Source organism: Acanthopagrus latus, chromosome 23 (genome assembly GCF_904848185.1).
Source record: "Acanthopagrus latus isolate v.2019 chromosome 23, fAcaLat1.1, whole genome shotgun sequence".
Classification (NCBI taxonomy): domain Eukaryota; kingdom Metazoa; phylum Chordata; class Actinopteri; order Spariformes; family Sparidae; genus Acanthopagrus; species Acanthopagrus latus.
In genome coordinates, this window is record NC_051061.1 from 21,567,688 (window position 1) to 21,679,938 (window position 112,251).

Consider the following 112,251-nt stretch of genomic DNA (forward strand, 5'->3'; position numbering starts at 1 on the left):
GCGAGTGTGCAGCCGTTATTTCTGCAGGGCTGTAATTTTTCAATATGCGCTTTTATTTCGTACCGCAGCTGCGTCCTGTGATCTTTGTACGCACGATGTTACGGCGTGTTTGTCTTCGGAGCTGTTGTGTTCAGCGGAGGTCAAATCAAGAAGTCTCGGTGAAACATTTTTGGCAATGTGGAGAATTGATGTTGCTGGTCTGCGCGGACCTCGAGGACAGATCCAAGCCGCTTCACACACAAACTGCCTCTGCGGTCGGCTGCATCTGATCTGCAGCGACGACTTGAGGGAGCATCAGGAATCTAATCTGTTGGCCTCGAAGAGATTTTCGTTTTCAACACCTCTCCCGCCGTTCAATAATCCTATTTGTTTGTAGGTCTAACAGGAGTTTTGCATCTGAAATGTGGTTGCGGCCGCTGTTTTTCTCGGCTGGTTAACCTCAGCGAGACAAATCAGCGACTTGTATTCAAAAGCTGACTGTCTCTTTGTTCACAGAGACAGACGGAGCTTTGAACAGGAAAACAAACCAAATAAAGGAAATGTTCACCCTAAAATCAAAACGACATATTTTTCCTTGGATCTGTCGAGCTATTGATCAATCTAGACTGTTTGTGTGTGAGCTGCTGACTCTTGAAGACATAATGGAGCTAGATAGCATGTGGTTAAAGTATATTAAAATAAAATTCTGCAGCAACGACTCCTTACTTAAAGCAGCAATATGTAAGAATTGGCCTACTGCCGCATTCATACTCAAAACAGACAGGGGGCAGTATATCACCAGGGAAACTGTAGCTGTCACCGGCTAGTTAGCTTGGTTAGCAGTTCATCTAGCGGCCTGAACTGGGAGCTCGGAGCAGCAGTGGAGCGTTTACACTGCTAGCAGAGGAGCTTTGGACTGGGAGGCTAACTGGTTAGCATGCTAACTTCAGTAGACAAACCATCTGTCCGGAAGCGTGTATCTACTCATGGATGTCAGGCCGGCTAAGTTAGCGAGCTAGCGCTACATCTCATGCGAGGAGGATGCCATTTATGTTAACACCCCGTGTTACAGCCACTGGCCAACCAGCAGATGCACTTATGCTCGGCGATGCGGTTGGTGGGTGAAGGTCAGTGGAAAACAAAATAGTTCCGACGTGGAACTGCACCGAACACGGTCTGTGGATTACTTTGAGTAAAGGAGTCGACTAGATGTGTCAGTGACACCACAGTTTAAAGGAAAACACTGTCCCTTTAAGACCGTTTGTGCTGTTATTGTACCGAGCGCCTTGTCTTTTAGCAGCGGGCCCAAATTACAGGGCTGGAAGCCGAGACTTTCAGGTGGTTGGAGCGAACATACTCTGCTAACCTCTGCTTCCCCTTGAAATCTTTCAGCTCTTCATGCCTCATTTCCCTCCCAGCCTCCAGTGAGCACAATGACCAGAGCGGCTACACTGTGCCAGACGTGTGTGTGTGTGTGTGTGTGTGTGTGTGTGTGTGTGTTATTAACATGATAGATATCACACCAGCTTACAGTGCTGCCATTCACTCAAAACACATGTTTCATATAAACCTGGGGCGCTGTGAGGAAAAGGAAAGACAAGTTTAGAGATACTGAAAACAAAACTGAAAGACGCTACCTCGTCTGAATCCACTCTGTGTTTACGTTCGAGTGTAAAGAATCTGTTTGAAATAAAAGGAATGAGTTGGCAGAGCGGGCCTCCTGAGTGAGCCATGCCATGCCTCTCTCCCACACATGGCAGGCCTGCTGCTGCGGTCACGGGTCGACATCAGCCTAATAACAAATTACTGCTCTGCTCCAATCAGAGGAATTCAGACATCCGCCCTGGCCGGCCGCCCTCCTCTCCATCCCTCTATTTTTAAGAGCCAGACCGAGGGGGGTGGAATTACACTCCAATATACTTAATCATTTCCATCAGTGATGTGGGATACCGAGCGGGGGACTCGACTCCTCTGCAGCTCTGGGGCTGTTTTCCATGAGGCACGTTCTCTATCCACATTACTGTTCGAGCTGGAAATCGCAGCACAACTACTGCTTGAAGTTTAAAAAAAAAAGAAGCCCTTTGAAAAAGTTTCAGTGATTTGCGTCAGTCGTGCTTTGACCCAGCAGGAGTCAGGGTGCAGCTCGTGCAGACTAATTCTAGAGGAGGATCTGGGACGAGTAGACGGAGGAAGAGAGGGACACTGGATGCGGCTGCGGCGGTCAACCAGCAGCTGTCATCCCAAATGAGTGACTCAACTCGAGGAAGTGGCTCTTGACATGCAGTCGAGAGTAAAAAGGAAGTGTGCACGCCGCTCTGACTGTTTATCAGCCCATCTCTTTCATTCTTCACATGAAACTGTCATAGTAGCAGTATTGTCAGCGCGTCACCCCAGCAATGTTATCATATGTCTCTGAGATAAAAAAACTGCAGGATGTGGGATTCCCCCCGCTACGACACGATCATCCCTCTTCTCTCATCTATGTGGTTACGAAGGGGGGGGAGGGCGGAGGAAGGAAGGAGCGTGTGCAGGGGCGCAGGCGAGCTCGCGCGCCGGTTGGGAGGATCACAAAGACTTTTCTCGCGGGCGGCGGGCTGTGATGTGGCGGCACAATGATACACATGGTCACCACTCTGTCCCTGGGTGGCTGCTGCAGAGGAGTGCTGCTCACCGGAAAAACCCCCGCCGTCTGCTGCATGACACAAACAGTACTTTAAAGACAGAGGTGGATGCGTCTGCGCTCCACTTCAGAGTCACCGCGGCCTTACGACTGGAGGTGACGTAATGCAGTCTCAGCCGCTTTAATCTCTGCGCTGGCGTCAGCCGTGACCAGAGGCATCATGTATTTCTGTCCATGCATCCGTGAGCGCAGTATCTCAGGAACACCTTGAGTTAATTTCCCCAAATTTGGCACAAACGTCCGCTTGGATTAAATCATGACCTGACTAGAGTTTGGTGGTCTTGTGTTTAAGCCTTCAAACACGCTGGGGAGGTCTGACACCATGTAGTTCCTGGAGCACCTCCTCTTTTTGCATTGAGCACGTCCATCAGAAATCCCTCAAAGTTCAGCAAGGAGTCGTTCGTAGTAAGGATGAGTCTCCTCCTCCCTCGGGTCAGATAGTTTGAGAGATTTCCCAAAACGTCACCGGGTTCTCCAGCCATGAGAAGCTCGTACTCATCATGATGTACATGTTCAGGGTGGTTTTCCCTCCATTGGTTGGGTCACATATGCCGACACTACCCTAAGGTGGCTCCCAGGTTAGCTTTTAGCGCCCGGGCTTGGAGCCGGGTGTGATGTGTGCTGGGTGGCAGGACCCACAAGGTCGTTACTACATTCACGAGTCTTGGCTGGTTACGTCCCACAGTGAGACTGTAATTCTAGTTAATTATTTTTGCTGATGCTGGTTTTGGCAAGTCATAAATCCCGTACACAAACGGTTGTGCCATGACCGCAAATTAAACTCCACTGTTACATTGCTCAACAAGTCTCATCAGCCAGCGCTGTCACACAGGTGCAGTCGGGCCCCGTCACATGTTGTTGTGGCGCTCGTCCAAGTGAATCAGTTCTTCATGCCTGATTACTGGCTGTCGGCTCAGAAACCTCCTCCTACCTGCGCTGACACACGCTGTAGTGAAAAGGCAAGTTTCAGCAAGCGGAGCGAACAATAGCAAAGTGTTTGGCCCGATGGCAAGAAATCTGTGAGGTTCAACACAACGCATCAGTCCAACAGCGCTGCAATAAACAGTCGAGTCATTTATGGTCTGCTGAGAAGTGTTTTTGTTCTGCTGTGTGGTTCTTTTTTTCTGTTTTATACTTCTTTTATTTCTTTCTTGCGCTTATTGCTGACGGCGGTGTGAAGGAACTGACACTCAGGTCGACCAACTGACATCCTGACAGCGGGTAGAGTTCACAGTGGGTTCACTTCACTCATGAAAACGGCATTCAGATCACAAAAGTGTGAAGCATTAAATGTCGCTGATAGGAAAAAAAAACAACACACCACCAACTGATTCTGAGAGTGAGTAAGTGTGAAAAAACAAAAGAGGGAAGTTTTTTTTTAGTGCTTTCCTCTGGGCTCGAATCAAGAGGGATAGAGATGTTTCCTGTATTTTAGATTTTGAACATTTAAATGTAGCTGCTTGAAGTCAACTTTGACCTTTTACCTCGAGGTGGGCTGCATTCTGTATAAATAAAATGTAGAATAGCCTCATTCAGCTATTTAGAAATATATAAACCGCATCCCCACATTTATATAGAGAAGGAAAATAACCAAATATGGTCATACAATACATTTATTGCCACGGTAACCATATGATACCAGCTGCCATGTGGGCCCACACTGCCACATCCTTGATTCAGTTTAACACCTGAACACCACGTGTTGCATTTGAGTGTGTGTGAAACCTAAGAAGTGGGCAGAGATGTTGAAGTGGTTTAAAAACCTTGAAATTACAAACTAAAAGTAACAGACAGACAGTTGAAACTCAGATATCTGTCAGCTAAAAGTTCTGGATAGACAGTTAAAATAGTTTTAAAGTAAAACTTAGTTTGAATTAGCTGGACTAAAATAATGCAAACACTTTATATCTTCAGTAGCTAACAGACACCTGCAGGAAAAAGAAATGGTTGAATTGTCCAGTTTATATCACCTGGTTGAGGTACGAATGCAAACTTGACCAAGCTGACATTATTAGATAAGAACTGTGTGGGAAAACTGTTGTAAATATTACTTTTATATAAGTAAACCTCGGCGCCTAGTGTTGGATGACGTTTACCTTAAAGGAGCAGTATGTAGTTTTTATGTAGAAATCTTCACTGACTGACTTTTGATGCCCAAATAAACAAACTCTCTCTGTTTTTTCATGACTGAATAAACAAACTGACCTTAAAGGACAACACAGTTTCACTTTGTTTATATGTGGTGGACCCTGCCACCTGTCTAGCTTCACACGAGGGGGGGGGGGGGGCTTATTTTCCTCTGAGAGCAGCTTGTTTATTCTGCTCCAAAAAACACACACAGTGCCCCTTTAAAGTCAGTTAAAACGAAAATATTTGGAACTTGATAGACTGACGAGTTCAGCTGATCTGATCTGTTGGAGGACTGTTATCTTTAAAATGTTTTAAAAACCTACTCTTGTCTGGTCTCAGTTCAGAGGAAATCAAACACAACTGTCTGCTTTTTTTTTTTTTTTTTTGTTCGTTTACTATTCGATCTGCTTTCTGTCCGATCTCACGGCAGCACTTAATCAAGTGAGCTATCTGAAGTGAGTCATTCCACAGGAACAATGGTGTTTAGATAGTCGGCAGCGTTTCGGTTTGAATGGGTGAGTCATTAACAAGGAGTTATGAGCAAGAGTCCAGGTTCTGGATTCCCTGAAGAGCAGTAGCCATATTATGGCTGCTCAGCTCTGCTGTTTACAGTCGGCGATGGCCTTTGACTCCCCCCTCATCTGCTGCCTCCCTCCATCAAATCCTGTATTTATTAAACAGCCGCACCACCTGTCTGTGCAGCAGGAATGTGTGCATCGTCGGGGCCTCGAAGAAAACCGCCGCTGCCAGATTCTGCCTTCCATTTTGGAGGAGACAGGAGGAGGGAGAGGCAGCGAAAGGTTAACCGCTGGACTGCTGTGGTTTCAGGCCTGCCTTCACCGGACCATGCAGCCTGCTGGTTCTCTCATTAGCTGCCTCTTTTTCCTTCCAGAATCTCTTTCCCCCCTCATTCCACGGTGATGTGCCAGTGGGGTTTTTTGCCTGGAATACTGAAATAGCCTGTGTCTTGTTTTATTTGTCAGGCATTCAGTGAGAATTCCCCCTCCAACCCACAGCTGGCTCAGGAATGTCCTGCGACTCCCCTCTCAAGTCTCCACTCACTTCATCACCTCCCCGATCCCCTACTCCTTCTTTATTTTTCCTCTTCGCCCTCACTTTTCCCCCCCTTCCATCCCCCCACATTTTATCTCTTCCCCTCATCGCGTCCCTTTTTCTATCTGCCCACTCGTCTTTTTTTTTTTTTTTTTTTTCAGGGATGGCAGTTAGGAAGGGGCGAGCATGGGGAGAAGAGTCGGCCGGTGCCAAAGCTCACAAACTGCTCCATGCAAACACAAAAGAGTTGCTGTGGAGATAGGATCACATATGGCTAAATTGGATTTGTCTCCCCCTGCTTGTTTTTTATTATTTCTCTCTCTGTCCGAGCCTCTTGTTCTTCTCAGTGTTGCTTTTAAACGTAGACGCCTTTCGAAAACGATGATTACGATGGGCTACAAACACCTGCCGCGTGCTACCAGAGTTTATAACGTGTCCGGTTAGAAACAAAAGTGAGACGAAGCTGCGATTGAAGGGCAACAAAGACGGTATTCATATCTAATGATGTAAACACTGCGGAAGAATCTGCCCCCGAGCTCTATTTGTCATCAATAACTCATCCAGTGGAATGTATCAAGAGACGCATAGAAACGAGATTTGCTGTGAATCATCTGAATCTTACTCATTCGGTGGAATTACATAAAACTGGAGGCAGAAGACGAAAACGTTTCCATTCAAGGCAAAAACTGTTGTTAGACCTAAACGGCTGTTTCATGATGGAGGCGGTGGATGAAAATAATACATTCAGGTTCAGTCTTGCCCATGAAACACTCTGCAACGGGATATTAGACTTCCTCACAAACAGACCTCAGACAGTTTGGATTGGCACCATGTTAGTGCTGAACACCGGAGCTCCTCAAGGCTGCGCGCTCGGCCCCCTCCTGTTCACAACCAACACCATCGTTATGAACAACGATGAGAGCTCATGTCAGGGAGGAAATCATCAGTCTTGCAGAGTGGTGCTCAACGTCCGCAAAACCAAGAAACTGATTGTTGATTTATAGGAAAAAGAAGGCAAAGACACACAGTTTTCCACCCCAAGCACAAAAAAAGCAACTTTCTTAAGGAGACTTAAGACGGCTAAACTCCAGTGCCAAGTTCTCGTCAACCTCTACCGAGGAGCAATAGAAAGCATCCTGTCTGGAAACCAGCATGGTTCCTGCCCCGCCCCGGACAGGAAGACTCTACAGCGTGTGATTAAAACTGTCGAGAACATCACCGGCACCCATCTGCAGAGAATCAGCAACATCAGGTGAAGTGACCTGTCAACAACAGCCGTCTGTCTGGTCAACAACACAGTCTGGTCACCCTGCTGCCGTCTGACAAAAGATACACAAGTATCAGCGGCCAAACCACCAGACTGGGAGCATAAAGGGACTTCAACCTACATTTTGTTGTACGACCCTGTGTTGTAGATTGACAAATAAATCAACCTTGAACATGCAGATGGGTGATGTGTATGATGTTACCTGCATCTGTTTCTCTTACTTATTATGAGAAGGGTTTGCACTGTTAAAACGAAGCAAATAGCTATTTTTGGACGACTGATAGCAGGAAATAACAATGATAAAACAACTGATATCACCATTTAATATATAATACAATGGCAGCATTAGCAGTTATCTGGAGACTTGTTTCTGCTGTTCAGTTTTTTTGAGAAACGTTCGATGTTTTGCTTTTGCTCCTGTGGTTCATCTGCACAAGCAAACACTCAAAGTCTTGTGATCAACTGTTGATCTCTTCTAACCAGCGTATGAAGCTGGAGGACAGTTAAGGATTTAAATAAAGATTGGCTGAATGTGAATTTGAAGGCAACAAAGAACCTATTTTTAAGATGTAAGGTAAACATTCCCCCCCCCAAAAAAAGAAATCGAGCACAGTTTGTCATCATCCTCTCCTCCAGTGGAATGCATCAGGAGATGAACGGTTCGCTCTGAATCCTCCACCGAGAGCAATTTCATCTGTTCAAATAAATACCTGTGACGTGACACGGGAGCGTGCGCCCTGCTCGCCGCCAAGCTACCTGCCGTCAGCAGCCCGGACCGGAGATCATTCACGGGGGCTGATACTCAGAAGGCGTAGCTGTTATAAACTACAACCGAAAACCTGTGACCTCGGTCTGCTTCAGATGATTTACAGCGCTGGATCACGGCCTCCCTTCGTTTTTTCCACTCCTCACACAGGGGAACAAAGAGAGCGTTGTTCGGGGGCATGGAGAATAGAAGAGTAGTAGCAGAAGCAGGTCTACGGACGGGGTTAGGGCGACGTTAAGGTGGTTCGGTTAATGTTTGCCTTTCTTCTGAACATGCACGGCGCCTGGACGAGGTTTGTCAGTATGAGTTCCAGATTTTTCTTATGTTGAAAGATGATTATCCGACACGTCTCGGCCTCTGGAGGGAGTTTTTTTGCTTTTTTCTTTCTTTCTTTCTTTCTTCCCCCCCCCCCCATCCGCCCACCCGCCACAAAAAGCTTTATCACGCTCGAGTATCTTCCAGCGTGCACAACTTCATCCTCTGAGTCGCCCCCCGCCGCTGCAAAACATTTCTCTATGTAAAAAGAAATTCCCCTGAATGATTAACAAGAGTTCCTCCACAGAAAAAAAAAAATCACTTAATACAATTATGAATGGACCTCTCCTGTGAATGCTCGTGGGCTTTTGTAGGTAGTCTAAATCCTCCATCACTATGCCATGAATCTATTGTTCGGGTGCTCTGTCTCTGAAAACAAAACAGCAGTGGCGAGCGGCATGAATAATACGGCGTCTAATGCCTCATGAAATATACATCGGCTGCCGCGTTGTTCCCAGTGATCCGTGCGGCTTTGTAGCTCATCGTCCTCCGTGATTCATACGTGTTTTGTGTGTCGGAGAGAGGGAATAAAAAGTGAAGATGTGGAAGCACTTGTTGATGCTGCAGCTAAAGCGAACCAGATGTAGTAGATGGGGATACGCCGCGGTGCTCTGCGCTGAGGTCATCTCTGGGCTCCGGACTTTCTTGGCGACGGTGTATAATTTCTTCTGCACGGTTCCGAGGACAAACAAGGAAGTGTTTTCTGTGCAGGTGTGAAAGAAGTTTCCTGTCGAGTGTGTTGAGTGATTCCCTAAATAGAAGAAGAAGGTGTAAAGTGAAAGATGATATGAAAATGAACACATAGTCATGGTTACTATAAATAGCATTTTGGCAGAGGTAGAAAAAAACAGGTCTGGGTTTCATATCCTGCGGAATAATCCACGGTGAGAGCGAGTACAGTTCTGTCAGTCACAGGCACCGCACATCACCGCCGGTTTCCTAAATGCGAGGCAGAATATAGACGGTCTATTTACAAATTATATGTTTGAGCTGTCAAAGGATACCGTGTCAGTCAAGCATAGAAAAAGAAATGGTTATTACGTAACGATGATGGATTGCAGAGTGAGAATCCTCTGGTGCGAGGGGCTCGTGTGATTATGGTTGAGAGATTCTTTCTGGTTTTTCCGTCTTTCTTTCACCCCCATTCCATATCTAGTATTATTTTACCAGTGTGGAATATGGATTTCTGCAATATGTGTTAGTTGTTAGGTAACAAGGGCCCAAAGAGTCGTATAAGATGCTTCCTAAAATGAAGAAAAACTGCATTTTAAGTGTTGAAAATAGCAAAAGTTAGCTGTAAGCTAGCTAGCAACAACACGCACAAAGGTTGAATGTTCGAATTTAGGTCAACTCTCATTGAACTCAGCACTCACCAGAGACTTCAGTTCTCTCTCTTCTTCTCCTCTCTGTGACATTATGTTCATTTAGTACAGAATATTTCTCCTCCAGTTCCGGTCGGCAGCCAACAACGCCTCCGCGAACTGCTGCTGCAGTCAGGTTGATAAACAGGAGTGAAGATAAATTCATGTTTGAATCCCCCAAATGTGGAATAAGGCTCGTGCAGACTGTCCACGTCATCTGCAATTAAGGTTAATGACAACAGCATTTCGGTACGTCAGACCTTCATCAGGTTATTTTTTCTTATCTTTAATACCCAAAATTTAAAAGCAATCTATGAGCTTGCTGCCAAAAACTTAAAGCTTCAGTTTGGTTTTGATTGTTTGACTGCTGATGACAGAAATATTTGTTGCTTTATTAGAATTAAAACAAACTTCATTAGCATTTATTCCAAGCGAGAACAAATCCTTATAATCAATAATCATGTTTAAGTTTAATTAACACTCTCACTAAGGTTAATAAGCAACTCTAATGGCTGTGATACTTGTTATCTATGCTTATTATAAGGACATTTATATAAAACGTTACCTTCATTTCTGATATTCTAGTCTAAACAATTGTTTTTCAAGAGGAAGGTCAGAAAACAGTGATAAACTGTTGGACGTCCTGTGCACTGATAGGAACCTGGTGAGTGTCATTTCATCACACTCTTCAGAGCGCGAGGTTAAAAAAGAGATACGTACAACGTGGAGTCCAGAGCGAGACGCCCAGCAGGGTCGGAGCTGTTCTGACTCGCCTGTGACACACAAATCAGCAAATGTAAACAAGCACACGCACAGAAACACAGACTGGAATGTGGAGATAACAAACAGCACGTCTGGCTCGCGACTGCAGGTTCCTCCTCCTCTGCATGCCAATACCGTCTGAGGTGAGCTTCTGCAAACGCGTTATTATTTTAAAGATTTAGGGGCTGCAGGTCAGATGCGGGACGCTGTGGTGGTTTTCTCGACACCCGAGTGTCAACACCGAAACCAGCATCGTTAATAAAGATATGGAGACACAAACAAGGACTCGTCTGTGAAACACGAGCCATCACAACAGTGACAATGAAAATATTTGCCTTGTTAGGCTGAACAGTCCTCGTCCATTAATGCAGATTAGCTTCAGAGACAACCTGCCAACAGTGGTTGGAAGAGTAAACAGTTCTGTGGAGAGGAAGAAACAGTATGAAAATGACTTGACCTCAGATCGTTTTACAATAAATAACTCAAAGATAAACGCAAAATCTCCAAATTCATGGCAGCATAACTAAAGATACTCAGTATTTGTTCAATCAACAAGGTATTTAATTCGACTATAAGCAAACAAATACAACTTTAAATGACAATCAATGTCTTTATACCTTCTGTTGTGATACAATCTTACGTGAAGCTGGAAACTAAATAGCCATGCGCTAACGGTGAAAAGTGAACAGCAACGCTCCGACATCACTGCTGGATCAGCGATTTAAGGATTTAAGATATTAATGTTTATATTCAGAGCTTTCAAAGAAGCCTGCTCTGTTAGCTAACAGGCTAACATCACTGGTTAAAAAATGCCTACATGATTTATACATAATCAGAAATGTTAACTTTTGACAATATGCACAAAGCAAATTGTGAAAAATTCAGACTGCATTTTATTGGCAAGAAGAAAAATCCACATATTTTTCTGGTCTCTTCATTATTAATTTGTGCAAAGACTCTAAAAATTTGGGATTGTTGTTTTAACCTTTTTCACATGCATCCTGCTCTTGCAGCCGAACAAGAAGACGTCGTGTCTCGTTGCTGGGACAGTCTTGCGTCTACGAGTGAGTCGGACTGGGGAGCCGAGCTGAACCTGAAGCTGCTGGGCTGCAAAACAACATCTGTCAACCTGCCGTCACAGGAACACAACACCTTCTCTCGTCCCGTCGTTCACACGTCCACCTCCCCATGAACAACATGCGGGTCCTTTCCTAGGTACACACAGAAGTTGCAAACGGGGCCCCTGCTGTCCCGGCCCATTGTCAGGGGGCCCGCAGGCATGCTTGGACACATCAGCCGAGGATCAGATTGCTTTTGTTGGGCCGGTCCCAGGGTCCACGCTGCTCGCCGCCACTTCAAAGGGCCACGTCAGTGCGCGTTAGGGGAGATGAGAAGCGGTACGAGCGCGAGTCAGCGGAGTGTGATCGGCGGGGGCCGCGCTGCACCCTCAGGACGACACCGTGTTGTCTTAGCGGGCGAGAGAGTCACGCAGCACTGAGAAAACACCACCGAAGAGCCGAGCCAGCAAAGGTGGAGAGGACAGAAGAGCGGCAGGACAAACAGGTAGAGAGCGAGGAGGACAGATTCTGTACGTGCGGCGTCAAATGACTCGCAAAACAATCATGAGAACAGAGACGGAGCCCGTGTTATCTCCCGTACGGGCCACCGGACCGAATGTATGTACAACATTTGGCCATTTGATAAGAGCTACAATAGAGACGGAGGTGAAGCAGGTTGGGAGAGGATGGTGGAGGTCAGGAGTCACCACACAGGAGGCAAAACATCCTCCACAATACTCCCAAAAATCACATCCCCTGGTGTCGTCGCAGCCAGACCTGAACATCCTCTCCCCGGTCCAAAACACGGCACACACACACACACACACACCTATCTCATCACACAGACTCAGCTGTGAAAGTGTTTCAGCCTGTAATGTGTGAGAGCGACGTCTGTTATCTTTCATGGTGTTTACAGCCTGTGTTCATGACAACGAGACGGCCGGGTGATATTTTTACATGTTTGTTGCGGCGCGACAACCACTTTGGTGATTTTCGTGCCTCAGCTACAAAAGACAGATCGCCTGTTCGTGTTGTTTGTGCTGTTAAGAATGAAAACAGGGCCGTTTTTCTTGTTTTCCTGACGGTTTCTTCACCGCGCGGTGACGCGGCAGACACTGATGGATGTTTTTCACTTTGAATTCTTTGCAGTCTTGGCGAGAAAGCACTCGACATTCTCTGCGTGCAGGGCTGCAGGTATCGCCGGGCGGTGTGTGCGCCTCCAGTTGACTCGTGCGCAGAGAAAGAGGCGTTTCGTTGACAGGTGCGACTCTTGACCCGCCGCTGTCAACACATCCGAGCTGACGCCTCGGCTCGGGCATGGAGAGACACGCCGCTCCACCGCGGGCTTTGTCTGCTCACCTGCTCTCGAGGATACAATATCCACCTCTTTGAAACAGCAACAGTACACACTTGTAACTGATTCAGCCTCTTTTTTAAAAAAAAGCCGTAGAAAGCACACATGAAGCGTGGATTCTTTGTTTTCTTCTCCGTGCTGCAGATGATGAGGCGGGCCGCCCGTCCATGACTCACGAGGAGGGGACTGATCGTAAACTCCTTGTTGATGTTCGGCAGGAATTCGCTCGCTGGAAGATGATGTCAAAGCCCAAACATCCACTGGCAAATCACCAGTGAGTTTCCTTGATTTATTTTCTGGACAGCGAGGTTAATCTCCACACAATGATAACATTCCTGGCAAACACTCGCGCACACACACACATACATACATACGCGTGTGTGCTTTCATTCAACCGGCAGATGATTCCAGATGTTTCCTAAACGGATGAAAGGCAGGGAAGCCACTCACAGACCTGCATTAGACTCAACTAAAGGGTTTGGACGCGGCCCAGCTGGATCCACCCGCGCCTCCATACTGTTTCCTCCTCGCCGGCTCCTCCCAGACGAAGCCCCATACTTGTGATTTATCTCCCCAGGATGTGTCAGGCGCGTGGGGGAAGACGAGAGGCCCGACATCCCATACGGCGACATGCAAAGCCTCGCTGATAAGAGGCACACAGGGAAAGAATAAAATGAATATCTAAAAAATGTAATCTTGACGTTCACGTCTCAGCACAGTGTCTTTACTCTGGACGATCATCCAAGTGGAAAAATTATTTCTCATTCGAGGTTTCAAACCGGCAGCGAGGAATTATTAAACTTCTCCAGTGGACCGTTTCTCTCATCACTGATCAATGATCCGTCCTCGTGGAAATATCAAGAGGTTATTAAATCTGTCACTCCAGCACCCACAGAGCCTGCGGTCGGGACCTCAGCTTAACCAAACAGGAGCTTCTTTTCAGGCCCGGCCTTGACCTCAGGTGCGCGCGAGCCACCCACGTTTCTCCTCATTATATCTGCAACAACAGCGAAAAAGCCACAAACCTCTCAAAATGTCACTGTGAGTCAAAGGTGGGTGTGTTTTCTTTTCCACCTGAATGGGAAGATTGTAACAATTATGGTGTTACCTCACCGGCGACAATGGGCCCATTGTGTGGCGTACAACTCCCCAGGCCGCTGGTGGATCTGAGGCTTGGCGAGGAGAGAGCGGGACGGGGCGGAGGTGCAGAGCGAGCCCGGCGCTGAATCGCTGGCTTTGTTTTGCAGACGTATCTTTTCGGATTTTGATCACACGGGTGAAATGGCCGGGGCTCAAAGCTGCTTAGCTGTGCTTGTCGTCCGGCCTGCGCTGTGTCAGACATGTTTAATCTCGCTCTGAATACTGAGGATATCTTTACAGCCTCCTAAATCATCTGGAGGTTTAGCTCAAGGCACAGAAAATCACATCATATAAGTTGTTTCATTTGTCTGATTTGAGCCATGACTGTGATTGTATTGGCTCTGTACTAGACACAGGTGATCAGCTGTGCACTCCTTCGTGTGTGTGTGTGTGTGTGTGTGGTTGTATCACCTGCTGCAGCTCTTTCAGCCGCCTGTGATTCACCTGCTCGGACGCATGTCTCATCATGACTTCAGCGTTTTCAGCAGGTGTCAGGTGCCACAATAACACGAACTCCTTCACACTGAGGCTCGTTCAGCGAAGGGATTCAGCAGCGAGCGCTTTCAAACGAACACGTTAACCTTCACTTACAGTTTGAGTTATTTCCATAGAGTTCAGGCTAGCTTGTACACATTATAATCTGGATATTTGTCTTCTGAACTCACAATTGAATTGTAGGATCACCAGATTCCCTTAACAAAATGCTCAAGTTTGAGAGTTGTTGAGTGAGGAGACACTGAACAAACTTTTCGAAACCTTTCTACCACAAATTCAAAGTTATTCGTGCCTTCTTGTGAATTCGGCATTAAATGCATTACTTTACAAGTTGATTCTTTCCTTGTAGCCTGTCTGCTTTATTGTGAGTTGAACACAGTGTTTCAACTGATCATTTACACTAAGTGGATGAAGGAAGACAACACATACAGTAAAAAGGTACCCAAAGAAAGGCTACTCTTTGTTATGAGTCCCCAGACTCCATTAAAAAAAGGCCTAATTCTATGAGTTGTTGAGTTTGGAGAAACTTTATTAACACTGTGAAACTCTATTTATGACAAATTTGAATTAACTTTTTCCTTTTTGCAAATTCAGCATTGAATGTAGTACATTAAGTTCTTTATTTTCTTATAAAAAACGTGTCTTTTTTTTGCACTCAGCAGCTGTTTGAACTTACTGTTTCACTTGATTGTATTTATGCTAAATTTATGACAGAGGACAACATTGTGTTGACAGTAAACATTAAAATATATAATATAGATATAATACAGATATAATAAACAGTAACCAATGGAGGCAACTTCTTGAATGCCTGTGGTGAAAGCCCCCAGACTCCATTCAGAAATCGCTCAGTTTTGTGGGTTGTGGAGTTTTTATACTTTTTATAAACATTGTAAAATTCCGTCTTCATTGAATTCTTATATATTTGGGCCTTCTTAATAATTCGGCTAACATTACGAGTTAATATTTGTTTAAGTGTATTAAACAACATATCTGTTTGTTCCGCTGATGTGTTTATTTGAATACTAAGTGGGGAAGTGAGATATGATCACGGGTGTTTCAAGATGCACAGTAATGCCAGATGTGAACTGATAACTGAATGTAAAGCTGCACCTTTATGATCGGATCAGGATGGATTTGAACAGCCTGATTTAATCGTCGGCCACACAGCTGTAAAAAGCTTGTTGGGCGGTTTTGTCATTAGGTTTGATTATATGACGCTGGGAGTGTGTGTGGAGTGTGCCTGGAGGTTGCATGATCAATCTTCTAGACAGTGTGCGTGTGTCATTGACTCAAAACCAGCCGAACAACTTGCTGATTCTAACCCTGCAGTGCTGAAGGTGTGTCAGACACCGAGCTAATCATGCGGCCTCGGCCAGAGAGAGAGCGGAACACAAAGCACAATAATAAGATCACAGAGCGCAGCCTCCACGCTCGGCTCCCATGATCCCTCAGCTGATCCCGCAGCTGATCTGGCAGCCGCGGCCTCCGTGTTCCACTCACTCAGCACATCGGCCGCTTTCAACCTCGTCCAGGTTACTAAATATTAAGGCTTCTCGCTGCGTTCAGCACCACCTGCTCCAAAAAAAAAAAAAAACCCTGAAATAATCTCCTCATGTGGACATTTCCTTTCAGTCTCGAGACTAATTTCTTCGTGTGCTACATGTGCGTCCAGAGCAGCCGGGAACCAAACTTTTATCGCTTGGAGGCCTAAAACTTTAAGTAAATGTTGAGCCACGCGTACAAAGCAAACACAAAGATGAATAATTAGGGATCCTACATATCTGAAGAGCGCAGGCTGCAGAGCAGAGCAGTAAATAAAAACTACAGTGACTCGATGTCTTTCCAGTCCATTTCCAGCAGCTCTCTGGATACCTGCTCGACTCCTTACGTCACCCCTGGCTGTGTTGGCGGGCTGCCTGACACGTCCTCAGGATAAAAGCCGAAGATACAAACCCAACAGGTTATGTACGCGTTTGCTCAATGCTGCTCTTTAATGTCACGCTTCATGTCCTGACACGCCGCGCATTGTTTTTTTTTTGTTTTTTATCTCATACGAAAAACAGAAGAGCGGTGCGAGTATTTAGCAACAACTTTGGTGGAGTCGGTTTATTTTTCACTCTTCTGTGTTCCTCGGCAGAAAGACGATCCTTTCACAGCACACCGAGGAGCGAGGCGATGACGAAATGTGGTCATTTTATACTCTGGGATAACGAGTCCGCTCCCTGCTCCTGCTGTAGTCAACGTCTCAAGCATGTCCTGAAGAGAAAGTCTCGAGCAAACATTCCCCCCTGTTTTTTTAGTGACCTGTAAAATGTGCTTGAATGTTTGCAGCGGTTATTCGGGAAAGGAGGAATGAAAGATGGAAAACATAATTTAATATTCTGCGCAGTAAATCTGACAGACGGAATATGTTTCATGTGATAGTATGGGAGGAGGGGACAGCGTGCACATTTGAGATGAAGGTCCTATATTGTCTTGAGTTTAATTTATGGACCGACACGTTTTCCAGCCACTGATTTCTTCTTTTACTCTCCTCCGATCTCTGGTGAAGTCAAGAAAACTGTGAAGTCGCTCTCTTGTAACGTCCTGCATATTATTAGTCTGTTCTGCAGCCGTCTGCCGACAGATACAGAAGCATCCGCTGTCGTACCGTCAGACTACAGAGATGCTTCTTGCTCCGGGCTAAGATGCCTCGATTAATCCTCAAAAATACTTTAGGTCTTTAGTTCTTTAGTTCTCTTTAGGTCTATAAGCATCGTTTGGCTGCGGGACTATTCTCACACTGCGGTATTGACGTTTGGACTCACGTAAAGATCTGAATGCTTCCCTCCGCCACTGCACAGCTGACGCAGCCGGCCAACAAGCGCAGCCCTTTTAGTGCAAATCACATTAACAAGCTCATGTGTTTACACAGGGCGAGAGTACGAGGGACGGAAATGCAGGAGGGGAGAACAGGCGGCCTATTGTGTCCGTCCACATGCAGAGTTTTATATTTGCTCATGGTTCGCCTGAAGAAACGACCGCCGAACAATTCACAACATAACAATCAGTCAAACCTTCGGTATAAACCAAGTAAACCAAGCGTGATGGCTCTTTATGGAAATTCTGACCCAGTGGTTTTGGATACAGAGGGGTCTTTAAGATCCTCTGGCACCCGTCTGAATGGATCTCATTCTGCCCGTAACGAGAGCTGGATTTGGGAAACCCAGAGTCGTGTGGGTGGTGCGGTCCGCTCTGAAGGTGATCCCTCGCCACGTCTGCTGATTCACAAGCCGCTGACAGCCGCGGTCGCAGGTGACGGGAGGTGGCGGCTTGGTGGAGAAGATGAGGGTCAGTGAGGACGACGAAGAGTTCACTGCGAGGTTATTCACAAACACAAACATGCACAAAAGCAGCAATTGTAGCATCCAACCATCAGGAGTTATTTAGGTTTATTGAGCTCCAACTGTTTAACTACATAATATGATGATTGTGTTTCGTTTTGCACTGTAAAAAAATGAGCCAGTTCTGTTGGATTCTGTTCTAAACTTGCGTCTGAGAGGAATCAATTTTGAACTTTTTAGAAATAAGCCCCAGGATAGCTGAGGTCTTCTGACGTGGGGTTGTGAACAACATGGGGAGGGAATGTAGCACCAAATCCAGCAACCAAGACATATTTTAGCCACTTAATATCAGTCCCACCGATGTCGTGCGGACATGTGGCTTCTCATGATCTCACAGCTCGTGGTTAGTCTACCTTGGATGGTTGCAATTGGCTTCTCACCACCAGAACCTCACTGTTAAGTAGAAAAGAAATGGAAACACTCAAGCCAATTAAAATAGTAAATGATCTTGGTTGCTTTCCGACACTGTAGCTCTTGTATCTGGTGAGAAAATCTCTTCAGAGAGCAGACAAACAATCGTGTAAAGGTAAATGTTCTCTGTTCAGTTTTCAAGCCTGACAAACCAACACAAAGGGAAACTTGGGAGATATCTCCTCAAAGATCTCCTCCTCGAAGTATAAAGTGGCCACAACCAAAAACATAACCTCAGTCATCGATTGAAAAATGCCCAGGGAGTCTGACTAAGCCTCATGTGCACTGGCAGTTGGCTGAATCTGTGATTGGAGACAGATGACGTCCCCTGCAACGTTGAAAACATACATAAAAATCTGTTTTGCCTCGTCTCCATGAAACTCAGCTCACAAAAACACAACCCAGAGATCGGCTTCATGAAATCAATATTATTTGGACAGTCAACAACGTTCGAGAGCGTGAGAGCTACGAAAGCGTTGCGCAGGACGGATGCCAGAGTCTGTGGGGAGGTAGAAGGAGCTGATCTCCCCCCTGTGAGAGCCGGAGAACTGGGGCGTTAACAAAGAGAGGCGCTCCTGCTTCACCCCCACAGTGTCTGAGGCTAACATGGCTGTCACCCGGCATCAGCGGGCCTAATGGCTGAGGCTTTTTGTGCGCCGCATCCCGGACTGATCGAGCAAATCAAAAGAATGAGCGCAGGCATCAAGGAAGCTCTCATGTCACAGTGCCATGAAGAAACAGGAGGGACGTGGGCCAGAGGAAGCCTCGAGGATCAGATCAGCGAGGCTAATCTGCGGAGCGGAAGTCGTCCTGGAGAAGTTTCTGCTCCTCTCGGCGCGTCACGTTTTTACCTTCGGCGCCCGGTCGCTGTCTTCTTCAGTAATCCTCAGAAGCACCTGGACCTGCAGGATAATCCATATCTGATCCGTGTGAAATCACAGGGTTCACTTTTATTGTGTTGCTTTCATAAAAAAAAAGCTGCCCACCTGCTAGCTCACACCTAGCCGTGTCAAAACGAGCTCGACCCAAATTCCTCCCGGCGCTGCACTTCCTCAGGTTTCTGTGATAGCGGTGGGAACAGCTCGAAGACGTCGAGGGGGCTAATTCAGCGTGGACGTGAGCATGTCGCTGTGCTGAGGCCTTGGCAGCGTATAATCTCTGCCACCCGTCACGTGGCCTCGAGGAGATAAGGAACCATGACATTTTCTGGCTTTCTCTGCTCTTTTCTCTGCATTTCACTGAGTGTTCACACACACACACACACACACACACACACACACACACGCTGGCTGTACATCACCGTCAGGGCTGAAACAAAAGACGGGCTTTGTCTTCCTCGGCTTGCAAAAACTTCAGGGAATTTTTGAGTGAGATGCTCCAGTTGCTGCATACTTCAAATATGTCACTTCCTCCCACATATTTCAACACCAGCTTGGATGTGCGCTCTCTACCAGCAGCCGTACAAACCGCTGACCAAGAGACCGACGGTAGAGCCGGAGTGCACTCTGTCTTCACTGCCCTGAGCGAAGTGTCGGAGGAGATACAAACAGGCTGTGGCTAGTTTTTAAAATGACCGTGTTCCTGTTTACCGAGAGGAAATGTTTGTGCAGGTTTGAGCTCGGGCGGCATTTCTGACAGCCTGGACTGCAGCCAGAGAGGGATGATGACAGGCAGACGGCCTCTCGATGATATCAGCGCCTTCCAATCTGCTTCTGCATACCACAAGATATCGGACATGCTTGTGTGATTGCCGTCAACAGTTTATCTGCCAAAGATAGCAGCCTTAAAGGGACAGTTCATCTCGAAGTAAAAACAAAATAAATGCTTCTCCTCTTACGTGTGTTGCTGTTTGTCCCTCCTTCTCTTGAATATAATCAAAGTAGACGGCACTCGGCTTTCGGTGCGCGAAGCCCCAAAAAAATGCATCTAAAAAAGGTCAACAGCGACGTCTCTTTCTGGAATATCATGACCCGGTTAATCAAGATGATTAGATGAGACGCACTTTGTTGTGAGCACTTTCACATCAGGGAGGTCGAGGAGGACGTCATCCAACGATATTCACATGGCGGCCATTTTCCCTCTGATCAGGGTGGCGAGATGAAGTCGGAGTTTGTAAATGTAGGAAATCCGACCAACTGTTATCATTTCACAATCTACAGGGTCACGATGCTGAATGCTAATGTCAGCTGTCCTCTAACGGACGCCAAACACGTTGTTGAACCTTAAAATACGACCCCGTCGTTCTCACTGTTCATTGTCTTTTCAGGAAGCTGTGAAATTATAATCTGTCAGATTCTAAATGTTTATAAGATTTGCAACCTCGAACACAACCGTACAATGTTTAGCTGCATCTTGTGTGTTATCCTGCACAGAAACACGAGGTCGCAGTGTAAAACATGTGTTTTCTGTTGTGCAAACACGCGATGATTGCAAATCATATGCGATAATGGAGGCTTGCATGCAGTCAGGACATGGTGTGATGTTCAGTATGATCCACGGCGTCGTCCTGTGACAGTAGTGACCTTTGTTAGCCTCGCATTTCGTACCGTCACAAGCCACAGGAAGTCGTGCACTTGAGATACAGAAAGTTAACAGCTCCTACCTGAAACCACTCGCAACGGCGACTGTAGATTATCTTGAGTTGCTGGGTCATGACTTCTAAAAGGAGACATTACTTTTTATGGCACTTTTCTCTGCAAGCTTTGTTTTTTCTTTTCTTTTCTTTTTTTTTTTTTGGCTGAACTGTCCCTTTAACAATACAGGTTGCGACTGGCTTTGACAAAGCGCAGCAGTTTGGACATTCATCAAACTGGTTTTCTCAGAGCAGGAGGTTGTTGAAAATTAACTCCAGACACTAAAACCTCAGCCAAAATCGGATCAGCACACTGTAGCTTTTAAACCCGGAGGAGAACAATAGGTTTGTTCACTGTCTGCTGTTTTTACAAAAAACAGTCAGATTAACAGGGGTTTGCTCAGAGCCTGACAGGACTGGTTTTCTTGCTTTTCCACAGTAGAACTATTAGGGAAAGAACAGAAAGAGAGAGAGAGAGAGAGAGAGAGAGAGAGAGAGAAAGGACAGTGAGGACACATGCAAACACACATAAAAACCACATCCTGTCAGCAGCCTCGTCTGTTTTACGACTGCTTTTCCACCTGGAGGATCGCTCCGGGTGTTAAAAGTGAGTTTGGGGACAACAGGCCCGACCAAAAAAAACAAAAAACAAAAAAAACAATCCCACCCTTCCCCCTCAAAAAAAAAAAAAGAAAACTCCAGCAGCCTCTCCCCCCTTTTCTCGCCTGGCTCCCCACCTCACTGTCTCAGGCTGCACAACACATATTTACCAAACGCTCCTAATCCTCTAATTTCAGCTGCACCTCGCTGCCTCCGTGTTGAATGACGTGTTTTCCTCTGCCAAGGTTCAATCAGAGACTATCAACAGGAGCGCACTGTATGATTAACAGCCTGTTATTCACTCTACTCCTGTATGTCATCGATTTGTCCTCCACCACCTCCTCCCTCTGCTCCCACCACCAGTGAAACCTCCGACAGGTGGAGGGGGTGAGAGCCGAACCTGCTTCCTTAAAGAGAAAAACAACAAACACGAACAGCGAGTGATCGGGCAACTGGAAAAACAAGACGAGGGCAACTTGACTCAGAGAGGATTAATTCTTCTGGGAATTAGTTTTCTTGGATTTGTGATCCGCACGATAATTAACCGCTTCTCTCTGAGTCATGGTTGTATAATAGTGTCCTTCACAAACTCAAGGTGATGTTAGTAAAATGGCCTTTTTATTGTGAGTGTGGTGAGCTGGAACCATCGAGTGGTTGTCATTTTTTAAAATTTGATCTGAATTAAAGATAAATGTCTAGAGACGATAAGATCTTCGTTTGGTCTTCCACAGAAGGTTTTGGTGTGTTTCATTTGGTCGCGTATCTTTAAAACATCAGCTGATACATCAGAACGTGACGATAGAAGCCCAGCGAACGCGACTAAACATCACCTCTTCCGTGGACATTTCTGCCAGACTGATATCTGATGGATTTTCATCAGCTGCTCCGAGATGTCAACAAACTACTGGAGGAATTCACATTTTCTGTTGACTCGCTCAAATGACCTGCATCAAAGAGAGTGTAAAGCGTATAAACTCGTTGACAAACCCTTTCAGGTGTATCAGTGGTGCAGGTGTAATGGCGACGGCTCCTCAGACGTCGTGTTCAGACTCGCCTCGCAGTTCTGTGACCTCATCCAGAGGTGTAACTCGACAAACAGCCTGCAATTTGTCGAGGACTGAACAGAAATCAGAGCACGCGCTCGCCGGCCAACATCAACTGATCCGCTGACGAGATTACGTAACGATACGAAAAAGTTGCTCAATGGAAGAGTTTTAGATGTTTTATTAGCGAGAGAGAGAGAAGATCTAGAGTCAGATAAAAAGGTTCGTGGGGCCCCTGTGGTGGCATGAGGCCCGAGTTCGAACTTGCGTGTCGGGTCATTAATAAAGAGATGTCGATCACCGACCTGCCACAACCGACTCCGAGTCCTGAGAAACCAGAGAGGACATGTAGCAGTTACAAACTGCTCTGGTTTTCCTCGTCAGACGGGTTTTTTTTTCCCCATCGCCAAACACCATCAACACAACATCTTGCTTTCAGAAGAAAACTGAGGATCCGAGACTTGAGTGATGATAGTCTCATGTTTACAGATGCACCCGGCGCTAACGGACCCCGCCGCTCGGCAAGTCCCTGCAGCTCTTGTTGCCCTCGGAAACAGAGCTCTGTTGTAAAACAGCTCAGGAGTGTTCTCGGTCATGAAGTTACAGATCAATGTTATATTTAATGGCATGATTAATAAGGACTGATGTTTACATTGGGTGTTCTGGGTGGCTCTTTGACCTGAGCGCTGTCTGGAAGGCACGCTGTGGTTTTCCAGCTCCCCCCTCATCTTATAAATGAAATATTGGGGGAATAAATTTAGCCGTTGGAGCCGCTCTGTCATTATTTTACATTTCTAGGCATTGACCCACCATTATTTCACATAAAACAACATGTGTAGTTGTGTTTACTTGACCAGTACTTATGACTTTCTTGCATTCATCCCTTGATGCGGCCCACATTTGCAGATGTTTGCGGCGCTGCGACCGGATCATCGAACCACGATGTTCAATCTCAGCGCGCCAAGAAATCAACTGAACATAAATAACAGTCAATAAGCTCCAAGACGGAGAGTCAAACCTCTGCAGTGTGCTTCGTCTGTGGGTCTCCATGTTTCTCATCCATCACTGGAACACTTTTACAAACATATAAATATATGTGGTGGTTATTAGGGTAATTGCTCACGAGATGTTTATAACACACGACACAAATACTCACCACTGTTCAGCCCTCAGAGTTGAACATGCTGCGCGGATGCAGAGGAAAGCTGTTGCACAATGCAGCGAAATTGAGCAATAAAACAGTTGCGTTACCTTCCAGCAGTTTTAATCAGATTATGTTGAATTTAACAGGAAGCCAGATGTGATAATGCACCGGTGTTAACGTTTGACCTTCTCCTTCAGTTCTTGCTTTTCATTTCCTGTCACTCGGCCCGACTTTAGTTGTGAACAACATGGAGGAAACTTATTCATTTAGGAATAATGTAAATTACTTAAAATGTGTATTTGTTTAGTTTGTTGAAGGTGAGCTTGCAGGCTGTTGTTCAGCTTCTTTGCAACCAAAAAGCTTGACTTCAAGCTCACTTCAGGTGCCGTCGGAACTTTCCCAACTCATTGTGAGATGCATGACATCTCAATGAATAGATACATTTTTAAAATTTATTTAAAAAATCACACATTTAACACCTGTATTATGTTTGGCCAAATCTACATTACATTTACACTACACATAACTTGAGTTGGTTATACTTTTGGTACTTTTAAAGTATTTATTATGCTAATATTTTTGTGTTTTTACTTTTTTAAAAAAAGCATGAGCTGGGAACTCTCTTTTGTAGTAATTTAAAAGAAAAAACACTTTAGTTTTATAGTCTGTAGCTGAAAGTTCATATCTCTCATATCTCTCAAAGTTCATATCTCTTGCACTATCTTTGTCTTTAAAGGTGCTATTTGTAAGAAAATTGCATCTTTCTAACAAATAGCAACTTTAATCTTATGTAACAAGAGAAAAAAAATGAGTTAAATGAGCTACAAACTCTTTTAATAAATTAAAAGAAACCAAAACTATATTTTTATACCTAGCCTTGGCTTAGCTCACAATTAAGAAGCTAACATTGTACTTTTAACTTTGGTAAATTGAGTTGGTTTTTACTTTTGGTACTTACTTACTTGTATTTTTATTTTAAAATAGATATTAAATATATTCCTACAGTAGTTTTACCTTATGATCTGAATAAATCCTGCACCATCTTTGTCTTTAAATGTACTTTAATTGTGTAGTTCTTACACCTTTAATCTCATGTAACTCGAAAAAAAAATCATCATCATCATGAAAGTCCGTGAGTTTAAAACTTAAAAGAAATCCAACTTTAATAGTTTTTATGCTGTGAAGCTCAAATATCCGAGCCTGGGCTGAGCGCCTGAACGCACCACGGCGGTAGCCTACAGAGGGGCAGTGACGTGGAGAGCAGCAGAGCTCGCGCAGCGCAGACGAGGCTCGGTTCAGTCCGGACTTCACGGAGGACCGTCAGCACCGGGACCGTCAGCCAGGGAGTGAATACGCGCCGTTAGTCGCCTGAAGTACCCGGGAACAGCAGCGGGAGACCCCGGGGAGCAGCACGGATACACCCGCGGGCACATGGAAACGATATGTAGCTGGAAACTCGGCGGCGGACTGAAGCAAAGTTTGACCGGAGAGGAGGCGAAGTGAGCGGCGAGACAAACATGCTCACCCCGGTGCTGGCCTCCCTGCTGCCGCTCCTGCTCCTCTGTCGGATCTCTATCTGCCAGTACTCAAGCGACCAGTGCAGCTGGAAGGGCAGGTGAGCTCCAGCGACATGTTTGTTTTCAAATATAGTGTTAAATATTAATTTAAAAATGTTTGTAAGAAAGTTTGAAAGTGAGATTTATGAAGAGAGAGAGAGAAGAAGAGGCAGGAATGAACCCAAATACACGTTTTATTATAATTATCATAAAGTTTATCAAGTTTATTAGTTTTTATTAAATGTTAAAGGAGATTAAAAGCTCAAAAGTTAAGCAGACACTTGAGTTTTGGTTTGACTTTATGAATGACCGATACACAAAAATCTGAGTAACACATGTGTGCTTACTGTTTGGATCAATATGGACTTTTTTTCACATTTTTAATTATTATTTTTCTGACACCACGTAATCAAATGTTGCCTTAAAATCTCAGTTATTATTCTGATTTGGGCATTTTTTAATCAAAGGGTTGGGTTGGAATAAGAGCTAGGATTGTTTTCACGATTAATCAATAAGTTGTTAAAACGTGAAAAAAGCTTCAAAGTTTCATTAAATTGATTAAATTGTCCAACTAACACCCCAAAACCCCAAGAACTCTTTATTTACTATCAAAAAAGACAAAGAAAAGCTGCAAATTCTCATATTTTAAGAAGCTGGAACCATAAAACGATTGCCAATGAATCCTCTTACAATCAACCGATCGATTAATCAACTAATCGTTGCATCTCAAGCAACAAAAAGAGGCGCACACAGACTCGTACTGCGAGTATTTCTCAGATCCTCAAACCTCAGGCAGCTTTAAAAACTGGAAAAAAGTTTCACCTCCCATCAAACATCTGCTGAAATCTGTTTTGCACTTGAGAAAAGCTGCGCCTCAAATAGTGCGGTTTTGTTTTTTGTTTTTTTTTTTCATCCTCCGAGTCAGGAGGGGTCGGCCATATTCTGTACTTTGAGCTCTTAACCAATAATCTGTTGTTCATTAGTGAGCCTCTTGACTAATCTCCTTTAATTGCATGCAGAAGTGATGAAGTTAGAAGGGGGGACTTAATTAGAGGCGTGCTGAGGAGAGTCCTGGTTGCGGGGCCGGCGGCGGCTGCATATGTTCAGCATGTGCCGCGGGGTTATAGCTTTTTAGATTTGTGGCACATTTGAATTTCAGCATCTCATTTTCAGGAAACCGGGCGTTTCTCCTCCCAGAGTCAAACCGCTAGCTTGGCATGCGCATGCTGGTAGACTGCTGATGGCTTCCTGCCTCTGGCTTTGCCACAGAATGACTGACAGCCTCGGAGTTTTTCAAACCCTGACCAGGCATTAAGTTCTGGAGGGAGTCATTTGGTCATGCTGGCGCCAGAGTCCGAAGTGCTGCCCGGACAAGTCTCTTCCAGTCTCTTTGGTGGCTTGAAAGCGAGGGGAGGTTCGGTGCGTGACCTGCATTTGCACTTGCATGCAGCGGGCCCAGCTACTGTTGCTGCCGTTGTCTGCCCAGAAGCCCCTGTGTTCCTCCATTCATCCATCTCTGCTTCCAAACTCTTCCCAAAGGCAGCATGCCAGTGGTGCGTTTTTGCCAGAGCTCTGGGAGGAACAATGTGGTGGAGGTGGGGGGAGATGTGTCGGAGCTGAGGTCATTTTGGCTGCTCCGGCTCGTGACTGGTCATGCAGCCAGTCTTGCGCGCAGACGGCCTTTTTAATGCTTCGGGAGGAATGCGGTCTAATGTCCTCGCGGCGTGCCAGAGGTCTTCACCTTGGTCGGTTAAGTCGGCGTATAAATGACCAGAAAATCATTTTTAGACTACTGAATAATCCCTTTATGCTGCATGAAAAAGGGGGGAAAAAGGTTCAGCGTGAGTTTGGAAAAAAAAGCTTTCACATTCTTGGGTTTCTCTAATCACACATTTTTTTCCAAAGAGATCTTTCAAGGTTTGATGTCGGCTCACCTCACTCCTTCTCTTTCCTCCCAGCGGTCTGACTCATGAAGGCCACGCCAGAGACGTGGAGCAGGTGTACCTGCGCTGCTCTCAGGGCTCCCTGGAGTGGCTCTACCCCACGGGCGCCATCATCGTCAACCTCCGACCCAACATGGTGTCCCCGGCCGCCGCCCGCCTCTCCGTCTGCATCAAACCCTCTGCGGACTCCAGAGGCACCAACATCTACCTGGACCGCAACGGCAAGCTGCGGCTGCTGCTGCGCGAGCAGGACCAGGCTCAGGGCAAGGTGCAGTGCTTCAGCATCCAGGAGGGGGCGCTCTTCATCGAGGCCGTCCCGCACATGGACATCAGCCGGCGGATCACGGCGTTCCAGTACGAGCTGGTCAGCGACAGGCTGGGACCGGAGGCACACACAGCGGGCGGTAAGACGCAGCTCCATTATGATGCTTGTACAGCACGATAATAAAGGAACAGTTCACCTGAAAAATGAGAAGTTGAGTCTTTTCATCTGGTCATGGTCGTGGAGCATCGAGGCTCACATGCTGATGGAAAGTCAGTTGTTGTCCACAAGACTTTTCTCTGGAGCTTCACAGCAAACCAGCGTTGCAGCGTTCTCCTGAACCACTGAAGCAGATGAGACGTCGAAAAATAACCCAAAAGAAACATAAAATGGCTCCATACTGCTCGTCCAACTAAAATCTGGAAGCTTTGAGATCCTGAAAATTGATTTTAAAAGATGTTATTTTCACCCTCAAAGCCAATCAAACTCCACATCAGACGGGGTGTAAGCAAATACTTTTAGTTTAGCTCCTACTGTGAAGATATCTTTTAAAAAATTGGGGATTTTGGGGCTTTCAGAGATTTGGCAGAGGAGCTGCAAGGAGCCATTTTATGTTTCTCTTTGTTATTTGTGTTGTTTTTGACTTGAAACAAGTAAACTTCGATAGTTCAGGACTACATTTTCATTTGTAGGTGAACTGTTCCTTTACTTGTCTTCTATTTCGGCTTAGTCAACCTTTTTTTTTCTAAAGGTCTCCAGACTCTTGAATGATTCCCTCCAGGACTGGGCTCCTTTGTGCTCTGTCCTCTGTGGTGTTCGTGTGCTGCTCTGCACTAAATGCAGCCATCTACTGGTGGAAACTTTTATTAAGTTGGACTCTAATAGTAGGAAACTGAACATTTGCTCCAACGAAGTGCTAATACTGGAGCCAAAGTCCATGTCTCTGGTAGCAATGTTGTACATTTTTTGGTTCTGGGAGAATGTATCTGTAAAACCTTCGAATCCGAAGCCTTTCAATCTTATATAAATGTGTTTTTTTAAGGATGAAATGTTCATATTTGAGCTCATTTCACAACCGTCCACACTTGATCTGACTTGGCTCTGAGCTTGGATTGTTTCTTTTTTTCTTTTTTTTAAAAAATTCTGTGTGTGGAGGGGCACAGCCAAACAGAGGGCCTCCGTCGAAAAACAGCCGTGTATTTTCACGCTGCGTACCTGCCAAACCTGCAGAGTGTCAAGCTGCGCCGGGTTACTGTGTTTTTTTTTTCCGAACTAAAAGCAAAATACGAGCGGTATCGGGCCCACATCTGTTTTTACGGCTCTCTGGGTTCACATATCCCCATCCTGCGTCATGATTTGGCACAGCGCAGAGAGAAGAGAGAGCGAGGGTTCGACGCAGAGCGGCGAGCGTGGAGTTGTTTTGACCACATTAGTGCGCTCTGCTCGGCGCTGCAGTATAATCCTGGCTGTGTGATGTGGCTTGAGAGATAGCGCTGGGATGATTCACAAAGACAGTGGTCTCGTGTCATCCCGAAGCCCGAACTCGTTGGATTGATTGCTCCTCTTTGCCTCTCATCTTTTTCTTTTTTTTTTTTCTCCTGTCCTCTCCCTTCCTTCTTCTTCTCTCTGACCCGCTGTGCTGGGATTGAGTTGCTCACCGTCAGGCTGGAATGTGTCTCCAGCCAGATGTTGGGAGGACCTTCTCGGTTCATATAGGCTTATTCCCCCCCACACACTCTTTCTTTCTTCTCTCGCCGTCACTCCCTCGCCTTTCAGCTCACTTAAATTATTCTCCCTCTCAGCCTCACAATTTCCTACCTCTCCTTTCTTGTCTATTTATCATTCCTGTATTTTCCTTTTTCATTCCTCTCCCCTTCATATATCTTCTGTCTCCCTCTCCCGGCTGTTTGAAGTGGTTTTCGTCTGTGCCGAGTGGTATTAGCGAGTTGTGCTCCATTACAGAGGAATGCGGCAGGGTCCAGATGTTGCAGGGACACTTACATGGCGCTCCCTCCCCTCTCTTCACCACTCGTCCCATCCTTCATCCCTCCCCGCCCCTGTGAAGTGGTTCTGATCAGAGTGGCGCTGCATGTGCACAGGGCCAGAGCGAGATGCTGACTCGGCTCTCAGCCCATTCCTGTGGTTCTGTTTCATGTCTGACATGTGAGCCCGGCTCTGCTCGGCTCTGCTCTGCTCTGCTCTGCTGCAGAGGAAAGGAAAAAACAGCCCTGGGTGGGTTTAGGCCTCGGCTCTGGTGCTGTGGCGGCACGTATGCAGCTTCACTTCAAAGGGCCTTTGCTCCGGGCTCGGGGCGAGGTCGGCCCCTCTGAAGTGTCCCGGCTCTCCAGCTGTTCTTAAGCCATCCGAGCTTGTGGCTGTTTGACCTCTGACCTCTGCGATGATGCAGTCAGCGCCTGGTGTTGCTACACAACATGACCTAAGACATGCTCACCCCTCACCCCCAAACCCTCAACTTCAGACGGGCTGGCTTAAAATAAGCTGCAGCTTCGCTCCTGCAAACTCAGAACTGTAATATCACGTGACCACAAAGGTTGTTAAAATGATCCTCCTCAAATTTCTCTCTTGTTCTTTCACTACAGCATTTTTAATAACTAGATGCTTAAATCACACGGATGAGATAAGACTTCATTGATCCTACACTGGGGAAACTCACTTGTCAAACTGTTGAATCAGATTCTTAATGAAAACCCTGAAACCACCCAGAGCATCTTTGGCACTCGTCTATCGAGCATCAGAGCCCAAAGGACACTAAAAGGCGACACTGACCCGACAAAAGTTAGTCTGGAGTTGAGCTAAACTGGATTAATTTTCACCGGGTTTAACAAAATGAAAGTTATCATCCCTTCATGCTTCACACGAGTGTTGCTGTTGTCTCTCGGTCTCAGGAGTGAAGCTGCTGTCATCTGGTTTTCAGTCTTTGAACAGCCAGACTAATCTACAGCGCTCTCCAGCTCTCTGACTCCACCTGAGTTAACACTTTTAATCACTCTTCCCTCTGATTTTATGGACGGACGCCCGCTGCTGCTCCACCCTCAGCTCTCTGCTGACTCGACACCCTCCCTCCCTCCCCCCTTCTCAAACCACAGCAGATCCAGGGCTAATAAAGGCGTTCTGCTCAGGCTAGCCACAGGACCACCTGAGTCAACTAATCATCGACTTGACTGCTCTCATTTAGGGCCCTTTCTCCTGTTGTAAAGCTCTCAGGAGGCTTTAAAAGTAGTTTGTAGAGGCTATTTCACTTTTTTTGTGTTGTTTTTTTTTTTACCCTGAGGTATTTTCCCTCCAGCTCTGAGAGCAAGGCATCATTTTATTGTTCTAGACTTTTATCTGGTAAAGTTGTGCTCAATTTCGTCTCATCTGCCTCCTTTTCTGAAGTTTCTGCTGAAGCGCTCACAGATCTCAGGTCAGATCTGTAGCCTCTCCTCGTTCCTCTTCATCTGGTCCTTGTTTGTCATGGAGCGTAAAGGCTGTTCCTCTCGCGGTGGGGAAGCTGACCCAACAGCCCCCACGAGCATTAAACGCTCTTTCTCTTTTGTGTTTTTTTCGTTCTTTCTTGGTGAGCAATGATTAAAGGAACATTTCACCCAAAAAATTTGATTTCAGTCTTACTATCTATTATATTTTCAGTGGTGAAGGTTCGCAGACCACAAAACATTTCTTGAGCTTAAACTGAATAAATCTCCACCTGTTTCGTTTTTAAGGAGAATGTTTTGCTCGAAAGTTTTGTGGATTATAGAACTTCACCCGCATTCCTTCGGGATGAGTAGATAATGACTTAGATTTTCATTTTTAGGTGAACTAATCCTTTATTAACATCAGCTCTGTTTGGTGTTAGAAAATCAAAGCTCATGACAGCTGATTCGTGCTCTGCCGTCTTTGTGAATAAATAATGCGGCGCTGAAAACAACTCTGACCCCAGTCGTGGAGTGTGTGTTGAGAGGAGCACTCGACCGCAGCTGTGTGTTTGTGGAAGTTGTACTTAACTGGAAAGTTGTGGATGTGTCGACAAGATTTTTATCGTGCTGTAAGACCAGTAGTGAGAAAGAAATTATGGACTTTTCGTGTTTCTGTTTGTGTGCTCGACCAAATCTTTGGCACCATCCTCATCCTCCGTCTGTCTTTATTTCCATGCAGCGCCCTGTCAGCCCTGCAGCGACGCTGAGATGCTTCTAGCAGTCTGCACCAATGACTTTGGTAAGTGAAAACACTGTTTGGGAGAATTATAGGCTTCCTCCTGGTGTGCAGAAGCTTCCAGTGAAAACATTCTGCTGTAGCATGAAATATAGCCAGCACCAGTATCTAAATCTCGTCTTCCTGTTGGTGCTTTCAGTGGCGCGGGGCAGCATGAAGAAGGTGGAGCAGGAGGAGGAGCACACCACCGTCACCGTGGAGCTCAGCCGCCTCTACAGACAGAAGGTCCAGGTCTTCGTGTCGGGAGGCGTGAGGGTACGGAGCTGGACCGGCCGCATCAAGATGCCCCTGCAGTGTGGGGTGAGAGCCGGCGAGGGCGAGTTCCTCTTCACGGGGACGGTGAGGTTCGGGGAGGCCTGGATGAGCTGCGCGCCGCGTTACAAAGACTTCCTGCGGTTGTACGACGAGGCGCAGCAGCACGGGACCAACCCCTGTCACGTGGACACGGACTGAACATGTTACCTGCTCACGCTTGGATATAAGACAAGTCCTCACTGGGTGGCGAGGAGAGCTGAACCAGGACTGACGCAGCCTCCCTCCTCTCCTGCTGTCTCGTGACTGTGGAGACAAAGACTGGAGCTCCTGAATGTTGCCAAGCAGCTCGCTGGATGGACTCGAGAGTCGAAACTTGATGCGATGTGGAATGTGTTCGGACTGCCCTGTATCTCGCAGACGAGGAACTCCCAGGTGTTTAAATGTAGCAAAAACTTTTGTGTTTTAATGTGTATAAAATGTGAATGAACGTTGTATATTTTGAAGCTCTGCGTTGCTTTGTACAAAGCTCGATGTACAGTCCTGAAGTTATTTCTTATGACAGAAATGTAAAAAGTGAAAAGCCTCTTATTTTTATTTTTGTTTAAAAAATGATTCGCAATTTAATGCCTGGAAATGTGTTTTGTTTTTTTTATTTTAATTCTATTCAGGCCGTTCAATTGTAAAAAAAACAAAAACAAACCAAAAAAAAGCAAGAACGTGTTTTTTTTTTTTGCCTTGAGAATAAAAGCTTTTTATTCCTTGGAACAGAGTTGATGTCTGTGATGTTTACATGTGAAATAAATGGTGTTTTGGGGACTTTGATTTGGAAGACGCACTGAATACGATGGAACACAAATATTTTCTCAATGAATCGATTTTAGTTAATATCAGAAAATGGAGAAAAATGTCAACAAGCGTTTCAGAAAATCTCAAGATGACGTCCTCAGGTGTCTTGTTTTGTCAGAGGATTAAAGAAATCACACTTTTACTGCATTTTTGCCATTTTAAGTCCAATCAAGTGATAAATAATCACTAGTTGCAGCCATAATTAGCAGACAGCTCACCCCAGACTCTGACCTGTGGTGCTGCTCATCAGTCTGGATGGTTTTGGTGCGAGCTGCTGAGTTTTGGAGGTATAAGCGATGAAGATGTCTGCTTACTCGCCGATATAATGGAACCAGATGCCACTCGGCCAAAAATTCAAATTGAGAAACTCAGCAGCAACGTTTCCTTCCATAAATCATGATCTGGTTCCTAAAATAACCCACCGAGTTTGTTCTGAGCGGATTCATGTAGGAACTATTTTCTCCTCGCGTCATCGCGCAGGAGGAAGTTGACATCCAGTCACGTACGAGAGGCTAGCTAACGTTACCGCTCAGCTATGAACCCAAACTCAGACGTGTGTAGCCTCCGTTATAACGCTCGCAGTGGTGCTAAGGGGTTATTTTTTCCCCCTCGCTCCTCTGCTGGAATAGAAACACTCATATGATGTGCATTAGCCTCCTCTCCAAGCTTCACCTCAGCCTGAAGCTGGGACCGTCTGCCAGGGGGTAACGGAGAGATTGATATCAGAGAGCTGGAGTGGATTCCTCTCCGCTGGTTCCTGTGGTGATGGGGGTGGCAGCGTGTCAAGGTCAATGTGAAAGGCCTCTTTGTTCCGAGCGCAGCAGCCTGGTATGAGAGCTGAGGACTGAAGACAGACCTGAATACAGCCCTGTGACTGAGGGCACGCAGCGCCGAGCAGCGCTCTCCAACCACGCTCCACGTTTTGACTGGCATGTGCGACCCTGCAGAAGGCTATTTTTCATTTTCATCAGCTCAAATGAAAACACACGAGGAGCGAGTCAGCTGACTGGAGCTGGTCGGGCCCGTTCAGATGACATCCAGTTTGCAGCCGAGGCTCCTTGTTTTGTTTTGTTTTTTTGTCCGGAAACGCCTAGAAAAGGCCTTTTCAATAAGTTGCCCCACACTCAGACAATCGCTCCTCCAGACGCCCGTGCATTGAATCGAACGTCTGAATTCCAGCTGAAAGACAAGCGGACCCGGAATTGCTCACTGGGAAATGCAAACAGAGTTTCTATGGCGACGATGCCTTACTGTGAACCTTCTCGCTCAGGAGGAGGAGGAGGAGGAGGAAGAGGAGGGTCATTACTTGGCTGTTTGATTCTTCGCCCCCTCCTCCTCCAGCTGTCCTGGTCATCAGGCCTCCCCCTCCTCTTCTTCTTCTTCTTCTTCTTCTTCCTCTCAGCTGCTGCTGACAGATGCACAAAAGTGTTTCGTGTGACTCCACAGCAACGCGATCGATACCTCGATCAGAGTCCAGAGGTGTTGACGATGTTCTCTGAGGTGTTTTATTGAAACAAGTAGTCCAGAGTTTCTTTCAGTCCTGGTCCTGCCCTCCATGTTTTAGATGTTTCCTCGCCTCAACACACGTGATTCAAATGATCAGCTCGACGAGCTCGTTGAATCAGGTGTGTTGAGGCCCCTAAAAACAACAGACTGCTGCTCAGGTAAGCAGATCGGTGCATGAAAGGAGAAACTCTTGACCCTGTTGCTGTAACATCCATGAATCCCGTCATGTAGTGCCGCTTTCTCCTTATTTTTCTCCATTTGCAGCATTTCACCTGACATCTTCCTGATTTGAGGTGGACGTATTAGCGAGAGCGATGTCAAGAAATGCCGCTTTAAAGCTTAAAGAGCTGTTTCCTTTTGGCCATCAGCTTGGTTTTTCTCTGCGGTGTGTTCAAGTGCAGCTTTGTTTTTTTGGCCCGAGACACAGAAGAACAACAACGATCAGCTACTATTTCGGTAACTGATTACTCATTTAAAATATTTCCTCCGGCCAATATGCCAAGCGCTCAGTGGTTTTTCTGCTCAAATAGAGAAATTCACTACTCCACTAAACTTTAAAAATTTTGGTTTTGGACTTTTTGGAGAACAAAACACATGAATTCTTCGATTTCATGAGCCAGACGGGAGAAAAAGACTAAAAGTTGCGAGAAAACAGATATTTTGTTCCGTCTCTTGTCACTCGCACTGCTTTAAGCTTTTTTCTGTATTTAAAATGAAATAAAACATAGAAGAATGTTTCATAAGCGACATTTAATCAGATTTTATTGAAGAGGTTCATTTTAATCTAGACAATTATGGAATTGGTTTCACGGGCGAGGTCAGTCTGAGCTGTACGACCAGTTGAGACGGACCAGTTCAAACCAGACGCTGAATATGAAGAAGTCTTTTGTGCTCGTCGGTGTGATTCAGCCAGAAGTCAGTGCATGGTCATCTCGTGGGAGGAATTAAAAGAAAAGAAAGGAAGAAGAAAAAGGAAAGGAAAGAAAAGCAGGACTGTTGAAAACCAAAGTGCACGGTCACAAAGAGAAGGGCGAAGAGCAGGAGGACGCCGGCGGAGAGGAGCTCAGAGCGGTGGCTAATATCTTATGCCTCTTTGGGAAGTGCTGGAATGTGAGGAATGTGTTGACTTCACACACACACACACACACACACACACACTCAAGCGTGTGCAGCATCCCCCCGCCTGCCTTGATTAGCTGGAATCAATAGAGTCTCTGTGGTTTACTGAGTGTGTGTGTGTGTGTGTATGTCTGCATTGTGCACGTGGCCCTAAACCCCAGCACACATAAACACACCGCCCCGGCAGCGAGATAGCCGCCACCCACACCGAGCCGCAGCTGCAGGCCCGACACCTCCGATCTGACCCGACTGAGCCCGGACGCTTCTGGACGCGGCCTCGCACGCTGCAGGCGGCCCGTCAGACATCAGGGTTCAAATCCGACCGGTTTAAACCAAAGAAACAAAGAATATTCTTCAGTTTCTTAGTGATATGTTTGTTTTATTGACGTCAGGATTGCAGGGTCACCTGTTGCTCTGCTTCAGATCAGGACCTGGACTTTGCGGTCTTCGAAGGCGAGTCCATTGGAGACCTTGTTAACAGTGTCAGCCGTCAGTCTAGCCTTAGAAGCATTTCCTGGTTCCGTCACCAGATGTTTTACCCTTGTGTCACGATATTTGCCGCCCAGGCCCGTCAAAATGAAGATCTACGTCATGCGATGTCGCTATTTTCTCTCTTTCTTTCTCTTTTATGGGCGGGCAAAGAATCCTGGGATATGTGAGGCCATGAAGGATAGTAGCGGTGCATCCTCCAGAAACAGGGAAAAGAAGGAGCATTTGTGGGCTGCATCTGGAGGAGCCTTCAGATTAGGACAGCCTCCACGTGGCGTAGTGATATAATTGACCTTCAAATACTCCTCCAAAGGATGCAGACCCTGAATTGAGACACAAGTGAGTGCTAAAATCATACAATAGTTACATAAAGAAACACATGGAACCTTCTTTACCAACCCAAAAGCAGCAAGAGTTGTTTCTGTGTCCAGTCCCTGTTTGACCATACAACTTAGTAGCCTGAGCCAGAAGAAGATTTAGCTCGTCCAAATAAATAGTGTCCCAGTCTCCAGAATGTCCGACTGCATGCGGTTGCATTTACAGTATGCGAGCTCGTGTCCATTTCTGTCTTTTCTGAGCCACAATAACTCACAATGCGTCTCGCGACTGAGCTGCAGGGTGAGCGCAGACAGACGGCGGCTCGTTGGCTGCGTTACAAATCAGTTTTTGTGACTGAGACGGATGAAAGAGCGAGACTGTCAAAGCTAAAGGAGCACTGTTGTGATGGAACAGCATGAAGCCGGTTGTACACACACTGCATGCAACAGTTTGTATGTTGTGAGGGTGGATACAATATGTACTAGCGGTAGAAAGTAACAAGGATGAGATTTTATAAGCAGCCTGAGAGTAGGTGAATGCTAACATTAGCATGCTAGACGTCTCACAGGGACGATGCTAACAATGGCAGTCGACCCGTCTGACAATCCCAGAGTGACGAGTTGGGATGAGACTCAGAAAATCAACTTTTTCGTTGACACCTTTTTAAAAGACCGGAAGCCAAAGCTGATTGACACAAAAGTCCTATTTTCTGCAGCAACAGCTTAATTTCCAGCCAACTTTAACTGTATTACTTTAAGCCACAAAATGTGGTTAGTTGTCCAGAATTATAAAAAGAGCAGTATCATCTTTGCAGCCATCCACAGGTCTTTTACAAAATGTACGAACTTTGTCCATTTAGGGAGAGAGAAAGATGCCTGAAGGAGGTTGTAAAGGAAATAAAATAAAAATCAAAAAGTCTGGCTCGAGAGAGAAAAAAGAGAAACCATGACAGGGTGATTTATTTAAAAACCACACAAAGTCTGGACACGACGGCTTTACATATTTGACCCACCCATTTTTCTGAAGACAGAGAGAAATCTAATCCTCCATCACTTAAATATACATTCCTCCATCTATATACTCTCAACAAGGAGGAAGGAGGTTTGCAAATCCCTCAGACTTCATGGAGTTTCCAGTAAGAGTGAACTGACTTCTGTTTGACTCGTCTTCACAGAGCGATGTGGAAACTGGGCGTCACGGCTATGTTGCCAGCGTGGCTTGAAAAAAATCCTCACTGTGTCTTTTTAAAAAATTTTTGTATCCGAGTAGCTCAAAAAAAACCTTTAAATCTAGGAAGTTTTTCCCGATTCGAGCCCGATGAAGATGAACACATCAGAACGTCGGGGGGTCAACAAGTCGGTCAGACACCTCACAGAATGCTTATTAATCCCTCGAGGGTCATGAGTTTCCCAGTTCGCAGTTCCTCCTCCTCCTCCTCCTCTCCCTCTGAAGGCCGGATTAAGGACTCTGGTGTTGGGTGTCTCTCGCAAAAAGTGATTGCGGGGTCACAGCGTGGGCCTGCGTGTCTCCATATCAGGTATCAAAGGGAATCTGGGAATTGTGGGCTCAGGCTGAGTAAATGTGTGGCGTGCGTGAAGGAGAACGTTCTCTGGACGATGATCGAGTCGTGACGACCTTTCACTCCGTCCTAAACTTCTGGGATCAAGTCCAGTCGGAACATACAGTAGCAGTCGGTCTGTTGATGAGTCCATACATTTGCTAGAACACTGCCGAGCTTTCTCATGTAAATGCGTGCTGTCTCGGCTGACGTCTGTATTATGACTAATTATTTCTGTTTGTGAATGCTGCAGTCTGCTCCGACAAGACTGTCTCCTTCTTCCCTTTGTCCACCGTCGTCCTCTTTTCTTAATGGGTGAATGTGCGCGGCCGCTGTCGGCTCACATGGCTCCCGGAGGCCACGTCGGGGTGCCCTGTTCGCTCTGCAAACACGCCAATGTCCTCCAGAGTGGGGGGTCCACTGCTGCAATGGAAGCCCCCCTCCACACCATCACCAACGCTCGGCAGCCCAATAACAGAGTTTGGCTCCGAGGACGTCAAGCAAACACGCTGCAAATGGCACTTTTATTTACTTGTCTTTGCGTCCCCCTCCCCCTCCCAACATCCTTCATTTACTGGGATCCGCAGTGCCATTTCCAGGAGCCCCATGGCAACAGCGGGCCTTGTCAACGAGGGGGACAACTTTCTCATGATGTCACCGCGCCATGTGATAGGCGGTCTGCTGCAGAGAGACAGAACTCGCTCTGAGATCCAAATGGTACTGATATTTGGACTTGGGTACCGAGACCTGACCTGTGGATCAGGTTATGTAACCTATAATCTAACAATCTCTTCGTGAATACTCTTGTCAGCGTCTTTAACCTTCAGCACAACCGACTCTGTACAATATGGAGCCTCGGGGTCTAACAAGCGACCTTTAAAAGTGCCGTAAACTCCAATCTAATCCCTCTCAAACAGGTAATTTGTCATCATTTGTTGACTGGCAGACATCCAAGTCTCAGGTTTGTCCCAGGTTAGTTTGTCTTGGGGATAAACTGCTAAATCAAGTTTCAACTCATTTATTTTCTGTCGAGTTGAGTTGCAAGTCATCAAAACAATGACTCTTGTCTGTTGTTACCTGGTTCTTTTGCCATAAAAATAGCTAGAAATCTTCCCAGCATCGCTTATAAATACTGAATCACATCGTATGAACTACTCTCCATCATCACTCGACCCAGAGTAACACGATGCATTGTGATCGGACTGTGACAGAACTTTACACCGATCACAATAACAAAAGCCCGTCTTGACTTCAGCTGTGAATGAACACGTTGTTGCTCATCGCCGCTCGCTGCTTGTGTGATTGTGATAATGCGAGCTGCTCTCAGGCCCGTTTGCACAGTCCACTGAGCACCAGTGGCTGTGAACTCCTCCCTGGCAACCAGGCCGACTCCCATCCCCCCCCCGGTTCTGACCTGTGACCTGTGTCCTGGCCTTCAGATGAGAAGAGGAGAAAAAAAAAAGGTTCCTGTCTGAATCCAGCCATTAAGAGCCTGGAGGAGACGGGGCGTGCCCTCTGGCCTCGAAAAGGAAACGCACATCTTTTGGGCTTTGTGGGGTGACAAAGATCATCAGCCAATGGCGGGACAAGTGCGAGAGCGTGATGGATTGTGCAATTGAACATGTGACGTCTGATGGACGTCTAAATGAGGAGCATAATGGGTCGTGTGATGGATAGGTAGGAAGAGAACACTTAAGATTTTCACACAGAAGCGGATGTGAGCTGTTTGTTTTTTCGGGACAGAGAATGATGGATCGGTTCTCGAGCGAGGCGGACTCAGCAGAAGAGAGAACGGATGCGTCACCATTTTCACATGATGTCTGTTTTTTATTGTCAACTAGGGGATTTTGATCTGACTCGGATATTAAGAAATCAGACGTGTAAATCTCTCCTTTATGTGAACACAAATGGACGACGTATGAAGCGTGGGATCATGGGAGAAACGACAAATCTCTCAGGTGATAAAGTTCACGTGGGAGGAAACGTTTCAAAGTTTTATTCACATTATGTTTAGCCAGTCGCCGACTGACTCTATCTCACTTTAATTCCTTCTTCAAAGTCATCAGTTGAATGATTTAACAGCTTTCATTGATCTTTTTTTAAAAGACCATTAAAAGCTGTTAAATCATCCAAGCGTGCCTCTCCGACATGTTGATGGAAATCCAACCCCCGACGACAGCGAGGCCTAATTCAGGACGGCATCAGAAGAATTTAGCCTCCAAATCATAAACAGCACACAAACTGATTGGATCAGAAAAACAAAACACTCTAATCATCTCCGAGTCAGATATTCTGGGGTCCAATCAGACGTGGACTTCATCACAAAACCATTACAGGGCTGTAAACGAGCGCGCCGAGGTCCGAGTTATGGCAACAGTTATCGAGCGGACAAGTGTCGGCGACAGCTGAGCGGTCAGCTGGGAGAAGAAATGGCTGAGCCGGGGGAAAGTGGAGCCGCGGGGGGTCACGCCATGCACGACTCTGTTCCACTTGGTGGTTCGGCACAGGTGACGGTCGGCGACCCTTAATTTAGAGTTCAGGACCCCGTTGTGTTGCTAGAAAACCTGCCTGCACTCCAACAGGTCAAAGGTCAACCTGATTAATTAACACTGAGGCCGAGCTCTCTGCAACAAGACGACAGAAAGAAAATAAAAACAAGCTGTTTTCTTTAAAATCAAAGGCGATTGTTCGATTAGATATTACAGATATTTACTGAGTTCTCTTCGAGTCGCAGCCTGTTTGAGAGAAAGCCGGTGCAGCAGAATAATCATGAGCCGAGTGCTGCCCGGTTATGATATAACGTGGAGACTTTTAGGAGGGATTATCGCCGCTTTACTGTGGAATGCATAACACGTCTGAGTGGGGGAAATCAGAGAGCGGGGTGGCGGTAACCCTCACAGCGTGCTGACAGAGAAATCTTCTTACGCCTCGCCATCTGAAAAATGTGAGGCTGCTGAAAGAAGTCTTAAGTATTTTCTTTTTTTTTTTTCTTTGAATGCCTCCTGTCCTGCTGGTGTGATTCCAACAAGGCTTTTAATTAAAGAAACGTCGACATGATGTTGTTAGATAATCAGATCAGTGTTACTGGACTGTCTTTATGTTGTCGTCAGTGGGTGGAGTCACTCAAACTGACTTGTGGACAGCTGTATCATGTCTCCTGTGGATCACGGCTGAAGAAGAAATAACCCTGATGATGTCATCAGAGGTGGGACGTTTAGAAAACATTGACGACAGGAGCAATCGAGTTGTTTTCAGCTCAGTAAACGCTGCTGTATATGAGTAAAACACAAGAAACCATCGTTACAAAATAAGACTTAAAATCAAACTTCACATGTTAATGAGTAGTTTAAAACACTCAGCGTATAATTTCTGTGTCAATTAAATCAGTGAACACAGAAGATGTAGTCTGATGAGAGTTACTGGATCATGGGGGATTAGTTTTATTGTTAAACTCTGTTGTTATTTCACTTCCATTTCTTTCTCACTTTGTGACTCTTAAAGCGACAGGTGACTGAATGAAACACACCATTATCTGAATCACATTACAGATTTCTCTGTGTTTGGGATAATGGAAAATTGTTACATATTATTTATTTAAAGTTGTTTTTGCCTAACTCTGAAGAGGCGCTAAATCACTTGAGACGCAATTTATTCTCCAAACAGACTGAAATTAACTTTGATTTCTTGTCCAATCTGCTGCCACGTTTGGATAAAAAAAAATGACAAGGCCGAAACTCCTCAATTCATCCTCTGCTCTTAAAAAATAGATTTAATGTTAATGACATATCCAACCTGGATGACAAATATCCAGTCACCTCACAGATGGTCGTGTTTGTTTATCATAGAGGCATCAGAATTAAACCAAAAACAATACAGCTAAAAGTTCTCAGTAACTTTAGGGTGGTTTTCTTCAGTATTTAGGAAATAGAGATTATTTTCACCTAAAATCAATGTCTAATTTCTCCTGAAACCCTTATAAATTGCAGATAAAGTTAAACCCTTAAAGACAAGTTACTGAATTTATGACATTTTCCCACTTTTACTACCACAGTTAAATTCTCACTCCTCAGAAAAACACTGGTCTGAATAAATGGATTTAATCTGGATTGCAACAGTCAACAGGCCTCTTAGTAAGACCGCTGCTGCCCCCTGCAGGACTATGTTCTCTCCCCATTTACAGTGAATGATTAGACAATAACAAGGTTGAGGCAGCAGTTCAATCCTCTACTTATCACAATCATGCCTGAACCGATGGACCAGAGTCATGCGCAGTATTAGCCCACAAGCCAAAGCCATAATAACAGTGCAGTGAGAGCTCAGAGCAGGCTTCATGTTTAAAGTCTCGCTCCGATCCCAGAGAGACCGCTCATATTTCCCGCTGTGGTGAAATGTAGATTTATGCTGTAGTCAAAACAAAGCCTGAACAAGACTGACACTGCATAAAGAGAAGGCTGGAGCTGCGATCATTGCTGCTCGCACGCTGATGGATGGCTTCAATCTGTCTGAACCAAACAGTGATGTTTCTACTACAACAAGGCGTGTGAGGCCGTTTCTACCTGCAGACATGAGTAAATAAACACGAGTTCTTCTGTCCTGCTGATGCACAAAACTGACAACTAGGAATCACTGTACCAAAGACAACAGGGACCTCGCGGGGGAAGGAAACCAAACTCTCCTTTCTGCTGAGAGCGACTTGGCCGAGTGTGTACTTAAAAACTCATCAGTGTGTCCACGCGGACATGGCTTTTTCACTGAGTGTTGGAAGATATTTCATACCAAATTTAGAAAGAAAACACAGCCCAACGGATCAAATTCAGTTCATGACGCCTGGGAAGAGAAATCCAGTCGTAAAATAACAGTTGTTTTGCCTGCGAGGGGTCTGCGAGGTTGTTTAGAAAAGGGCCTGTGAACACTGACGACCTTTAGTTCATTTCACTGATCACAAAGAGCAAGAAAATAGTGCCGTTTTTATTTGGGGTTTACTCGCAGGAGTATAACCAGGAAGAAACAAAATACACGTCATGTTTTTCCTACAATCATAGTCGTTCTTTTCTAACCTCCCGAACAGATAAAATTAGACTTTTATACACATACAGGTTTTTCTCTTGGTGGAAGATAAATTTCAGAGAATATAGTCAGGATGGTGAATTTACAGATCAGCAATTGGTTTGTGTGGCCAGTAAGGATGTTTCGCTTTGTCCAGCTTCGTTTCCGGGAAAGTGTCGTTCAGATCTTCGATGGTCATCTGGTCGAAGGGAATCATGTTCTTGAATTTGTCCAGCTAGGGAAGAAAAACAGCAGAGCATTATCACAAAAAGGAGGATTTTGATTAAGTGTTTCAAGTAAATTACAACAGCGAGCCACATTTTTATCTTGGAAGAGTTTTGACTCTCAGTATCGTAGGAGATGAGAATTGAATCAATTCAGAAAATGTCAAAACTCTAATAGTTCATAACGTGAAGCATCCAGACTGTAGATTTGAACTTCCAACCCCTGTATTAAAAGGTACAAACAGACAGCGGTGGATAAAATCAGAAGCTTGCACGTTATTAATCCTCACCTGTTTCTCGTACTCGGCGATACGGCTTTTGGATGCTTCAATGTAGGCAACAGCTGATTTGTTCTAGAAGACGAAAACAAAAACACATTAAAAACAGATTTGTCATCCAACAACGAAATAAATCAAATAAACAATATGATTTTAAATGACACAGCTCATATTTAACTGCAGGAAAAACTCAGGTAACACTCACTGATTCTGCCTCCTGAGCGTTGATGAGAGCCGTCTGAGTGTCCACAGGCTCAGGGATCTTCAGTGCGTTGAACTGAGAAGAGACAGAAAGGTAAGTTATGGTCTCACAGCCCTCACTGTGCCTGACGATTACATAGTCAGTACAAAGACTTAAATCTGAAGTGCATAGTCAGTCACCTGCTTTTCAAACTCATCCACCATGCCTGCTTTAGCCACAGCAGACCTGTAGTAGTTCCAGTCAATGGAGGCAGGTTTCTCTGGCAGAGAGCGGAGCCTGTGAACACAGATCACCTGGTTATTAACACTTCAGCTGGGCTTTCAAAATAAAACAAGACATCTATGACTTTTACACATATAACCCACAATTACAGGCACTTTAGAGCTGCCAGCTAGTTGTAATTTGCCTGCAGAAGAATTTTGTGTATATGATGCTGCTAAATTTGCTTAAAATATGTGCTCAATACTGATATTCTGAAGTGAATGGTGGTGCAGGTAAAGGAGGAAAAGTAAGAGAATTTCTCAGGGTTAAAATAATAAACGGTTTGTAACAGGGGGTACAGACTTTGCAGCAATAGCATCGCTCCGTGTCTTCAGGGCGTTGAACATGGTCCTCTGGTTGGGTGGCACCCTCTCTGCAAAAGCCAGCCAGTCAATGGACTTCAGGGCAGCTCGTCTCCCAGACATGTTTACAGGCGGTGTTGACTGGAGGACAGAGAACAATGAAACTGTTGATGGTTGAGACACTTTAATGAGCTTCTCTGTGGTGATATTCCTCCAAATACACTTCTGTGCCCACGATTTGGTGCTTTTGACAATGTATTTGAATCTTCACCTCTTTGAATGGATAACAAGCTAAATAGTGGTTCCCCCCTGACAGGTCAGAAACTTTTTAATTTTTATTGTATGTGACGCAGACAAATACAACAACTAGCTGTCCTCTCTGTGTCCTTCTCCACAGCTCTCCCGAGTGATTTAGCAGCAGTTGATCTACTGTCTGTCTGTTAGCACAACAGAGCTAACTAGCATTAGCAAAGGTCAGAACAACACTGACGACCGTTAACGTCAAAACATTAAACAACAGATTTACATTTGTGTCATTTTATAAACAATTGTGCTTCATGTCACCTGTGTTGGAGCCTGTTAATCGTTTAAAAACAGTTTGGATAAAGTTTTTAAACACGTCCTACCGTCACCAGGACACACTCTCCTCCTTGCTGGCCGGCCAAAAACGGAAATGACGTCAGCGGAAGCGTGAGCAACGTTAGTTTGATTCACAATTTCCTAATTTGTGTTATAAAACACATAAAATAATGTTTAATGGGAGAACACACTTGTTAATACATTATTTTAACTCTAAACGACCATTTTTTGCTCTTGGCAGTTGACAGATTATGAAGAACGCTCGTCATGCTTTTACTTTGAAAGTTTCATAGTCAAAGCACTGCCGTCACTCAGACGTTGATCCCGTTTGCTTCCTCAAATCAGCCGCGCCTTTATTTTCAGTACGCAAATGCAAAAACATTTACGGTAATCGTAATGAAACCTGCTGGTATTGACTGTGGGTCAGACTGCAGTCTCACAATCACACTCATCAAACATATAATACTTTTACATTAATTATTACCGGTGATAAACTGAAGGCATCACATAGGTATCCTTCCGGATTTCAAAATAAAGTAAGACGTGAGAAAAAAACAAAAACAAAACATTGTTTCCATAAGTAGTAAAAGATTCATATACTGCTTAACTTACTACTTCCTAGACTACTTGCCTGAATAATATGAGGCATTTTTAAATGGTTTTATTCAAAACACACGTACACAGTCAACCATGCTTGCAGTCTAGGACAACAGAGGCAGAGCCCCCAGGAACTGGAAGGAGCCGGCCCTTAAAAACCTGGCTTCAAAGCAGCAACCAATCAGCTCTCTGGACAACCTGCAGGCACAAACACACCTGCAACCAATCACACACATACAGTCAGGAAAAAGAGGGTTATTCAAGGAGATACATGCCCATACAGAAATGTTTACATGACCTCAGGAGTCGTAACACTACATCACAGACAGACAGAAATAGAAGCAGTCTGTTTTGTTGAGGATGTTCAGGAGTCTCACAGCCTGAGGACAGAAGCTACGTCAGCTGTTATTTGGTTCTTTTAGTCTTTTCAGTATTCTTTGAGCTCTGAGCAGACACCTCACCTCTTTTTTTTTTTAAAGGTAAACCAAAAGTAAACCAAATGTATTCAGTCCTGAGAACATTTAGTGCTTTAAACACGAGTGATATGATTTTGAAGTCTATCTTTTGAAACACAGGCAATCAGTGCAGTGATTTAACCCGAACTGAGACAAACACACTGAATACATTCTGTGCAGCTACAATGAGGCTGCATATTGTGTGTTAAACTACTTTAGCTGCTCAAAATGACCTTCTAGATGCCGACATACTAACATACTGAGACATTATTACACACAACACATGAAGCCGGTTAGCTAACTGAGCTGTACTCTGATATTCGGCTGTAAGATGCTAGTATTAACAAGCTAACATTACACCATAATGGCGTCATGCTAACACGCTCCAACAGACACGTTAGCTAACATGCAAACCTGCCTGTAAAAAAAACACAATGATTAAATCACTCAGACATCTTTATAAGCTCCTTATAGTGGCAGTGCGCGGTTCATGAGTCTTTACCCATTAAAAAAGGCAGCTGAGCCACTGCTAACCCAAACCCTGCATCTCCAACAACTTTGAAGTCAGCTAGCTAACATAACATAGCCACTCACTCACACTGACCAGCATACCTTAGCTAACCAGCTTTTCATGGCGTTCTAAAGAATACATACATTTCAAAAAAGGTTCATGCCGATTTCACCGAAACTACCGACTTGCTTTAAGATAGTGACTAACTTTAATTAACCGTGCATTATTCATGTTATAAACAGGGCAGAGAAAAAAACGGCCAAAATCACAATGGAGTTTGGTGCACCGAGCAAATCAAAACGTCCATTGCGGATTCAATTGGGTGTAGTTACAGGATTATGTTCTAGCCGAATTTACCTCAACATTTAACAGTTAAATGAGACGTATTCAGCTTCCTGTTCGGAGTTATTCATATGAGGCAGAAACAAATCTCACCAACACAGAGGGAGGCTGGTTCCCTTTTAACCCGCACATATGTAGTTTGCTTAGACAATGCATGACGGTAGTTACTATGTGGACCTCACTGATATATGAAGAAACATTGGGCTTATTACCTGAGATCTGTAAGTAATAACTGACCTGTAGACCTCCACACAGACATGAATACACCTGTACTGAGCAGGTAACTGGACACATGAAGCAGATTCGTACAGAACAGTTTACTCACCGTGTTTGTGTCCTCAGAGAAGAGCTGCTGGGTCCAGAGTGAAGATCAGTAAGGGACTAATATACACCTGTACAGTTTTGGAGGGAAATGCATTAATTTCAGGCGGGAAAGGAGCGAGACCGCCCCTTTTGGCGCCACCACCTGGATTCCTCAGAAAACCTGTTGGGGGGGGAAACTTATTTTGCCTGGTTTACACTTCAGTTACCAGAGAGACAAGTATACCTATATGACAGAGTTTAATTCAATTGGTGGGCAGGCAATAGAGTATTTATCAATAGAGGGCAAAATAAAGATGAAACAAATATTAATAGGACCAACACAGATAAACAATTGTTAATAGGTCTTTTTTCATTGATATTTAATTTCTCTGGGCTTTATTTGTTATTATTCCAATGCTAATGGAATGTAATCAAGCTACATTACTTTAAAATTGTTAGCAGGTGAATTCAGGTAATTTGGACACCTCAGCTCAGGTGTTATTGATTTCTGTTCTGTACTTTTACCATAAAATGAATTAAATTAAATGTGAATGAAATCCCATGACTTCATGGGGGTGATGTCACAGAGAGGATCTATAGGAATCTATTTCTTACTTTTTTATTACATTGTTTATTTTTTACTCATTGATATTAGTTGTTAAATTGAACTGCCCTTAGTCTGCTGTGACACACACAAACAAATTCTGATTATGATTCTGATTCTGAGTCACGATCGTATGGTCCCGGTCATACCGGTTTCATACTAAAAGTTAGCATAACTTTCTTGATGCTAGGTGGAGCCAACACCTGGTGTTCAGTACTCACTTTAAATAGTAGTTTATACTGAAAACTGATTTTAAATGTTTGTCTTAATGAAGGAGTGTAGGACAAAAACTGAAGCAGGAGAACAAACTGGTGCCTAAAAAACTCCTGATGTGAACTCTCCTGCAGCCGTGTGAAGTGGCCAAATGGCAAAAAAAAAAAAAAGAAAAGAAAAAACCCACCCATCCAATGAGAATGAGAGGAAGTTAAAGATTACACACACCGTGATACAATCCGGTCAAAGTCAAGATCAGCAGGCGGGAACCAGCTCGTTCTGCAGTCGAGCCGCAGAGTTTTCTAACCACTTGTGTTCACACTGTCGATGCAGGTTGTGATGTCGGCGCTCTTTTCCTCCCCGCTGCTCAGATCCTGCGCTCGCAGTCTCGGGTCTGTTAATGGATTCAAACACGGCAAGATCGGGAAATTATGCAGCGCAAGTTCCCTGCAGTGGTTTCGGTAGGTTGATGTTCTTCAACATGTGAGCACATGTGTTCCTTACAAAAGATCCTTGTGATCGAGATCGAAATTTTAATCTGGTCGTTGGTCAGCTGTCTGTTATTCCTGTAACTGGATGATCCTGCTGTCGTTTATTAATCACAGCAATCTTAATTCTAAGATTCTAAATCGTGCATTGTTATAGCATTATGTAACTTTGTCAACATAACGTTGCTTTTACGAACAGGAAGGATTTGAGCCAGTCGCCTGAAACTCTGTAGTCTGAATGAAGCGTGTACTTTACCGGGAGAGTATTTAGCCCACTTGATGATGGCTGGATGATCAAAACATGCACTGCAGGCAGCTGTGGCTCAGAGGTAGAGCCAGAGTCTTGTTATCAGAAGGATGCTGGTTCCATTCCCCTGGTCTGCATGTTAAAGTGTCCATGGGCAAGATACCGAACCCCAAACTGCTCCTGATGTGCTGGTTGGCACCTTGCATGGCAGCCACCAGTGTATGAATGAATTACTGCAGGTTATTTTGGACAAAGCGTCTGCTAAACGTAAATGTAAAAGCTCAATTTCAGATTACTTTACTACAGCACGTTGAACAATTTAAAAAAAGAGCTTGCTCTGAATGAAACCAGTGTTGTGGTGAATGTGTCGGCCTCTTTGATGGATTTATGTGTGATATCTGTAGTTTGGTTTTGATGGAAGGTTATGAGAAGACAGTTTGGTTTTGACATGGACGTTTGAATTTCTTGAAGATTAACGTCTTAGCAAGACATTAAATAGCAGCTAATTTAGCCTCGACAGCGCCTCAAACTGCATCAGTCAACATGAGCTCGCGGTTCAGTTAATGATTTAATAAAAACACTATTCCTTCTCTACTGCCTAACCTGCTGACTGTACAAGCGTTGTCACACCTGGTTATGTTTTCACTCGTGTCTGTCAGATCCAGGAATTTAAATTTTTTCTCACCTTCTTATCAAACATTGTGAGATAAACACAGAAGATTCTTAGTCTGACAGGATCTGTGTCTCACAGTGTCCCTCACCTGTATTTGACCCCTGTCCTTTTCCCTGTATCTTGATCTCTATGCCAGGTCGCTCCACGTGGACAGTCCTCCTCACATCCCCACTCTGACCAACAGCTACGTCCACGGCACCTCCTCCGTCTCTCTGCTCCACCTGACCGTCAGCCAGTGTCTGGACTCTGCAGTCGAGCGGTGGCCCGACCGTGAGGCTGTGGTCTTCGTTCAGGACGGCATCCGGAAAACATTTGCACAGTTTCAGCAAGATGTGCGTGTCAGATGTTAAACCCTAAACAAGTTCACCCACAAATTAATATTTAGTCTTTAATTACTCACCCTCATGTAGCTGGAAGGTCAGGGAGGAAGTTGCATAGTCCACAAAACGTTTCTGTCGCGGTATGCTCCTAAACGGTTTAAGTAAATGGGGTTGATTCGGCCATTTTGTTTGGATCTGAAGCTCTAGGATTGTTTTGTGGACCATGAAACTTCACCTGACCTTCCAGCCGCAAACATCATATCTTGAATTTATCATGTTTTGGCTTACTTAGTTCTGTCACCGCCAATCTGGAAGCTTTTGGAAAAATACCCAGTTCTAACTAACATGGCTGGAAAATGTTCCAGCATCTTGTTAATGACGTTGTCTGTGTTTTCCTGCTCACAAATGGTCAAACTGCATCTTGATCGGTGTTCTCTCACCTGCCAGCCATCTCGCCGACCACCACCATCCTTCAACCTCATGACATGAAAGTCAGAAATGTTGTGATCATTGTATTAAACGTGCAAGTTTAACAATTTTACTATGGCGAGTAGGCTGAGAAATCATCATAACTATTTTTAACATGCCAGAGTTTTTACCTCCGCTTGTGAAGAGTTTTCTAACTATCTATCTTTTGTGTCATTCATCATTGCAGGTTGATAAAGCTGCTGCAGGTCTGCTGGCTTTGGGCCTGAAGCGCGGCGACCGACTGGGAGTTTGGGGTCCGAACACATACGAGTGGATCCTCTTCCAGTTTGCTTCAGCCAAGGCTGGAATTATCCTGGTCAGTTTGGGATCTTTCAGATCACGTTTACAGAGTTGCCTTGTGTTTGCAGTGACAGTCCTCCAGCTGGATGACTAAGCACCTCTCCTGTGTTACCTGTCCTTATCTTTGCAGGTGTCACTGAACCCGGCCTATCAGGCAAAGGAGATAGACTTTACTCTAAAGAAGGTTGGTATTCTGTAACAGGACATTAGCCTACTTACATCACCACATTACTACTATACCGACAATGACAGATTTCTGTTTTCAATAATGTAAAACCAGTTGAACTGACTTGTCACGTGCAGGTCCAGTGTAAAGCCGTCGTCTGCCCTAGCCAATTTAAAACACAACATTTCTGTGAGATGCTGAGACAGATCTGCCCCGAGATCGACTCGACTCAAGCGGGCATGATCAAAAGCTCCAGGTTTGACGGCTCCAATGTCAGATTCACAGTACGTGTTCTTCGTGAATGATTTTGTGGATGTAATCTAAGCATCCTGGTCTCGGGTCTTCCAGGTTGCCAGACTTGCGTATGGTGATCGTGACGGACAGCAGGCAGCCGGGGATGTTCCACGTGGACGATGTGATGCAGGCAGCGGGGAGTCAGCACCACAAAGAGCTGATGGATCTGCAGAGCAGGCTGTCCTTCGATGACCCCATCAACATTCAGTTCACATCAGTAACCTTCAGTACTTTCAACCTGCCACACATGAACTGTTATCACCTGGAATAACATGCACTGATCAGCCACTACGTTTCAAGGACTTATAGATAAAGGGAACGACAGCAATCATCTCCTTATGATTCAGTGTTCTTCTGGGAAACCCTGAGTCCTGGTTTTTATGCAGATGTCACTTGAACTGGCACTGGTGCAGATCAAACCCAGCCAAGTCACTTTCAGACGGCAGCCTGCAGGACAATCAAAGTCCCCAGATCCCTTTCTTTGATTGTTCATCTGCAGGACGTACCGGAACAAGTCTTATCTAGGACGGTCCTACCTTGCCCCCCGCCCAAAGGACTCCATGGATACTCTACTGGGTTGGGATCAGCACAAAAGGACTTGACAAAATGCTCAGGCTGCCTTTGGCACAATCCCAATCTTGAGTGTCCGTCCAATCCATGGTGGCCCAACCTTGGACTGGACTTAAGTGCTGATCCATCATGGCATAGACACGGGACCTCTGATGGTGTCCTGCGGTCTTCATGATCCGTTCTCAACACTTTTTCTGACACCACCAGAGGTCCTGTTTCCACTGACATATCAGAAGCAGGTCCAATCCAAGGTTGAACGCTTGATTGGGGAAGAACGTGACAAAGTGTTTCCCAGCATTGTAACGAGATGATTAATGTTTTTTTCACTTCACCTGTGAGTTCTTTATCGTTGTGACTGATTGTTGTGGATCTGACAATGATCCAGATCGAGTCACGCTGCTTGTTTTCTCTGTTTCAGGGGACGACAGGGAATCCAAAGGGAGCGACTCTTTCTCACCACAACATTGTGAATAACGCTTACTTTGTGGGTCTCCGAGTGGGTTTCGAATGGAGAGTAAGTCCATATTTTTCTCTTGATTTGAGGAAAACACAAACACTGAAGATGTAAGTATCATTATTTACCCTGTTCCCATCAGCCTCAGGTGCGGATATGCGTGCAAGTACCGCTGTACCACTGCTTCGGCTCAGTGCTGGCCGGGATGTGCATGGCGGTGAACGGCGTCACGCTGGTGTTCCCCGCTGCCGGCTACGACAGCAAGGCCAACCTGCGGGCCATCCAGGACGAAAAGTACGGCACTTTGCTCGTCATCCGAAATTCACAACATCATGAACTTTCACTGATTGTGTTTAATGTTTGTACACTCAAGGTGCAACGTCCTTTATGGCACTCCCACGATGTTCACCGACATGATTAACCAAGACATACACAAGTACGATTTGTCGTCAGTTGAGGCTGGTAAGAGATCTGAATATGAAAGCGTGATGAATATGTGTTGACTTTGGTGTGATGCTTGACGTCGTGCTCGTCTGTGCGCTGCTGTTCAAGGCCTCATGGGAGGTGCGCCGTGTCCTCCGGAGATTTTGAGAAAGCTGAAAACAGACATGAACATGAAGGAGATAGTGGTGAGCGATTACACTTCCGATAACCTTTTCAAAATAAAACTGTAAGATAGTTTCAGCGGATCTGAACATGTGCTCATTGTGTTTCCACAGGTAGTTTATGGAACCACTGAGAACAGCCCTGTTACATTTATTGGATTTCCACTCGACAACGAGGATCTGAAGCTGAATACTGTCGGATGCATCATGAGCCACACTGAGGTATGCTTTCACAGAAAAACCTGGATTGATATGTAACCACAACAGCACTGTGACTTATTCATGTGAGTCTTCACTATAGGCTAAAGTGGTGGACCCTGCTGGGCAGATCGTCCCTCTGGGGACCCCAGGAGAGCTGCTGATCAGAGGCAGCTGTGTGATGCACGGATACTGGGAGGATCCTGAGAAAACCAGGGAGGCTATCTGTCCGGCCCGCTGGTACAGGACAGGGTGAGTCCAACGCGTCTTCCTAAAAGTGTGATCTAATCTTAACACATCTGGATTAATTCAGAATTGAACGCTGAAGATGAGCATCTTATATTAAAAATAAATAGACGCAGCCATAAAGATTTGAATTTCACAGATGTGTCTTCAAACATCTCAAAACATTTTCAGAGCTGATAAAATGCAGTTTTGTTGGATTTGGTCAAATCAAATTAGCCTCAGAGAAACAGAACTGTCACAAACTGCAGGTGGTCAGTGTCGCTCTGGAAAAATGTGGGAAGCTGTTTCAGAAAGCAGAAGAGAAAAAAAAAACATGTTTTAAAGACGTAATCAGAAATGAAGTCATATAATCTGTGATAATGTAATAATAAAAATAAATTGCACTTTTTTAATTAACCAATTGTTTGTTGGAAAAGTTCAAATTCATGTTTCAATTTTTTCTCAAAATGAATAATCCATTAATGACGCACGATATTTACTGTTTTGCTCTACATGACAATGAAAATACCTGATTTCTTAAAAAAAGAAACAAAGCACATACTAAAGAAATTATAGACATTCTCAGCGTACTTTTTAAAGTGTTGATACTTGAATATCTAAATTTGTTACGACACTTAGAAAAATATGGATATTCGATACCATGCAGAAAAAAAACACAACATCGAGTGCTTAAAATATTAGATTTTTATCAAAAGATTAACATAACGAGGCTCTGAAGGAGGCGGGGCGATGTGTCAACCTGCTGCTGGAGAGGAGAGGAGAAAAATCACAGCTGGTGTATTAAAACTGTCTCAGATATTCAGAATTGAGAGTTCTGACAACAGTACCGAGCCTCTGATATTGTAGTTTTTGAATTACAGCCATTTCTATAACCCACATTGTGTAATGTGTTAACATCCTGAGTGATTTCCGTCCTCTCAGTGACACGGCCACTCTGAACGGTCTGGGTTACTGCCGCATTGAAGGACGGCTGAAGGACATGATCATCCGAGGAGGCGAGAACATCTACCCCGCCGAGGTCGAGCAGTTCCTGTTCACACATCCCAAAGTGCTGGAGGTGCAGGTGAGACTGGGAACCACTGGAGGGCAGCAGAGATCAGAAACTGTCTCCAAACAGTCGGCGGTGAAGATGATGCGTTCTTGTTCCCCTGTTCATCTCCCAGGTGGTCGGAGTGAAGGATGAGCGGCTGGGCGAGCAGGTGTGTGCCTGCATCAGGCTGAAGGAGGGTCAGACCTCCAGTCCAGAGGAGATACGAGCCTTCTGCAAAGGCCAGGTGAGCCGAGGTGCTGGATCAGATTCCTCAAAGAGAACAGCTGAACAGTTTGTGGGGCTGAAACCTGTTTTTTTTTGTTTTTTTTAAATTATCCCTCACAGATTTCTCACTTCAAGATCCCACACTACGTGTTCTTCGTAGACAGCTACCCTCTAACAGCCTCCGGAAAGGTACGACACGCGAACACACACCTGGACTATCGAGATGAATTGTGCTTTGTGTAATAATGAGACTGAAGCGGCTGCTACTGTGTGTTTCTGTAGATCAAGAAGATGACACTGAAGGAGAATGTGGAGAAGAAATTAGGTCTTTAACTTTGTGATGGACTTTAACTGAACCTGCAGCTGCTTCCATGAGATACTGTAAGATGACCGATCAGCTGTTATTTTTAAAAAAATTTCTTGTCAACCTTTACCTCACGTGACATGACATATGGAAGCATATTGCTGCCATACCAGGAAAAGCAAAACAGATGAGTATCAAGTTGTGAAGTTAACATTATATTGTTAGATATTTTCATCTTTGACAGGATATTTTTATATTTATATTTAATAACAAATTACAAACTTGTCAAGTTCTAACAAATTGATATAACAAAATGTTTTCAGATTATAATGTTACGTGTGCAAAAAACATTTTCATGTCAAGTGAAGTGAAAAAGTGAAAACAACTTGCCAATTTCTTTGAGGTTTTTTTCCCACATCTTATACTGAGTGATTTTCTTTTTCTGTATTTTCACAGATGAAATAAAAAGAGATCCCGGCAAAAACTTTTTTTTTCGAGTAATAATCACTGGAGAGAAAACTGTTTTGATCAGAGACAGAAAATGAATTACCAGAATAAGAAAATCAATCCTCAGGGCTTCCGTAGGATATTGGTCTGTTCACAGCGTGATATGTTTGTGTTTTATAATAACATGAAACATTTTTCTATAACAATAAACGCTTTAGATTATAACGTGATACTGATCTGTTTGTGTTTTTTTGGCTGAGGCATCAATATGCTGCTAATAAAAGTACTCGGAGTAAAAATCATCTTTGAGCTTGAAGTTTCATTATTGATCTTGAAAACAGTTACAAAAAACATTTTAGCGGACAGATTTTTTCTTGTGTGAAACTTTTCTTTAGTTTTATTATTTTGTTGTGTGAAACAAAATGTCTAAATTAAATTTAAACATTTTTTGTGATTTTCTTTTTCATTTCATGCACAAAATTGTAAAAATAAAAAAGTTAAATACATTTATAAAAAGTGAAAAAACAACATTTTTGTGAAAATGAATCAGGAGATTTTTTTTTCATGTTGGAAAGAAGAAAAAAATAATATATTTTAGGGACAAAATTCTACAAAAAAAGAAAGAAAAACATACAAAGTGAATATAACATTATATTATATAAAATAAAGCTTTTCTGTGAACTTCTTTTTCTTGTATGAACTGAGTAAAATAAAAAAAATCAGGAGATATTTCTTTCATGTCTGAAGGTGAAAGAAAGAAAGAAAGAAAAGGAAAAACAATGAAAATAAAATTATCTGGAACCAAGTTTCTTTATTCATTAAAGGTAAAAAAAAAAAAAGGTGTGTAGAAAGAAAGACATTAAGAAAGAACAAGACAAGAATAAGGGAAAAAAGTGAAAATACTGTTGTGAAATTTTCTTTTTTTTATATCCAAAACCAAGTGAAAAAAATCTTTCATCAACAAAATATATATATATTTATATTTTCATGTCAGGGACAAAAGTGTAAACACAAAAAGAGAAAAAACAATATTTTGTGAAAAAAAAAAGTGTGAAACCGAGTGAAAGGGAAGATTTTCATCTGCATCATTTTTAATTACAGTAAACGACACAAACCACACAACATATTTGTCATCTCAACCTTTATTTAATTAAACAATTTTGACAAACAATCTGATATCATAATACAATGGCTTTAACCATTCATTATCTGGACATGCCATACAGAATCTGAAATAAATAGGACTTTAATGCCAAATGTCAGTATGTACAAATGTGGTAGGCAAAATTACCATCCTTACAAGCTATATACACCGACTGTAGAGCACACGTTAGTAACAGGCTCATAAGAGTGCCCAAAAATGACATCTTATATTATTAAATAACAATGAATACTAAAGGCTTTAACTTATGATGGTCTTTGAAAGTGGGCAAAATGGATTTAGACTAAACTCCGGGGTGAAATCAATGTCCAACCTGCTAAAAAAAAACAACTTCAAGAGTGAAGTCAAAATAACATTAATATCAGCAGATGTGCTGCAGGACACGAAGGCCTCCAGATCATGAATCTAACATCAGACCAGCCAGCGTCAGTCAACAGCCTCAAAAAGGATCCTTGAATGGAAGTTTTTATAAAGCCAAATGTTGTGAATCCACTAACAAAATGAGGTAAATGAGCCTGTCACAAGATCAAAATAATAATAATAATAATTTTAAAAAATGTATACGTCGAACATTTAAAAAATAAAAAGGCAAAACTGTTCCCTCGAAATGTCAGCGGCGCTCCAGAGAGAGGAGGAAAACACTCGACTGCAGCCAAACCTGTGAGGAGCAGCGTAAGTGCAGGTTTTAAATTTAACCCAGAAGACAGAATCACTTTAAAGAATCAGCTCAATCCAAAACTCAACAATATTCAACACATTTTGTCCTGTTACATGTGATGCTATTTATGCTATCTGTCTAGTTTTGGCGATATCGGCTGAACAACTCACACCAAAACAATCTCGATGGATAAACAGCACTACAGGTGCTCTGGAAAAAACAAAACATATTTCTGATTTAAGGCTGAACTGTCCCTTTAACACAGAGACTACTTCCAAATAAATTACGGCAACTAGCCGGCGACGAGAGAGAACGAGTGCACTGCATGGCTTTGAACGATCAACATTCACTTCAGTCATGAACGTGGAGTCCCGCCGCGCCGCTCCAGACCTCCACAGTACATTTTGCACACATGCGAGAAAAAAAAATAGCAAAAGAAAAAAGAAAGATTGCATTTTAAAGCATAACGTGAGATAAATTAATATGAACAGATCCCTTTTTAAATATCATACATTCTAAATTGAGAGTATTTTAACTGTGCAATTTAAGTGGAAAAATACAGGAGGAAAAAGAAAAGAAGCCGTGGTCCGTGTTCAGGACCTTTTGTCGGGGATAGTAGTTTTTTTTTTTTCTCGGGAGAATATAACGGCGCCGCTTCAGCGTCGACGTGTAGAGAGCGACGCATGTGCAGCGACATTCATACGAGCAGAGTACAGTTCAGCTTTAGGCACATGCAACGATGTGGCAGGAGCGTCCTCGCCTACGCACAGATGCATTCAGAGCTGCAGACGTCGTGAAGTCACGCCTCCTCTTTCACACCTCACGTTCAAAAAAAATGCACAATCCCCAAACAGGCACAACACACACACACACACTCTCTCTCTCTGTTTCACACACACACTCACATACACACACACACTTAGCACACAATGTAATGGTCTTTCAAGTGTCCTCTCTGTCTTTGTGTTGGGTTGGATGGGGTAGAGGGTCGGGACGCCTCACACACTCAGAGGCAGCATGCCGGGTGGAGACACAGCTCTGGTTGCTGCCATGGAGGTCAAAGAGCTCGGGTCCAGTCCGTTTACAGTCCTGGAGGTTTCAGCACAGACAGGCGCAATTATTAGCAAACACAGACAGAAGCACAGAAACAGTAAGAAGGAAAAGTGTTTGTTAAGAAGACTTACGTTTTGTCAAAGTAAGTGGTGTGTAGAGAGTGAGAGAACTTGGTGGCGTTGCTGTTGATGAGTGTGCCGTTTTCTTTGGAGTAGTTCTTTTTTGCTGCCTGGTCTTTGGCAAAGTTCCTGCAGGCGGCGAGTTTGGACTCCAAAGCCTGTGAAGAAAATAAAGAAATACAATCGTGTTTAGCCTCATCATCAAACATCTTCCTGCTAAACTGAACTGCTGGCTTTAATTTATTTGAAGACGCATTCGACGGTATGAATGATCACAGCAGTAGGTTGAAAATGAAGTTTTCAAAATATACTAGAAGCTTGGAACTAAACTGTGTTGCCAGCTTGAATTTGTCCAGAGAAGTAGCTGGAGGAGGATGAAGATTTCTAACAGCAGAAGAGTTGTTTAATATAAATAGGACTAGTGAATTGAATTTGAATTTAACACCTACCCCAACTTTCCTCAGGAGATCACCAACGATGTTGAGAGCTGAAATTCTTGCAGAGGGAGTGAGGGACGAGTTGCCACAGCCGTTGGTCAACGCTGCAAAAGCACACAAGCCGGTTTGAGTATATAAATCAGTGAATTTCATCCGTGAAGTGCAATAAAATGAGATGAATCACAGCTGACCTTTCTGGCTGATGAACGGGTGCTCTAGGCTCTTTCCTACAGGTGTGGCAGGGAGGGATAACGACGCCTGCACTGCAGAATCCATCTTGTCGATGTCTAAGGTGGGCGAGCTGGGTGCCGACATCCTGTCTGTAGTTCGCTCTCGTACTGCCAGCTCCTGTCTCAGGTCTGCAGAAGACAGAAACAGAATCATAAAGTGCTCTTCTGCCAGCCCTTACACCGCTGACAGATCGACTGCGAAAGGGCAGAACAGAGTCGTTACCTCGTGCTTCATCCTTCAGCCGCTGCACGGACACCAGAAGAGACTCCTTCTCATCCAGCTCACTCTCCAGGAAGGCGTTTCTCTCGATGGCCTGGTTTAAACGGCCCTCAAAGTCCTCGAGAGACACGATTGTTGCCCTGCACATACAGCAGAGGATGAGGGGCACAGCCATGAGAACCCTCTGCCCCAAAACCACTGAATGATCTAAATTTAACATCTACTGTTAGCTTAAGCCAACCAGAGTGCTCTGTGTTGTTCTGACCTTTTAGCTCTCTCCAGGTCATCGTTGGCCTGTTCAAGCTCTCGGACGTATTTGTGGAGCTGCTCCTTGATGCTGCGAGTCTGTCCCAGGTCGTCCTCCAGCATAGAAATCTGTTTGTAGCTCTGGGCGTACTGCTGCTCCAGCTTCTCCTGAACCAGTGAAGAAGAGAGAAGAGTTCAGGAGTGAGTGAGTGACGAGAAACAAGGATACCAAACAGACCTCATGTTCCAGGAAAATATCCATTTCCATTTCCTGAGTTCTGTAGTGTGAAGAACCATTTGATGGACCATACAATAGTTTCCAACAGCAGCACTACAACCTGGTGTATAATGAGAGAGTTATTATTTCACTTCCACAGAGCTTCTTTGTTCCCCGGGGAGGCCCTGAGGCTCATTTACCACGCGGTACTTCACAGTACAGTTAGTGGCGGCGCTGCATGACTGCATTGTGGCCCCTGAGGCACAAAGACGGGAAGCATGATTCATGATCGCTCTGGTTCATTGACACAGTTCGTTTTTAGCATTAGCTGCTGCGAGCATTCTCACATGTTGGGCCATGTGAAAAACCACAATACTGTTCTGCTCTGGTGATTAACTTTATTTAGACAGTCATTTCTTAAACTAGAGGCCAAGTGTCTGAAACTAACAGGCTGATTGGAGGAAGGACATTTTTTACCGTCCAGTAGCACCTGTGTGTCAACATGGGAAAATAAACAACCTTGTGTTCATTTGAGTATGGATTTCTGAGTTTACGAGGTGCACATAAACGCACCATGAAGTCCAGAAGCGTCACGTCTGTGAGTGAAAACAAGACGCAGTAGAGACTCTCAGCAGAAGTCTGATTACATGACTGCTTTGGTTAGATTTGCAAGATTTACCTGCCAAGCCGAAAAATCTGCCCAACATTTGGTGCCTGCCAGGTGTTACTGAATAATCACCTTACTACCGTTCATGCCCGCTGTGATTAAGAACCAGACTTGTCATTGTTTATTTTCTCCCTCTTTATCCTGACATCCACTTAAAGAGTGCTGAAGGATTACCTAAGAGCGCCTCGTTAAGACCTCACATACAAACAAGACATTGGACCTCGTCCTCCAACAGAGATCAGATAACCTCTTGAGTAACCGCAGATTAGTTTATTGCTGTCCTAAACCTTGGACCATAAAGGGAATCCGAATCCAAAAATAAGCTCCACTGGCAAGTCGCCAGGTCCAATTACCTTGAGGTTGGACATCTCGTTCTTCAGTCTCTCGTTTTCACTCTGGAGGTCTCGGAGGCGATGTTCGGCCTGTCCGAGCTGCGCCTCCAACTCTGCCTCCAGCTCCCTGCTCCCCTCCTGGAACTCCTGCAGCTCCTCCTGAGCATCATGGCAGCTGGATGGTACACAGAAACACGGACAGTCATTGTCAATTACCGGCCACTGTGTTCACTGTCCTCCATTCAGCGCTGCAGAGCTGACCGGGTGAATGACCTCGGGTACGAGCTCTAGAAAACTGACCGGCTTTTGTCCTGTAAGAAGAACCGGGCTCGGGCAAGTTCCAGCAGCTTTATCTCCAACATGCCGGAAATAAACCTGCATGAAACGCCGGCCAGATATTTGTAGGTTTATAACCTTCAATCCTGCCTCAGTCGAACAGGAAACAGCTCAGCACTGTCGAGTTAAGCACTCTAAATATACAGCAGCTCTAAAGAGACAGCTGAACTGTGACAGGAGCTGGCTCAGAAAAAAAACAGGTCGGCCGTCATGAACCCTCAGCTGTGAGGGAGGTTAAAGGTCAGAAATGAAGCGTCAGACGGCACAGAAACAAGATGAGGACTCTGGTTAAGTAACAGGATGTGTTTACACACTGGACAGGGCATCTGAACACACACATAACAACTCAGGATGTAGTGCCTGTAAACACTACGGGGTGGAATAGGAAGGAAAAGTAGATTTAGTGGTCAAGAGTGTGAACACTCACAATGACACCGTGGTTAACCCTGTTCTGAGATCAGCTGACTCGGCCTCACAGTGCATCAGTTGTTGTGTCGGGGTCGTTCCACACATACCGACACCACAGCGGCTGCTTCATCAGCACGCTGCGCCCTGTGACTTCCCTGTTCAGCAGCCTGAGCTTGTGCTCCGTCACACTTTTCACAGTTCGCACCCACCAACAGCTCCGTTTATGTGCGACGTAGAGCTGCGTTAAGTGTGAAAATTAACAATAAATGTGTGAAGGCAGGTAACAAAAGAGCGTCGCACATGATTAAATCTTTTTTAGTGATAATCAGAGACAGTGTGCCCCAGCAGTATGTGTGTCACGACTCTCCAATTCCACAGGTCAATTTTCACATTGTTTTTCAGCACTGACAGATGTGTTATTGTTCAGACACTTTGACTTTTTCCTGGAGGCTTTTGTGCAAGGGTAGGTTTTGTCAAGTTTAAATTATACCCTTAAAAACAGAATGAATCCACATTTCAACAAAACATCATCCATAGAAATTAAACAAGCAAAAACAAAAAAGTTTGGTTTCTCAATTCTCTACCAAGTGAAGCATCTTCCCAAACAAGTCAATAGAGGATCTCTGAAAAAGACAAATCGAAATGGAAAAGGTAAAGTTTTAAAAAATACCCCTACAGGAAGTTAAACCTCTCAGTAGGTAACTAATAAACACCACATGCTGCGACTGTTAAAGTTCTCCTGAGAAAACATCTCCACCAAAACATGTGTGAACTGTGTGCTTCTTTCTCCTCTCTGTACCCACAACAGGAATTTCTCAGAAAAACCACCAGGAGTTTAACCCTGTCGACGCTCCCTCTGAGAGAACGATGGGGCCCCAACTCAACAAAACAGAAGAGACAGACGGAGTTCAGAAGAGATTTACACAACACTCACAAAGCACCACTGCTGCCTGTGGACTCTGTTGAAGAAGTCAGAGATGGAGTCATTTCCTCTGGAGAGCCACGGCTGTCTGTGGGCAGTGAAATGGCTAAAACACAGGGTTTTTTTCCGTGCTGCGACTTCAAAAAGTTTTGATTGGCGATAATGAGAGAAATATTGTGCGACCACATCCATCAGAACTACAAAGAAAAAGCAAATTCAGCAAATTAGCAGCTGCCTGTTACGTAAGCACGAGCTGCTGCTGCTGCTGCTGCTTGGAGTTTAAAGAGTTTCCTGACTGTGTTTATTCCAAAAGGGGGAACTGCTGCCATCTTATATTTGGCTCAACACACTCAAAGACAGACATGACACATTTTTACATAACCCGATTTGTAAGAATAAGCTCAGTTCAGAGGAAATCAATTGTCAACTATTTCATAATTGAATAACCATTTTAGTCATTTTTCGAGCAAAAATGTTTCAACTCTGGGACTCTGGGAGCTTGCACGTGTCCCACAATGATTTGAAGTTTTATAGACTTATGATCTTTTATTGCAGCCATACTGTCCTGTAGTGTGCCTGATCATAACAACTTGGTTAAAGAGGTCATGTACAGGTTCACTGCGACGTTCTTCACCTACCTTTTCTTGTATTTGAGGGCTTGGGACTTCCAGTAATCCACCTCCTCGTCCTTTGTTGAAAATTTGGGAATCATCTCTTTGTCCATGTCAGGGCACCCTGAGGAATAAACAGACATATTTATGAGAATCACAGCCAGCCAGGTGACTCAGATACGGTACAACACTTTTACTTTTTTCATCCTCAGGTGTGTGGAATCAGGCACAGTGCATTCCCCTCTTATCTAGTGGGTAAAACTACCAACCAGGTAAGTCAAGATTCAAAACGTTGCCCTCATTCCTCAGCAGACGAGATAACAGGACAGATCTAGGTTTGTTTGACAAAAGTCAGATCGGCCTGGCTGTGTAACTCTGCTGTTCTCAGATCAGGAGACGTACTTAGTTACATATGAATCATTGACTACAGCACCTGATCTTTAACAAGGGTTAACGGGTTTTCATCAATGTGGCCAACAGGCCTTTCACTGGCTGTGAATAGTCTGCACAGCATAACATTTCTAACCCGACAGCTCAGATGCTGTCAACATACCTCATTCATTAACAGACAGATCAAAGCTGTCACTAGTTCAGAAGTGTTCAAACTATTTCCTCTTCCGTCCTGTTTGCGGAGACAAAACTTTACTAGAGGGTTGTTCCTCTTTTCTGGTGAGCTAATAAACACGGCCTCACTCTGTGATCAATGCAGAGCGACGACGAGGCAGCTTTAAGGAAATTATTAAAACACATCTGGAGCGGGTCGCTGTGTGTGTGTGTTCTGTGGGTGGGGGGGAAATACAGATGCTGCCATCGACACTCCAATCGCTGTAGCTCCAGGAATGTGGTCTTGATCTGTACAGAGATGATATCAGACAAACAGAGGATGTAGCTCAGGGAACAACAGGAACATGAGCAGGACTGTAAGTGAAGCAAAGGACACTCAGTCAGGGTTTGAACCAGTCAGAGTCCAATTTCCACTCTGATGTCGGTGATCAATTCTGGATATTGACAACTGTCTAAATAGCGGGATAACTGTAGTGACGGTGGTTTTTTCTCTGGTTTCTACAATATTTTGGGTTATTTTTAGTAACAAGTTCCTCTGACAGTAGAAGAATCCAATTCTGTCCTTGTAAAGCATTTTGGAGCACTGCATTTGCTATATTAAGGTGATTATTGATTGACTGGTTGAAATGCAGGAGAGGACAAGAGGAGATTCCTGTTTTCAACTTGCAGGACTAATCGTGACAGGGAACAGATAGATAGATAGGTCGTTATAGGTTACAGCACCCAACCGACAACAAGCAGCGACGAAGGCTGACTGCTGTGTCGGCTAACATCGCCTGTGTCTCGGCTAAAAAGCTGCACATCAACACACTGCAAAGACTATCGCCAACAGGCTTTCACAGTCACTGCCTGCATGAGAGGAAATAACTCTTCACACCATCAAGCTGTGCTAGTCTGTATTCGTTCCTCAAAGAAGGAAACCGTAAGACACTTTTGCAAATATAACCACTTTTAAATCAAGGATATGTCCGATATAAAGTTGAAAGTTCCAACCAACAAGCCTCACCACCGATTCAACACTCTAAATTTGCCAAAAAGCCACCAACTCCGTATGACTGCTGCCAACTGTGGTGGACACTCCACAACAACTCTGCCACAGATGTTCAGCGATCGCTTGAGGATTTTGGTCTGATTGTTAAAACTGTCAAACTGTGCAGAAAGTGGTTACATGAATAAGAAAGTCTAGCGGTTTAAGCTACTGTAGTCATCATGATTAGATTTTGATGACCAGCTTGGTTTGGGCTCGTGAAAGCAGAAGGATGTATAATTCTTCTTGCCAAGAAGAAAGCGGTCTAGACTCAGAGGCCGGACCGGCTGCTCTTCCCCTGAAACATTCCTCTGAGATGGCGTCATCAACAATTTACTCGCTTACAGGGCCCTCACGTGTTCGTACACTGCTTTAGAAATCAAGAAGGAAACCAGAGACCAAAATACCACAAGGGTGGAGAGAAGGGAAACGCTCCCGAGCTGCTACTGACATAACATGTTAGCTCGATCATATCACCTGAGAGCCACTCGGAATAATTCAAGGTAGTCTAACAAAGACAGATCTCCGGTTGTTGTGATGCTTCGTGGGCTGAATGGGATCTGGTGCTTTCTATTGATCCCTGTGGGTCACTGTCGGCATGAGCCAAAGGAAAAACTGTTTCCATGGAGATTAAAATCAAAAGGCCTGATGTGGATAATCACCCCCACAAACAAGACATTATCAGCTCACCGACCAGTAACAGGATACCTCACTCAAATGGGGCGACAGAGATATACGATTTTGATGACTGATTAATCGTTTCAATCATTTTTGAAACTTCCAGCTGCTTAAATATGGAGATCTGCTGCCTTTCTTTGTCCTGTATGACTGTTGGACAAAGTAGCTACTGATGATGTGGCTTTGAGCTTTTTGGGACATTTCATCGACTCAGTGCATTAATCACGTCTGTTTTGGTGGACTGATAAACAGTAAAATAATCATTGGTTCAAGCCCCAGTACCTCATTTATATCAGGTAACAGGTGAACTCAGAGACTATACCAGGACAAATGGTGGCTCCTGTCATCTCTCATTTCACTGTCCTTTGGAGCCGTGTCAGCTTGACCCCCTGCATTTATTTGTCTGTTGTAACAATACCGGGACAGGCAGCAGGGCTCGCAGCCAGCAAAGATGGAGGTGACGGTGACACTACATTTATCACTGTGGAGCCATCTGGAAATAGCAGACAGGGGAAGGTAGCGAGGAGAGTTTCCTTCCCCACATTCTTGTCTCTACATCCTCTTTTGTTGGAGATGACGAGGCGCTTACTAAGAACAAGAGGCGGCACTGATGAAGTCATTTTTTTTTTCATAGTGGGGCTCATGAGAGGGGTTCATGAACAAATGCTTTTAAGAGTAAGATGTTGAAGTCTTATTGTGGTTTGTTTTTATCTGTATAACAGATCAGATTTAGCTCTACAGGGTGTGGTGGCAGTGTTGGCTGGACATGGCGATAATTCAGAGCTGTAGAGATTAAATGAATCAATGATTGTTCGAGTAACATCTCTGATTCCAGCTTCTACAAATGTCACTGTTTTCTATTTTTTTCACTCCTCCCTGACAGTAAACTGAATATCTTTAGGTTGGGGGGCTAAACAAGACATTTGAGGACACCATTTTTAGCTTTAGGGGAACACTGATCGACATTTTTCTCTATTTTCTGTCATATAACAGTCCAAACAACTGATCAATAAATGAAAATAAGCATTAGTTGCAGCCCTGGCTAATATATTGACCCCTTGTGTTAAGGATTAGCTGCAGGAAGACAGCAGAAGGCTAGCTTAAAATACTGTGTCAAAGTGATCACAAAACTGAGGTTTTACAATAAAAATGACAACTGACATGCGCCACAAATAACTGCTGTTAACAGCCAATACTCCCATATTCACAAAAATCATAAACTGAAGCACTAAATAAGAACAGAAGTGACATTTAGGAGGGCAGATTGATCTCAACAGAAGCAGGTTGCCGTTTACGCAGTTAGCTAATAAACGGTTGCTGTCAGTGCATGAATAAGCTAACAGCTGCCTGATACTACGTGGTCTGACAGACGGCACAGAACATTAGCTCAATGCTAACACCTACATTTAAAAGCTAACAGCAAATAAAAGAACAGATATTTCACATTAACAGCATTAAAAGGGAGGAAAAACACCCAGCCGACATTTGAACGCAGCTCGAGCTGTCATCACACAACCCAACAGCTCAGCTCGGACATTTAACAAAAAAAAAAAAAGACACGTAAAAACGGGATATTGACCCGGTTCGGATCGGTACCTGCTCATGTCAAATCGGTGTCCAACACTCTTCTGTCTCTGCGGGTCGTGTTCCAGCCGGTGTTACATCCAACACACACGCAGACACACACACACGCCTCTCCCCGGCTCCGGCCTCGGATGATAACTCAACTGACCGACTGTGTTTAGGAAATTGCCAACGCGTCTCCCGGAACCGACGTAAATCCAGACACAGACGTACGTGCTGACGTAGGTGGCGTCGACGTCAGAACTGGGCAGGGCCGCTGTAGAAATAGATGTAGTAGAGTGAGCCACACCTCTCCCTCTCTCTCTCTCTCTCTCTCTCTGTGTGTGTGTGTGTGTGTGTGTGTGTGTGTGTGTGTGTGTGTGTGTGTGTGTGTGTGTGTGTGTTGTCTGTAGATGTGTGGACATAGAGTTTCACCACACTGACCACGAGGTGGCATCTGACTGTCAGAGAATAACACACACACAGACACAAAGACCAGAAACCTGAGATCCTGCTGGAGATGTGTGTGTGTTTCTATGTATTAATTAGACTAATTAATGCGGCTGTTTCTATGTTTTTAAATCAGTATCAGCTCTGAAAATGTAATTACATTTTATTGTTTTAGACCACAGCCTTTAGTCTCATATTATTGGAAATATAATAACTATTATTAGTATAACTATGTGTTTTTTTTCTTAATTTGTTTGTGTATTTGACACAGACAGTGAACAGCCGAGTTAGCTATAAGCTAATGTACGTCTGTAGTCCCTGTGCAGGAGACAGAGACAGTATCTCTGTTGAGAAAGTTAACACAACAGTAAAAAAACAAACAAAAAAAATCAAACAAAAAACAGTCAATATATATTCACTATTACCAACCCAAAGAACAACATCAACAACAATAACAACACACCATTTCAAAACATTATTTTGGGGTAACTTTTTTTAACCATAACTTAAAAACACACAAGTTTAGTGAACTATTTTTAGCTGAACAATAGCTGTGACAAAACCACAAAACTGGTTCAAGCAACTTCATTAAAGTGAGTATTTGAATTACACCAGTGGGCCAAGTTTAAGAAAACTGCTTTTATTTGTTTTTAAACAATCTTGCCAACCCTTTACTTTTGGGCATACTGTAAAAAAATAACATTTCATAACATCCACATTCAGTCACTTAAGTCTTATAAACAAATGCACCAAGTAATTATTTGTTGTTTAGCTACTTTCCATCCTGCAGTGTTTATTTATTACACTTGTAATTACCTATAATATCACATTTGTGTATGAAAGCCTGTAATCATCAGCAGACTTCAGGTCCATTAACACATCTGACACACAGCTCCTCCTCTGCATCCAGCTGTGACTCAGGAGGCAGGAACTCTTTGCCCCAACAGTGTTTTAACAGTAACACATTCAAATCTGCAACCACAGATAATATATATTGACATCATGTGGCATTCTAGAGAGGAGGTGTGGCAGCTGTTTGAACTTGTCCAAAAATGTCCATTTTGCATCAACAACCCTCTAATATATCAGGTTGTAATACATCACCTGTGAGTTCATTTACTGAAATCTCAAACAAATACTCACAAATATTAATTTCTGAGACATTCTAAACATCCTGTAGGCTACAGGTGGTATGAAGAGCACCTCTGAGAGAAAACATAACCACCTGATCAGATTATTTCTGGTATGTGAAGAATGTGAGTGACGAACGTGAAATTGAAACCAGCTGAGCCACTTTGCTCCGCCGCTGATGCCTTCAGGGGACCCAATCAGTCCCGTCAGGTGGCAGGTTTCACAAGGCGCAGCTTCGTCTCCACCCACAGCAAAGTACAGGAGCCATGAGCTGAGCTGAGGGAGAGGGAACTTCGAGGAATTCAGGCTACATGTATGAAGTTGTTGGAGGCTAAATAACTCTGTGACTGGAGAGGATCTGCTTCTGTTTTCCTCTTTCCATGGCGTTTCAGAAGGAGGACAGCCAGGAGGACGCGCAGGAGTGTCCCGTGTGCTACGAGCTGCTGTCGGGCGCGGAGAGGACTCTGAGCTGCGGACATGTGTTCTGCCACGACTGTCTGGTCAAAACGCTGGTGAGCATCACCAGCGATGGGAACATCAGAGACACTATCGCCTGCCCCATCTGCAGACACCTCACGTTCATCAGGAAACAGAAGGAAGCGCTGGTGAGCCTCGCGGCGGACAAGGCTCCGCGCCAGGCGCAGACGCTGGAGGTGCCGCTGCCGCTGCCGCCGGGACACCTGCAGGACGCACGGCGCGCCTCCGGAGACGGCTCAGCGGGGGGAGTAAACTGGATGTCTCGCTGCCTCAGAGGGGTCTCCGAGCGGGTCCGTCGCCAGAGGTTGATCAGGCCGAGCCACAACGCGTCTCAGATCTTCATCATAAGCGCTGAGGGGCGACCCATGGCCGAGGAGGACGCGCTCAGCGTGGTGATGACGGTGGTCCCGCCGCAGCGCAGGAGGAGGCGCAGGATCTGCACCACAGCGCGGTGCCTGCTGCTCTTACTGTCAGCCTTCACCATCCTGGCGCTGGTGGCTGCGACTCTGCCCTGGATTCTGTTGGCATAGAACAGTGATGCGACCGTGAAGTGCCAAACGCATGAACCAACCCCGACACAAAGCGTGTGCAGCAGTTTATTTGGACTCTTGATCGAACTTATCTTGTGCATTAATGTGAACAGTCCATGCACTTAAAATGTTGTCCTCATGTTGTGATTTTTAAAGGAGCAGTCTGGAGGTTTATTGGCATGCCCGTGTGTGTTTCATGTGCATCGCCGAGCAACAGTCCCAAAGTGAAGTTAAGGTCAGAAAAGCCTTGACAGCACAAGTCTTTTGTTCTGCATTCCAGTCTGTGACACGATCAACCTCTTTTCTAAGAAGCATCATAGAACAAAATGATTTTTAAAAAGCCAGTAGATCAAACTAGAGCAGACGTTTTTAAATTCTGTATATATATCTTTTTTTTACACAGACGAACAAAAAAAATGCAATAAAGTCTTTTAACTCCACTTTGATCCCATTGTTTGTAAAACAGCTCGGTTCACTGTTGTGGAGATGCTGTTTCCAGGCAACTTTGTGTGCAAGAAGAAACTTTAAACTTGCAGAGCAACGACTTCACAACTTCAGGGTTTATATGTGTGCGTCTGCATTATGTATACGTCCTGAGAAGGAAGACATAAGGGGTTACATTTCTGCAAGACAGGAAGCAGAGACTCATCTCAGTTGTTTTTAAATCACACTTTTTCCATTTTTAACTCCAGTGTTGCTGATCAAGTGGAATGTGTTTGCAGGTATCTGGAGGGAGTGAGTGGTTTGCATCAGCCCGGTCAGTGAACATCCTCTGTTTGGTGTAAACAGAGCCACCTTTAAAACTTCCAGTAAGAAATAATTGATGCACCTGAAGGAGACAGAGCAGCAGTGGAGATGATCTGCGTCTGGCCGGCTGCTGTAAGGAGATACAGCGCCGGGCTGTGGCATTAGATTACCACCAACTCTCTGAAGGATCCACATTGAGATCTGCATTGTGAAACCCCGGGGTGGAGATCCTCACCAAAATAAAAAACTTGTTCCCTGAATGAGCCGCGTCAGTTTCACCGCCATCCCGACAAACACTCCCGTGCCAAGCCTGCATCCGTCCTGCCGGGCCGGTCCTGCAGGTTACACACAGGAGGAAGCTGCTCGGTCATACCTGGTTTCTGTGGGAGGAGAGGATGATCGTTTATTTCCTCTGATGACTCAGACTTTTATGAAGATCATTCTCCCTGCTGGTCACTGACGGGTGAACTGTGAAGGTTTTAATGCACACAAGTCACAAATGTCAAGGCAAAGAACTCTGAAAGGATCCTGAGTGAGAGAGAGAAGAAGCCGTGAACGCCCTCCAGAAGAAGAAAAGAGACCCTGTTACAATATATTACTCTGATAAAAGTTAGAAATCTGCGACCTCAGATGCAGCATAATCTGCAGAATAACTAGTGACTAAAAAGATCAAATACGTGTAGTGGAGTAAAAAAGTATTTGCCTCGAAAAGTGGAAAAAAGGTGCAGAAAATGAAAATAGTGAAGTATAAAGAACCTCAAGACTGTACTTAGAAACAATAAGTACTCAAGTAACTGTAGTTACATTCCAGTCGTGTCACAGACCAGCTGTGTCTGCACCTCTCATGCTGTTGATTCTGGCAGATTCCCCTCCAGGCTAAATACTTAAAAGCACTAAGACAACAATGTAGAAATCCTTCATTACAAGTATTTTCATCTACTTGTATTTATTAAAGCTAGAAGTGAAATGTTCCCCGTGACTGACTGTGATATAAGTTTGTTAAGACTCATAATATCAACACATACGTAGCATTTTCCCGCTGCTGCTGGTTTCTGTGCTGCCAGTTTCAGTTCTGAGATAAATCAGAGGTGACTGGTGTCGGGAAGAAGACGGCGAGCTTCTGAACCATCCGGACCTCTGAGGTCGGCAGGTTCAGGTCTGCTGTCAGCGCCTCCAGTCAAAACTAAAACATGAAGAAGCAGCGTTCAGTTTTTTATGAACCGCATATCTGGAACAAACTCCCAGAAAACTGCAGGTCCGCTCCGACCGTCGAGGCTGCAGACCTTTTCACAACTGCACTTTTTATGGTAGCTTACTTTCCAATCATTTTAATGATTTGTTTAATAATGTCTCCCTACTTGTTTTTAATGTATTTGAAATGTAATTTTTATGTAAAGCACCTTGCCTAGAAATTATATTACTTTCCCCTGAAAATGTAGAGAACAGAAGAATTACACTGCAGAGAAGTGTACTTTACTAGAAAAGATTTTGGTTTGCAACTGAACAAAAGTGTCTGGATTTGGTCTGTATTTTTTGTGGCAAAGTGAGTGATGGAGGTAATGGTGTAGTAATGGAGTTGGTGTTGTGTGAGGCACAAACTATGTTTACTAGGATTCTTTGGATGCACCGTCGGGTCACGCTGACCCAAGAAACCATTCCCATGTTCCTCCTGAGGGTCGAAGAAAACCTGCAGCAAATAATCAGAAACACTGAAAAGAAACCCACGCGGACCCACGTGAGATTATTAAAAATGTAGAGTTTAATATATATATTTATTTCTGACATTCTGATAAGGATTGCAGGTAGGCTTCACAGTACACACTGTGTTCCACTTGATATGCTAAGCAGAGGAGGAGGAGGAGGAGGAGGAGGAGGAAGGTGGACATGGTGGGCTCGACAAGCGGCAGGTTCTTTTTTGTTTTTGTACACTAGTAGTGAAAGCAGAAGGAGGCAGTACATCCACAGGCAACATCTACTCCTCTACCGTATTGCTCGGATAAAATCCCCCCCCGCCCCTTTAAAAGGACCGTCTACTGTGATCCACATTCTCTGGAGTCCGTCGTTACATTTCCACCCCTCTTACAATCCCTAAAAAGACAGTGATTGACACAAAACGTGGATTATCAAAAAGACTATCTAAGCGCATGCATGACACTCCAACTTCTTCTTCTTCTTCTTCTTCAGATTTGTTCTCATTTTAACCCCCCCCCCCTCCCACAAAAATGTAAACAAATTGAGCTTCAGTCCGACGTACTCGGCGGTGAGGTGAGTTAGGAAAACGTAGATCTACAGTAGTTTTAAAACGCTCGTGTGCCATGTGGTGCGAACAGAAGTGGCTCTGGAAATGGCTGTAAATTTACCGTTCTGACATCAGAAATGTGGTGAGATCAGGACTCGTGTTTTCAGGGGAGGGTGCGGATCTTATTTTCAGCAGCATAAATAATCACACCTATAATGAATATGAATGCATGCTTTTGTTTTTTTTTTTTTTGTTTTGTTTTGTTTTGTTTTGAAGGTGGCTGTAAGTTCCAGTTATGACGCACGGAGAAGCGTTTGCAGTAATACCACCCTGTACTGATAATCATCATAATCATAACAATACATGCCAAACAGGCCCCCGAATTAACCTCCATCCAAACACAAAGCGCTCCTTTTTTTGTTTGTTTTGTTTTGTTTTGTTTTTTGCCTGCGAGTTATTACAAAAAAAGTCAGGTAGCGTTTTGAAAATCTGAGTGAGTCACATTCAGTCTGCACACAGAAAGAGAGAGAGTCATAGAGATAGATAGATAGAAAGAGAGAGAGAGAGAGATTCCCCTGCCTCCTTGTATAAATGTATGGATCCAACACAGAAAATAAAACCTCTAGTACACATCAATTATGCCTATAGTTCCCAAAAAAAAAAAAAAAAATAACAACCAGTGTGAGGGCACTTGCAAAAAATTGTTTGTCATACAGTATAATCACCACAACTATCAAGATAATTATCAACATCACCAAAGTCTTCATAAAACAGAGTCACACTGAGGCATACCGTAGATCAGCTGTGTGGAGAGAAGTTCAACCCAAGAGTTCATTTAGTCAGAAACAAACAAACTTAAAGAAAGTAATTCATTGCTTTGTAATAAAATCAATGGCTTGTTTTTCTGCAGGGTTTCGGGGGGGAGTGGAGGGGGAGGTGGGTGACTTTGACCACTTGTATTTTTTTTTTTTTTTTTTTTTTGGACTGAGGTGGATCAGTAAAACACTGTAATTGCACTTTAATTGACAAAATCATTGTCCTAAGACGTTTTGTATGGAAAGAAAAGTGGCACTGCAGCATCTGTTATCTGATGGATCTGAAATACCTCGGATCAACCGTCTAACGACAGAGGACGCGCACGTTTGTCAACTTTGGAGGTGTGTCGAGTTTCAGTTCCTAACTGAAACGAGCACAAACAACCCTGAATCCTGAAAGAAGTCAGCACGCTGTGTAAAAACTGTGGTGGCCCCGACACATCGTTGTGTTTTGTGAAATGTTGTGTGTCGTCTGCAGCTTGTCCTCATCAACAACCATGTATGCTGTCTTTAAAAGCAGCTTATAACGAGCAGTTGTAATGTGGCGACCTCTAGTGGCTGTAGTCGTTAATACAGCTGCAAAGGAGGAAGTGAAGAGAAATAATATAGACAGATATATATTTATATAGTTACAGAGTCCAGATACACAGGAAGTCGGGTCAATGGTGGGTTCTTTTAACTTACTAATATAATGGAGTTACGTAATGTAAAGAACATAAGTTACTTACGTAGGTTTGCAACAGAAGTTACTTAATGATTTCAACCCAAACTGTAATGTTTTCCTGAACCTAACCAAGTAGTTTTATGACTTTAACCTCACCAAACTATAAGCATGCCACAAATTTATGTATGCACCTCATTGTTTCTTGCACTAGTCCAGCTGGACCAGTTTTGGTAGCGGGCATATGTCTTTTAGTGAGTTGTCGTGTTTTGTAAAATGTTGTTTTGCTGAAGTGTTTCCAGCCTCGTGTCGACCCTGTCAAGCAGTTTGTGTTTGTACTGTTGTTTAATTCAGAGTCTGTCTGAAGAGGATTAGTGAAGGATCACACTCTGTTTCACACAGCGTCTTGACTTTTATGGAATCAGGGTTGTATTTTTTACTTCGCTGTAGTCATTCCAAGAAAACAGGCTTAGACTACTATTTATCCTCATTGTGAATTGATTAAATGGCCCAGGGGTGCTCGAAGTAATCCGATCATTTACACGGGAATCGATTAAATAAATGATTAACAAAGAAAAAGAGAAGCTAGGGCGTCGGTGTGTGTGCAACTCGTTAGTGCTCTAGCATGTTTGAAGTCGAAGCTCAGGAGACTGAATCAGAAACGACCGCGACTGATTCGTAGCAGAAAAAAAACAAACGTTGTGCATTTTTTTTTTTTTTTTTTCTGCTGCAGCATCGTTTGTAACCTGGTGTCAGAGAGAAACGTCGAGAATCTACAGTAAACCTGTTCATCGTGTGCAGGGGACAAAAATAACATCACATCTTGAATCATTACACTTTCTACACATGATAAATATCAGCACATATATTATTATTATTATTATATATTCAAGATATGCATTTTACATATACTTTTCCTCTCATTTATATACATCGGATTTATGTACAGACTTTGTATTTACACTCGGGGTCAAAGGTCACTGAACCTGAAGCACTTGAAACAAGGTCGAGGGAGAGAATCATACGAACCTAAAGGCAGTGTAGTCATCCATCCGTTAGCATCAAACCGTTACAGCGCGGGCGGGCCGGCGGGATAAATTTACTCTCCGAGGACGACGACGACAACAACAACAACAACAACAACAACAACAGCAGCAGCAGCAGCAACAACAGAAAAAAAAAAACACTCACACGGGAAAATAAACCACTTCCATTCTGAGGCCCGGCTCGTTCATCATCGGCTCGTCATGCAAAAAAAAACACACCGTGGCGCTTTTCCACGGGGAGAGAAAAAAAAAAAGAAAAAAAAACGGACTAAGAGATGCAAAGTTTCCAAAAAAGATTTACAGTAACATTCTTCTCATACTGTGCTGGTATAAAGTGAGTTAAAGTGAGCAGACCTGCGTGGACTACAGTCGTAACATGTGATAAGAAGCGCCGGGAGGTGACGGTGAGAATAAAACTGCATTAAAACGTTTTCATCCTGTCGCGTCTCGATGGAGGGGGTGTTTTGTATTTTTTCCTCGTGCACAAAGCTCGAATACCCTGTGAGCATTTGTAAGACTCTCGCTCTGTCTCCGTGATTTTTCACCCTGAGGACGGGCTTCGCTCCTTAACCCATGTCAGGCTCTTGAGTTTCTTTCCCCCCTAAACCCGGAAAAAAAGTCGTATAAACGTGTGTGAATATCATATTGCAAACATTTTCTGATTGCATGTTCTAATAAGGCAAAATAAGAAGAAAAAGAAAACTCACAGAAATACAGACCACTGCATCAAACAACAAAGATGAAACAAAGCAGAGCAAATAAAAAAAAAAAGAAATCATTGAATGTAATACTCATCTATAATCCAGTCTTTCCTCCTAAAGGCAACTGTTCCTCCACTATGGCATTTTGGTGTCTTTTTTTTGTTTGTTTTTAGTCACATTTATGTTCTAGCGAGCGATTTTGTAAGAGATGAGTTTCTTTGCAGCCTGTAGCAGATGTGTTCTGGAGTTTCAGGTGGGCATTTGGTGGAGGCCAGTGTGAGTTTCCCATCAGGCCTTTGGGGGTTGGCGACAGTTAAAGTGTTATGAACAGCCATAGGGGTGCTGGTAAGCTGTGATGCCTTAGGGTCATAGGTCATAGAGTGGTGCTCTGGGGCTCCTCCTCGGGCACAGCGTCCCCCTCTGGAGAGTCTGTCACTGCCACCGACCTCCTGCAGGGGGCACCGCTGAACTCATCGATGAGGCTGTCCAGATTGACATTGATGGAGGGGATTTCATAATTGAAGATATCTAATGGTGAGCGATGGCGGGAGAGGTGAGTGTGATGAGCAGAAAAAGGCGGAAATGGTGATGTGAGCCAGAGGAGGAGGAGGAGGAGGAAGGAGGAGAAGAGGGCGTATGATGATGACAATGAGGTGTAAAAAACGGAAGAGAGCAGAAATAATATTAATCTTTTTGAGTCTGGACTCATGGTAAGTGGCATAATGATGTTCTTGCCCTGATTGGAATAATCAGTAAGGTTACATGTGCTTCACATTCTACACAGGGATGATTCTCAGTGTGCCGCTAGTCAGACGTGAGCTAACTCAGAGGCTAGCGTGTCTTTTTTTTGTCACAGCTTTTTCTGTCTTTTTTTTTTTATTTTAAACGATAAGTTCACCCCAAGAAATATGAAAATTCAGTCAGTATCTCCTCAGAGGCCATGATGAGTCGGGGGAAGTTTCGTAGTCAAGAAAACATTTTGGGAGCTTTGCAGTAAAATAGTGTTGCAGCAATCTGCTAAACAACGCAAGAAGATGGAGATCCACTTGTTTTGGTTACTGAGCTTCACTGTAAAATGTAATAAAATGAGTTTACTTTAAAATGTAAGTAAATTAAATAAGTCATTTCAAGTTATTTAAACTTTTCAGCGTGTATAACTGACACATTTCTACATTACTGGGGAGTTCTGAGGTAAATTGCTTTCCTGACTTTTTCAAAATAAAATTAACTTTACAGTAATTTTACAGTGCAGGGTCAGAATAATGGTCAGAACACTTTTTGCAGAGATTTATGACATCACAGTGAAACTGACCTTTGACCTTTGGGTATAAGATGTCATCACTATCATAAGAATTGTTGTGAAATGGCCCCCAAAAAAGGTTAAACTAACTTTTGACCAGCAAAATATAATCAGTTAATCCGCTTGATGAAATTCTCTGACCACGTTCTCGAGATATCGCGTCCATAAGACTGAGACAGACGGCCGAACAACCCAAAAACATGACGCCTCTGGCAGCGGCTATCACTTTAGCTGCTAAGTGCTAATTGGGGATGAAGCCATTTTGAGTCCACATCTGCTCCAGCTGTTGAGGAGAATGCTCCAACACTGTTTTGTTGTGCAGCTCCAGAAATGTGACGCTGATCACCAAACACTCATCTGACTTTCCATCCGCATGAGGAAGCGTGAGCAGATAACGACTGAATTTACATTTGTTTTGTTTTTTTTGGGGTGAACTTGTCCTTTAAGACAACAACAACAGATAACTTTGTCAGGTAAAAATACAATAACAGGTCAAAATGACTGCACAATGACACAGTACTGTACAACGATGGCCGGATAAACCAACACAGAGGCAACAAGATGTGTGTGGAACTCTGTGGAACAAATGGCACCAAGACACCAAGTGGGCTTGAAGTAACAATGGAGATCTCATGAGGACCGGGTTCAGTATTTGCTCTTGTTAAAGATATTCTGATGTGCTGCTGTTGTTTTTACTGTGAGCAGCAGCTCCAGGCTGATGACTACTCCTGTGTAGGAATGAGATGGAGCGTGGCGGTGTAGTAAAAGGGAGCAGAGGTTATAAAAAAGCGATGAACCTGCCAGAGGAGGACCGGGTGGGGGGTGGGGGGGTTACCTGTGGCCCCCTGATACCAGTGGCAGGCGCGTTAGAGAGGAGCAGGAGGGGGAAGATGTCTGCTGGCGTAGGGCTGGGAATGGGCAACGAAAAGGAGGAAGGGCGGGGCTTCAGGATGGACCTTTGTAAGCGACGGCGTCTGCAATGTGAGCGCAGTGTGGTGCACTCTGGGAAGTCCTTAAGCCATGCGGTATCGCTTGATGCGAGGAGTCAAAAAAACGCCAAAGAAAGGGAATCGTTTGTTTGTTGTTGTTTTGTTTTTTTTTCTGATTGAGAGCTACTGGTTGGGTGTGTTTGAGGCAGGCTGCAGGAGACCCCAGAGGCAGCCACAGCACGAGGCCAGGCAGTGAGATGGAGCGCATGGGGGGGCGGGGACGGTCTGGCTTACCCTAAAAGTCCCCCTCACACTTAGCCCCCACTGAATCCCTGGCCTCACACAGCTGCAAGGTACACAATAGTAGCAGGGGGAACAAGAGAATGATAAATATAACAGAAGTGACAGAGTGATCGGTATATAATGACAGAACACCTCATCATCAGAACATCATACTGTGGTTAAGAGCGTGGGGTTTGTCTGGCTACGTTCTCCACGCCTGCTACGCAAAGTAAGAGAGAGTGGACCGGTGTGAGCCTCTGACCTACCTCTGCCGAGCGAGGGTCTGGGTAACACAGATAAACAGAGAGCACATGATGAATCTAATGGCAACTTCCATACAAGCAGGACGAGCTATGCTTCTCTGATGTTTCCACACGTTACCCAGAAACATCATCACATAACACAAGCAATGAGTACATAGGTCAGGAGGTCTGCTCGCTACAGTAGCACAACAACAACAACAAAAAGAAGACGCTAATATTTACACGGTATCATTCTCAGGCATCGGTGTCTAAAAGGCAACTTTAAATTCATTCAGACATTCGTGTGGGAACAGTCAGTAACTGGGGGGGGGGGGGGGATCTGTTTTTATCTACAGCGTCCTACAGAGTCCTACACTCGTCCGCCGTCTCCATTGGACAGAGCCACAGCGAGTCTGAGAGAGGGCCGCTGCAGCCCCACCTGTGGCGGCGGCGGTGGCGGGGGGGTGGTTGCCAAGGGGTGGTGATTACCTGTAGACATGCTCTCCCCAGGAGACAGTCCATCCAGGAGGCCCTGCTCCAGGGGCTGGGGAACCGGGGCCATGCCCGGGCCAGTGAGCAGCGGAGGGGCTGTGGGCGGCTGAGGAGGGGGCAGACTGGGTCTCTGCCTGGGCTTTGGGGCGGGCCGCGACTTGGTGAGCGTTCCGGTCAGAGAGGGCGGGGACGAAAGGGAGTGGGGCGCCCCCAGAGGGGTCTGCCCAGGGGAGGATGGGGGCACTTGCCCCGGAGGGCAGACCAGTCCATAAGGGGAGGGGGTGCTAGGAGGTGTGGGGGACAGGCTGACAGGTGACGGCTGACCTGTGGACTGGTCGGACATCCCGCCAGACTGGCCGTAAGGGACCTTGGGAGGCACGGGGGCCAACTTCTTGGAACCTGGAAACACAGAAGACAGTCACGTTACCGTCTGATGTTAAACATTCTTTGAGAAAGAAGAAGAAAAAGGTCGATTATCACACATCGAAGAATGTCATTTTTAATGTCGGCTCAGGTTGAGGGCAGTGCCGACCTTTGCGCAGGGTGTGTGGACTGTGCTCTGTGGAGTGGGGGGACTGGCTGCTGGTCTGAGGACTACTGCTGGGGGGGACAGTAGGACCTGCCACCTGGATGCCTTTGTGTCCAATGACAGGTGAGAGCTCTTTACTCTTCAATGAACTGAAAGAGACAGACAGACATCAGTGTGTGGACAGAGTCAGACAGACAGTACGCTCATTATCACCGCCATCATCATCATCATCATCATCATCATCATCATCATCAGGTATGAGTGTTTCACAAACTTCACTGTTCCCAACATTAATACATTATTTTTAAAAAATATTTTATCATTTACACTGTTTTCACGATTAAACGATGAAGTTTAGTCCATAAAAATGTCAAAAATGAAAAATGAAACATCACAAACGACAAACAAACAACAGTCCAAAAACCCAAAGACTCTTTTTATTTACTGTCAGAGGTGACGAAGAAAAAGCAGGAAATCCTCACATATAAGAAGCTGGAACCTACAAATGTTTCACATTTCTGCTTGAAAACTGAATAAAACTTTTAATCAATTATCAAAAAAGTCAAATTGTCTAATTGTTCCAAGTGTTCACAGACCAAACAGTGTCACACCTTTTGAAAACGGCTCTTATTTAACAAATGTCAGACACAATTGGTGCAAATAAGTTCCTTTCTATTTAATCTAAAGATGACAGAAGACCGAGTATTGTATTTGTGACATTCTCGTCATTTGCACTGATAAAAATGTTATTGATCAATCAGGAAATGTGAACGTGGACTTTTTAAAACCTAAAATAATCATGTTAGATGGCATTGGCATGTTGATTTCACCATTACTATCATATCCAGTGACAATCAGCTGGATGTAAAGATGATTAATTAGAAAACGTTACAGTCGGACAGAGTCGTCTTCACTCTACAGGAGCCTGTAGTGCTCAAAAAAGGACGTTAATGATGTCGACCGAACTACAGCTGAGATCAGAACCGAACCACAACAAAGAAATCCTTCGCCGTGTTAATGAACAGCTGGCGTGTGTGTTTGTATCCAGCAACAAATAACAGGAAGTAGCATGAACGCGTCTTTGGGCAGAAACTCGTTAATTAACTGCGCTCGGTATCGGCTTCATCTTTTAATTAGAATACAGACGAGAAACTGCATGTAAAAATATGAAAACATCTCATTTATTAATTAACTGTAGAATGTATGGAAAGACAAAGAACGTGATTAATTATGATTATTAACAATAATATAGATTTAATTTGCAGATCTTCTCAAAAATCACTACATATATAGACATTTCATAGACCGTACATTTCTCGCTCTCTGCTTCCTGCTTTTAAAACACATCGTTAATAAACGTAATCTCGTATCACTGTAAGATCCATAATTAATAAGGATATAATCAATGATATAGACGAGTATAGTTGCTGAAGTCATAAGAACTCATGCCCACGCCGAGCACCCGTGCTGAAGTACGGCCGCCACATTCAGGATTATGTGACATCTAATTAGCTGCGATCTCCTGCAGGCCCTCTGAGATGTCCACAGAAAATATACCATCTGAATGTGGTGGTGGGGGGGAAGTCAGAGAGATACCGAATCACAAGAGAGGACGGGTTATGAAGCGAGCTCGCTCTGACCGCTGACAGTGATTGGCTGTAATGATTCACGCTGTCCTGCGAGGTCGTAACACTGAAGACTTCTGAGTCAGGAAGCTGCCGCGGCCGCTCGGACGCACTCAGCACTTTGAGTCGAGCTGGAAGATGCTTATACTGCATGAAGATATTCTATACTGCGGCTCACAGGACATTAGTGCACACTGGATACTCCGTTATTAACCCTGATAATCTTCATTAAAGGGACAGTTCACCCCCAATCAAATACAAATCTTCCCTCTTACCTGCAGTGCCATTTCTTCCTCCTACATTATTATGGTGTGAGTTGCAGAGATGTCTGACTTCTCTCTAATATAATGGAAATACTACATGTTTGCACCTCAGGAGGTGATCGTTCAGACCCTCAGCGGTGGGCTATTAATTAAAATTAACTAGTTAAAAGCAGGTGCATGTAAGCAGCTGCCCTGTATTTATTTTTGAATTATAAATCTGCACAAATTTTGCATTGTGCACCTTTAACATAATAAAAAAATTACTTACAGATAGTGAAAACGAGAAAATTGAAATCAAAATTAACCTCACAGAATGAAGCGTGCATCTGCTCATGCTAGCTGACTAAGCTAACTAAGCTAAGCTAAAAAATGTGGCAAACCATCTGTAAAGGACAGAAAACACCACAGGTAAGAGGAAAAATGTGTAGTTTTGATCATGGGGTGAACTGTCCCTTTAAAAAAACATGATGCCTTCCATCTGCTGGTTAGTAAAAAAAAAAAAAAAAAACTGCTGCGAACTGTAGAATAAATACATTCATATGCTATATCTGATAGCCATATGCAGCCTCGTCCATGTATTTATACCAGCATGAATCCGAGCGCTTTATAAGCCAGTAACATCCTCGGTTGCCGGGCCGCCCCCCATCAGAGGCTTCCCTGCACAACCTGGATGTTACAGAATCTGAAGTATGTCATCTGAAGGGGGGGAGGACTCAAATCAAAAAAGCCAAAAAAGAAAACATGAGCCAGCGAGCTAGAGGAGGAGGAAGAGATACAGCTGCCACTCTGTGATGCATCCACAGTGGCCGTGGGTGTGTTGTAGTTACCTAGTCAGCCTGGGGGGTCCTCTCTCTCGGACACACGGACAGGCAGCCCACGGCGGGGGCGGGGGCGCGGACGAAGGGAGGCTAGGGGGGTTGCCAAGGGACTGGTCATGGCGGGTTAGTACCAGGGGGGTTTTGATGTAGAGCGGTGAGGCGTTAGTGTCTGCTGGGGCGGCATGCGACATGTCACCAGGCGGGCTGTGCTTGGGGAAGTGCAGACAGCTGGGTTTGGGGTTCGAATTGATGTCGAGTGACGAGGAGGAGGAGGAGGAAGAGGAGGAAGGGGGCGGGGCGGGGGGAGTGAAGCCAGACCAGCGCAGCGGGGGCGGGGGTGAGGCGGGGGGCTGGGACTCTGGACCCGGTGCCACGGGGCGAGCGCAGGGCGGGGGTTTTGGGTAGAAGTGGTGGGGGCCGGCGTGGCACGAGGAGGTGGGGTAAGGGGGGGGTGGCCGGTCCTCCCCCTGGGGTGGGTGGGCATGAGAGGTGTCCGGCCGATTGGGCGACACGTTGTCTGAGCTGTAGATATTAAGAGAATAGACAGCACAAGAGAAACAGCTCTGGTGATTGAACAGGGAGACGCATTGGAGCGATAGAGGATAAGCTGTTTTGATGATCAGGGTGTGTTAGTGTGTGTTAGTCGGCTCCGAAGCCAAAAAACAGAAGGAGGAAAAAAAAAACAAAAAAAAAAACTGCATTTTTTTTTAGGGTGGGTGGTGGGCACCAAGCTTAGCACACAACTCAGCTCAGTGCAAATACAAAGACAAGCACAAAGAAAGAGCAAAGGAAAAGAAAGTTTTATTGCCAAAGGAAAAGAAGAGTGTGTTGGACTCCCTCTGTGAGCACCTTGTGTCTGCACACTGCATGGAGCTGCGAGGATCTGTCTCTGCACCTTACAGCGTTATCAGGCTGAGCCCACGACTCAAAATCTCCTGCACAGAGAAAAACAAACCCTATCTGCCCTTTATCTTACACTATATGACTTATTTGCATGGCAGGTCCTGCAGCCAGCCCAGGGCAGTGTGAAACAGACACAAAACCCTTTCATCGGCTGAAAGAGCCACAGGAGAGGAGGAGGAGGAGGAGGAGGAGGAGGAGGAGGAAGAGGGGGAAGCCAGCCAAGCCAGAAGCCATATTATCTTGTGTCTGCCACACAGGCAGAGCCAGCGACCATGAGGTGATTATTCATGTGTTTAACTATGATAATCATACCAACAAATGGTGAAATCAGTCAGAGTGTCAACAGAAAAAGGAAATAATTCACGACCAAAGCTGAGGAAGCCAAGCCACGACAATGGGAGATTGGAAATATTAACATGCTCGCAAAAGGACTTGCGGATTGAAGCTTAGTGCACACAGTGTACAGAAACAGAACTTCTACACAGTATTTGGACTAAAACCTTTAAAATATGTCATTATCCTTGTGGAATTATTTTTTTTTTTACCCACAGTGACATCAACCTGACGAACAAACAACAGGGAGAACTGAGGAGACGTGGAGAGTGAGAAACCCAAATCATAACAGAATGAGACATGAAGGTGAATGATTTAACACGGCCACACAGCCTGGAAGGGTTACTGATGGTGATGATGATGATGATGATGGCGATAAAAAATGAAGAGGAGTTGGAGGAAGGAGGGGGGGACAGCGTCTCCACCGCGACTCACCAAACCCTCTCGCCGAGCGGAGGCGTCGCGGACGGGGACGTGGCGAGCTCTCCGGGCTGCTCCGGGATCAGCGTGTCCGCCGGAGATCCGGGGCCTTGCATCCCAGGAGGGGTGGAGGAGGCCTTGCGGACCAGCGTGGTCGAACCCTTACGAGACACCCAGGAGGTATCCATCACCCGGACGCCCATGCTGGAGACGAACCCAAACAGGAAGTCACACGTTATGATGAAGAGAGAGGCAGAGGAGGAGGAGGACGGGTGGTGAGGAAAGAAGTGGGGAAGACGTGGGCGTACCTTTGTATCTTCCTAATGCTGCGTTAGTAGGGAAAAGAGAGGCAAAAAGGGAGATGAGGTCAGAAGTAATGCAGACACGAGTTCACAGTCACACTCAGTATATACTGTATGTGAAGGAGGGGGAGATCCACAGAGGCAGGGAGGAGGTGAGGTGGGAGGACGTCAGGACACATAACCAGGGTTATCTAAATATCTTATCACTTATCTACCGCGCCATTAAAGGCCCGTTTGTTCAAACGTACACAGAGATGCTTATTCCTGAGCTAATTGTGCTAAACAGATAAAAAGCTTCATATATCAACTCATATTAGTAGAAATGGAGAAGAGACACTGAAGGTGAAAAGGGAAAAAAAAATAACTTAAAGATATAAACCATAAAACTTTTGTCCATTGATTACTTCAGTTAAGACAGTTATTTTGTATTTAGCTCCATTAGCTCCGTTAGCTGCGCAGCTAGTGGTCACAACAGAGATTCTGGATCCACTCAGCCCAGACTTGGAGCGCCAACTAGTGGAGTGCTGGTTGGTGTTGGTGACAGAAAAGGACTTTTTAGGCTCAGGGAACCACAGACAAAATTAAAATTACATTCAAAAGTTCTTATCGTAACGTATAGTAACGTATCATAGCGTATTGTATTGTCTTGTACATACAGCACCTATAATAATAAAATAAGTATGAATTAAGTAACAACATCTTGAAGCGACTCAACCTTTGTTATATATTTTGTTGCGTCGTCTACTTAAATTTATCCCAAATGTTTCCAACAATGTTTAAACTGAGAGAAATCCTCATTTCACTCGAGCTAACGCTGCATTTCATTCGGTCGCCTGTCACTTTAACATCCAGCTCTAAACTTCTTTTGAATGCAACTTTAAAACATTACCTCATCCAGTATTCGTTATCAGCGATAGTGTTTTTTACAGCAACAGCAACTCCCATTCATCGTCTGTATGTCTTGGTTTTAACTGACTGCTGTATCTAAATAAATATGCACCGTTTGCACACAGAACATAAATCTGCACTAAAACAAGCATCATGTGTATCTGGACAGACGGGACGTGCAGGTTTATGCTGCCTTCCTCTAAACACGATGGTGGTATTTTGGTGGAGGCATCGGCTTTTTTAAAAACTCTGCCAGTGTTTTTCCACCGGCTGCATGAATGACTCAGGCCAGGTGACGTGCTAGCCAGACTGTGAAGGAGGAGCCGGGTGTGGGAGGATGGAAGATAGCCCTGAAGAAATATTTCCTCAGAATGAAAAAATAAAAAAAAAAGATGTAACCAGCAGAGCTCCATCAGAGACCCAGACGATGGTAATTCAGCCTTGTGTATTCAAATGAGACTCGGGCTTCTCTTCCCCTCTGACGAACGCCTGATCGGGGATGTAGCTGAAATTATTGACAGCTGAGATATATACGGGTCCGATCCTCAAACCCCTGCAGTCTACGGATGCGTTTGACTAACGGGAGCGGAACACTTTAGATTACAGGATGCGTAAATACACCACAGAGCTAATGGAATTTTTAATGTGCACGTGCTGCCGGCTCAGATATGAGAATCAAACATCAGATGCCTGCGAGGAGGCGTGGGCGGAGAGAAGCAAGGAGAGTGGAGGAGAGTGAGAGAGGTGGGCAGCAGGAGGATGCAGCTGGCATCATACCCATCCTTCTTGTAAAACTCCAGCATCATGTTGTCCGTGGCAACGCTCAGTGGGCGTCGGCTCTGGTCGTGCTGCTGCTTGCGCTCCGATTGGTCCATGTCCGGGGAGGGCATGGAGCTGTAGTTGGAGTTGTGGTTGGTGTGGATCGGGCTGCCGTAGCTGCCGGTCAGGTTGAATTCGATCTCTGAGGGGAGGAGAGGACGCCGACAGCTTACATGTTAGAGTTTCTCCTGGTTTCCCACATTATCACAGACATGTTGCAGGATTCCTCACCTCCAGGGAAGAACCAGTCCGCGTGCTGGATGATGGGCTCGATGATGCCGACGATCTGCAGGGACAACGTGGTCATCATCTCCGTCATGTTCCTGGAAACCAACAGAAGTAAAACTGAACTGCCGCAGGATCCTCAAGAGACGAAGGTGTGACATGTATAATGGTTAAATACATACGGTTCTGTGTGGGTCCAAAGCAAGTTAGGGCCCAGAACGATCGCCATGTTGCCAGGAGTCATCTTGTTGGCGTCTTGGTACTCGCTTAGCTTGGCTAAGAATTTGATGAGATATCTGTGGGATTTACATGAAAAAGTGCATTTTGAAACCAGTTCACACCTCATTAAACCAGCTTGACTTTATCCGCCTAAAAGAAGGCACATCTAGAAAATATACATCTGTTTAAGTGTTCACTGTATTTCAAACATTTTTGAGCCACTCATCATCAGAGCTGTGTTAGTCTCACAGAGCCAGACTTTTTTTTTTTTTTTTTTTGACGATGCTGTGTCAGCGCTGGGGAAAGTTCTGGCTGCGTCATCATCATTCTGGTACCGGAGGTCTCTTGTTTGTATCTCTTGTAACCAGTCACAATTATCTGGGACGGCGCTGAACCCAGAGGGCAAAACAAACAGTGTCAGTGGGAACGTGAGTAGCTGAGTAAGAGTCACCTTGTTAGCGATCATGTTGGGTTAACTTGCCACTTTCAGCGTGTTTGTTGCTAGTTAGCCGGATGTTGTTGTTGTTGTAGTTTTAGAGATTTAAAAAGTGTCCACATGCAGACACCAGCGGGGGGAGAGTCGACTGATATGGGAGGCTTATACCAACATCCAACATCTGCTGAGTCAGACTGTAGCTGTGCACATCGCCGCCTGTGTCGCTAACTAACAACAGCAGTTTAAACCTGCAGATGTTTGGACGCCATCATAATGAAAATTATCACTATTGCTGTTACATTCCACGTCTCTTATCTGACTTTTCCTCGCGGCTTCATCCCTCCATCCCAAAGCTCCTACTTCTGCTCCGAGCAGCGAGGATGTATCTCCTTCCTGCAGGACTTTCAGCTCAACCGTGAAGTCCAAACACACCGGTCACCGATTATATTTAAACAAGATGGCTGATGTTCCCTTCTTATAAAACCTTTTCTCCTTCCCTCTCGCAGTGGGAGGGAGAAAGGAGCAAACGTGCGAGGAAAAGAGGATAACGAGGGAAATGTGGATGCAGTTTAAGAGATTTGATCCATCGTCTGCAGGTGTCAGTATTTCAAACTACTTTCTTTCCCTGCAGGAGACGCTTGTTGGGCTGAAACTGATGTACAGGTTTCATCAGTCTTACGATATTGTCTGGGCTCGGTTTTGAGTTAATCTGCATAAATGACTCAGCTGTTCACAGTTCAGCTTTTGGGGAGTTTCTTCTTGGCTTCTCAGCGAGCCTGACGAGCCAGTGAAACGTTCATCGCTTTTCAGTCTTTTTCGGTAGAAGTCGAGCCAGGAAAGTTTGGAAAAGCAACTGACCTGAAATTGTTCAAGTTGTCTGTGGGGAGTTTTTCACACGCTGCCATTAGCGCCTGTAGTCTCTTGTCCATGTCTTGAATGCTGTGGAAATAAAAAACAATCATTAGAGTTTACAGTCGCTCCACTTCTTAATAAATGTCACCAATTTTTCATTTTGGCAGTTTAGACCCTCTGAATAAAAGACTTTGGACTGTTTTTTTTTCATTTTTCCATCGTGGCCAGTGGCATAATTCAAGAAAACAGGTTTAATAAGAAAACAACAACTCACTTTGAGGCCTGAATCCATTCATCATAAAGTTCAGTGGTCATCAGAGGCTCGGGGAGCTCACGGAGGTATGATTTCAGAGCCCCTTTGGGTGAGAAAAACAGGGAGCAAAAGAAAAAAAAACGGGTTGGCTTCTTTTTTTTTTTTTCAGCGGAGGGGAGGTTTTTTTTCTTTTTTTTTTTTTGCACTGTGCCCCATATCTCCACTCCCCCCCTCCAGCAGGCCCCTTGCAGCCCAGTGCAGCTGCCAGATTCAGATTGCTCAACACAGATTTTCATGCTAATGTGTGAAATGGACGGCGATATCAGGACAAAAAGCCTTCAGGAGAACGAGCGCTGAGGGCCGAGTCGATGAAGACGGCTCGCTGACTGTTCTGCTCGCCTGGAGAAGCACATTTTTCCGCCCGACTGGGTGCAGAATCTGAAAACTTTGGTACAGTACGACGACCTTTACATGAACTGTTGCTGTTATTAACTAAGAATCGTTGCCTTTAACATAGATGCAGCTTACAGTTGCGCTTCCTAACACACAACGACAGCGTGTAGGGGGTGTTGTTATGGAAATGTGCTCGGAACGAAGCGTCTGTGTGGGCGTAGTTCACCTGCGATGGCGTGCGGGTCGGAGGAGTACTCCTGCACATCCAGAACTCCGCAGTCCAGGGACGCTTTCAGCTTCTTCAGCTTGGAGGCTGACGGAGCGACTCTGAAGAGGCCCTGCAGCCCACACACAGGAAACAACCAATCATGTGTAATCGTCAGCGCTAACGTGACCTGAGCACACGTTCTGGGTGATACGTAACACAGGAACATACGTTACAGTCCAAAACGTGTCGACTACATTTATATTTCTGTTATCTCGCACCTTAATTTGAGTTGGTCTGCTCAGCACAAACAAACAAAAACCGTGCTGAAGATGATTCGTGACCTCAGTCTCACAGAAATGTTGTGATCACGTTATAAAGAAGCTGCTGCTCGACCTCCCTCTCCTTCCCTCTCTGAATTTAATTTCAATTCAAAAGGTCAAGAAGATAAGACTCAATAAGCTTTCCAGTCAAACGAGGAGAGATAAAAATCAGGTTTAAACGGTTTACTGAATTTTTAAGAAGCAGCAGCAGCAGCAGCAGCAGCTCTGCTCTTAAGAACAGTCCGTTGTCAGATATACAGAAATCAAATGTACGTGGAACATTTTGAGCATTTTGAACAGGATGTTTGGCTGCACGTCTGCTGTGCTGTGTGAGTGTGTGTGTGGGTGTGATTGGCTGGAAGCTTTTTAAGATGTAATTTGAAAAGAAAAATGGACAGAATTCAGAGGCAGCTCCAAAAACATAGGGGGCGGCATAACCGCTAACTGCTGCTCACAGTCCACCTTATTCCCAGACCCGTCGACACCTGGCACGTCCTGCTGCTGCGGCAGAGAGCTGATCCTCTTTCTTTGGTTCGACATATAATTATTCATTTCATCCTCCTGCATCCACACACTTCACATATATTATATAATTACTTGTTCCTGATATTCTGTCAAATATTCTAATATATAAGCTGTGATTTTGTCGAGCTGTACATGAGACATCTGCTGCGTGTCTGTTGGTCTGGAGGAGAGGGATTCCTCCTCTGACGCTCTTCTGGACGTTTCCTCTATTTTTTTTCACCTGTTAAAAGTATTTTTTTTTTTTGGAAATATGGCAGGTTTTCCTCACTTGACTTGAATCGAGGCAATGTGATACTGATTTTGGGGCGAAATACATAACATTGATTTGATTTGATTTGATGAAGATGTAGGTTAGCGACTTTAGCGATTGAACATGGTTACTCTTTGCTGTAGCGACCAGCAGCCATTAGCAAGTTAGCTCAGTTAGCCATTGAGCTAGGGACGGGAGGGGAGCGACAGACAAAGAGTCGGGCATCAGCAGCGGTTAAAAACATCTGGTAGACCTGGAATATTTTCATGCACCACGCTCTTCATTAACTGCAGTATTTATTCTGACTGTGTATAATAAAGTGTGTTTAACGGCGACTTAGCGAGACAAATAAAATCGTCTTAGTTTGGTAAAACTTGAATTCAGAAGATGTACACCTGCGTTTTTCTATTCAGTAAAGAAAGAGGAAGTAAGATATTTCCTTTGCTGACATTTTACGAGTTTCTTTATTGACTTACTGTGTGTGTGTGTGAGTGTGTGTGCTTTACCTCCTCCTGCATGCCACACTCTAACAGCATGGTGACACAAGCTTCGATGGGGAAGGCGATCTCTCTCCCACTGATGTTCAGGTGCTCCTCCAGAGACTTGCCAAACGACGGCTTCTCCACCCACGCCTCTGCAACACAACACGACGCAGCGGCTCCGATCACAAACAAACCTACGCGTCATCGCTTCCGCCCGATGACGGCACGGATACAACGTTTTGTGACGACACGATTCATTCGGATGATGGAAGCCGGAAGCCGCCTGTTCGATTCAGCACTTAAATATGAAGGTGTCATGTGACACGTCAGGGCAGCTTCTCATCTTAATATTGCTTTAGGTGCAGAACTGGAGCAGATCTTCACACACACACACACACACACACACACACACACACACACACACACAGTGTAAGACTCACCTTGGTGAGCTTTAATCTGGGGCAGGATGCTGTGAAGGATCTCTAATGACTTCCTGTGATATTCTGCCTGTGTTTCTATCAGCTGTAGGCGGAGAGGAGAGATTGTGTGTTATAATATAAAGTTATCACATCATTTGTAATGTTTAACTGTAACCTGTGGTATCATGGGATGCAGCGATTACAGATTTTGACGGTATGATTGTAATCACAGTCTGTTATTAATCACGTGAGCATTTTTAATAAGAGTTTTGATTGTATTTTGTCTCCGCGACTGTTCTTTGTTGAACTGAAATAATACAGCACTATATAATACGTATAAATAAAGGAAAAGTGCTGCTCAATTAGACATAAAATGGAATTAGAGAAATCTCTTTTGCAGGTGTTTCACCTTTAAGAGGATTACACGCTGCAAACGCTCCTTTTCCTGCTTTGTTGCCTTCGGGTTACTTTGTGTTGCATGAAAGCACGACGCTACACTCACAGCTACTGTCGCTGGCTGTAAGTGAGACGTAATATTAAATTCCCTACCGACTGAGTGTTAAAAGGAAAGTCTATTATTTCTAATCCTGAGCTCTTTATGTAAATGATTCATTCATACCCAGAGTTTTGTCTGCTGCCACAACACGGCTGCAAGGGGTGAAACAAAATCCTCTGGGCAACCGTCAAAGTTACGTCCACTAACTTTTATTTTGCCACTGACAAGTTAAACCGCTATACAGGAACTCTTTGTGTTGTTTAAAGTTACAAAACCAGGACATTTTAAAAATCACAATCACCAGTAAAATATTTAATCGCTGCACCCCTCATGGGAAAAACCTTTTTTTCTTCACACAGCAAAAAAAAAAACAAACAAACAGAATATTTAATCACGTTCGCAGTGTACTCACTGTCTGGAAGTAGTTTGCATAGTCTATTTCTTTGGCCACAAAACTGTACATATCTGCCGACAGCTGATCCTGAAACAGAAAGCAGACACACACCGTCCTTTCAGAAATGATCTCACCCACATGTGACTGTAACATCATCCTGGCACTGTGGTCCGTTTGTGTCGGATACATGCAGGAGGGATATAAATCAAACCGGAGAGCGAAGAAGCTCGAGGCGGGAATAATGTTCGACTGGCTCACCCTACAAATCTCCATCCGATTGGCCGCCTCCTCCATCTCCTCTCGGAGCGACTCGGATTTGGCGCCGGGCTGCAGCGTGCTCGGGTGACTGGAGGACTTGGACGACTGATGAAATCTGTGGGCACGAGATGAAGACCGCATTTAAACATTTAAAACCCCGAGCGTTTGTTTTGTCAAAAATGAATTTGTGGACGTGGCCTGACCTTGTCCGAGCGGAGTCCATGTCCAGGACGAGTTTAGCTAAGTGCTTCCTCTGCTTCTGGATGTTGGGGATGTCCACCTGCGGAGGATTACAGTCAGAGCCGAGAGAAAAAGAGCAGCACTTTTATGTAAATGAAGAACATATTCTGCTTGAAATAGAGAGCGTGGCTCTGTAATTCATGTCAGGGAGGTGTTCAGCTCCTAATTGGTGCCATAAGTTACCTCGGCGAGCACGTAGAGAGGCTCCACCACATCTCTCTCGATCTGGAACTCGAACTGGATGAGCTCCTGGGCCAACTTCTCCTCCGTCTCCCCACACAGCTTCAGCATCTTCCTGTTGGTGGTGAAAGTCAGACGCAATCAGACGCAATTAAAATGCAGACAAGGGTAACGAGGACGGGGGAGAAGAATCCGATCGCCGAATCAATAATTAAAGATGACTTACCCCAGCAGAGAGTCGTCCCCCAGCACCGCGGCACCCTCCACCATACACTGAGCCAGGATCGTGAGCGGGAGTTTTTTCTGGCGGCAGAGAGAAACGATATCAGAGGATGAGATTCATACGCGGATCACGAACGACGTGGCGTGAGACGGATGTTGGATGCGGTCACTCACCGACGGCGACTTGACGGATCTCTTCTCCATGTCGGTCCCCTGCTGACCCTGCAGGCAGGCCGTCAGCTTCTTGTGGGTGCTGTGCGACACCTGTTTGACCAGGTCCAGACGCTTCTCCACCTGGGAGAACCACACACACGTCAGAAAACATCCCGGCACACTCGCACACATCTGTTACCATCACTTCCACAGTCATTTGATCACTCATTTAGTCTGAAAAATATCCCAGAAGTGTGATAAATGCTCAGCACATTTCACAGAGAACAAAGTGACGTCTTCAAGTTGACTTCTTTTGTCTTAAGACCAAAAGACTCTTCATCTAGTGTCATCTTCAAATTTAAGAGGCTGGAATCAGCAAATGTGCTTGAAAAACCACTTAAATGATAACTCGAATACAAAATAGACAAATCAAGCAGTTTAACAGCTTTGTTTTGGGTTGTGCCGTGTCATGCTGTGTGTTTTTGTCACTACTGTATGTTACAGTTGATGATTAATCCAAAATATAGAATAATTTTAATAACCTGTCATCGTGAGTCTGAAGAAAATAACAAGGGAAAAACGTTTCTGCTACAGAACAGATTTAACTGTCTGACTTTCTCTTTGTTTAAATGAAACAACCTGAAGATTTAGAGCCACTTTTCACTAGACACTGACTGTACGTGACCCGTGACTTTGCTTCGAGGCGTCACGAGACAAAAAGAAACGTTGGAGACGCGGCTCACGGGCGGCATAATCACATTATTCACACCTGTTAATGTAACTCGGCGTGAACAATGAGAAGACCGACTGCTAAGAGACCGTCGGCTAATCAAGGACCAACAAGTCTGATTCACAGGTGTTGTGATTTCCCTGCCTGCCTACGCACACACACACACACACACACACACACACACACACACACACTCTCACCTGTAGAAGGTCTTCGCTTAACACCTCTGTTTTTTCCGCCCTGTGAAGATAAAGGTGTAAAACAGTCAGCAAATCCAGAGGCGAGAACACGAACATGAGCTGATGATGTCATAAACACATTAACTGTCAGATTATAAGATATTTACTCATTCAAGCACTAATAAGTCACTTGTTAGGGGTTTATAAACGGTTAAAAACATTAATAAAACGTCCAAAAACTGATGATATCAACATTACAAACACATTAACTGTCCATCCTTCGATACAGCTTCATGACGACGTGTCAGCTGAAGTGATTTACGGCTCTCTGCGCGTCTCGTTCGTGTCCAAATGTATTTCACAGCAGCCAGAATGTTCCCCTGTTTGTGAAACATCGTCCCAGCTGCGTTACATCTCATGCAGACTCACTCGCTGACTGTCTGCACATCATCAACATCATCATCATCAGTGTGGCAGAGCTCCAACATGCTCCTGTCCCTCTGCAGCATATGTGGGTGCTCATGTGAGTTCATCTGTGTGACTTAGACAATATACAAGATCAACAGATTCATCATCAGCTCGCCGGAGTGTCCCAACACCAGCGTGAGCGCAACAAGCGGGACGGCGGCCACCGATTCAATCACGCCACTTCTCCGCCGAGGAGCGTCTCGTCCCGCTGCGAATCCAGCAGACTGGGGATTTAGCCAACAACTGGAGGAAGAAGAGGCAGAGCTGCAGCGCCGCCGAAGCAGATAAAACTACTCATCCGGAGGACTGAATGAGCCATAAGCTCGGGGAAAAAAGCAAACCACTGGATTTCATAAATACACGGTGTCAGCTTGGTGCAGAGAGCTTATATATTAAGACTTGGGCTCTTTTACAGCGAGAAGATTTCCCCACAGAGCTCAATATGCTTCTTTTTTTTTTTTTTTTTTTTTACAATCCTCCAAGAAAAGATAGATTTCCTCCTCGGAGCACCTGCAGTATATTACATGTCTGATTTGAGTAGTTTCGCACACAATGCACGTATCGAAAGCAACAACCGGGATCTATCAGGGCCATCTAATCAGACCGGAGGATAACATGTACTTCCTGCTCCGGCTGACGGGGGGGGCGACTTCTTCTGACCTCCAAAACGGAGTCAAAACCAAGACCTGCAGACCCCCCAGCAACCACCCACGGGCGAACATACTCTCTCGGCACTTCCTCTTCCTGTCTGCACAACCTCTTCCTGCTATTGTGCCCCCACCGTGCCAACGCCGATGGCGAATAATAGCTTTTTATTTCTGTATCGTTCATTTAGAAAAGAAATCTGAAATGAACTCGGAATGGAAAAAAGACCTCGATTTGTGCTCCATTGTTCATCAGCCGGACGAAAATACATCGTAATTAAAATGTCTTCGGAAACAAATGGACTGAAAGGTTTTAATGTTGACGTGATGTGTGTACATGTTCCGTACGTCGCCTCCAACAACAGCAAGCTGAACCTCTAACGATGTCGGTTATTAGCATCCCTCGCTCTCGGTGCCGGGACGTGAGCGCGGAGTCATGGGAACTGGGTCAAACCAGGCATGTACCAATGGATCTAATCACACTCAGCCCTCCTCTGCTCACTGATGGAGGAAGAAAAAAAAAAAAAAAGTCCAGGAAATGTGTGTGTGCCTGCCCGCCTGAGAGGGAGAGAGAGAAACTGATAGCTGAGCGAGAGATTTCTGGCATGATCTGTGAGGATAAGTGTGATCGCAGATTGCTGATTACATGACAAAAGGGGGATAAAAATAACCCGAGCAGCGCGCTGAAGTTTGGCTCCGTTCTGCTGCGACACTCCGACTCGCTCTGAAAAAATCTCTCCGAACCGCCATGTTCTATTAAAAAAAAAAAAAGACCTTGCACACCACGCTGTCACATGTGCTCCACGCCGAGTGCCTGGAGGTCTGCAGTGTGCAGCTGCGAGCTCGTCGCTGTCTACGAGGCCTCGGATAGCTGGTCGAGGTGTCCGCCGGGAGAATCTGGCAGCTGAGGGACACTAATGGGGGCACAGATGAGACAGGAACTCCAGCAGCGGCACGGATGTGGAGGAGCTACTCTGTTAGTGATATCTGGCAGGGATACGTGGATCCACCTGCTCAGATATGACAGCTGCATACGCTTAAAGTTTTATTGCGACCCACTCTCTCTGTTTATCTGAGTGTGGGAGTGTGTTCCCTGAAGGCCGAGTCGTCTGAGGGAGTGAAAATCGTGAAAATCGAAAGGGATTCAGTAAAAAAAAATCCCCAAAAACCCCCAAGACAATTAGTTAATTGTGTTGGCTGTTTGCAAGAAGGGAATGAAAATTCAAACATCTGTCGTTCTCTCCGACCACGACCAGTGTGGCCTTTATGACCCAGACATCAAACGGGTCGGAGCCGGTCTTCAAAGACAGCCGAGCGTCTTGTTCCTTCAGCTTGTTTGTTTTCAGTCGGTGGTATTTCCTCTCAGGGAAGCGGTATCGTACATAATCAGGCCTGTGAAGACACAGAGACAAAGTAGCACAGCGTCGGCCGGGGACACGAGGGGGGTACCGGAGCTGCTTGAACCTGATGTAAAGCCACCTTGCAGGAGAATTTGGGAGGTGAGGAGAGAAGATTCGTCTCAGCAAACAGTGTGCAGAACGAGTCCTGGGAGGAAAGTAAACACGTGGGAGAGTTGGCAGCCATGTGGGCGGCGTGCTCGTGGACGGGGAGAGAGACTTTGCCAGATTGATGCCAACCATCTGCCACTTCGCAGGCATTCCTTTACCTGGAGGTGCTGATGACTCAATACAAACATGCACACACACTCTCTCTCTCTCTCTCTCTCTCACACACACACACGTGAAAACACACATCTATAAATACACTGATTAATTAACTAAAGCAAAGTGCTGAAATGCATCACAAGATTTCAGTCCAACACATACAAGATAAATTCAAAAAGCTGACAAATTCTGGCTTGTTTCTCTGGTACATCAGTGAAGCAAGAACTGCAAATCAGTGCAACGCAAACACGGACGACGGCTCGGAGTGAAGACGAGGCTGAATTATTTGAGACAATATTGACAGTAAGAGATCAGCCGCCACAGTCTGAATAACTCCCTCTCTACCCAGTGGGGAAGTTAAAACCACATGAGACCAAGTCATGACCAAGACAAGAGTGCATCCAGATTGAGACGAGACCAAGACTTTGAAGGCTTCAGACCAAATCAAGGTCAAGGCCAGAGTGAATCAAGAGCAAGACTTTGAAAGATTAAGAGCACGTCAAGACCAAGATCAAGGCGGGGCAAGACCGAGTCAAGACCAAGACAAGAGTGCATCAAGACCTAATCCAGATCAAGGCAGGACAAGACCAACTCAAGACCATAATCAGAGCGTATCGAGACCAAGACAAGACAAAGACTGAAGGTTTAAGACCTTCAATTAAGGCGGAATTAAGGTCAAGGCCGAGACAAACTCCAGAGTCTGAGGCTGAGACCAAATTAAAGGGCTCTTGAGACCAAGACTGATCTCGGGCGAATATTTTCTCAACCTCTGGAGGCAACGATTACAAAGCACTGATAAGAAGGAGGGTTGCTGTTGTATTTACAGCTGGTCATAGAAAAATATCATTTTTAATGTGCATATTTTCCCAGAGACCTCAGACATTCCAGTTCACTCCAACTCCACAACACGGGAAGCAACATGTGTGCACCAAATACCCAGCTGACCGTTCCGGCCTCTCATTCCAGACAAATATGTTATATAATAAATATTTCTATCTCCAGATATGTTAATGTTGGAGGGCGTTCATGCTCTCAGCCCCCCCTTCAGTGCTGTGCATGCTTCATGAGAGCATGAATAATCCATGTGGACGTAATCACACAACGCGAAGAAAAAATAACATCCCCAGTCTTGAACATATTGCGTTGGTAGCGAGCCAAATGTTGGCTTTCGGTCCTCAGGTCCACCTGAGACTGAACACAAAGAGAGCATCATGCTCTGGTTGTTAGCATGGCTAACAGCAGTGCTAACTCTGAGGCCTGAGAGAGCCGTGCTGGATGCTACGTCCTGTGCTGCGACGGGAGGGTAGTGGAGCAGAATGGTGGCCCGGGGCCTCAGCAGGGCACCACACGGCCCGGAGCGCTGGCATGAGATCCACACTCAGACACACACACAGCAGTGTTCATGCTAGGGATGCTCTGTGAATATTTCTCCATTTATTGCCCCCTCCCGCCCTCCCAGAACCATTCCCGTGCATCGAGAGGCCCCGCTCCTCCCAAAAGACGAGGCGGGGGAGAGAGAAGGGGCTGATGGGATGCGAAGGTTACTAAAACAGAGAAACCCACTTACTGTAGTTGTCCGGCAAAAAAAAAAAAAAAAAAAAACTAGGTCACAGTTCTGTTAAGTATGCAAGAATAAACTGTGAGAGAGAGTGCACACACAACACACACACAACACACACACACACACACACACACACACACACACACACACACACACACACACACACATACCCAGAGAGAGAGAGAGAGCCTGCAGCATTCAGCAGCGTTTCACTGGAAACACAAGCAGTGAGTTATCTCTAATAACTTTATTCATGGTGAATAATCTGCACTAGACGCCCTCCGCTCTGTGATTTAACTGCTTTAACACCGCCGGAGCAGCAAAACACCTAAATGATGCCAAACGTCCGGCAGAGAGCAATCGAACGGACACCAGGGGGGACGAGGCGACGCGGATCAGAGCCGCGCACCCACCAGAAGAAAACGGATGAGAAAATGTTTTCTCGAGCCATCGTGCTGCGTCGGTTCCAAAAAAGAAGAAACTCGCTGCCATTTTTGGGCAAAATTAACATGTGGGTTGGCAAAAAAAAAAAAAACGAACGAGGTTTGATGAAACAGCTAATACCAAATGAGCGTTTCTAGGCAACAGCGAATGAGGAGATTTTTTTTTTTTAACACCTACTGTACAGAAACACTGAAGATGGAGAATCATCATTTTATGATTAAGGAGCTGAATTTCTACACGTTTAACAGGAGAAAGAGGTAAACAACGCAGGAAATGTGTTATTAGTGGATCAGTGCTTCCTGTTTTGAGCCTATTGGCATTCCTGAATGGGAGGAAGTGGGCACGCTGATAGGGAGTCGCCCGCCTCCTCCAGAGGAGAACTTCATTATTTCTAACAACAATGACGCTCCGCTGCGGCGACTCTCACTTCATTGTTGCTCAGAAAAATGCAGCGGCTGACTGAGCGTACAGTAGGAGACCTTGTGTTGGACATCACGATCTCAGAGTTTCTATTTCTGAACATGTTTTCACAGCAATAACTTCACGTTTAAACACGTCTTTGACTACATTATTTATTCCAGTAACACTTCACAGTTCTGCAGATTTCATTCCCTTAATAACAACATTTATTACCTCAAGATTTACTGAAAATCACCCTGACATGAACACAAATTTTGTAATTTTCTAATCAATATCATTTCCAGGTAACTTCCAACTGGTTTCTGCTCAACGTCTGCATTCTAATCTCAAGATAATAACAAGGGATGTGCAGCTACGTAATACAACATTATCATGATATGAGACCATATATCACATAAATCTTAGATTCTGGATATTGTTATATCCTGATGTGTCTCTTGCTGGTTTTAAAAGCTGCATCCACAGAAAAGTGACATTATTTTAAACTTACAAGACTGTTTTACATGTTCTAACACTTGCGCTGACACACTAAGTCTTTATATCCACATTACTGATGATTATTTTTCAAAAACCTCATTGTGCTAGTTGCATTTACCTTTTGACGTGTATATTGTATATGTACGGCCTTAAAATATTGTTATATTCGCCCTACGAAGAATCAAGTTAGAGAAGTTTAGAAGGATTGTTCTAAAGTTGGACTGACCTGCTAGAAAATAAATGTAAATAGTTAAAAAGTGTATTTAATTTTCTGACCAGCAGAAGTTGCACAGAAACATGTCAACTCGTTTTAATTTAGTGGCCTGCTGAAGGAAAGCTGAGAGCTGAAATTCACTGGAAATTAAACATGGAAAGTTTCCTGAACATGAATTAAAGACTTGACTGGTTATTTATTAACTGCTTAAATAGCAGAATATTATTATCGTACAACAGAGGGGTCATTTACAACAAAATACAAGGTTGTTATGATGGTAATTCTGGGCTTCATTTCACAGGAATTTTAAATATGTCTCTTGCTAAACTTTCTGCTTCAGAGACAAAGATTTGGCTGCAGCTCCTCAGAATATTACCTCCATAAACCACAGTTCAATCTAATAAACATGAATTTAATCTGGTGATAAAGGAAAACTTATTGAAACAGAAGTTATTATGTTTCTGTAACAGCACTTAGAGAGTCGTTTGTGGGTTGTTTGTGTCCTTGTTGTCGTGCATGAGATCAGCCCGTCTCGCCCCTGAACGCCTCGCAGCCTGAATCGCATCTGATTCATTTGCTGCGTTGCTTTCGGACCCCGAGGTCACTTCCTGTCGAAGATGAGATCATGATGAGCGGCGCACTGGGTCGACCCCGACACCCCGTGATCGAAACCCTCTTCAATAACATGCAGCAGATCAACGAGGACACAAACTAAGTCAAAGTGCAGACGGGAGCGAGCAGCCGTCCTGTCGTTTCTTACATGTGAGGTCGTATCGGACCGACAGCGCAGGTTTCGTCTCTTGAGGGGAGTCGGCCGCACAGAAACAACGCTTCTGTCTGATATTACATCATCTGTCTTTTGATGGCCAAAATGGCCCTTTTGACAAAGGCTCCCTCTCACTGACTCTTCCCTGTAGTAAGCTGGCACTGCCGGGGTTATGGGAGGGTTATCAACATGGACCTTTGATGCTCACACTGAATGGCTCCATACAATCACAGCTTCGCCTTGAAAAGAAGAAGACCCGCGATCTCCAACACGAGCAGTGACTCATTTCTGATGAATGCCTCAAAAAAAAAACAACAAAAAAAAAACACACTAGCAATGAAGGAACCTTGAGTGTGAGTGTACTTCAACAATGTGATTCTCAGCTGCAGAGACCTCCACCTTGTTGCCCAGATGAATAAGGTGGAGGAGGAGGAGGTGAAGGAGGAGGTGAAGGAGGAGGCGATGCTGCTTTAGCATGCAACAGTGCTGCCTCCTACGTCTCGTGTTACCTGTCAGCGACCATATGTTCTTTCAGTATCACATCCTGGCCGAGAGGTGCTCAAGTGAAACAGGCAGAGGCAGCCGTGTTTTCTGCTGACAGCAATTTGTCTACAAGACTCAAACGACCCGGATTAATGCAGAAGATTTTCTTTTCTGTCCCCCTTTTATGAGCATCGTTATATCCTGATACGATAAGTGTTGTCTTCTCCTGGTTTTAAAGGCTGCGTTACAGTAAAGCGATTTCCATATCTGAACCTATCAGACTGTCCTACTTGTTCTGATGACCCACTTTTCTTTATCTCCACACTACTGATGATTATTTATCAAAAAATCTCATTCAAAAATATGGAGATATATATCGTGTACATGCACGATATAACCTGATGTGTTTCCTCCTCACTGCTGCCACGTTCCTGCTCATGGGGCAAATTAATCAGGTGATTTGGTCTAATGCTGCTTCGATTGGAAGTATAAGCAAACAGGTTGTCTTTGAGTAATATGTCGTTTTGGAAGTGACATACTACCCGTAAACGTACAGGTATGAGGATGTGTTGCCTAAAAAAGTAACCTAAATATATCAACCGTTTGATGGTTTTATGTTGGAAAGTATGGATCGACTAATGCGTTCTTTTTCAGGGCTGATACCTGATCGTGATTATCAGCAATCATCTGCAGTCAAAATTTAAATCTTAGTGTCAAAAAACTGAATATTGATCTCTGATAATCCACCAGAGTATCACGACTAACAAGCCAACTTCTCACTCATGCATACGCAAACAGGCAGAGACACATTTCTTGTTGTTGCCATGTGTCCGTCCTCCTCTCTCTATATGTTCCACTGCCTATAAATGATTTCCATAAATGCTAGAAATCTATGAGAGGCTGCGACACATCCACAGACTGCGTCACACTGTGGAGAGGAAGAGAGAGTAAAAGTGAGACAATGCGGGAGAGAGAAAAGCATCTACAACTCATCTGCCAGCCCACAAGTGGCTGCCATTTTCTCATAATTGCACGGTGGAGTGGTGAGTTACGGCCCGCCCTGGAGGAACGGGGCAGGAAGAACGCCATTACCCGCTGGTGAACATCACCCAGGTGAGTGGTGCAGAGTGTGAGGGCGGGCGGAGGCGGGAGGCAATTTGTCAGGAGGGTGTAGCCCGAGACAGACGGCGTCCTTATCAAGTCAAAAGAACTGGGGGGTAAAAAAAAAAAAAAGCCAGTTTTTCATTTCTTCATGTGTGAAATCAGTGTGACAGTCTCACAGACGCGTATCGAGGACTTTTTACCCGGCTGTCCTAGACCCAGATAGGACAGAGAGCTGGGAATACAGAAATAGGTCAAGAGAACCGGAGGGTGGGAGCTGGCTGGAATGAAGTAATCTTTTTCCGGCTTGTTTGGTACGTTAAATAAATCACAATGTAGACAAACACTTGAATGAATGAATGTTTAGATCGTGGAGATTGTTTTGCAGAGGCGCTCAGCTGTGAATTCAAAGCCACGCCACCAAAAATAACAGCTTAATTTGACAAAACGAGAGAAAATCCAGGGATGATTTCTCTCTTCGCAGCGCTCTGACAGCCCTTTGTCTCTCCCACTGCACCATAACACACTTCTTTAAGCTATAGCGTATGCATGGCTGCACATCCTCCATCCAGTATGAGGTCTTGCAGCTCCACAGAGGTTGATTGGTCAAGCTGCAGATCACATGATGTGGATCTCACCCAGCGGCAGCAGCAGCAGCAGCCTCGGAGAGCCAGAGGAGTGCTGACACAGCACACCTGATCGCCAACCCCCCACTGAAAAAAGACCTTCAATCTCCATCACATGTAAGACACAGAAAAAAAAAAACTTGTGCACTGTTTTCACTGCCGATGGGAGTGAAACACTGAGGTGTCACGTGCAGGAGGGAGGATGACGGGCGTGGATTCACCTCGACGATCCCAGTGCTTTAAAAGTAGAGAGACGGCCTCCTTTATCTCACTGAGATTCTTAAAGGTTATAACGAGGTATTTTCATTAATTTTATGGAAAATTAAGACATATGTGGATCATCACAACAAGCTAAGAAAGGATTTATATGTGTTATGTCCGAACACGGAGGGAAAAAAACATTTTACTGATCCTTCAGCTATTTTCTGCTGTAAACTGAATCTGATATCACTGAATCTATCAGTCATGTTTCCTCAGGTGATTTCTTTATTAAATAATCGTATGCATTTATCTATCTGTTTTAGTCATGTTGCCGCGCTGGTTGTCGTCTTTTTTCTGTCCCTGAATGTTGAAAATTCAATAAATAAGAAGTGTTTCAAAACAAAAGTCTTGAGAAAAAAGATGAAATTAAGTCTTGATTAAAAATGAAAAGAGAAAAAGTTGAAATTTAGCCTTCGTTTGACCTTTTTATCCCATATAATTATTTCTTCTCTCTTTATTCAGCTCAGTTTTCATCTATTTTTCTTTATCTGGCAGAAATGTGCTTCCACATGATAATTCATGCCGGAGAAAGACGACTGGATTAAAAGTCTGTAACAGCTCGTTAATTACATCTTAATGACGACACACTCAGATTCTTGTTATCAAAGTCACACAGATGCTAACAGGACTCGCTTCCTGTGGATCTGCTGAGCTGGTCTGAAGGAGGCTGAGGGGCCGGGCCGCGGTATTAACGGCTCCAGTGAGACTGCCGAGGTTCGCCGAGGTCAAACCGACGCGGTAACCCCCCCGATCCACTACGAGGCCTGTGGAGCTTGAGTCAGCAGAGTCGAGCATCTGAAGAGCCAGTGAGCATGAGATGGAGCAGAACTGTGATGTGTGAAGTCAGGACTAAATATAGTGTCGCAGAGTTTTAAGGTTAAACTTCACAAAATCAAATATCACAATATTTTTTAACAAATACCTTAATATGGACATTTTGAAAATGTCATGGGGAAACTATTGTTACTTTTACAGATATTGCATTTCTGATATATAATCAACAGTAATGTGGATTTAATTAACAAGTGGGTCCACACAGAACAGTCCGGTAAGCTAACCTTTAAAACCAGGAGAAGACAACGCCGGTGCCGCATCACGATGTAACTGTACATCAAAAATCTAGTCCGAAATTTAAATCAGATTTCAATAAAACTCTTGCCCCTAGTTCTGTGCCGGGGGTGACGTGTAGGGTAACGATTCGGGGCTACACGGCGCTCCAAACAGACTTTTCTCAGACGCACAGTCGCTACTAGCTTGCTGATGTCTTGGTAGCTAACTAGCTAGCTAGCAAACGAAATATTGTTATAGCTGATTTGGCTCGTGAGGCCTGAAATTTAACTGAAGTCCGGCAGTGAAGTCGCTGCAGTTGGTGCCGCTCCTCTAATATCAGTGCAGGTGAGCACAGGTGGCTAATGTTAGCCAACGATGCACCGCTAGTGTCCAGGTAATGAGGCAGTGCTCTTTTTTACTTGATTGATAGGAGGAATCATCGGCATACAGTCAACATCAAATGAGTTGATGTGATGGTTTTAAAGCAGTTGTCACATTTAATTGGGGAGATTTAAACCAATAACGCCTAAAACTCTGTTCTGAGGGACGAAGGGCCTCTGAAACACCTGAGGCAGGGGACGAACCTGGAAATGGTATCAAGCCACGGTCTCATATTTAAATAACTATGCAATCATAACGTATCTCGCAGCCCTAAGTGAACTCATTAATCAACAGGCTTTTGTCCTGGCTTGCTAATTTATTCCTCTCTTTGCGGGGTAACATTTGTACTGCAACCAGGAGCACGAGAATTTCATCCCACACAGCCGGCCAGTGGAGAGAGAAATAAAAAAAAGACGGCGAGACTTTCAAACCGAAGCGTCTCCGTTTCAGTCAACATGCGCGGTTTCTCTCTGCGGGGTGTGTTCAACAGCCATTAAAGTGGCGATGGCGTCCTCCCCTCCTACACGCAGGAGAGAGGCGCTGCCTTGAACTGCAGCATGATGGGAAAAGCTTCGCTGTGTGTGAATGTTTACATTAAGACGCCTCATTAATCTGCACTCACACACATTCGTCTGACCCCGCCCGCTGATCCTGCACTAACACACCGACACACCGTGTGTGTGTGTGTGTGTGTGTGTTTGTGTACAAGGACATACGTATCCAAACAGACACGAATGTCAAAGCATCTACACACACTCACACGTCTCTGCTCTGTGGGTGGTTCTGTCAGGGGACATCGTCGCCCTTCATGGTCGGGATGCAAACACAAAGAGAACGAGCCACGTACAGCACAACACATCCTCAACTCTGTTAATACAGGGAGCGATTTTTTTAAATGCATGCAGAAACAAGAGGCAATCAACAGGAACAAGCATGCCGACCTTTAGCGAGCACACACTCCCCCAGATTGTTATTTTCTTTGCAACATGAAAACATTTTTTGACGGGCAAATGTACAGAACCAAGACTGACACAGCATGCGATTTCTGCTGTTAGGAGTCTCTCAATCAACACAACGAAAGGGAAAAGACGGAGTTTGTTGGCGTCTTGGAGAAGCGTCACGTTTATTCACATTCACTCGCTCTCAGGTGTCGTCTGACGCATCAGGCGACCAAAGGAAACGTCCAACAGCGCAAGACACGACTTATCAAACCAGCTAATATTACTGACTAGTCCAAAGACAACAAGGCTAGCTCAGCATTCTTCTGATGTTTTATTTAGCTAAGCGCTCGCTAACCAACCCAGTAGCCAGAATAACTATTTCCACAGTGTGATACCTCAAACTTAACATTTCTTTACAATGCAGTTCCACGTTTCTTGACTTCCCATAAAAAATATCTAGTTTTTGTGGCCAGAGACGTAGCTGGAAAGTGTTCCAGTTTCGCCGTAAATATATCTATATATTGACCCTTACAAATGTTGGAACACAGTCTTGAACTGGGGTCATTGGCTTGGCAGCCTTCTCCCCTAGCCGCACACCATTGCTAGCTCTAGATCTGAGAGTCATAAGCATGTGATTAATGTGATTACTCTCTAGCTTGACTCTTCTGCACTTCATCCTTCAGCCTCCACTGAGAATCCTGACCTTGTTCCTCTGACAGCTGACTAAAGACCCGCGGTTGGTTGTGTCTGACGTAGCGGTGGGAAGTTTTCGGCGCTTCTTGAGGGACATCGTGGCCCATCAACCCAGGTTATGTAGTGCAAGAACAGGCATTTAGGAGGTGAAGAGGGAAAGAGAGAGGCACCATTCACTCTAATATAGTCAAAATGATTTCTGTGTTGTTATTTGAAGGTAAAACAGTCGACTACTCTTGGTGTAAACTTCACCAAAAGAGAAGAAAAGTGACTTCAAATACATGCAAAACAAGATGGCAACAAACAGGAACAGCATGCCGACCTTTAGGGAGCACGAACTCCTCCAGATTGTTGTTTTCTCTGCAGCAGAGAACGTGTCTGATGGGCAGTTTCCTCCACAGCACCGTATGGTGCCATGACTGAGACCCGGTACAGATGGTACTGCTTTCCTCTCATGTCTTCTTGCGTGGCACAGCTAAAGTTTGATTCTGCTCAAGGTCACCGGAGGGTCACACCTGTTACTTCTCGGCCCGATACGAAGCTCAAATAAAGTCTCAGAAGCTCTTGAGAGAACGTGCTGAGGAGAGTTTGTGGCGAAGGCTGCGTTCTGGAGCTCGTTACGGCTCGGCGGTACCGACAGAACCACGTCGACGGGCCGAGGGTGAGAAGAATATCGCTCACGTAACAGCAGCGGCATGCACTGGAGGAGGGGAGTGTGTCTCTCTCTCACACACACACGGCCTCACCTTCTCTGCTCATATGAAGCCCACACACATTTCCAGAATCACACCCACACACACACACACACACACACACACACACACACACACACACACACACACACACTAATGACTCACACACAGAGAGGATTGGAGAAAGCAGCCTGAACCAAAGAGGTAACTGATAGCACAAACACAGCCTGCAAGGTGTGTCGTAATGATGACCCACACACCTCCTGGCCCTAATCCCCCCTCCTCCACCTCCCTCCTCCACCTCCCTCCTCCTCCACCCTCCCTGTGTACTGACTGAGCAGAGAACACCTCCTGCTTGACAAGCTGCTCTGCCGCCCTGCGAGGTGAGCCAGCAGGGTGGTGGTGGTGGTGGAGGGGGGGGAAGAAGAGGGATAAACCCAGGGGACCTGCGTGAAAGGTCACAAGGCATCTTCTCCTGAGGGTGGGGAGGGGCTCAGAGACGCCCAGGTGCAGCGCAGGTAGACGACTGTAGGGGAGAATCCTCGGGTCTGGTCGTTAGTGGCATAATAGGATTATTCAGACAGAGAAATTGTAGATTAAAATAATCCAGATGTGGATTGCGACCTTCAGGAATGCACGGACTTGATGACCCCCCCCCACACACACACTCTCCTCCCCGCCCGCCCAGGAGGTGCTTCCCTCCTCACAGCTGATGTTACTGCGTAATGAAAACATTGCGCCTTTTCCCTTTTCTGCCTCCCCTCCTCCTCTTCCTCTTCCTCCTCCTCCTCCTCCTCCTCTCGCCCCGCACCGCATCCGTCTGCATCACGCACGCCTCCTTGACAGCTTCTGAATGTAATCGCACCTTAACTTCACCATCACCATCACGCAGCCCCGGCAGGTGACACCCCGCCGCTGCGTACAGAAGGTCTCTGTGTGATGCTGCCGTCGTCTATATTTAATGTGTTTCCGTGGGCAGGTCGCACTGGGGCAATGCGCCTCCACTCTCCTCTGCGGTAGCCTCAATGGACATTACGCATAGGAGCACCACAGGCGTTTTAAAACACGGGCTGCTCTTTTGTCCCCCTTATTTTCAACACGCAAAGCACTGACCATCTATGATATATATGCAGGAGAACACACACACACACACACAGAAGCATATCTGCATGGGTCATGATTCCCATCCTACCCGCGGGGTGGGGGAGAGGAGAGGGGGGTCTCTCCCTCCTTTCACTTTGGCCCGGTGAGAATAAGCGCACAGGAGGGAGGATAATAATAATAAAAAAAGGGGGTTTGCCTTCTTACCTTCCCACCGTCTGGTTGGCGAGCTGTCGCATCCGATTGAACTGCTTCTTCATCTTGTATTTTATTTTTTTTTTCTGCGTTAACACCTACAGGGGGAAATATTCCGCATTATTTCTCTCAGTACACAACGGTCCGTGCTCCACAGAGGCGCAGCGCGAAATCCAATCTGCCATGTCTTCCTTCCCTCATCGCGAGCCGCCGACGCAGAAGCTTTTTCCCCGCAGTTACATATTTTCACCTGGTTTATTCTAACAGCTCGTCACCCCGCTGCCCGCTGCCTGCCTGCCTGCTGCCCGCTGCCTGCGCAGGGATGCTGGACCAGCTCACCGCGGGCACTTCACAGGCAGCCGGAGAGCGACAGCAGCGACAAGTAGCGGCTGCGCAGCGGTGCAGTATGGGAAATGTAGGAAAAAAAAAGCGAGGCTGACGCTCAACAAATAATCCAATCTCGCCGGTTCCCCCACAACAGAGGACTGTGAGGCGTGATCAGAGAGGAATGTGTCCTAATGAGTGATTTAATCTGATTCATTAGTCCAGATTAGAGCGGTTGATTACTCATCACGGTGGAATTATGGGTAGTGATCAATCCTGCACCGGTGCTGCAGAGAAGTGGAGGATGCTTTGTTATAAATACATTAAAAATACATAAACACGTGTTGTCTGAGCGCGTCAAGTGATGGACATGAAGAGAGAAATAACAACACATTAAAATATGATAGTTAGTATTTTGTGTTTTAGTGTCTTTGTCACGTTTTCAGAGATAAAATAAATGTGAAATAATTGTATTTTCTATCATGAAACAGCGGGAAAGTGATCATAAAACACAAAGATGATCAGAAGTGACCAACAAAGCTCCATCAGTGTGGATCAGCCTGGTTAACAGCTCCACCTAGTGTCAGTCAGGCGCCAATACAGCCACAGGTGGAGTGGCACTAATTAAAATATACTCATTTAAAATTGTGCTGCTCATAATGTCATTGATGGATATAATTAGAATAATTCATATTTTTCTGAGAAACTGTTTTCTTCTACAGAAAAAGATAAATTAAAACTGTTGACGTGATGTATTTTAATTCAATTTATCCATCCATAAATGTAAATGGTCAGTGTGTATAAATTAAATGACTTGGTGCATTGTTTTTATGTGAAGTGCCTGAATATCAAACACCTGATTAAATACATCATGTGCATGTAGAAGCTCCACTTAAAGGGGCAGTACGTAGTTTTAGGGAAGACATTTTGATCAAACTGAAAAAACTAAATGAACTAAACTAAATTCTGGGATCTTATTTTCCTCTGAGAACAGTTTTTTTTAAATTCAGTTATGGATGTAATAAATATTTCAGAGTTTGTATTATTACCTCATTAATATTGCAAATATTAAAATTCTGAGTTTGAGTTTCTGCAAGGCTACACAGGGACTAATTAAAACAAAACAAAAGTTTAATTCAGTTAATGACTCAACATGACGGATGAACGTTGTACTAAATATGATGCTTTACATTGAACTTGTGTGATAAAATCAGTTTAAATGTTGCTGCAGGCTGTTTAAATAGGACATATGAAGTGTAAAAGGGTCTTTAATGTTTTTCCCTGTCTAAACGTTAAAGGAACAGTTCAGCCCAAAAATAAAATCGATGGAAAGTCAGGTGATGTTTCGTAGTCTACAAAGCATTTCTGGAGCTTCAGAGGAAAACGGTGTGGCAGCGTTCTCCTAAACAACTGAAGCAGACGGTGACAACAACTAACAAGAAACCAAGAAAACAAACAACAACAACCACAAGAAAACAAATAACGGCTCCATAGCTCGTCCAGTGTGATCCAAGTCTGCAGCTTTTTAAGCCAAAATCTCTGTAGCTGCTGAGATAAACTCCTTGATGTGCATCCCGTCTGCAGAAGGTGTAAATAACATCTTTTCAAATCAATTTCAGTTACCCTGAATGGAACTAACTTCTTCATGCTTTGGTTGTTTTTCATGCTGCTACTTAAGTTGTTTAGAAGAACACTATGACGCTGTTTCACTGTGAAGCTCCAGAAATGTTTTGTGGACTATAAAACCTTCCACCCTTTAACCTCTGGCCCTGCTGTGATGTGTTTATGGACTCCGTGCTGCCTTTAGGGTCACCGTCCAGAAGGGAGCAGTCTTGTCTTCTTGTAAACCTCTTCAGCAGCGTGAAGACGGCAGCTGCAGCACCATCATGACTGGGCTGCTCACTGAAGGCCGTCAGTTACCATGTAATACGTTCAAACGCCAATGACACGCCACATGAGACGCTGCCACGGGGCTTTTCTTGGTGTATGTTATCTGCTGAGCTCGTTGCAGAGTGTCCAACAACTGTGAAATTAAAAATCGTGTGTTACTCTCATGGTGAGGAAGTGGATGTTTTCAAAGCAGCTCAGGAAAATCGTCCATCTCGGGTCTCTAATGTGAAAAGTAAAAAATGGACACAAGACTCAGGAGGCCGTTGGAGGCTTCAGGTCGACCCCTGACGACACAATTTGCTCCTGTATGTGCGGTGAACGGTCCCAGCCCCGAGCCAGGACTGATCCCCTCTGGCTCGGCATCACTGGGTCTTAATAGGCCAACAGGTGGGCTGCACACCACTGCCATGAGGCTCCGAGGCCTCAGGGAGTAAATGATACAGAGAAAAGGCTGTTCCCTGCCCTCATTAATCTCCCAGAGCTGGAAATTGAGAGGGGCAGAGGATCCTTCAGCCTTGATCTCAACCTTTTGACCCTGTCAGATCATTTGTTTTCATTAGTCCCCACTCAGACGAACTGGTCGGTCCCAGTCCAGACGCCTCACCCTGCCCCCTCTTGAAGCAGGCAACCATCTCTGAAAAGCATCTCCAGCGGGGTCTTCTCGACTCTAAACGCCAACCCCTCCCCCCAAAACAACACAGGGCTCCAAAGTGTCTCTGGACACTTCTAAATCAGCACAGAGGATCGTTCACATCCGCTGGCCTGTTTCACAAACCCTCCACGATGACCAGAATGCCCTTGTGTAGAGAAACAGAAACAGACTTCAGGGGAACACTGAGATGGATTTCAACCTCTGAATATCATTAAAGACTTCCCAGGTTTCAAACTTGTGCTAGAAAGAAAATCTGAACAACAATTCTTCATCTGGTCTCCTGCTGTTCCTGTCACTGATCGGGATGACTGAATGTTCCTCCTCTCTCTCTAATGCTCCTCTGCCGGGCAGCTGGGGACTAATTGGCTCCCGGTTCAGCTAATGAAGCCTCCTCCCGGGTCAAACCCTCTCCACCCGATGACCCGCTGCTGCCGCTGATGTGTGGGCTGTCCCGGGCAGACAGATGCCCCGTGGTCCGAGCGCTCAGGCGTGGTATTAGAGCAACACTTACAAGACCTGTGCACGCAGTCATTAGATGGGTTAGGTCCTGCGGTGGAAACAAAATGTCGGTGTGTCGAGTGTTAGCTTTGCTCAAAACAAACAAGGGTAGGACCTAATGGCACGTTAGGAGCTCAGGTTAAAAGCTGCCCCGGTCAACAGAGTTATAGGGAGATTCAGTGGGATTGCCGCGTACATCACGCATGTGTTTTATCTTCAGACGTGCAGCATCGTATTACCCAGATCAGTCGGTCCGGGTGTGAAGGGGCTGGGCTGCTACAAGCCTCTGGTCTGTCATTAAAGAAGTGTGACATGTTCATCACAGGAGGTGAGCGCGATGCAACAGGCGAGCACAGTCTGGATCTGGAACATGCAGTCTCCTTTAAATCCAGAGAAATCACTTTTATTTTAAATGCATGTCAAAGATGTGGTTTTATGACGTTATGAAGTAGCAGGGGATCATGGGAGTCACTGTCTTGATGATATAATATGAACGATTTCTGCATTAAAAACATTAGAACTGGAGTTTTACTGTATGTTTTGTTAATCACTTGCATTATCTCAAATGTCGGCTGCCCTGTGATGATCTGGTGTTTGGCTCTCTTTGTAAAGTTCTTGTCTCTTGAAGACAAGGTGGTCACTCGACACTTAACATCAGCTCTTCAGGTGAGCCTGAGTGCTGAGGACAGACTCTGTGGTGTGTCTTTAAAGGGGTTATCTGGGGACGTAATGAGCCCCATCCAGCGCCAGGACTAATGAAAACTCTGTGACATCTGAGGGGGGAAAATATTACAGGTCTAAACCAAAGGGGCTGTTTTAACGTGCATCAGATGACAGAAAATGATGGTTATCACAAACACCTTTCAGACACTAAATGCAGGTCTGCTGCAGAGTTGAGAGACGCGAGCTCGGCACTAAACACCCGTGGCAAGTTGGACACTCAGCATCTAGAAATAAACGACGAGGGATGTAATTACAACATCTTTTTTTTTTTTTTTTTTGGACCAAACAGACGATGGCTCCAACACGGAACGACTCTTGGGTTTCTATTTATAAGGTGTGGACCCAAAAATTGAGGAGATGGTGATGTGATGTCAGATATCAAGGTGTAATCTTCCACAGCGCACCTTTCATCACCTCCAACGTCCAGGAAACATACTGTAATGGATGATAATAATAAATGAGAACTCATGAGAACAACAATTTTACACATTAAAGTGTGTATACGGGTCTGGAGGAGTTCTTCCTGCAGATGTGGAAGATGCATGTAATCTGATAAATGCCCTGCAGTGATGTCACGCAGTGGCTCAGTTGCATTGTGGGTAAACGAAATGTACGATAGCAATTTCAACACGAAATCTGCCAAAATTTGAGGGAAAATTGCTAGAAATCAAATTTATCTTTAACCCTCTTTACTGTGTGTTTGGCCTCTCTTTTAGCAAGTAAATTCCTCTAAATATATGAGATTAAGGACGTGGAGATAGTCTGTTAAAAAGAAAGTGTGCAAAAAACCCCAAACAATTTAACATTTATCTGCAAAACTAGTCAAATGTTGCATTGCATTTCGAGCACTTGATAGAGTAAAATGTGTCCCTGTTGTTTCCTCTCTATTGCCTCACCAGTGATCCTGAACCGTTACCCATTAATAACTCATTAGACACGTTGAAAAGATGTTACTGAGAAGCTGTAAAACATTTCAGCTGATCTAATCTGACTGATCATAAATCTAATACAGCACATATAGATCTAAATAGAGATTAACCCTGACCTTTTAACTTCCAGCCCTCCGTGAACTCCTCCTGATGTGTCAGTTAGAACAACTCTATATTACACAAAAGACCTTCATTATTTCTAATCATCCTTCGTCATATAAACAGACAGAAGCTCAGCAGAGTGACAGGTATTAGCCTGTGGCAAAACCCATTGAAGCTCTAAATCTTACGATAATACTGTGTTCTTGGCATGCTACTCTCCGCCACCTCTTCTTGAATACCACCTCAGTAAGTGTTTGCCGGGGTGTGGTGAGCTCCAGCTGCAGTGTATTGTGGATGTGTTTGTGCTCAGAGAAGAAGCGTGTACATACATGCGGGCAGCACAAATGTAGTCAACAGCAGGTTTTGCTAGAAAGACAACGTAAGTAGAGAGAATATGAGAGAAAAAATGGGTTTTTCTGTTTGGGGAACAACTTGGAGAACTTTTTTTTTAAATATATATTTTTATACATATCCTGTTGAGTTTTGTATAGTTTGAAAATGTTCAGTATTCAAAGGTAGCTCCAAAAACACAGGGGGCGTTATATCACCAGAGACCAACGACTGCTGCTCGATGTGAGCTCTCCTTGGATGTA

At 44.8% G+C, this 112,251-nt stretch overlaps 6 protein-coding genes across 15 annotated transcripts; 3 read left to right on the forward strand and 3 right to left on the reverse strand.

The window, feature by feature from the left end:
• The first annotated feature begins 24,754 nt into the window (after positions 1 to 24,754).
• On the forward strand, positions 24,755 to 32,448 carry metrnla (meteorin like, glial cell differentiation regulator a). The gene is made up of 4 exons (XM_037089998.1): positions 24,755 to 25,131; positions 27,031 to 27,419; positions 31,433 to 31,492; positions 31,629 to 32,448. Exons 1-4 carry the CDS (start codon positions 25,034 to 25,036, stop codon positions 31,940 to 31,942), a joined length of 861 nt encoding a protein of 286 aa, XP_036945893.1. The 5' UTR covers positions 24,755 to 25,033; the 3' UTR covers positions 31,943 to 32,448.
• Positions 32,449 to 42,527: 10,079 nt separating this feature from the next.
• On the reverse strand, positions 42,528 to 46,840 carry atp5pd (ATP synthase peripheral stalk subunit d). Of its 3 annotated transcripts, none has more exons than XM_037089215.1 (7): positions 46,703 to 46,840; positions 45,153 to 45,285; positions 43,895 to 44,034; positions 43,510 to 43,606; positions 43,334 to 43,405; positions 43,141 to 43,203; positions 42,528 to 42,861 (listed from the first exon to the last, which is right to left on the reverse strand). In XM_037089215.1, the coding sequence occupies exons 2-7, from the start codon at positions 45,162 to 45,164 to the stop codon at positions 42,730 to 42,732; spliced, it is 516 nt and encodes a 171-aa protein (XP_036945110.1). In that variant the 5' UTR covers positions 45,165 to 45,285; positions 46,703 to 46,840; the 3' UTR covers positions 42,528 to 42,729. The 3 variants fall into 3 exon arrangements, with proteins under 3 accessions (XP_036945110.1, XP_036945111.1, XP_036945112.1); XM_037089216.1 differs by lacking the exon at positions 46,703 to 46,840 and adding an exon at positions 44,520 to 44,613 and having other exon boundaries at positions 45,153 to 45,199; XM_037089217.1 differs by lacking the exons at positions 45,153 to 45,285; positions 46,703 to 46,840 and adding an exon at positions 44,458 to 44,592.
• LOC119014224 (medium-chain acyl-CoA ligase ACSF2, mitochondrial-like) lies at positions 45,338 to 54,834 on the forward strand. Of its 3 annotated transcripts, XM_037089213.1 has the most exons (18): positions 46,551 to 46,598; positions 47,831 to 47,958; positions 49,042 to 49,237; positions 49,881 to 50,009; positions 50,124 to 50,177; positions 50,297 to 50,415; positions 50,508 to 50,670; positions 51,442 to 51,537; positions 51,620 to 51,771; positions 51,851 to 51,939; positions 52,030 to 52,106; positions 52,197 to 52,304; positions 52,384 to 52,532; positions 53,448 to 53,589; positions 53,690 to 53,800; positions 53,902 to 53,970; positions 54,064 to 54,162; positions 54,542 to 54,834. In XM_037089213.1, the coding sequence occupies exons 1-17, from the start codon at positions 46,566 to 46,568 to the stop codon at positions 54,112 to 54,114; spliced, it is 1,866 nt and encodes a 621-aa protein (XP_036945108.1). In that variant the 5' UTR covers positions 46,551 to 46,565; the 3' UTR covers positions 54,115 to 54,162; positions 54,542 to 54,834. The 3 variants fall into 3 exon arrangements, with proteins under 3 accessions (XP_036945109.1, XP_036945108.1, XP_036945107.1); XM_037089214.1 differs by lacking the exon at positions 46,551 to 46,598 and adding an exon at positions 45,338 to 45,548 and having other exon boundaries at positions 54,064 to 54,834; XM_037089212.1 differs by having other exon boundaries at positions 54,064 to 54,834.
• An 822-nt stretch (positions 54,835 to 55,656) lies between these two features.
• On the reverse strand, positions 55,657 to 66,182 carry ndel1b (nudE neurodevelopment protein 1-like 1b). Its single transcript, XM_037089488.1, has 9 exons — positions 66,016 to 66,182; positions 62,178 to 62,274; positions 59,895 to 60,048; positions 58,677 to 58,825; positions 58,415 to 58,551; positions 58,153 to 58,320; positions 57,974 to 58,065; positions 57,537 to 57,682; positions 55,657 to 57,441 (listed from the first exon to the last, which is right to left on the reverse strand). Exons 2-9 carry the CDS (start codon positions 62,261 to 62,263, stop codon positions 57,351 to 57,353), a joined length of 1,023 nt encoding a protein of 340 aa, XP_036945383.1. The 5' UTR covers positions 62,264 to 62,274; positions 66,016 to 66,182; the 3' UTR covers positions 55,657 to 57,350.
• Positions 66,183 to 67,211: 1,029 nt separating this feature from the next.
• On the forward strand, positions 67,212 to 69,061 carry LOC119014182 (RING finger protein 222). The gene has a single exon (XM_037089140.1). It carries the CDS (start codon positions 67,944 to 67,946, stop codon positions 68,568 to 68,570), a length of 627 nt encoding a protein of 208 aa, XP_036945035.1. The 5' UTR covers positions 67,212 to 67,943; the 3' UTR covers positions 68,571 to 69,061.
• Positions 69,062 to 71,789: 2,728 nt separating this feature from the next.
• Positions 71,790 to 107,083, reverse strand: si:ch211-114m9.1 (rho GTPase-activating protein 44). 6 transcript variants are annotated; one of them, XM_037089957.1, is made up of 23 exons: positions 106,553 to 107,080; positions 92,380 to 92,419; positions 91,471 to 91,590; positions 91,301 to 91,377; positions 91,078 to 91,189; positions 90,858 to 90,934; positions 90,655 to 90,769; positions 90,415 to 90,483; positions 89,528 to 89,609; positions 89,112 to 89,239; positions 87,529 to 87,640; positions 86,931 to 87,012; positions 86,663 to 86,743; positions 85,332 to 85,445; positions 85,156 to 85,247; positions 84,883 to 85,066; positions 83,224 to 83,241; positions 82,931 to 83,119; positions 81,269 to 81,781; positions 78,557 to 78,702; positions 78,022 to 78,423; positions 77,303 to 77,354; positions 75,182 to 75,307 (listed from the first exon to the last, which is right to left on the reverse strand). In XM_037089957.1, the coding sequence occupies exons 1-22, from the start codon at positions 106,603 to 106,605 to the stop codon at positions 77,347 to 77,349; spliced, it is 2,814 nt and encodes a 937-aa protein (XP_036945852.1). In that variant the 5' UTR covers positions 106,606 to 107,080; the 3' UTR covers positions 75,182 to 75,307; positions 77,303 to 77,346. The 6 variants fall into 6 exon arrangements, with proteins under 6 accessions (XP_036945849.1, XP_036945853.1, XP_036945850.1 ...); XM_037089954.1 differs by lacking the exon at positions 77,303 to 77,354 and having other exon boundaries at positions 71,790 to 75,307; positions 106,553 to 107,079; XM_037089958.1 differs by lacking the exon at positions 77,303 to 77,354 and having other exon boundaries at positions 71,790 to 75,307; positions 78,349 to 78,423; positions 106,553 to 107,076.
• Between the last annotated feature and the right edge of the window lie 5,168 nt (positions 107,084 to 112,251).

Excerpts from the sequence above, each read along its gene's own strand:
- metrnla (XM_037089998.1), top strand. The coding sequence starts at position 25,034 with ATGCTCACCCCGGTGCTGGCCTCCCTGCTGCCGCTCCTGCTCCTCTGT. Across the intron at positions 27,420-31,432 it reads GGAGGCACACACAGCGGGCG|CGCCCTGTCAGCCCTGCAGC; the intron begins GTAAGACGCAGC and ends ATTTCCATGCAG. Across the intron at positions 31,493-31,628 it reads AGTCTGCACCAATGACTTTG|TGGCGCGGGGCAGCATGAAG; the intron begins GTAAGTGAAAAC and ends TGGTGCTTTCAG.
- atp5pd (XM_037089215.1), bottom strand. Across the intron at positions 43,607-43,894 it reads AGCGATGCTATTGCTGCAAA|GCTCCGCTCTCTGCCAGAGA; the intron begins GTCTGTACCCCC and ends CTGTGTTCACAG. Across the intron at positions 43,406-43,509 it reads TGGATGAGTTTGAAAAGCAG|TTCAACGCACTGAAGATCCC; the intron begins GTGACTGACTAT and ends GTCTCTTCTCAG.
- LOC119014224 (XM_037089212.1), top strand. The coding sequence starts at position 46,566 with ATGAAGAAACATTGGGCTTATTACCTGAGATCT. Across the intron at positions 51,538-51,619 it reads GAGTGGGTTTCGAATGGAGA|CCTCAGGTGCGGATATGCGT; the intron begins GTAAGTCCATAT and ends TGTTCCCATCAG. Across the intron at positions 51,772-51,850 it reads CGGGCCATCCAGGACGAAAA|GTGCAACGTCCTTTATGGCA; the intron begins GTACGGCACTTT and ends TGTACACTCAAG.
- ndel1b (XM_037089488.1), bottom strand. The coding sequence starts at position 62,263 with ATGGACAAAGAGATGATTCCCAAATTTTCAACAAAGGACGAGGAGGTG. Across the intron at positions 60,049-62,177 it reads GCCCTCAAATACAAGAAAAG|CTGCCATGATGCTCAGGAGG; the intron begins GTAGGTGAAGAA and ends TGTACCATCCAG. Across the intron at positions 57,683-57,973 it reads ATCTCCTGAGGAAAGTTGGG|GCTTTGGAGTCCAAACTCGC; the intron begins GTAGGTGTTAAA and ends TTTTCTTCACAG.
- LOC119014182 (XM_037089140.1), top strand. The coding sequence starts at position 67,944 with ATGGCGTTTCAGAAGGAGGACAGCCAGGAGGACGCGCAGGAGTGTCCC.
- si:ch211-114m9.1 (XM_037089954.1), bottom strand. The coding sequence starts at position 106,605 with ATGAAGAAGCAGTTCAATCGGATGCGACAGCTCGCCAACCAGACGGTG. Across the intron at positions 90,935-91,077 it reads CTCTCTACGTGCTCGCCGAG|GTGGACATCCCCAACATCCA; the intron begins GTAACTTATGGC and ends AATCCTCCGCAG. Across the intron at positions 89,610-90,414 it reads ATGCAAACTACTTCCAGACA|CTGATAGAAACACAGGCAGA; the intron begins GTGAGTACACTG and ends CTCCGCCTACAG.